The following is a 144179-nucleotide window of genomic DNA, read 5'->3' as shown; positions in this document are numbered from 1 at the left end:
GTACCTGGCTCTTGTTTAATAATTCCACTGAGTATTTGAGCATTTAGACTGCTATTAGGAGAATCTGAGTGCTTCCTCTTCTTTGCTTGATGAACAGGAATACCACTACACACACACAAACACACACACACACACACACACACACACACACACACACACACACACACACAAGTGGTTAATTATTTAATTTCTTATTAACATACATATATTTTATAATGCAAGCAAACATTAAACTAATGTTTACAGTTCAATCCAGCACAACCAATGAAATTCTTTCATTTGTATGTCACTTTTATTTCCTCTGTGTCACTATTTCTCACTCTTGTGGGTGCTGTAACAGCTGATGGAGCATCTGACTCTGTGTCATGTCTCCACCCCCGCTGCTGGCTGGACCAACTGGGTACTGTGAGATCATGGGCTCTGGTTTCAGGTACATGTCCCTATGCATGCTGGTATAGTGCCCATGAGGGGGCAGGGGTGGCGGGCTGGTCATGTGACACATATTCTCAGGTGTCATTGTTCGGAGCATGTGTGAGTCTGTTGGAGGGAGAGAGACACATTAATATATGCTGGAAATTCATACAGTCTATGTTTTTTAATCTCTATATAAAATAGATGAATACTTTAAATTATGTTTACTCTCTGAAGTCATTTTTAACAGTTAAGCCATCAATTAAGTCTGAATCCAGACTTGGTATATTGCACTGTTAAAATGGATTTCTGCCAATCAGATTAAAATGTTCCACACCTTTCTCCTTGGTGGGAAAGACCAACACAGGTGTGTGGGGAGCAGCACAAATATGTTTGACTAGGTGGATTGTACATTTATATTACATAACCTAATTAATGAAGTAAAAAAAAAACACATTTAACATAATTTAAAAGATGAAAAAGTATATAAATACTAAATTTATGCAGCACAGTCCTGTCTCTTGCTCTGTGAAATCAACTCTATATTCAGACTATCAAATTTACACTTTGATCTCTCCTTCCCTCTCACTTATCTTTGTTCTTTATCTTCACAGAATGTTCTATGCAAATCAGATGAATATCTGTTATTTTATTGTAATCAATGTGATCAATCTGAGCAGGCAACTACCCTTCTTCTTTCATTGGTAATGTTACACCACAGCTGTTACACTGAGTTATGAATTTATTAGCTGCACCAATTTCATAGCTACACCAGTCCTTTATTATACCTGTATAATACCATTCCTTTTTTCATCAATTCGATGCAATCAAAATTAAGTGCAATCGAAATTAAGTAACTGGTAGCTATTTTTGCAAATTACAATAAAAATGCAAGCAGTGGTGGGATACACAGCTCACAATAGACTGTAATACTTGTTAGCCTAATAGACACAGCCTCTTTTAATGCTCTATAAGAAAATCCCTTCAGTAGATGGAACTTACCATTCACTTGTTGGGGGGAGTAGGGTTCGGAACTAGAGTCAGGTGGAGACTCTGGTAATGTTCTGTAATAAAAAAGAGCTTGTAAGGCACAAAGTTTTAGATATTTCAGGAGGATCTCTGAAATGTGCATTTTCCAGAGCAATAAAGTGGAAATCTAATAATAAATTTCATTGCTGTAACAACACCTGCTGGTCTCATTTTTTTTCCTATGTTTCAAAATCCAATTAATGATTGCGAAAATACATGTCATGCAAAGCCATAATTCATAACAGGTTATCAGCACAGATATCCATTTGTCTTATCCTTCACCGATTGCTCATGGTTGACTCCCTTCGTTCCCTGTCTATGATTTTTCTGAGTGTTGTTTGCTGAAGTTTAGGTCAGTTCATTTAGCAAATTAGGTGATTCATATTATAGGAGGCAGGGCCAGTAGAGTGAGCAACCACTGAGGTCTGGCTCTGTCATTGAAAAAGCTACACTTACTAATCCATATACATCAGAAATGCACTATTTCTCCATGGCAACACAGGAAACAACTAGGATACAAGCAAGCTTTTTTCATCATGTTTGCACAATCTATAGTCAGTAATCAGTGGAAACAAAGCCTCAAAATAACCTCTCTGTACTTGAGTGTGCTTATCTGTCTTTGTGTCATTGTTCTCCTTATTAACCATTGATTAAATCCCACGCTTTTGCTGTCAACCTCAATCTCCCTTTTATTCTCATTCTGTCTCTCTCACCCAGGGGCGTAGTGACCGCAGTGCTCTTGCTTGATGTGAGGCTGTGGGACCTGTTGATGATGCGGAGGGCCCTGGCTCTGCTGGCCCAGGCACGGGTGGTTGTGCCTGAGAAGGCTGAGCAGCGGTGGTGGAGGGTAGGGGTTCTGACAGGGTGGGGGCAGGGACTGGGCAGCACCCTGGCGGTGTGGAATGGGGGGGCTCACACCACACACCACCCCCCCAGATGAGGACGAGCTGGGCTGGGGGGAGGAGTAGTTAGGCCCCGGAGCGCTATGGACCTCTGAAAAACAGCTGCAAAGGAGTTTGAAAGAAACAATTTTAAACATGCCCACACAATCATTGTGAAAACAAGCCAAAAGATACTTCACGATGTGATGTCAAAGTAAATGAACACACACTATGTCAGCCATAGTGTGTGTTTATACAGGGGGTTTATAGCCTTGTACAAAAACATGTGTAAGGGCACTGTATGATTAAAGTGGATCATTTTTATGTGTCAGCCTACTTTATGTGTCCTTTCTCTTTCTCTCTCTCTCTCTCTCTCTCTCTCTCTCTCTCTCTCTCTCTCTCTTTCTCTCTCTCTCTCTCTCTTTGTTTGTGTGTATGTGTGTGTGTGTGTGTGTGTGTGTGTGTGTGTGTGTGTGCATGTGTCTGTGAATAAGCACTGCCTGAGTCTCTCACATGTCTGTGCTGTCGTCCTCTTTGCTGATATACTCCTCCAGTATACTGGTGTCAATGTTTGCTGGCTCCAAAGAGCTGTTAATATCATGACCTGTAGACGATAAGACAGGAGCCGGGAGAGGAAACATCGTCAAGCTATACATTTTCAACTATGTAAAATTAAAGATAATAATCTTGTGATTGTTAATTGTGATTATTCATACTCACTAATGGTGGCAGACAGAGAGCTAATTAAACATGTTTCCATTTAACAAGCTCTTGTTGGATATTACCTAATTTAGTCATTCTTGCCAAAGGACTGAAACTAATCATTTCTAATTAGGATTATTTAATAATTTAAAAAAATGAATGTGATCATTTTAATTATAGATTTTGCTTATTTAGAATAAGATTTTCTAAACTTTTTGTGTTCTATCTTTGTCCTGTGTTATGAGAATTGTCCAACCATATATGAACTTATAGCAGCATTTTGCCCAAGCTTAGTGGGGATAGGATGGCATAGATGGCTGAATCACCTGTATTGGATATGGGTGCTGCTGACTCTGTTGACCACAGTGTCATTGACAAAGTTAGACCTATGAACCTTCATGAACCTTATCATTGATGGTGCCTTGTTGATACTGTGCTCATGCCCTCTTCATTTTCTCTTACTGCTTTGGTTTAAAGAAAAACAATTGCTCTCCCTCTCATTCTCTCCTTCTACTGCCTCTACAAAATCTCCCCAAATCCCCAACACATGACACACAATTTCAACACACATTTTAAGTCTGTGGCTCACAAGTCAATCAAGCGATAAAACAGATGAAATATTCCCTATCCACATCATTTATGTCAGTTTCCCATTTATCAAAGATATGCAAAAATCAGCAAATAAAGAAATGTGAAACTCAAATGTGATCTTAACAGAAAATCCAAGGCAATGGGACAGCGATGGTGAGGGTGGTAGAGGAGTGATGGAGGAAGGGGGAAAGGGAGTGAGGTTAGGCAGAAGGTCAGGGGGAGGGATGGAGTGGGTGGGCAGGCATCCCCTAAACCCCAGCACTCTCTTCTCTGATAGATTAAGCTGCTACCCAGCTTGGTATGCAAAGAATTTCAGTGTTAGTGTTAGGAAAAGCCTCATTTTGTCTTTCTTTCTCTCTCCTTGCCCTCTCATCTTATGCCTTAAATGCAGTTTCACAAGTTATTCACCTTGTCTGGTCTGGGTCAAGGCTAAGATCCAAAGCCTGCATCTCCCCTCCCAACATCAGCATGTCATAACGACTCATATTCAACCAAAACCTTTCATATTCAATAAAAAACAACTAATTCAACCAAAAATGACCCAAACACAAAGTGGAAAGAAATGCGTTAAGAACAAGTGGAGCCATCATGGGCATTTGACAGCTGCTTATAGGTTATTCTTAGCTGCCTTCTCAGAAATTGCTTTTCTTCTGAAAATAATTAAAGTTCCCATACCGAAATAAGTAATGAGAATATAACGGAGAATGTGCACTGGGTAACAGCGCTAAACATATGCCAAGGGTTTGAGAGGGCAGGAGAGGGATGGCTGCTCGTTAATAAGACCCAGATGTTCACCCCAGCCAACAGTACTAGTAAATCTGGGCTGGCAGTACTGATAACGGAAGAAGCCAGTGAACTGGGGTGGGGTTGGGGGTGGGGAGTCCAGAAGAGGGTGGGGTGAAGGAGACAAAGAAAAAAAGGTGATTGGAAAGCAAAAAACTGAAAAAGAATCAAAATAATTAATTGGCAAACATCTATAGAGGATGATTAGCAAGAATGTTCTGAAAGAACACTGAGTATATGCAAAAACGAAATAATCAACTAATCTTGACACATGGAGTACCATTTAAAAATTATAACGTGAAAGGCTTTGATCAAATCAGTTAGTTATTAGTCACACCTTAACTCAAGCCGTCTCTGTACTTAAGAGTAAGCCAGCAAAAGTCTGGAGCTAAAGATATTTAATTAGTGTTTGAGTTAATGGGACTGTGTTCGGCTGAAGGGGGCTGTGTCCAGCTGTGGTGCTGTACAGACAGAGGTCTGATTGTGAATGTGGCCCTCATGCTGCGCATCCATATACACACACTCACAGACACACACACACACACACACACACACACACACACACACACACACACACACACACACACACACACACACACACACACACACACACACACACAGGCCTTTTCTCTGCTGGGCTGGAGGTTGACTGGGGGTGGGGAGCAGGACTCCACCTCAATGCTGGAGTTGTCTTCTGGATAACAACACAAGATAAATAGTAACAGAGCTGGTGTGTGTATGTGGGGGGGGAGGGGGTTGTATGTGTCTGTGTGTTTGAGGGTGTATGTGTGTGATGGGGAAAACTGAGATAGATCCTCATAAAACTCACTTAGAATAAATGGCTTTTGTATTGTCCGGCATAACTGTAAGTAAGTAATGTTATAACACTATGGTGGCCATGCCTGTTAACCTGAGGAGGAAAAACTCATTTAGTACTTTTACATTTCTACTATATTTACTGGTACATAGTCTGTTAAATCTTCCATAAATCAAGCATATTGCACTGCATTCATATGCCAGGGAGAGTAGATTGTGATGCTCCCCATAGACCTCATTATTCTTAGTCAACAACATACAAAGACATATATTCTTCCCCTCCACTCTATATAAATTCTCTTCCTTTACTCCCTCCTTCACTTCCTGTACACATCCACACTTCCCATAGCTCCTTGTTTCCATACTTTAACTGTCTCTATTTTTTGTTGTTGTTGTTTGTTGGTTTCATTCCATTTTGGATAATGTGGATAGTGTGGCTAGTGTGACTTATTCTGACTAAGCACACATCCCCTTTGCCCTCAAAAAGGCATTGAAAATGGGAGAATAAGCAAACAGCTGTGAAAGAAAATAATTGTGTGTGTGTGTGTGTGTGTGTGTGTGTGTGTGTGTGTGTGTGTGTGTGTGTGTGTGCTGTTTTACTCTCTGTGTACATTAACTATGATAGAAAGACAAGAACATTCTGACACTGTGGGTACATTATACTGATCTCCATGAGAAAATGTAGACAAGATCCAAACCTCAGTTTAAAAATTAAAATACAAAAAAGATTTCATGCTGGTTACTAAGGATAAGAAGAGACTCATCCTCTAAAGAAAACCTAAATGAATACACTATTACAGTGTGTGTGTGTGTGTGTGTGTGTGTGTGTGTGTGTGTGTGTGTGTGTGTGTGTGTATGCATATGAGTGTAAGTGTGTTAAATATTAAACTCTAATTCACACCTGACAACCAAACGATCGAGCAAAGTCCATACCATTATCAAACAGTAAACACTTAAAACTTCCCAGCATGCGATTTTTTCTTGGACACACACACACACACACACACACACACACACAAATAATAATAATGTGCACACTGGATACAGAAGTTTTTAATACACACTGTGAATCTAAGACAGTAGCAGAATCTTTCACATCAAACATGATTTTTCAAAAAGAAAATTGAAAATACTGCACCATCACTGATCTCCATTCTCATATGGTGCACAAAGAGAGTAAATTAAAACATCACAGAAAGAGAGAGAACATGAGACAGAGGATGGAGGAGTTACAAATCATTAGTACCTGCTTGTAGCCACAGCATAGCAAGGTCTTCTCAGTCACCACAGAACTAGAGCTGAAGATGAGCTGGCATGTGATTCACACACATGTGCACACACACAAACACACCCATACACACCCACGCACACCCATGCACACATCCACACTCATCACTCAAAAACATTTCACAGATCATTCCATGTCAGACATCATTGCTAGGATTTGAGGTTACATTCCTTTTTTTGTGTGTATTTGTGTGTGTGAGTGTGTGTGTGTGTTGTGTGTGTGTGTGTGTGTGCGTGTGCGCATGCATGCGTGTGTTTGTGTGTGTGTGTGTGCGCACGAGCGTGCATGTGTGTGTGTATTGTAATGGTGGATTATGTCCCAGTCATAAGACAGGGCTGTACCAGGCTACCCCACACATCTCCCACCAACACTGAGTCCACCAGACCTGAGCAGCTTACCTACACATAGACTGCAGGGGTGTGCATTAAAGGTTAAAGTGTAAGGGGAGGTACAAACATCAACCAACTGGACAGATGAAGAAACAATGGGAAAAGGTCTGAGAAAAAGAAGAAAAGAATGTATGAATGAGTTAGAGAATAAAAGAAGGAGTATACAAGAAATGACCCAATTACTCCAAGAGCCACATTTTATACATCACGACCGCCAACCTCTCATTCCTCATGCTCAGTCCAGTGCCTCTGAATATGCTCAGACTCAGCTCAGGTTAGTAGTTATGGCAAACAACATATGATTATGATTTCAGCCCCTCTACACCCTACATCTGTAGGAGACCCTCTCTTCCTGAAAAACATCAACAACAAAAAAAACATGTTCTAAGCTAATCACTATATAATAGCCCTAATGACAGAATTAACTACTCTATTGAGCTGCATGTAAGGAAATGTCATTAGAGCATAAACTTGATTAGGGTACATAGGTGAACATATGCTAAAGCAAAACAAACAGCAAACATGAAGACAGTAGTAGTACCACCTGAAAACATGAAGTCAGCACCCACTGTTTTCAGACTAACACGGGCTGGTTGCAAGTTATATGCATGGCTGGTCAAAAACAATGCATTCCAGTGATGGCACTACACTGTTAGAGGAGCAGGAGAACGTGAAGCTGCTGTAGCCGCCAGCCCTGCTGAGTCTGCTTACCACCGCCCCCCATCCCTGGCAGCCACCTGCGCCCTCACTCCAGCAGCACACCATGACTTATCAGGACAGGGTGAAAGCCCATAAACTAAGAGGTTTAAGTTCTTCCATAAAAGTGGCCCTATTAATGCAGGACAGACTCATGCAAGAGATTCTTGACCCCTTGCAAAGCTGCTGTTAAACCATTTCAGACAGACTGAGGAGTGGACTGCATAAGTACAAATCACAGCTGGTAACTGGAAAGCTGTCTTGGAATTTGGCATGTTGAGATATTAGAAATGAAGGATATATGTGGTTCTTTGCTGCTGACATTTCCATGATTGCATGTGCTAAATCATTTTTGGTAGGTCCACACAGAAATATAGTTGTAGAGTTACCAATGTTGCCTAACCTTAGAACTGGCCCTGCCACTGGAGATATCGTTATTTCAGTGCTTCAAAATGAAGTCAGAAAGCACTCTCTCTGTGAAGGACGAACAGTCCAGTTGGGCTCCAGGCAGAGTGTTGACGAGGTGATTCTCTCCAGACTAATGTTAAACAGTGATATAAAGCACACAGATGGGCCCCCATCCAAAACATTGACTCCCACACTGCACTGTTGACTGATCTACTCTGCTATCGTTTCATACTCCATGCTGTATGTTTGCTCCTTTGCTCCTGCATGTGTGTTTTCAGATAGTGTGTGTTTTAGTTAGTGTTTGTGTTTCAGTAGTGTGTATAAATACGTCTGGATTTTGCATGAATGTGTGCACGAATATGTTTGTGTGTGTTTTCATAGCTACATGCATACGTATGTTTATGTGTGTTTGAGTCTGTTATCTATCGCCCTCACATTGTCTGCACACTGTCACTCTAATGGAGTCTGACCGAGGCAAGGACTAAAAAGCCAAAGTGGATAGAGAGAAAACCATTACTCTCACCTCGTTCTGTTTCTCAAAGGTCACCAAGGAATGCCAGGAATGGCCCAGTCCATTAGGGTGAGAGTATACATAACCCAATAAGCCTCTTAAAATCACTCTTTACTGAGATGTGAATGCATCATGTATTCTCGGCAAGGTGCATTCATCCAGTGTGCAAGACAAAGGATTTGTTGCTACATATATAAGTAAAAGTTAGCACTCTACTAGAGCACAAAATGATTATACGTTTGACTTTCATATGTTCTCTCCTCTTATTATTTGTGGCTACTTGCCTAGTTGCATCATTCGGCAGGTACTGTTTGTATTTTAAGTGTAGAGTCACCAGACAGATACCTGCTAAAGTGGACCATAAAGTGATTCTACACACCTCACCAACTAAACTCAATATCAAGTCAGTCCTTCCAAAAGTACTGACTCCATTATAATAATTTTGTCCTGTCTCTAGAAATGCCTATTCATATAACTTATTTTCACTGTTTGTTTATCATGTGTCTAGTTTTCAATTAAGCAATGAAAGGATTCAGTGAAGAATAATTTTGTTGGGAATCAAGTCTGGATCTAAGCCTCATTAGGCGAGTAAATAAAATAATCAATACAACTGATTACATAAGTATTATATGAAGCACATGCAAAGAATAAATTGTGAAAATAATATGAACACAGTGACTGGAGTAGAGAATCTTTGTGAAAGGACATATAAACATATTTTCAAGATATGTATATATACCTTACAATAAGTTAGTCTAACAACAGATACATGTAATTATCAAAATTGCTATATGGATTTCCAAAGTTTTAAAAGCTAAAATATTTGGTATGCTCCACATAGGAACCCAGGCTACTATTAGTATCCAAGTGTGGAGTTTAATGATGACACATCTATAATATTTCTGACTTATTATTAGGTCTTCTTACTAGTCAGAACAATTGAGCTGGTTTTGACCACTTGAAAGTCAAGTTAAACATTTGGATTCTGAAAAGTTCTAAAGTCTTTAAATTGAGTTTTAAAAGTAATTGAACAACTAAACATTTATTTTAAGCCTGTAATCAAGCTTCATTTCAAACACTTGAAGGATTCTATAACTGGATAAAGTTATGAGAATGTTTTTAATGACTTGATTTGTTCAAAAGTAATTAAAAACAGTCTAATAACTTTGCTCAGTGGTATGATTGTGATCTCTCACACTGAGTGAAATGAGATGGAGACTCTTTCAGCTAGGGGTCACATCAGTTTTATCAACAAATGGCCTTTCACCTCTTCTTTTGTCCTTTGTGTGCTGGAACACCACAATGGCTGTCCTGAGTTCTTTCCAATAACACTAGCCCACTCTCCAAACACACACACACACACACACACACAAGCACATTCATGAATATGGAAAACATACTGTAGCTTTAAAAAAGGCCAGGAAAACTTTCTATCTCAGGAAAATTAGGTGAGTCTGCAAATATGACGTGGCTTGCAAGCACCTGAGTTCCATAAACCAAAAAAATGACATCACAAGAGATGTGATTATATAAATGACATAGTGTATCTCTCCATTAGCCAGACCATATTACTTTGTTTGGTCATTTTCAACGTGAAGCATAAGACGCAATCCCTTTACTGGCAAAGTTCTACCCTAAAACCTTAACATACTGTACACAGATAAATGACAAACCATGACAAGTCAGGAAATTGACTAATACAAAATAATTATATTGTATTCAGTGAATTTTTGTTATGTCGTCACACATTGGAAAAACTTAAAACATACAATCCCAGCTACTGAAGGCAGAAAAACCCAATTTGCTGAATGGCTTTTCTTTTTTTCTTTTTTTTTTGGTAACATACACAAATACAAAAATGAACTTGGCTAAGGCCATTATTAAAGTAATTGCTTTCCAAAAACTGTCAGAATAAACCAAATAGATATTACAATACACTTGACAACACAGCCAACACAGCACTGTGCTGGAGACATATGCAGAATCCCTGCTGGACCTCCAGAGATTGCCATTGGGCTGTAGCAGAGTCCAGAATCAGCGCATCTCTCTCACTCCCAATGGAGGAATGTAAACACATGAAATTCCTGTTAAAGTCAAGAGCAGCACTTGACAGCAGTGAACCCCAGAGCCAGTGCAAGTCAACGATGTTTACACTAGTTCACTGTCAAAAAGCCCCCTGCCACACCTGCACTCTGAGCACATCACCTCTGGGAGAGCTCCTAAATCTAACCAGAAGCCTAATATCACATCATTCCCTTTATCTGAACACATGGTAGTAAGATTTATCTGTATGTTGCAGTCAAGGGTTAAAACAATGGAGTAGTCTGTATTTACTGCCCCCCCACCCCCCAGCAAAAAAAAGAGTGGGAGAAGAGCTAGAAGCTGGGATGAGTTGCAGGTCCAACTGAAAAGTGCCCTTAGTGCCTTATTCACAACATCATCATCTTTATACTTATTACACTAACAATTGTGCCTTAATTGAAAGGGTATATGACTCACAATAGCATAGAGGTTTAGTGGTGTATACTCACATGCTATGATGTTAAGTAGCCATAGTATTTAAAAACATGAAAGGAAGAAGCTAAGTACTATATCGATAATTTAGATGTCCTCCATAACTAGTGGCTGATTTTAAATATCTCTGTCCATTATTCTGTTAGAATCTATTCCTTTAAAACATTAAATACAAATCTCTCACCTTATGCCCTGGCCTCACACACACCATTTATCTTTTTTTGAGTGTGAATTCCTATACCATAACGTTCTCTTCTACCTTTTATGATCCCTCTCTCCAAACATTTCTCTATTTCTGCTACCCATCTCTGCTCTAACCTTTACCTTTGGCTTTATCCTTCCAAGAATACATCCACCCTAACCTTTTCCTGGCTTTCATCTCCTTTGGCTATTTTTTAGTGTCCAAATCCAGTCCCCCCAAATCCCCCCATGACACATCCAGCACCAGCCACCCAATAATAACCCACACACTCACTAACTTCCAAACACCCCTAGCCTCCTAGTAGCAACCCCCTCCACCACTTTAATGTCAGCAGAGTCTGAGAGTCAATGGCCCTGATTTCAAGTTGCAATATGAAGAGTCTAACAGAAATGCAAAAACAAAAACATTGATAATCAATATCATGATTTATAGCATGCCCAATTAGAATATAACTAAAACTATTTATCCTCAAACGAGGGTCTAGAACATCTTGACCTTTTGTAGCCTACATGAAAAAAACATTCATTTGTTTCAGAGGAAAATCAAACAATCAAGTAGACCTAATATGAAAATACCTATGACAATAACGAAAATATTAAAGCGTCAAATGAGTTTAATCCTTATGAGATCAATTAAGATACAATTCCCCCTTTGTATCTTATACCCCCGTATATCTTAAACACTATTTTGTGCATTTTAAAAAATGTAGCGCGTATCAATGGACACCTCTTACCTTCAAAAAATCTCTGCAAGGCTTCCGTTTCATCAACCACCGTTTCATCCATCCTAATGTGTCCCAATTAAAAACTCCATGTACGGTTCCCTCCGGCCCGTGGAAGCGGCGGGGGTCGGCAATGGCTCAAACATTCATCCGTCTACAGTCTCTATCCCTCAGGGACAGTTAACTGAGAAATCCCTTAAGTGAAATAACACCTTCTCTATTCAAGATCGTTTCCCTTATAATCAGCTGTTTAATTATGTACAGTGTTTTCCCCAAATATAAAGCAGCCGACTTCTCTGTAACGTCCTCAGAACAGCAGGTTAACTTCAGTGTCGAGATGTCAGGTGTACATATTCCAGTTGTTCCAAAAGCCTAATGTCATTAAAACGTCATTTATAGAAATTGTTTTCTCAGTCAAGCAACTAAAAAATAACCTTTAGAATAGTTTTTCATTATATAATTATTCATGGAGTATTCTGATACGTAAGAATCCCGTCTTAAGTAATTTGCGTCACGTACCTACAACTCGCTTGCTCCCTCGTGCTAGACTTTGTGAGCGCACTCTAGGCTGTAACTTGATGGCCCCTCAAAGGAACATCACGGAAGCAACGAGGATGCGCGGAGTAGGCGAGACAGAAGCATTAGAATCCAGTTTTGACAGGGACTCACAGTGACTTAAAATCGCTGCGTCGAATTTCCCCTGAAAGCCCAATGTAAAGATTTTTCAGAACTTTGCGACGTGAATAGGTCGAACATGGATCAGTATCTACTAGCCTAAATTCATCATTAGCTTCCTGGTTAACATTGTTTTTAATAAACAAAAAAGTTGCCGACTGGCAGATACAAATTATGATACACATTAGGTATTCCATGACTAAAATATGTATTAATCCATATTAAATTTAGTGTACTTTGGTTCCGTTTTACTGCCTTTTAAAAATCGTATATCCCAATATTCCCTTGGCTGAGCTAGTGTTGTGTGCTCTAGGGCTTCCCCAAATCTACGGCTTATATTGGTCATAAAAACGCAGCACAGTTAAACAATAGAGTAATCTTAAAATCCCTTTGTCACTATACCTACATTTTTATGTCTGTACAAAATGTTAATCTTTTTAGCACACAGTATTAGTTTTTGTTCTTATGATAATCTTTAATTTACAGTTCCCTGTGCACTGTGTACACTGCATTTGTGTAACGATTACAACACCAATAATAATGATGAATGATAAAAACATTTATTATTATTATTATTATTATCATTATACAGACAGGAGAATGTGTACACTATCAAAGCATATCAGTTGAAGACTGTAGCATACCATTTCACTGTGAGTTATATGACGATGTATGTGACAAATAAACCAAACTTGAACATACTGACAATGTATATTTCTTGTTCTGTATATTTGATTGTGAATCTAACATAGTTTGGTGAGAAATTATGAATGGATGAGGTGTAATGCCTGCTGTGAATACTGTATGAGCTGAATTATCTGTTTCTCCTCTCTTTATCTGCAACCTCTTCATGCACAATAGTGCTGTGTGCCTATTCTCCCCACCTCACCCCCCATGAGATGCTGTTTTGTTGTCTTTATCCTCACAGCTGGAGCATCTCTCTTTCTCTCTCTCTCTTTCTTTCTGTCTCTCTCTCTCTCTCTCTCTCCTTCCTCTGTTTGACCTGAACAACACACTTGTTCTTTCCTTGACACAGTGTAGATTGTTTCAAAGAACGCATGCAAGAGAACGAGAAACAGAGGCCTTAGAGGACAGTAAAACAGCTGGCCATTTTAATGCACTTCATCTGTGTGTGTGTGTGTGTGTGTGTGTGGGTGGGTGTGTGCATGTGTGTGGGTGTGCGTGTGTGTGGGCGTGTGTGTGTGTGTGTGTGGTGTGTGTGTGTGTGCGCGTGTGTGTGTGTATGTATGTGTGTGTATCTAATGTGTGTTTGTGCATACAGTGCTGTACTCTTAGTTTTTCACGTTGACACAGTGCACTACTTTGTTTATGTGTAAAAACAAATGTTTTTGTCAGAGTAAGTTGCATAATAATCAATTACCCTGTGGAGTATTTTATTTTCCCACCTAAAAAATATACAATTCTTTCTCTGAGGTTGACCCCTTTGATCCTCTAGCTATATACAATAATTAAGGGTGGCCTCTACCACTTATTTTAAATGGTTAGCTGAGACTTCATCTTCTTATTTGCAGTTAGAATGCATATTATACAGTTACATGCCAGACAGTCTACTAACTTTCAACATATATAAAGTTGTATCAAAACAGTTATTTGATGTATAATAAAAGTAATATAATGTAATTGATTAACTTATTATTAACTGATTGTTTAATTATAAACATTTCATTTTGTACTTCTATATTGCTCATTCAAAATGATCCAGTAATTGTACACAGTCTGATTTTGTTGTTGACATTGGGCATGTGTTCACCAATGTAAAGGGGCACCTCACAAATTCTTTTCTATATCTCAGCCATACTCAACAGGTGTGCTTCCTCACAACATTCTGACACATTTATCTTACTCTGCATTCCAACCAATTAAAGAGCGTGTGTATTTGTGTTAATGCGAGCATGCAATGCTTGTGTGTATGTGTGTGTGTGGGGTGTGTGGGGGGGGGGGGATTTTGAAGATGGCTGTGATTTGGTTACTCTCAGGTTTTAACCCTTTGAGGAATGTGATCACACTCAGTTATGTAATCTATCTGATTGTACATTTCCATTTGGTAGCTGTGTGGTTAAGGTGTTTAACTAGTATTCAGAAGGTTGCCAGTTCAAGTCCCACCACTGCCACATTGTCACTGTTATTCATCTGAGCAAGACCCTTAACCCTCAGTTGCTCAAGATATATTCAGTCATAATTGTAAGATGCTTTGGATAAAGGTGTTAGCTAAATGACATAAATGTAGTCAGTTATGGTCTGTGTAGCAATTAATTGCTATGATTAGAGATGGCACTAATTCTTATCACGTTTCGGAATCGGGCCCATATTAGCAAAAATGCTGGATCGGATATAATGAAACCGATCCAACACCATCACAAATACCGCCTGAAATTAGCATATCAGCATGTGATAACAGCCAGGTTAGTTTTAGCAGGTCACATAATAACAGTTCGCTAATTTGCACAGTTTATATACTGCAAATGTTAACTGTATCGTTTTCTTCCCATTAACGATTAAAAACTATTGTTCTATATGTTCAAATGCAAATATACGTGCACTTGCACATGTGACCTTTCCATTGCTATCATTTTGATAACCCAGATGAATAGACCTACCTTCTAGTGAGAGCATTTAAGCGAGACAAAAAAAAGCGTTTTTGTACGGTTCATTGCTATATCCGCTACCAACGGTGATTTGTTTATTCATCTGTTTTTTAACACAAAGGATGGCGTTCTGACTGCAATCAATAACCATCTTCTAAACATTATCAGATTAAAATTCTATTGGTGTAAGCAGAGCTCGAGTGTAATAAGATTCCTAGTACTGGTAGTCTTTCTCCGTATGCTCGCTTAGTACCTGTGTGCGTATGGTCTGTAGCGGGTAAACATCGATTTCCCGGTGAAATTCACAAGAACGGTTATGAGGTTAGTTGATGTCGAATTACAGTTTCATTCAATAATGGGAAAAATGCAAAACCATATTGTACATTTCAGGAACAAGTGAATAAGGCAGCCGTATTGAGCAGAGACAGCCAGATAGACAGAGAGAGAGAGAGAGAGAGAGAGAGAGAGAGAGAGAGAGAGAGAGAGAGAGAGAGAGAGAGAGAGAGAGAGAGAGAGCGCATGTGTGCGCCGTCGTGCGTGCGTGTGCTGAGGGTGAGTACAGTAAAGCTGAGGACCAGTTGATGACCCAGGCAGTAAATATTATCTCACACAGAGACACTAATTGTAAGGCCATATAAGAAACAATGTTTTAGTCTTGTAAACAAAGGTTTTTTTGTTGTTTTAGAATTTATTTATATTTATCTGTCACATCCATGCATGACATCTGTAAATAAGATATACATCTCACAGAACACAATTATTCCAAACAACTACAGCTCCAAAGTGGTTTTTAATGAAAAACATTGGATTGGTATTGATACCAGGTGACCTTCAAATGCAAGATATCAGTATTGGATCAGTACCAGAAAAACTGGTATCATGCCACCTCTAATTAGAATGTCAGTAAACTGGTAGTTACATTATGACAGTCTAGTTGGAAGTATACATTATGATATGACACTGACTAACAGTGAACCTTTAGAATTGTACTAAAGAATGTTAAGTGGGACAATAAAATACTCCACATGGTAATTGATTATTATGCAACTTATTCCTGCAATAGGTTAATAAATAGAATAGAATAGAATAGAATAGAATAGAATAGAATAGAATAGAATAGCCTTTATTGTCATTGTACAAGTACAAAGGGAGTGGATTTGCTCAAACATTTGCCTAAGAAGAATGTCATGAATAAGGAATTATATCAAAACATCCTTCAAGAACAACTTCTCCCAACAATCCAGGAGCAATTTGCTGAAGAACAATGCTTTTGCCAGCATGATGGAGCACCATTTCAGAAGGCAAAAGTGATAACCAAGTGGCTCGGTGAAGAAAACATTGAAGTTTTGGGTCCATGGCCAGAAAACTCCCCAGATCGCAATCCCATTGAGAACCTGTAGCCAATCCTCAAAAAGAGGGTGGACAAACAAAAACACAGAAAATGTGATCAACTCCAAGCACTGATCAGGCAAGAATGGGTTGCCATCAGTCAAGATTTTGCCCAGAAGCTGATGTCCAGCATGCCAAGGGGTAATACAGAAGTCTTAAAAAACAAGGGTCAACACTGTAAATATTAAGTCTTTGCTTAAACTGGAAGTATTTGTCAATAAAACGTTTTTAAAAATGTATGAAATGTTTATAATTGTAGTTCACTATACCATATAAACATAATAAAAGAAAGAATCTAAAAAAACTGAGGCAGTAAACTTTGTAAAAACCAAGATTTGTGTCAGTGTATGATGTATATGTGTGTGTGTATATATATATATATATATATATATATATATATATATATATATATATATATATATATATATTAAAATACAATACTGTGTATAATATGCATACTGTACATAACAATATGTACAGTAAGCAATTCAGGAATAGGCATATATAATTATGACTGGGATGCACTAGAGCACACTAAGATTTTCCTCAGGAATGTTCAGGTCACCTGTAAGTCTGTGATTACTGTTGTAGTAAGGATGAAGTTCCTGGGGTCTGGTTAAAGTTTATTACCTTAGAGAAGAAACTGCTCCTCAGTCTGGTAGAACAGATGTTCCTGCAGCAGCATCCAAAAGGCAATAGAGTGAACAGCTCATTGCATTTGGTTTGTAGGGGTGCATTTAGTTTGTGTGTTTGCCTCAAGAAACAAAGAAAGTTTCTTGAGGCAAACACATAAATTAACACATAAATCTAAGAACTAGGTTCATTTTTACTTATGTATAAATAAAACAGTTTGCTGTGCATTATTTTTTCCAGTGATTTGTTAATATCAATAATATTCCTCTACACTAGGTGGCAGTAGATGTCCTTAGAATAAAATATGTACTGCGGAAATTAAACAGAATCAATATGGCGGTGGAACGAGCAGGTATTTATTGTCGTTGCTATAGTTACGATTATTAGCTGTGTAAAATGTTTTGTTTCGATAGCTATCAAGGTAATACACCATTGGCAGTTTGGGATGTATTTATATTTAAAATTTCCCCCAATGTTATTTTTATTTCGAACGCACAACCTATAGCTAGCTACCCGCTATGCAAGTAACTTTTTCAGTAGCGTTACCTATAACATTCACGTTCGCTATAGGACTAATGTTAATTCAGTCCTTAGTTAGGTAGGCTATATATATTTTCTCATCGTTTGTTGTCTCTTCGTGTTGTTTGTTTGCTCGTACTTAGGCGTATTCCTTGGAATAACAAGTATTTAGTGTTCTCAGAGTGAGAGCTCTTTGAAACACAATAGGTAAACCAGAATGGAATGATAAAGAGCTGCTTTGACTACGAAATGAAATTCTCCCTGATTGGTTTACAATAAATTAGGTTAGCTGTTGCTTGTTTAAAAGTAGCGTTTGCATAGAACACTAGGTTATAGGTTATATGATGAACTCTAAGAGTAAACAGTAGTATCCCTGCTTTCCCTTTTACTGTCCCTCAGGTCGAAATGCCAGCGTTGTATCCTTTTCTAATGTATGCAGTGCTAATGTTCATACGATATTATTGTTTGTTTCTAAAGGCATGTATTAAATTAAGCCATGCTTTATGTTAGTAGGTTCGAATAGCTACGGTAGCTATCCGGGGCAGTGCAAATATCCACAAGTATTTATAATACTATACTATGAAGTGAAACGTGTGCTTTAGCTTTAACCAGCTGCTTCAGCTTTCCTCTGTGCTTCTGCAAATGTTGCTTTACCTCTCTGCACTCTACAGCCTATTCTACTTTTTTTCCAGCCTCTGCCTGATCATCTACAAAAGTGAGTACATTACTAAATAAATGCCTAATTAGTATAAATCTATATTTAGATCCATATGAGAATTCCATGTTAATGTGTGCTGTGTTTTGCAGGCCAGATACTGAGTTACCCTGACAGTTATTTGGCACGGGATGTGTGTCTGCTTCTGGTTTTGGCTTTCCTGGAGGTCTTAAGAGTCCACTGGGGTAATTCTGGACTTCCAGTTAATCCAAGGATTCAGGGAATGAAACCGCCACTCAGTTTGGCAATTTGCTGTTTCTGTACCTTGTGTTTTTTCTTATTAATTACTCTTCTACATATTTGTTTGGTTGCGGTAGGAGTGACAGGCAACCTACAGGAGAGTGAGTGGTATGTAGGTGCCAACCTCATTATCACAGGAGCCACGCTGCTGCTGTCAGTCTACTTCCTCGTATGGCAGTCATATGTGCTGAGGGCTGATGTCATCATTAATGGCTTTCTGCTCTGTCTCAATGGCCTTGCTGGACTAGTTGGCTTTGGAGCTCTTGCACGCTTCACCAGGTCAGAATTCAAGCAACAAAAGCTGTATCTGGAAGCTTGATGACAATTTCATGCAATGAAAAGACCTTTGTAGGCTGCACTTCTTGTCTTTGTGAGGCGATGATTATGAGGGGCTGGTGTTGCAGTCGTCAGACAATTTTAGAGTGTCTGCACTGTATCTCCTCATGATCTGCACTGTCATGAGGTCCAAATTGCAAGATATGGTATCTTTATAAATTGGTTGTCCATAGTAGGTGCCCATCACTCTATCAACAAACAGCTCACCTTGTTCTTTCCAAACCCACTTTCAAATACTTCTTTTCCTTTGTGTGTTGTACATGCATCTGATCAAATATGCTCTACCAGCAATGACAGTAAAACGGTACTGAATCCAGATCTCTAAAGGGGAAACCTACACTACCCAGACTGTGTTTTTTATGCAGGCTTTGTATTATTACAAACAGGGGCTTGACCAGATTTTATAACTATTTTTAATAACTATTATTAATGTAGACATAGAGAATTTATAAGTAACTTGAGTGTGCTAATACATGTTTTACATGTATATTACATGGTGCCCAGGGCCTTTATATGACACATGGTCAGTATTACACCAGAGATAACTTGATTTCCCTTAACTTAGATAGCACCCCTGTCTCTTTTTCTCCCATTGTCCCTTTGTTTTTAGACATGAATGAACTCAGCTCGTTTTCTTAACATAGGTCTTTGAGGTTTTAATTATTTATAAGCCATTCATTCATGAACCTTGTTACTTTATCTGCAGCTTTATGTGGAAACATGGCTTTGGTGTGTGTGCTCCTTTATTTCTGCACTCATTAGACATGCTTTTGTCATGCATGTCAGTATAGTTCTTACTCCCAGCAGCCAGGCTATGTTACACCAAAAGTCCCTTTACATTGTGTTTATAAAAAATGAAACTGTCAAAATATCTTTATATAATCAAGTAAAATGCAAATTACACTGTAGTACAACTGTAATTTGAAGTATACATATAAAAAAGCTGGGGTGATTTTGCAAATGAACCTGGAATTAATTATAGATGAACATGAGAAAAAAAAAGCCTGTAGCCTATCTAAACAAGTCACATTCATGTAGAAGCAAGTAAAATGTAGTACTGAAACCTAAGCAAAAAGGTTGGCATTTTAAGAAGACAAAACATTAGGTGTTCACTGTATGGCTTCAAAATTCAAAATCACATATTCCAAGGTTGTACACAGATGATGTTAATATGTCTCACATTTATTAACCAGTAAATGCAAACCAGCATTGCAATTAACCTGTTAGCTTTATGCAGCTTGCATTGAGATACTGCAGTTAATAAGAAATTTAATTTTAAGCAATGACTACTGAATTAATGAAATAATGAGTCTTTAAGATATGGCATGTGGTCACCAAATTGAGTATGTCTGATAATATGAATTTTATTAACTTATTAAGATTTTTTAACATATATTACACATCCCCATTTTTCATGCAATTTCTTTAACCAAAAGCAGTTGGTTAATATGTGTCAATATGTGTTGCATGTATCTTATCTTAGGACTCTTTAAGACATTCAAGTCTAAAGAGTCCTAAGAGCTGTCGATGCTTAAATATTGATGTAAATTAAAATAGTCAGGCCGAGATTATATATATATATATATATATATATATATATATATATCTTAGATATAGATATAGATATATATAGATATAGATAGATATAGATATAGAAATAGATATATATATATATAGATATATAGATAGATAGATATAGATATAGAGATATATAGATATAGATATAGAGATATAGATATATATAGATATAGATATATATATATATATAATTTATTTATTTAGTTAGTTTTAATTATTTTCTTAAATAAACTATTGTAGCCTTTCATTACCTTAATCATAGCAGCCGGGAAACACTAAACTACAACGCTGCGGGTCTTCTGTCTGGAGTTGGGGATGTTGGTCTGGCCTGTCTGGGGTGCTGCAGGAAGAAATTTTACACTGATTGTAGGTCTCATTGTAAGGGAAGCACTAAAGTTGTTCTACCTGGAATTGACATTGACATTGCCTACACTGTCAATTAGGTTTAGATTTAATGTCATCAGCATATTTAAATGAACACCTTACCTGTATTACCTTTGTTGACTGTTTCTTTCTCAATCTTGTGTCTTTCAGTGTTTATTCATGACACACTGGGGTTGTTCTCATGGTACAAACACCATGACTACAATTGGACTTCATTTGGCTTATGGGCTCCGTGATGCACTGCTGCTGAGGCTGGTGATTGTGTGACATACCTGTCCCCATCAGTCTGAAGTGGAATTAAGTTATTTGAACTGATCACTTTGAATTGCTATGCAATAATTAACTGATTTGAAATTTCACTGTTTAAAGTAGTATGGACTATAAAAAGCCATCAAATGCCAAATATGCATTTTTGGTATGGTTGTTTATTTTCCTTTTGCAATGGTTTTTACAATTTTCAAAAGATTTAATGACATGCATCACGGAAAAAACAATTTAGAAACAAGCTACAATTGCATTAATGATGGTAAGACACTGTGTAAATGATTACATCCAATTTATTAAAATGTTCTGCTGCTGGTTTAATATAAAGATTCCCAGCCTTGACCCTTTAAAATATCAATAAAAGATCTGCAAGAATTTTCACATACAAACATAAAATATCAACTTTATTGATATGTATTACCGTAGCTCATGCAGCTTTCTAGCTGGCTACAAAACGTGGGCCAAAATATTCACTTGTACTGTTAACATTAATGAAAAACTATGGAAATAAAAGCCTCATTCCTTATTTACTTTTATATGTGGATTGTTTAGAGACTCATCACACTTTGCATATGGTTACAGTGTTGTTAATAAAGTCTCAATTTGATCTGTCCAGGTAAATTTATTTTATTCACTGCCAAATGACTGAAAAATTATGTGTGTGTGTGTGTGAATGCTTTGTTTTTTCCCTGACCATGTAAAATGCATAGATATTTTCAGATAGATCGAATTTTTAATGAGTCATTTTATTATACTGAAATGCTCCAGCAGAGGGCTTGTGTTTATACGATAACATTTGTGAGCTAATGTGTTCCTAGAGGCTTTAATCTTTTAGTAATTTTGCAACAACAGAGTACATTTTGTGTCGGGTATGTGTAAGAAAGTAAGGCAGAGAGACTAACGGAGTTGGTAGTTGGAAAGTCTGTGAAAGTCTGTGCGTTTGTTGCAGCAGAGTAGATTGCATCCTGAATGAAGTGAGAGTGGGAAAAGTAAAAACATTTTACGTAGATAAGCGCAGTTTCAGTAAATATGGAATATGGTGTTAGGTGATGTTATGTTTAAATATGATGTGTTTTAATGTTTGTTGATTTTGTGCTTTATTTTTGATGTGTCGATAATCTGTTTTGTATTTTGTGTGCAAGGGGCTGAGTCACGTTTTTATTCCCTCTAGGTTTGTTCCCGCTATGAATTTTCTTTGATTCTGAGTTTTTTTGTGATGTAGGGTTTTATTAGGTGTGGTGTGGAAATATTTGAGTTATCACAGACTGTATTGACAAAGTGATTTTTGCACGTGTGATAGTAACAACGTTAAATGTTCGTGAAGCCCCTTTGTGCCTAAACTCAGAACCCGATTTTCCTCTCGGTGTGTTTTGTGGTCTTTAGATTGTATTAATAAACTTGTCTGCCCTGGTACTGGTGGTGTTCCTTTTTAAAGAAGGTCTAAGGTGGTACCTGTTACAGAAATTTGGTGTAGTCAGCAGGATCACTAACCTTTTTTACATTCTACCAGTATTCAGTGTGGTTGAGAGGTTGTATTGGTAGTAGTGGTTCTGTAGTAATATAGACGAGAAGAAAAACGTGACGAGGTCCTGAGGTATAGATGGAAGGCCAAGAGTCCAGTGCAGCTTGTGGGGTGCGGGATGGAGAGTCAACAAGCAAGTTTCATGTGCCCAGTTTCAACTGGAGCCGGCAGAAGTTGGGTGGAGACAAATCTTTGAACAAATGGGCATTGAGGAAAAGGGTGTTGGGGGAATGGTAAGGGTTGGCATTCAGGGGGTGAAAGTGCCTTCAGGTTCAGTACAGATGATTGCTGCCACCTCCTTTTGCAGTGTAAAAGGAAGAGGGTACCAAGTGACGGTAGAACCCTTGGCACCTGGGCAGAGTTATCCACATCCAGACCCTGTAGTTTCACCCATCCTCTTAGGGATGGGAGACTGCTGGTTTCCGGTTATTAATGTGGGAGTGAGGGATGTGTGGTTGATTCCCCTACCTGCACTGTTCCCAACCTTGACCAGGGCAGTTATTAGTGGACAACAGATTGTGGTGCATAAGCAACAAGATGGGGAGGGGGGGGGGGGGTGCAGTTGGTAGTGTATGTGGAAAGAATAACTGCAACCCAGTCTACTCCACTGAGTTGCGATGTACCTACCTTGTTGGAGCGGTTGGACAATTTGACATTTGAATATTTGGATGGTGTACAACAAGACCGGGTACGTCAGCTGTTGTGTAAATATATCACTGCATTTTCTGCAGGGGAGAGTGACCTGGGCTTTACAGATTTGATCGAGCATGAAATATGCTTGAGTGAGGTTCCTGTACGCCAGCATTATAGTAGACTTCCACCGAATCAGTATGAGGAAGTGAAGGCGCATATTAAAAAACTTAGAACAGAAGGTGATGTGTGAGAGCTGCAGCCCATATGCTTCCCCAGTTGTAGTAGTGCAGAAGAAAGATAGAACTATTCGGATGTGTGTAGACTATAGGCATTTAAACGCCAAAACCCGTAAAGACACATATCCCCTGCCCTGGATTGATGAATCCTTAGATGCTTTGGGAAGAGCCCAGTGCTTTACAACTATTGATTTAGCAAGTGGCTATAATCAAGTGGCAGTGGCCGAGACAAAGCAAAGATGGCTTTTTGTACTCCATTTGGCCTATACGAGTGGAATTGTATGCCATTTGGCCTCTCAAATAGCCCAATAGACTGAACATACTTAGGTAAACCGAAAGTCGTACAAAACTTCACAAGTGCCTTCATGACAGTTTTTGGCTTTAATGAAGTCAACGGGATTGCTTCTGGGAATCTAGTAGCTATACACATAAGTGTTAGCAAATAACAGTTTCCCGAACTAGACTTTGGTAACAGTCCTACACAATCAAGAGTCTCTGAAAAGGTTCACCTGTTACCAGAATGGGACACAAGGGGGTAGGAGGGATGACTTGATTTGGTTTTCCAACAAGCTGACGTGTATGACAAGATCGACAGTAACTAATGACATGTGACTTCATAGCAGGCAAAAAGAAATGTTTCAACAAACACCCATATATATTTTTCGGATACCTAGGTGTCCTGAAAACGGGTGATCATGAGCCACAGACAGGACATGTGTTCTATAGGGCTTAGGAACCACAATCTGCTGCACCTCCTCCCATTCACCACTTGTATTTGAGACCATTTTCTCATTAAAACCCCATTTAATATGAAGTAGCACATTGGAGTACCAGAGTTGTCTGTACTGGACTCAAAACAAGTGGCAAGACTAGCATCATCCTTCTGAGCAGCAATCAAAGCAGTCCTATTATTAGGATCTGTACAACCATATTTGTCATCCTGGGGTAAAGGCTGCTCATTCTGACGCTCTGGATTGCGAGACTCTAAACTCAAGACCAATTCATTACCTAAGAATGTTTCTGATAAGTTCACCTCACTGAACTTACATGCCTGGGCATGAGTCATGACGCATGCAGGGAATACATGCTCTAAAGTCTGATCAGAAAGGGTCACATTTTCCAGTGGTTTATCCACAACCTCAGGAAGTTGAAATAGTGTACCACCAGCAATATTATTACCAAGGATAAATGAAACCCCCTTTACAGGTAACTCAGAATTAACTGCTACTTTAAATAAACCAGAGGGGCTATGTACCCCTAGTTCGATTCCTTATACTAGTACATCACTTCCGCAATGATGACTCTGAAAACGGTAGTATACTGTCCAAAACAAACGATTGAGCTGCCCCAGTATCCCGCAGGATAGTTATGGAATTGCTCTGCTCACCTTGTCAACGCAACAGTACCTGAGAACACAAAAGGCTTAAAGATAGGTTCAACCTCAGCAGTAGGTACTTCACAATTCCTGGGTCTATAGTCAGCTTGCAATACGCATTCTCTTTTATCACAGATGTGCTCTTACAAGTGTTTTTGCATTTCAAAACAGGACACATGGCAATAAGCTGCCACTGATCATGACAATGGAAACACTCAAGGGTATCCAAATCAGTGGTCTCATCCAGTCATGGTGGCTCTAAATCAATAGTGGCTTTGCCGATTGAACGACCTGCAGTCTCGCTACATGGAGTTGAGTAAAAGATGGTTTTGTGTTTTAACACAAATTCATCTGCTAATGTGGCTGCAGCAGACAAATTGTCTACATTTCTCTCATTCAAAAAAAAGCCACAATTTTATCTGGAAGACAGTGTTTAAATTCTTCCAACATAATCAGCTCTTTAAGCTGTTCAAAAGTAGTCACTCCACTTGGTGCACACCATTTCTCAAACAACCCAAACGTCTCTCTGGCAAATTCCACATAAGTTTGGCTGGGGGGGGGGGGGGGGTGGTTGTGTGTTTCTGAACTTCTGGCCATAGGCTTCTGGCACAAATTCATAAGCTTTCAAAATAGGCTTTACCAAGTTATAATCTAAACTCTGCTCCCCAATCAAAGAAGAGCATACTTCCTATGCTTTACCTGTAAGTTTGCATTGTAAAAGCGAAAACCAAATGCTAGGTGCCCATTTGAGTGTGGTAGCAATGTGTGGTGAGGTCGCAACAGCACTGTGAAAATACTGGTAGCAGAATGGTATGTGGAATGATTAACCACTGGACTGAACTGGCACACAAGGTGAAATTTTGTGTATTTAAATGGTGAACACACACACACACACACACACACACACACACACACTGAATAACTTCAGGAGTGAAGTTAATTGCCAATTGCCAACATAAACAAAACCCACACTAGCAAAAGAAACACCACATCTAACTACACTTTACAGGGCAAAAATAAAATACAATCTTACACGAACTCCCTGACAATAAACAGACAATAACCCCAAACCAAAACAAACAAGCACCACTCCCTACAATCAGTAATTATACATATAAACCTACACAAAAACCTTTTATCCATCACGGGGATCACAATAATAAACAAAACCAGGGAATACTCACATACAGATCTACACATACACAAGCTAACTAGGAATATCACAAGACAAGGTAAGCAAATCAAAGATTACAAACTCACAAATCATACAACAGAACACCAATTAAAAAATGAGCTTGGGCAAGCTAACGTCTTCTTCCAGTAGGGTCCTTATATAAGCTACAGCAATCACTCAATGAGGGGCAGGGCTAGCAACGAGGTGCACAGACAGTCCCAAATCCCGAACTGGACCAGGAGCACACTGCAGCACTCCAGGAGTGTAACAAAGAAGAATCAAAGTACAGGATTTTCACATTATTTTTTGATGCTTGGTAGAACTCCCAGTCTTCCAGTTGATCATATGTTGAGACTTGGGCAGGAGATAAGTGCATCAGTTACAGACTGGGTGACAGCATCAGGAGGTTTTGCAACAAGCATTTGACCTGACGAGAACTCGGTTGGCAAAGGCATGGGATAAGCGGAATGAATACAGTGGCAACCCCTCCTATGCAAATGCACTGTAACCAGGTCAGTTGGTTTATGTAAGGAATCAGCAAATAAGAGGCCAACATAAGATCCAGGATGTGTGGGAGAGACAACTGTATAAGGTTGTGAAACAGCTAGAGGGAGAAAAGCCAGTGTTTAAGGTGATACCAATGGATGATTCCAAGATAGCAAAATGGTGCATCGTCATGAATTGCAGCCATGCAGATCTACAAGGGCAGTATCCAGTATAAGGGCACCATTGGGAATGGAAGTAGATGTGTCAAGTATAGATCTTTCCAGTTCCGGTAGTGAGGACGAGTGGGATAGTGATGTGAAATTACCGGACTTATTTACAAACCCAATAGGGGATAGGGAGGTAGAATGTGGGGTGCCAATGAAACAGCAGGAGGAAGTAATGGAGCATGAGGAAAGGCAACCCAGGGTAAGGAGAACAATGAGGCCAAAGGCTGGAAAGTATTCAAATCCTTACCATTTGCCCAGATCCGTGAGGTGTGGGGCTGACGATCTTCTGGCTGGGGGGAGTCGGGCATCTTGCTCTCACATTGATTAGGTATTGGGGCAGTATAATTCTCGTGACGAGGATGGTTAAGGGGGTGGGGGGATGTGATATAGTGAAAATGGAATAGGGTTAAGTGATCGAGGGAAGGGTGCATGCACAGAACCTATGTAATTAAGGAGAGGGGAACCCCATTCGTCATGAGCACATGTATTTAAGTGCAAGGAATTGAGCAGTATAAAGATGGCAGAGGCTAAACGTGTGGATGGATGGCATTTGGAAAGTGTTCTAGTTGGCACAAACAGACACGGGAAAATAACAGTGTTGCAGCGGTGTAGATTGCGTCCTGAATGAAAGGAGAGCAGTGGGAAAAGTAAAAACATTTTAAGTGGATAAGCGCAATTTTGGTAAATATGGAATATGTTGTAAGGTGATGTTATGTTTAAATATGATGTGTTTTAATGTTTGTTGATTTTGTGCTCCATTTATGATGGGGGATAATCTGTTTAGTATTTTGTGTGCAGGGGGCTGAGTCACGTTTTTGTTCCCTCCACGTTTGGTCCCAATAAGTTTGTTCCTGCTATGAGTTTTCTTTGATTCTGAGTTTTTTTGTGATGTAGGATTTTATTAGGTGTGGTGTGGAAATATTTGAGTTATCACAGACTGTATTGACAAAGTGACGTTTGCACATGTGTGATGGTAACAACGTTAAATGTTAGTGAAGCCCATTTGTGCCTAAACTCAGAACCAGATTTTCCTGTGTGTTTTGTGGTTTTTCGATTGTATTAATAAACTTGTCTGCCCTGGTACTGGTGGTGTTGCTTTTTAAAGAAGGCCTAATGTTCTACCTGTTACATTAGGTTGGGTAGAATGGGTACGTATAGCCTGCTATCCCTTACCAAATGTGAATCTGCAGCGAACGCAGGACTCGTCCCGGCTCGCACTGCAGGTAGTTACCCACAAGTCATCTGTCACTTCCCTCTTCCTTCGCTCGAGACACTCCCCTGTTGCGCCTGCTGATGCCGTTGTTGTCTCATTGTTTTCTGAATGGACAAGCATGGCTACCCACGTCACCTTGGCTACTGTTATCATGAGTGTTACCATTCAGAGCAAAGTTTCCACCGATGCATCTCAGTAGATTGTTTAGTGGATGAAATGGTGTTTTTGGTTTCTTCTAGGAGTTGTATAAATACAAAATAAACAATATAATTGGACTGGAGATCTCATGTTCTGGTAAGAATAATTTCCCTCGTGATTGTGTCCTATATATTTCTTTGTGGTTGTAACTGACTGTAAAGCCCTTTTTATAATGTTGAGGTCAACTTTGTCCATGGTTACACAAAAGTGCCGTAAGAAGGAGGGTCCCTAGACCCAATTTAATGGAGTTCTTCTACCAGTAAATATTTGCATGTCTCACTATAATGAATGTAAAAAGTCAATAAGAAAAAAACATAAAACAGTATGGCTAACTTGGCTTGTTGAGCAGAATTACTAGCACCAATGCGAATTTACAACAGGTACTATGTTTCCTACTCCAAATGCTTGAATGGCTAACACATTTTCTTTCAGTTTCTCTGTTCACTATATTGAGTTAGCAGTAGACCCACATTAGTATTTAAAAGCAAGTCAGCCATGCATAAGATAACGCATACATTTTAAGACAAGCCACAAATTTAACCTCCCAAAAACGCATATTAAACCACTGAAGCAAAGGCATTGGTTATATTAGTAATTTAGCTAGATAACAGGCTTAAAAAATGATAAATATAACCAGTAAACTGCTCATTTTGCAAGCTTGTGCTATCTAGATAGTAGGAAATGATTATGAAAAACAAAATCATATAATTCACATGTAGTTTTATGTCTCAAAGGAATCCTTTAAAATGCATGTGACAATATTAAAATGAAATATAAATTCATGTAAATGCACACAACCTTTTTTCATGACAGAGGTGAGAGACCACTCAGAAAACAAGCAGGGAACAGGAGAAGAGAAGAACAGAGAAAGCATGAAAACAGGCATAACAGCTAGAAGCAGTAAGATAAGCTCTGCTCCTCTACTAGTGCATCATTTCTAAGTGGCATAAAGGGTCACATATAGTAGTACTCGCTAGTCTTTCTGGGATGTACCATTATTATACCTGGTGAACAGGTGAAATGTATGGGCAAAACCTCCCCTTGGTCTGCCTCTCAGCCTGTTTCACAAGAACAGTGAAATTCACTGTTCATCATTAACATTAGGGCAGAAATTATGACTCTCAAATCTTCCATGTTTGATTCACTTCTAAAGGCTTATTCATTTGCAAAACTTAAATGGCCATAATCTCAGTGTTCTTATCCATTTACTGAAGCTTGCAAAAAGAATTCGAGTCAATAAAGTGGAGCTTAGTGTAATCGTGACATGAGACAACATGTTTGTGGTTGTTCAAGCTTAAAGCTGTCATCAGATAACTGAGTTCATTCAGAGGAGCCATGTTAGTGTGGGTTTTGATTTAGCAGACATCTGTGCAGGAATTTGTGTGTGCATATGTGTTGAAAATAGTGGCATTTAAAAGTATTAAATAAGAAGTTGTTCTACCTGTTTCTTTTGGTCCAAAATGGTCCTTAGCACCAAATTCACTCTAATTATCTATAACATAAACATTCAGATGATGTCTTTGGGTTATGCTTATAGTATTGAGATCTGATGACTTAGCCAGCATTTGTGCTAATGTAGGCCTCTGTTCACTACTCTTCTAAATCTCCCTAAACCCCTTCTCCCCATACCCTCTCTGAGCTGTGGTGGAAATGGTAAACCAGCAAGCAAGGACATCAAGACCTCAAAAGAGCCAAAAGCTGAGTTCCTCCTTCATTAGGAGTGATGAAGTTTTTGCTTGTTAATGTATCTGTTAATTAGCACACATTGTTATTACCAACACGCAAGGAGGCTGATTGCTGCTCAGCTAAAATGATCTCAAATACTTTAAAATGCCAAATAAAACCTGAAACACATGGTAGGAAAAGAAATACTCTCATCCACGTAGATCATAAAATAACAAGAATGACAAAGAAGCATCCAATGATCAGCTCCAGAGAAATCAAAGAAGATCTTCAGTCACCTGTGAGTACTGCAACTATCAGAAGACGCTTACGTGAAGCCAAACTACTTGCAAGAAACCCTTGTAAAGTACCACTGCTGAAAAAAAGACATGTTGAAAAGCTTACAGTTTGCCAAAGAACACACTGACTGGCGTAAAGAGAAGTGGCGCAACATTCTATGGGCAGATGAGAGCAAGATTGTTCTTAATGAGTCTAAAGGTCACAGACAGTTTGTGAGATGACCCATAAACACTGAATTCAAGCCACAGTACACTGTGAAGACTGTAAAACATGGAGGTGCAAGCATAATGGTTTGGGGATGTTTCTCATACTTTGGAATCGGACCCGTTTATCGCATACCAGGCATGCGAATATATCAAAATACTGGAAGAGGTCATGTTCCCTTATGCAGAAGAAGAAATGTCCTTGAAATGGGTGTTTCAGCAGGACAACGACCCCAAACACACAAGCAAGTGGGCAACATCCTGGTTCCAGACCAACAAGATTGATGTTATGAAGTGGCCAGCCCAATCCCCAGACCTCAATCCAATTGAGAATTTGTGGAGTGACATCAAAAATGCTGTTTTTGATGCAAAACCCAAGAATGCAGAAGAACTGTGGAATGTAGTCCAGTCAGTTTGGGCTGGAATATCTGTTTGCAGGTACTGAATACTGTAAATATTTGAGTTTGTAAATGAAAATGAAGATAGTGCTATTTTTTTTTAACAGCCTATTATTCTTTTTTCTTCATTTTCAGTTAAAAAATTTATATTTCGTTCATGTTTTCATTTGGAATTGAATCTGCAGTGCTCCCAGTGCCTTTGTGTATATGGAAATAAATGCTATTATGAGGATTGAGCTTTTTCTCAGTTGTTTTAAACACACTGCTATTATTTTGCACATAACTGTACGTCCATCCACTTCCCCTGTGGCGGCTGGTTTCTTCTTTATTTTTAAGGATGGAGGACTACGTCCTTTTATAGATTATAGTGGTCTCAGTAAAGTCACTATCAAATATCCCTATCCCTTGCTGTTGGTCCTGTCAGAAAAAGCTCAATCCTCATAATAGCATTTATTTATTATTGTTTTCAAATCACTTTCAGACATGGATTTCACAATGGATCTCATATAGTAATTGATTTAGTCTATTTTCCTTTCATGCTTTCATTTTTCTGGTATTGGCATTTGTCTTTTTGATTGTCCTTCTGTATTCATTTGCCTGATTATCTAGTACTCTCTGGTTTCATTATTTTTGGAAAGATTTTGACTATGGCTCAGATGTCCCTCCTGCTCATGTTTATCTGCCTCGTGGTATCAATGCTCTTCTGTGCCCTGATTGCTCCTTTCAGTTTTTGGTCTATTTCATTAAAACATTTTCCTACACTCCTCAAGCATTCTGCCTGGTCTTGAAACATTACAGATTCAGCTTTCATACATGTATTGATAGAGCTTTCAGATGGATTTGTCGAGTTTTTAATGTGAAGCATAATTTTATGGATGTGTAAATTACTCAATTACAGAAAAAGCAAAAAACTGCACTACAGGTTTATATTCAACTGTGTTCTAATGACAGCACCTCACTATCATCATTCAAACAGGAACCACTATCAGGTTCAACACAGAGGTCAATAATTACAGTAAATTCATTCAATACCTACAGTGAATACATTCAATCACCTGGTACTTCATCTGAAAAGACATGGCAAAGAGGTGATGGAAATTAGTACCCAGGGGATGACCATGCCTAATTGAAATTGTGTTGCATGTGTGTGAGGAGGGCAAATCTGGAGCGTGGTGTGTGCAGGATCCTGGAGACCAGACTTCCTGGATGTGGGTTCAGCCTGATGTGGTGGTTTCTCTTTTTTGTTTCTTTCTCTCTCTCAGGTGGAACATAAATCTTGTGGGACCTCCAGTGAGGCAGGCCAAGTGAGTCTGAATCACTTACTAATCACTTACTTGATGTCTCTCTCTCTCTTTTTCTCTGTCTACACATCTCTCTCTGTCTGTCTCTTCTTGCCCCCTGTCTTGCTCCTATATGTGGTGAAGACCTGTAGATTATCTTAGTCTTATCCGGTATAGTCGTATCACATCACTTAGCTAAAACTCTAAGAAATCTATAAGCCACCATTTCATATATCAGAGCCTGAGAGTGTTTTAGTGCTGGAGAAAAGTGTGTTTAGGTATCTTGCATATTAAAGATCAGTTTGGGCAATTAAGTAGAAATAGTCTTTCCTCATCCTCTTCCTGCAGTGGGGTGGACAGATCTGACAGCAAAATCAGTGCTAAGGCCCTATATGGTAAGCAATGTGGATTTCTATATTTTATGGCTATTAAGCTATGTGGGTCTCTATATTTTATGTATTAAGATATTGCTGTCTGCCCTTTATGGGTGTCTACTTATTTAAACATTGTAACGAAGGCTGAAGGCAGCCACCCTACCCGGGACTCAAATCCAGGACCAACAGAAGGTAAACATGAGCTCTGACCACCAGACCAAAGAGCCAGCTCCCTGGCATAGCAGCCAGAGTATCCATTTAACCTTCCTCCCCTTCTGAGAGTGACATTCTTCATCACAATACTTTTACCTCCAGGGAGCATTCCTACGCGTGACACTGTCCCACAACTGTCTTTTCCATCATGGCCACACCCATGGCCCTCATCAGGGGTCCTCATGCTGGGTCACATCATCATTTCTGATCATTGATTTATCACTTGTTAATATCAGCAGCAATGTCATGGTGACAGTTGATTCCAGACACTCCTGCTGTGTATCCTGGTAATTCTGGCACTCATTTACAGGAGTCTCATGTTCTTAAAATCTATGTGTGTCTATGTACTAATGTGAGTGTCTGTCAGAATTTACACAGTTTAGCTCAATCCCTGCCTGGATGTTATGAGTATGCACTGGGAAAAAGGTGTGTGCGGGTGTGTTTGTGTACATTTGAGTAATATAAATATATAACAGAGGCTTTGAGAGTTGTGCCTTTCTTCCCTCTCAGAATAGCTTCTTTCTTTATGATGGTAGAGATCCAAAATACATAATACATGAATTTATAAATGCCAGTCTAAGAGTATAAACAGACAAAACCAGTGTCTCATGGACCTCCTTTAGCAAAGAGTAGGGTTGAGTATCGTTTGGGGTTTTCCAATGCTGGTGCTAAAATTATAATTTTAAAACAGTGCCTGTGTCTGAACCTGTACTTAAAAGACAACAACAGGTCAACAACATTAAAGAATGCATTTTTAAGGTACATTTGAACTTACAAAGAGACACACACACACACAAACACACACACACAATGCACAATTGCCTCCCCATTGTTTGGGCCAGTGACCCCCATACTACTGAGTACAGTACATCCCTCTGCTTTCACGTGTACCTATGTGTCGCTAGATGCTTCATCAAACTTGATATGATCCCCCTTTACATGCAATGGTTTTTAAAGCAGCAATAAGTTATTTTTCCAAAGATTCTTATTCACATTACGAAACAACCATTATACCAACACTTGGCCTAAATGTTTCAGATATATGACAAATCTTTTTTTTAAAATGGCCACCTCCATTTGGGGGACATGATCTATGGAACATAAACTGCTTCAATTGAGAACTTCAAAGCAATTTTATTCTTCATCTCATCTGAGTTGCACTTTTTAAAATGCAAAAATATTAATCACTTTCATAAATACGGTGCTATGTTTTGGTGGTAAAAACTACCTATTACTCCTCTAAACACATCCTGGTGTTGAAATCCTTTCTGGTGAAATACAACCACTTTAGACTATTTAGCACTATCTACCAGCTAGTGGAGGGACTCACCAGTTACACAGATTGATTTGTAATATGATTTGTGTTCCCCCCTCCATGGTCAATCATTCATAAGCAGTTGATTGTAATTCATTGTGATGTGACAGTTCTGGCTTTTTCAGCAAACTCATCACCGTATGAAATGTTCTGCTGACTTTGAAGTTATTTAGGTGTAATGAAAGTTCTACCATATTACAGTATATTATATTTTACTAAATATAAGTAAAAAAAGTAATTAGTATAAATACAAATTGATAGATCAATTATGTTCAAAGTATAAACATATAAACTTTAATAGATATGCACAAATAAAAGTATATCACAGAAGTAACTCAAAGCAAATTAAGCATCATCAGTTCGAGACAAAGCAGCTGCAGGTGCCTGATGCAAACAATTTTACATAAAAAATTGTTTGGTTTTCTTTTGGACCATTATGCCAGGGCAGTGTTAAACTTTGAGAACCCCTGGTCTACAGTTTGAGAATATGTCTGGAGTGAACATTTTCTGTTAAATATGAATGTCCACCAAGCCCATTACTCCGTTGTTTTTTTTTGTTCTTTACAATCCCTACAGAGCTGTTGAAAGTTTAGCTGTGCAGGTCGACATTAATATTGACCTGGTTAGATCATGGGCTGGGGTTTGCAAATTTTAAAGTAGTAATTTTTTTCAAAGAACAACCTTGTGTGGTGTTGACTCAGTTAACTTTTACAACAGCTCTGGTCCCAAAGTGGACATTTATCTCATAGCATTGTTTAAAATCCATATTATGGTTATCCATAATCAGTAAACGTGTCTTCATTGCCATCAATCTTTGGAATGAAACTCATAATTTCATCATCACAAAAACACCTTATTAACTTAATTATCAAAAGATCTGTCATTTAAAGTTAGTAAGCTACAAAAATAGCTAGGTTAGCTGTCAATCAGGTAACGATACACGAAAATTCTTTTATGTATGCATGTATGTAACCTTACATGAATCATCTTAACCAGTTTTCATGTTCAGTACTTTAATGAGATATTTAATAACCGTATTTTTCTTTCAGCTAATTACAGAATATCCTTCACATTATTTAATTAATGTAACATGAACAATATTTTAATTCTCAAGCTTCAGTGACAATTTGACAAACTAGCTAACTTTGGCTGGTTAATTTTTATTTGCATTAATTGTGATTTTTTATTTTAAGATATTTCTATACATATTTTAAACCTATGTAATCCAAGAGTATATTAAAGAGTGTTGACAGCAAAGAAAAAGTTTGGTTTTAAGCATAATTCGGAATGGTGAGATTTTTTTACTCATAGCTAATACATTTCTGTAGTGGTATTCATATAGTGGTCTTACTGTTGAGTTTAACTCTGTAGATTACAAGAAGAATGGAAATTTACACAGGATTTACATATGCTGATTTTGAGCATCTTACATCAAGTCACATAGCATAAGATCAATGTGTCCAAAGTCATGAATGCATTAAAGGTAGCATGTATGAATGAAGTTATATTTATATAGCACCTTTCAAGGAACCTAAGGTTTCTTTACAATTAACACAGCTTTTACATACAGCCACATGCTGCTGGTGAGTAGCAGCAGCCAACTGCAGACTCTCATTCAGAAACCTCAGCTCCCTGGGGGACTGAATCGGGTGTAGGGAGGGGAGAGAGAACAATACCCAAGACACAGTACCATCCACCACTGGGTGTGCAAACACACGTTCATTCACATACACTCAGACTAGGACAATTTTATTATACATTCTGACACATGCAATCATGCACACACACACACCAGGACAATTTTATTCGAGATAGCCAGTTCACCTAACCTCCATGTTTTTGGACTGTGGAAAGAAACTGGAGACCCCGGAGGAAACCCTTGCAGACACAGGGAGAATATGCAAACACCACCCATATAAGGACACAAACCCAATCTCTAGTCCTGAGAGGCACTGTGCACCCAAAATATATGAAAAAATGTTAATGTATAAGAAACAAAACACAATTAATACATAGGGTCATATATGATTTTTATAGCTCCATGTGTAAAAATCATGAAAAACAAGGGAGATTAAATATTTCCATGAAACAGAATTTGAAAAAAAAAAAAATCCCTATTCAATAAAGAAATGTCTAGGCTTACAGCCTTTTGAAAGATATGTGCGGGTGTTGGTTTTGAGCATTTAGTGAGAAATAATTTATTGCCAGTGTTGTCTCTTTACCACAGTTGTGGAGCTTCCTCTGGTCATTGTGGTGCGGTGTCTGTAGTACCAAACAAGCCACAATAAAGTGTCATGACTTTGCAGGGGAGACCACTCAGAGTCCCCTCATACACTGGAACTTGGCTGGGCCTATGTTTCTATTTCAGTCCTGGCTACACTCCTGTAGCAGGGTCAATATGTGGTGTCATGAGAGACAGCAGGCAGGGATACCCTCTGTCTCCAAGTAGGAAACCATCTGTCTTGATCACGTGGGAAGGAAAATAGGATTATAATACAATGACAAAGTGACATGCCTTATGCAGATTTGTAGACTAATATGTATCACACATCCAATTATTATTATTATTATTGTTGTTGTTGTTGTTATTATTAACTGCTATTGATAGTGGAGAAAAGCAAATATAGTGTGAAATACAGTATAGAATTATAGGAAAATCTGCACATGAACAGCATGGATATAGTATTCACATGCATTTACTACTCACAGAGCAGTAATAGGAGTGGGGATTCATGTTAAATGTTCGTGTTAAACGAACAACTCACACATCTTTTTTAAAGTCTACTTAAAAAATTTTAATTACATGGAGATCTTGTTGACTTTCACAGAATTATGCCCAAGAAAATATTTGAGCCTGCTTTTTGAATAAACCACACTGGCAAAAAAGAAATGCTGTATGTTATGTTCATCACTCTCTGTTAAAGACAGAATAATGGCTGAATCTAGAGTTGCACTGGAACAGCATTTGTTGCCATAGCAACTAACCTACACTTATTCTCAGCCTGATTTTTGGAACTTACAACCCTGTTTCCACACACTGAGTTTAAATGCACAGATCTTGGTTAATTGCTAAACCCATTTTCTGGAATAACTCCCAGCTGTGTATGACCTGTTTACTTTCCGTTGTGTGTATGTGTGGCTATGTTTTTTACCTTTAGCTTTTAGTACAATTGACATGCCTCATATATCTTCCCTCTATCACATCAAAATGTGGTACTGAAGTTAGTTTGTATGTGTGTGTAAGCTCTGCTCTATTTATTCTCCAGGATTGTTTACTTATACGAGGGATTTTGTGGTTTACATAGTCTAATGTTGTTTTGGCTCGTATCGTTGTCCTACTCACTTAGGTTTTGCAAGTTCTAGTAATTTACTGGATGATAACACTTGCATTCACAGTGCTATGTGTTGTTCTGTAACTCTATAACCGTTTTTATTCCCCAATCAGAGCAAGAAATACTTCAACTCAAATTTGATAATACAGGAAACTTCACAGCACCATGTCCAGGTGAGGCACTTACCTCTCCTGCCCTTTCATTTTCTTGCTAAACTGTAGCATGGAGGTGTAGTGCCTGCTCTTTCCAGTAACTGTGTGGACTTTAAGTGGCAAATTAATGTTTGAGCCGATTTTAGTTTTTTGTATAGCACTGCTGTATAGTAGTTACAATCAAACCATTGGCACATTTATCAAACATGATCAGACATAACTGACTCACTCTGTGGGCACTTTCAGTGAAATTGTATTGTCAAGGCTCTTTGCTATTTTTGGCAACATATGTCATCTATCACTATACATGCATCACAGTGGTGCAATACATATAATATTGGCAGACTAACAAAAAGGTTATGTTTACTATGGCATGTTTTGGGTTTTGACGGAATAGATGCCAGAGACAGCTTGTAAACATTTTTGTGATTTTTGGTATCCACAAGAAGCTTGAACTGCTCTGTTCCTCTCTCCCTGTGTCTTTCCTTCTGTTGATCTATTTTTTAACTGTGCAGCCCCCTTCCCCTTGCTCTTATTCTCTCCTGCCACTCATGCACTAATGCGTATACATGCTCAGTGTTCTCTCACTCACAAACAGCTTCTCTAGTATCAGGTTTCCATGCTTACACATGCACTTCAATATCAGAGAATCACTACTGTGTGCTGTTTCATGCAGCTTTAGAGACCTGCACACCAGAGTATTGATTTCATGATTCGGCTTACAGGCTATTTATCTGTTTCTAAAGGGCTACTGCTCATTCGTGCTCTCTGAACTGATGATTAACTTTTTCCTATAAGTGAGAATTTAAGTTAAAAAATACAAAAAGTACATGTCAGTGTCGTGATCTAAAAGCCGTGGCTAGGCTTCCTGCTGCATGAATTCAGAGTCGATGCAGTGATTGAAAGTACTTTTATTTCACTTGTAAGGCATGTAATGCTAACTGGCACTGATAGCAGTGTTCTTCTGGGACAAGAGCTCCCTTTAACTGTTCCACTTCATGGCTCTTGCTCTCGTCTGGCTCATGCCTGCTTCTTTTCGTGTGCTTGGCTTGGACCTTTATGCTCTGAATGAGCCCTAGTCTTCTTTCACAGCCCATTGAAAACTCTCCAGTGTTAGTGTACACTGTGATCGGACATGCAGATACGTGGGTGTGTGGTTCAATTGGATGTTTAATGCATGTAGGTAACACAAAACCCTCTGGCACTCTGAAAGATCAGGGTTTTTTGATCAATTATGGAGGACGATTTGAATAAATACTGCTCTGTCAGAGTTTAACCTTAGATATGGGTCAGGCATGGCGGTAACACTATCCATAGGCATTTTGATAAGATCTTGCTAATTAAGCATCTCTCCTTCACATTGTCCCAGGCACACATATACTAGCAGGTTTACAGAGTATGAGAAAAAAATTCACAGTGGTTACTTACCAAGTTATGTTTTACAGTTCCTGAAGAAACCTTGCTGGTCGCAATGGAATTTGATGGCACGGAAGACAGTGTATAACCATTCTTTTAGTAATGGCAGGCAAACTCTGTACAGTCCCTCCAGACCTCAAAACATTAACAGATGCTTTTGCTAACTGGCTGGACTCAGGTTTCATGGGAAGGTGGTGTTCCCCCTACAACATCTGAAATTGAAAAATTACATTCTTGTTATATCCCTTTTAGAAATGGTTCATGAGTACTTAAGAATACCCTTCTCTCTCATGACATCTCCAGTGGTCAGTATTGTTGGTCATACTATTCTAAGGACTGTCTGTGTTCCACTGACCATCATTTGCAGTCAGTTTTTTCTATCCCTGGCCCCACTCTCATTTATTCATACTTATTCTGAAGCAAATTTGTTTTCTCTTTATTCTTTCTGGCATAAAAGTAAAATGTCTCCTGTTTCTGCCCAAGGATTTCTTTGATGATGGTGTCTTCTATGATCTAAATTTTGCTCTGGCATCATGTATGTGGCTGAAATACCCACAAAAGGGTGCGAAGATGCAGACTCAGATACAGAGTTAGGATCCATGTGCAGGAACTTTACAGAAAACATTGGAAACCAGTAAACAGAGATGCAATGGTGCAGGCAAGTTTTAAGGCAACATTCACAAAAACAGAAGACTGGCTAGAAGTCAACATCCAAATAGGCAGTAGTAATAATAGGCTTTGTATGCAGGCAGGGACTGCTGGCAATACTTTCACAAATAATAGGACTCACTGGAAGCATTATATATAGTGTGGTGATAAGGCTGATAGGACACAGGTGATTGTGATGAGTCACCATAGAGATCACTAGTACACAGAGGACGAGGACCTCTGGTGGTAAGAAGTGTGCATGACAGGTGCTTCCCTGACAAGGGGAAATGTGTGGAAATTTAATTTTCATCAATTCTGGTTTTGGTTTCACATATTAATGTATGCAGTATTAACAGGTTCATACAGAGTTTAAATTTGTTTTAAACTTGCTTAGATGCATAACAAGAAACAATAATAATTCCACATGACTAGTGCATTATAATGATGACCAAGATATAAAGAGTGATAAAAGTACTAGAGTAATTAGCACAAGAACAGATATACTGTGATTTCTTGGTAACAGCTTTGTAAGTGCCTAGCTGGAAACAAACAGTCCCTTTTTGTAGCGTGAGCATTCAAACCAGCTGTGACTTACAAGATTTTTCAAACATGCATGTCAAAGCCTGGTGGCAAATTAAGTGACAATACAGTGAAGAAGCTGATTCTCCTGGACACTAAAGACAAAATTTGGATCCAGGAGATGCTTCTGCAGGTCAGCAACAAGGCTATCACACTTCTGGACTGTGACACTATGGTGAGTGCTTCATGTGTCCATGGATATGTGTGTGTGTGTGCCACACAAACATAAATCATAGTTCATCAAGTGCGCAACAATGCAGCAATAATTATTAGCAAATTGCATGGTTTCTGAATTTGATGATAGCATGGTTTCTGAATCTGATGAATGGGGTGTTTATATTGGTCCTTGTGTTTTATGGTCATTTATTCTGCTGTGATTAGCACTATTGCGAATTGATTTCTATACCAGTGTAAAAATTGGAAAAGGTAGGTGGAATTCAAATGCAGGTATATTGTGAAATTACAAACTACACTAAGGCAAACAGAATCTGAGAGGGCAAATCCACAGACACAAAACAAATTCAGGTTGAAAAATACCAGAAGACACAGAAACACTTGGAGAACAAACATGGCTCAGGACTGCTAGCTAACCAAACAAGACTTCACAAATGAGGCTTCAATGCAGAGTCCTTAAATTAAAGACAGATGATATCCTCACAAATCAGTACTTCTCAGGTGATAGTTAGGATTACCAGGACCATCCGTGACAGTCAGTCAGTATGAGAGTGATCTGATTGCCTATACTCAAAGACATCCCTCTCTGTCATCAGTTTAGAGAAACCATCTTTAACAACCTGTTTTTCTCAGATATTCCACTCTGAGCTATTGTTTTCACTATCTCTATGAGCCTTTGTTGCTGTATTATGTTTCTTTACTGCTCTGCCTTTGCTGGACTGCGTTTACCTCATTTAACAATTTAATCTCTCTCTCCCTGAATAACAGGAGGAGCTGGAGAATTTCCCACTCTCCACAGTGCATCACAGTCAGACAGTTCTGAATAAGACTCGCTATCCCTCTGTGGTCTTGCTGGTCTGTCAGGACACAGAACAACACAAACTCAACATACACTTCTTCTATTGTGATGATGTGGCGGTGAGACATACACACAAGCACACACACACACACACACACACACACACACACACATGCATACACAGGTGTTGCATGCAATAAAATGCTAAAAAAAAATGTAAATCAGAGTTTTCAAAATAAAACTGAAAAAAATAATTCAGAGGGATTGGTTGATCTCTACAGGTGAGAGGGATTAAATAATATTACTAGTGGGATGGGGGCACCAAATGCAACAAATGTTTGTATAATTTGTTCTCATAAAATAAATTACAAATGGTTTCCATTTCATGACAATGGTTTGTAAATCTGTAATTACTTACACATTATGCTAATGTTGCTAAACATTTGTCCAATGAATAACACTGATAATTATCCACTGAATAACAATGATCCAGCGTTATTGCAGGTGCATGAGTATATACCGAAAGGATAGTGGGCGGTAGGAGAACCTCACCTCACACCTTACTATCAAAAAATGGGAATTTTATGTCCACGGCGGATGTGTATTTTTATGTCCATGATGGATGTGTATTTTGGAGATGATGTCCGTGAAGGATGTGTATTTTGATGTCCATGGTGGATGTGTATTTTGATGTCCATTATGGTTGTATCACCTCTTGGATGCAAATAGAGTGGTTTTTTTTATTTAAATTTTTTTTTTCATATCTTGTCCACAATAAAATTAATTTAGGTTTGGACCTCGGCCAGGCTCCATCTATTGAGAACTCTTGATGTAAATGTGTTTCAGTGTATGCAAATTACACACTAATGTGCATATAAGCACACATTCATTTACATATAGCTACTCATATAAGCATATAGTATAAAGATGATGATGTCATTTTAACACATAGAATATGGGTATTTAGTTCTGACCTCAACATAATTTGAACTGATTACAGTTCTTTCTGGAAAGATTTAAATTTTTCATGAAGTCTCAGGTTTCACCATGGTTATGTTCATTCCAATCATTTTGGTGCTTCAGATTCTGTAGAATTAACATTGGCTATAAATTGCATACTTCCTGTCTTGACACACAAGCCTGCACTGTTGGTGTGCCAGGACCAGTTTGGGTATCTGGACCTAGTGGATTTTTAAATTGACCAATTAAAAATGTTATTTTGGCCGAAAAAAATGAGAGCATAATATAGGGAATATTATTGTAATCGATTATAGTTGATTCTAACTATTCAAATCTGATGCAGTTAAAGCACCACCATCAAAGAATTTCAACACCCATCCCATAGTACTCCCATAAGCTGTGTCAGGCGTAATTATGAATTATGTGTAAAAATAAGCTCTGCTTATGTGTAAAAATAAGCTCTGTTTATGCATGCAGTGTGAACTGTGTGGTTTTGTGGTTGTTTGGGTGGGTGGGTGTGCCTGTGTTTGTGTACATTTGTTTCAGGCTGATATTGTGCATGCTGACATTGCCAGTGCTCTTGGAGACAATAAACATGGCAAGAAGATGAGACCTCAGACACTGAAGTGAGTCTCTGGTTCAGAGTGTAAAGTTTGATCTTAAGGGCTGAGGGGTGAGCAAAAAGGCTAAGCTTGTCTTCCAGCTCTGTTACCTTCCTCCACCATGATCCACTGTCTGGCTAGGGAGAGAAGCCATGCAGTATATGTGCCTATGGAAGGATAATTTAAGTAGGATGCCGAGGTATTAAAGAGTTCTGAAATGTCCTGTGATTTCTTTTTGAGTGTCATAGATCAGTACTGTTGCTCATAAACTGGTGTTTTAAAGTGGAGAGCTCTAGTTTAACTTTGTACAAAAGTACTGCATGTAAGTCCTGCAGAAACTGCGCACACTCACACACACTCATCCCACAGGATGATTCAAGAGAACATGAAGCAGCAGCGTAAGACAATCATTCCCCCCTCAGAGCATAAAGGTCCTACCCCTGGGCTCAAAGGTCACATTTTAGCAATAGACAATAGAACACACACAAAGTACTGTGTGTATACTATGACACACAAACACAGTGTCATAGTATACACACAATACTTTAAACTACATCTCCATCTGTGTGTTTGTCTGTTAGGTGTAGAGAGGGAAGGTTTAGCACAGCAGGACACAGAATCCCATGAGCAACTTGCCCAGCACACTGAGAAGGATGTGGTGAGTGCTTCTTTCATTGACTAACATCAGAAGGAGGACACAGACACAGTAACACGAACCCACACACATGTACACACAAATGCACACATACATGCACAGAGCTTATACCCAGAAGAATCTTGCTAAGATCAGGAATCAGGCTTTTGGCATAATGATGTAATTGCAGTCTCTCTCCTTATAGAGAGAGAGAGAGAGAGAGAGAGAGAGTATGTGTGTGTGTGTGTTTTGTTTAGCAAATCCTAAACTGTGCCCTGGATGACATTGAGATCTTTGTGGTACAGCTGCAGAAGGCTGCAGGTATTACCTTCCATTCATCTTCCATTCGCCCTCATGCAACCACTGGTCTGCTCCATTATCAAAAAAATAAAATAAAATGTATCTATACATAACTTTTCTAAGACAAAGGTACAAAGTGTTGTACAATAAAATGTTGCACAATAAATGAAAACAAGAATAAATAAATTACTAAAATACAAAAGGAAGACCAAAACAATAAATAAATCACAATAAAAGCCCAAAAAACACAAAAGACCCAATACTCATGATCACCACTCATGAACGGTGGTCATAAAGATATATAAATTAGTTTTAAACTGTTTCTTTAAAATGGCATTTGAATCAGCAGTCATATCAAGGAGAAGACAATGCACGGTCACTTATTGGCTTCAGTTTACATGGAGTGGGTGGATGGAAATAGCAGCATCATTTCAACTATTTTCTGGCATTAATTTAGATGCTTTGTCACCAGTGAGCAGGTCTATTCTAGTGTAATGCTAGGTGCTTTTCTTTATAGTAAAATAAAGAAACACAGAGATACAAAATGAAATATGGAGTTGATTACAATTGCTGACAACAAGAGGTTCACAGATCAGTTGGGGGAAAAGAGACACAGGTTCAAACAGTGAAGTGTAACAAAACATGAGACATGGGTATAGACAGAAACAAAACTAAAATAAAAACAAGGATACAGGGGGAACCGTGACTGATATGGAATTTGTATGAACAGGTAGGCTATGGATTTGAAAAGCCAGATGTGGAATAAATGAATGTAAAATATAAAATATGTGAAAATCAGTTGCAACCAAAAGTAGCAGCACAATATATTTGTTCCAGAACATAGGCTATGACACAAACAGAAATACTAGCTTTCTTCCAACACCCAAAACATCTGTTAAAAGATAGCTGTTAGCTGCTTCCTTTATACAGCAGCAAGAGTATTTTAAAGTTTGTTTGAAACTTAACTGGGAGCCAGTGCAGAGCTGAAAGAAAAAGACTTTAGTTAAATTATATAGTGCTTGTAATGACTCTGGGTGCCGCATTCTATACAAGTTGGAGTTTATTCAATGACTTTTTAGAGCATCTAATTATAACACCATTGCAATAATGGACTAATTTCTCTGTACCTTATGAAAAAATTATAGTCAGTCATTACATATGTGAGTGTCATATGAGAAATCAGAGTCAATAATAATACCTAACATTTTTAAAAATAGTTTTCAGTGTTTGGTGAAAAACCATCAAGGTTCAGAAGAATATTAGATAATTTGCCTCTTGCAGCCTTGGGTCTGAACAATAACACCTGAAACTTACCTTAATTCAGAAGGAGAAAGTTAGTTGACATGCATTTTTTTGTTTCCTTTACATAATCCTCAATTTTATTAAGTGTATATGAATCACAAGATTAACAGATTTATATAGCTGAGTATTGTACATGTAACAGTGGAAGGTAATGCTATGCTTACAAATAATTGTACCTAACAGTACCATATATAATGAAAATCATAAGCAACCCAATACTGTCCCTTGTGGGACACCATATTTTACTTTGTAAGGTCAGAGCATTCTAGTTCAGTTGACATTAGACTTGTTTGAGATAAGATGCATACAATGAGCCATCATCTTCGGGTACAAAATCTTTGAATGAGAAAGACAATTGAAGTGTTACACCAGCATTAGTATAAAGGATACTGGAGAAATGCACCCAAAGTTTGGTACAGACAGTAAACATCCTAACTAGCTAATACATGCTTGTTCTAGTAAGCTGCATGCCATTTTAAGCAGTTTCTAGCTTTTGTAGCTCCATTGTCCTACTTCCATTTTTATGTTAGCTACTGTTAGTTTGTAGACCAGCATAAATTTAACATTAGGTTTCAGGCAATGTTCCATGGCTTTGCGATTGAGAATGCACCTCATAAATAGCAACCTATAAATAAATGAGACTATAAACTATAAATAATGAGACTAAACACAAAATTTCTAAGGGGACTTGAGACTCGTCTCAGAGTCTCTCCAGAAACTCAAGACCTGACATGTAAACATCTCTGTATAATACGCTCCATTAGATGAAGGCTGAAGGCATTGCATTAAACAGAGAGGTGCAGCTGTGAATCATTTGCATAGAAATAATAAACACAGGATTAAAACTCCAAAGGAAGCATAAAAACTAAAATTAAACAGGGAACAAGCATATGGCACACACAGCAATAGAATCTCCACGTGACACCAAACACTTCTGTTCTGTTGGAGAAATAAGAGTCAAACCAACTTAGAAAAGTTCCCAATATACCAACAGGCTGACTAAGCATGTTCAGGAAGATACCGTGATTAACAGTGTCAAAGGCTGCACTAAAATCAACAATACTATTATGGAAGCCTGCCCAGAATCAGCAAACATTACAATTTAAAATTCTCAACCAAACTGTCTCAGTACTGTGTTTCTTACAAAAAACAGTTTATAAAATTTGAAAAATATTGTTTGCCTAGAGTGCATGCACAAGTTGGCAATTTTGAGATACATATAATATGAGTAAATACAGTTCGACTGAGGCCATCTTTCTTAAGAAGAAGCCACTTTAATCTGTAACGCAACATGACAAAAGATTTATAAGTCACATTTGCATTCATTACAGTTCATTTTCATATGTTTGTTGTGTTTGTGTGTGTAATATTGTTAATGTCGGTTTTGTGGTTATGTCCAGAGGATATGTTAACTCTGAGAGCCATAACTCCATCTGAGGCAGAGTTCATTAACAGTATCCAGAAACTAAAGCTGTCCTTCAACCTTCTGGTGAGGTCCTCCTATAGCCTCCAGCATACATCATGCAGTCATTTGCCCTGCTACACTGACACACTCAACTAACAATCTCTTTCTTTCAAACATTTGTTTATTGTTTTTTAACTACCAAACACTGACAGGATATACAGACTGCATTAGTTAGTAATAAACAAAGCAAACAAACAAAAAAACTCAAGAGTGACATTCTAAAAGAGAGCAGATAACAGTAGTGCTTGACATCTGTGCTACATATATTCTGTGCTCTCCCTACAGGCCAAACTGGAAAAGCACATTCAGAATCCCAGTGCTTCAGAACTCATCCACCTCCTCTTTGGACCCCTTGAGTTGGTAAGCAATGAGAATGCACATTTGTAAATACAAAAATACATAAACACACATACACACACACATTGTTGTTGTAGGTCCTGCAGAGTTGTGGTAGTCCTGAGTTGCCTCGCTCAGTCATCTCTCCTCACTTGTCTCGAGATGCGGTGGACTTCCTGAGAGGACACCTGTCCCCTAAAGAGATGACCATCTTTGAGCTGCTGGGGCCTGGCTGGACATGACCCAGGTAGCTCTGCTACTGCTGCCTACAATTTTCTATTCTGTTGTTTGTAGAGTGTGACAAGATATACATAATAGTTACATAAGTCACAAGCATATACATAATAGTCGTTCTGCAGAAAGCTAGGACTTACCAAAGCTTTAAATCTTTAACTTGTATTACAAAAAATAACAATAGACCACATTTCAACACATAGTTTTATGAAAGTGTTCTCAATGGTAACAGGCTCTACAACTGAGTTAAAATGCTTTATACACTACAGGCTACTGATACTGTATATACAACAGGCTACCAAGATCCAGCTTGTGCGGTTAGTTCTTACTTCAGGAAGCCCTGTCTTGCCATGCTGGATTCTTAAAGGTGTCTCATTATCAGTGAGATCAATGAAAACTGATTTTTTAACAGATACATCTTATGACATAAAGGAACTCGATGTTGTAGTGTTCTCCGATCTTGGCATTTCGGTTGCAGATGTTTCATCACCAGACGAGGTGACATCTTCAGTGCGAGCGTCAATACTATGGTCCGTGAGTTTTTGTCATAATATCTGTTTGTTCATGGAACCTTGTTTTATCCATGAATGCCGTTGGTTGTTTTTCTGGACGTTGATTGGGTGATCAACTGGGCTTAAAGCCAGGTCTGGGTCGTAGGTTGTAGGCTGGTCTCTAATTGGTTACTTGATTTAATGTAGTGCCCTGATCTGGCCCATCATCTTCTGGCCGTGCACTGGTTGGTGGGTTTGCTAAATGCTGGTTGTCATATAGGGCAGCCGGGCTGCATTTCTCTCATTGGGCTGAGTATTGATTGGTTGATTGATTGAGTATTGCGCTCTGACCCATGTGTCAATGTTTGCTCTGGTTCTTGTGTCCAACCTTGATTAATTGGTTGGGTTGCCATTCTGACTGTCTCATGGTCTTCTGGTCGGGTTTCCTGGTTGGCCCTCTTTTGGCCGCTCATGTCCCTCTTCTGTAATGGGAAATATGGTCTAGTTCAATGTGCTTGTTCAGCGACTTATTCATAGAGTACCATGCTTCCAAGAATTCTCTTGTGTGTCTTGTATTTGCTTGAGCATCACCTCGTCTGGTGATGATACTTCTGCGACCGAAATGCTAAGATCGGAGAACACTACAACATCGAACTAATCAACCCGAACTACCAATATTTACCTTGATTTCTACATAAAGGAACTATTTTTTATAACAAGAATGATTTCTAACAGAATTTGGATTCAGCTACAACTAAGTAGCAACTAGGTAACTATTGCTAGGTATGTAACGTGCGATGGCCCGAGTGCCGTAGGGTGAGGGGCAGGACGCACAGACTCCTCCAACTGGGACGAACATTTATTAACATTTAAAGACACAAAGGCACTCACACTTATCACAGACAAGAAACATGAAGCGGTTAACGCTAAACAAACACGATACACAAGAATACATCAAACAGAAGCACGTTACATTTAGACATTATGCCGACAATAACCAACACCCTGCATACTTTAACACGGGCTTATATACATAAAGCCGAACGAGGTACAGGTGTGTGCAGGTGTGTGCAGGTGTGGTTACAGACAAGACAGTCCTCCCACGGCACGTGGCGGGCCGAACCACGTGACTCGCGGGAGACGAGCGTTCCGTGACAAGGTAACTACATCGAAAATTCTTTAGAGATGGTACCTTTTAGCTTAAAGAGCTAGGTCATAGCTTTACCTAAATTCACCTTTATTTATTTATTTATTTAGTTAGTTATTTAGTTATTTATTTATATAGCACCTTTCAAAGATAAAAATCTATCTCAAAGGGCACGGAACCCAGAGGAACACCATAATATATGTCTATCATGTATATCATGATCACCATAATATACAGTATATGTAACGTATATTATGTTCATTGGAGCAATGCTCACCTAGAGTAAAAAAAGTAATTTTTACTTTTTCAAACTACTTTAAGACTATGCTTTTTATCTATATCTTTTTTAATGGACATTAATAACTTCATGTAGTCTAGTTAATGAAGGAGTTCTCTTACGTTTCTCTCTCAGAGGTGATAGGCCAAGGGATCAGTGTATTCCTCTCTACATTCCACAATTCTGTAATGGCTAGCAGCCTCCAGTGGAACTGCTCCGTACATCACCATGGGAGACTGAGTGTTCTGAATGTATGTTCTCCAAGTTCTCAGAATGCACTAAAAAGGTGAGTAAGTGAGGTAGGTTGGTGGGTAAATGAGTGAGTGAGAGAGACAGAAAGGGGGGGGGGGGTGAGTGTGTGGGGGTTATGGGAAGGGAGAGAGAGACGACTGATTAAGGAACATTTGAAAAAACAGATCAAAATAAGAAAGAGTCATTAACCTCATACTTTTCCCTTTTATCTTTTCCTGTCGTTTTTTAACATTCTATACGATCACATCAGATTTCAGACATCATAAGTTTAATCATTACTGGTGCTTTACCGAAAAGCTTTCAGTGTATGGTATTTCACTGTTAAATTATGTCAGCAAATCTTCCTTTTCTTTTCCTCTCTTTCAGTTCTTTCCATCACAGTCCTCAAGTAGGTGAGTTTTGAACTGGTGACAGTCAAAGTAGTACGTATACAAAGTGTGTATGCAAGCATAAACGTATTTTAATATACTTTTCCATATTTAATATGTACTTTACTATATACACTGCCTGGCCAAAAAAAGGTCACACACATTATTTCATTGGACTGCCTTTAGCTTTGATTACGGGATGCATTCGCTGTGGTATCATTTCCACAGGCTTCTGCAATGTCACAACATTTATTTCTGTCCAGAGTTGCATTAATTTTTCCCTAAGATCTTGTATTGATGATGGGAGATTTGGAACACTGCGCAAAGTCTTCTCCAGCACATCCCAAAGATTCTCAATGGGGTTCAGGTCTGGACTCTGTGGTGGCCAATCCATGTGTTAAAATTATGTCTCATGCTCCCTGACCCACTTTTTCACAATTTGAGCCTGATGAATCCTGGCATTGTCATCTTGGAATATGCCCGTGCCATCAGGGAAGAAAAAATCCATTGATGGAATAACCTGGTCATTCAGTATATTCAGGTAGTCAGCTGACCTTATACTTTGGGCACATAACATTGCTGAACCTAGACCTGACCAACTGCAGCAACCCCAGATCATAGCACTGCCCCCACAGGCTTGTAAGGCAGGCACCAAGCATGATGGGTGCATCACTTCAGCTGCCTCTCTTCTTACCCTGATGCACCCATCACTCTGGAACAGGGTAAATCTGGACTCATCAGATCACATGACCTTCTTCCATTGTTCCAGAGTCCAATCTTTATGCTCCCTAGCAAATTGAAGCCGTTTTTGCCGGTTAGCCTCACTGACAAGTGGTTTTCTTAAGGCTACACAGCTGTTTAGTCCCAATCCTTTGCAGTCCCTTAGCATTGTGTTTGTGGAAATGCTCTTACTTTCACTATATATAAACATATCCCTGAGTTCTACTGTTGTTTTTCTATGATTTGATTTCACCACACGTTTAAGTGATTGCTGATCACGATCATTCAAGATTTTTTTCCGACCACATTCCTTCCTTGAAGATGATGTTTCCCCACTGTCCTTCCACTTTTTATTAATGCGTTGGACAGTTCTTAACCAAATTTTAGTGGTTTCAGCAATCTTCTTAGATGTTTTCTCTGCTTGATGCATGCCAATAATTTGACCCTTCTGAAACAGATTAACATCTTTTCCACAACCATAGGATGTCTTTCGACATGGTTGTTGAACAAATGAGAAGCTACTCACTGCATCAGTTAGGGTTAAATAACTTGTTGCCAGCTGAAACATAATCACCCATGCAATAATTATCCAATGGGAGGCTCTTACCTATTTGCTTAGTTAAATCCAGGTGGTGACCTTTTTTTTGGCCAGGCAGTGTACCTTTCCAATACTTTAAAGATTGTAAAGATTGCAAAGCATTTTATATTACAATAGCAAGCTTCTATAATTCTGTACCATCTAAAACATTGCTGCACTATAGTGGTCTCAGCACTGGTGAAAGAACATCTGTGTATCTCCAGGACTTCCTTCGATGACTGTAGCGTTCACATTCCAGCCCCTGTAGGTCCCTCACAGCGCCTCTCCCTGGCCGGAAGTATGCCAAGACTCTTTACCACTTTGTGGCTGGCAATGCCAATGAACTCCCTGTCCTTCAAGACGAGGTTTTAGAGGTGAGACTGAAGGAGAAAGAGAGAGGTAGTTGTGAGCAGTTGTGAGCAGTGTTTGAGATGGGTTTGACTAATCTAAGATGCTTGTGTGAAGGTAATTGCGGATGATAAGCAGTGGTCGAAGCTGTGGCACAGGAGCGGGCATGCAGGGTATGTGCCCTACAACATCCTAGATGTAGTTACACTAGATGATCTTCACAACATGGACCTTGGTTTAGGTTTGTATATTACAAACTGGATTTTTTAAACAGTCCAAAGGTTTGCAATCAGTATGGTATAATATTCAACATGCTTTTCAATATCTCACACTCTCTCTCTTAGATGTCACAAAGCCGATGGATGAAGTGAATGATGAGCTGCTGCTCATGTTCCGTAGGAACCAGCCACCAATTCGCAAATTCAGAGTGGAGCATCGCTCAAACCCTACCGTCCCCCTCACTATTAACTCTTCCTGCACCTATGCACCTAAATCTGTTTGTGTATGTGTGTATATTTATGTTAACATACAGAACATGTTGCTGTTTTACTAATGAAGGATGAGCTTCTCCTGCCCAAGTTTCATCATAAGAGAAATGAGTCACAAATCAAAATAATTCCCAATAAGTTCTTTTGTCCGGCAGAAGAGCCAAGGGGACTCTGAACTGCAGGAGGTCATGAAGAAACAGCAGGAGAAGATTGCCTCCTCCACCAACTGAGCATGATCACCTCAACATGTCAATCAGACTGCACTCTGGCATCTCTAATCAAGACCCATACTAACAATAGAAGATGACAGAAATTTAGCATTTCCTATGATCAAGTGTACAGTCCTACTTTATCTTTTTTTTTATCTCTCCTCACTATCAAATAGTCTACATTTGGTTACATCTATTGCAATTATACACAGAATAAGATTTCAAATGTCCTGTGCCAAGCCATTAGAGTTTCACATAGGGCCCAATCCACTGACTTCATAATAGAAAATCTCAACATCACAAACTTTTCACAGGGGTTATCAGATAGGCATGTCCCTTCATCTGTGTTTCGCTGAATTAAGCCCATGAGATATATATATATATATATATATATATATATATATATATATATATATATATATATATATATATATATATAGAGAGAGAGAGAGAGAGAGAGAGAGAGAGATAGATAGATAGATAGATAGATAGATAGATAGATAGATAGATAGATAGATAGATAGATAGATAGATAGATAGATAGATAGATAGATAGATAGATAGAATATTGGCATAATATATTTTTTTGTTATTTCTTTACTTGTTTATGTTGAGAAAATAATAAGCTTTACAATGTGCACTTCTGTACAAAATATGTGTCTAAGAGAAAAGGAAAAATTAAAGCAGTGGCAGACGGAACTGCTCAATATTCATGTCTGGAATTAATATTTTCTTGTGATAACACTCTTATCTAGAGCAACTTACAAATGTACTTTGTTGTTTACCCACAGAATACATCCTAGCCAGTAGAGTAGGTTAGAGTGCAATATACCAATGAACTAGAATACTGTAGAAATACAGGGATCAATGCTGATGCCTAGAAGTACAAAATACATAGGATCTGTCTTAGACAATGATAAGTATAATAAACAATAAGTACTAGAGTTTGTTTGTTTGTTAGTGTAATAAACAATACCCTACAATAAATACTAGTTTACTCAGTGGTCAATTAAATATTCCATGAATAGATGGGTCTTCAGTCAGTGTTTAAAGACTGCAAGGGACTCTGCTAACAGCAGACAGGACGCGGAAGTTCATTCCACCACCTGGGAGCCAGGACAGAGAATAGTCTCGATGCTTGTCTTGATGCTTGACGTGAAGCGTGGTATTTCAAGCCGACCCGTACTTGAGGTTCGAAGTACTCGAGGTACAGATTGGGCTTTGACCATTGCCTTCATGTATGGAGGGGCTGGTCCATTTTTGGCTTTGTAGGCAAGCATCAAAGTTTTAAATCTGATGCGTGCAGCTACTGGAAGACAGTGAAGGGAGTGCAACAATGGAGTAACGTGTGAAGTTTGGAAGATTGAAGACCCTTTGTGCTGCTGCATTCTGGACAAGTTGTACAGGTCTGATGGCTCTTAGAGGAAGACCAGCAAGTAGCAAGTTGCAGTAGTCTAGCTATGAGATCACAAGAGACTGCACAAGCACCTGGGTACATGCTGTTTGTGTCTTGTGTTACAAGTCTTATAAGAACAGTTAAATTCCATTTGTTTTCATTTGGATCTACGGGTATCATTGGTTTAAAAAAAAAAAAAAGGGAATTTATGTACTTAATGCCCCTAAGCTTGTTCTCAGATGGATATTCAAGTGTTGATTTTTGCTATGAAAGAATGACTGTAAAAACATAATAAATTATACTCACACATTTTTCATGGAATATGTTTCTTGTTCTAATCTGAGTTATTGGTTTGTTGTTTTTATAGGCCCAAAGTCCATTACACTTTACGGCTAATGTGACACTCGTTGTAACTGGTAATTAATAGTTAGGGAACTATATCTACAACAGCACCCCAATGGCACTCCAGGATACACCCCCCCCCCCCCCCCCCACACACACACACACACCATTTTCTAGATATTGGAACCCCCTTCAGGCTATTCAAATAATTGAGTTACACAAAGCTCTTATAAAAATGTTCATATTTACACTGTAATTGTTAAAAGAGTTTGAAATTTAATCCATTGAATAATCATTAAGAACCAAATGACATGGCCTCAGCCTGCACCAGGATATCCCAAAGGTGTAGGTTATTTAATACACACTCTGTAACTTGACGAGGCAAACAGGATGCGGAGAAGAGGCACAATTCATACACACATTTATTCCACACACACACAAGTGATACATATGACACAGCATACTCGCTATACACACTTCAAACACCAACAACACATACTACTACACAGGAGACATACATACACACAAAACGATTACACATAATACAGAACAGGTGGATGACACAAGAGGGCATGGCAACACAGACAAACACACATAAACGAAGAGGTTTGAGGAGGGGCGGGGCCATAACGTGACACCCTGAAATTTTACTGACACAAGAAAAACATAAAAGGAATACCAACACACATGACAGTACATGGACACCAAACACCACAATTTCAAACTCATACTCCGCTATATACTGAAAACATACACTCAAAATAAGATAAAAATAAGTGTATAATATATAATATAAACTTGTAAACAATTTACAGCCTTTACAAGGATCAAATACTTTGTACTTAATAAAACTATTGCAAATTATTGGATTAGCTACAAAAATGTTACAAAAAGAAAAAGTACCAAATAAGAGAGGCACCAACAGTGGCCTACAGGCACCCAAGCCTCATTCCACTAAAAGAGCTTAAAAAAAACAAAACAAAACAAAAAAAACAAGAAAAATACTTTAATCCTCAAATGGCTAAGTAACAGTAAGATACATAAAAACTGAACATTCATGTATCAAAAGAAAGGAGATAAACAAAAACAGAAGAACATCAACACAATTCAGATAAAACTGAAAAGTATTAACATAGCCAGAATTATGGTAATAATTCTGAGTTCTCATTGGTCAGACACTATTGGAAGTTCTATGAGCTACTCAATGATTAGCTCTCCTGGCTCTTGCCCTGTTTCTTTCATTTCTTTAATAACTACGCATTCCATTTTAAGATACTTCACTCAGTCTTGGTAATATGCTTTTTGACTTTTTGATTGCTTAAATGACAATTACATTTGGATTGCTTCCAAAAAAGCGAGCTCATCTCAGCACTTGTGACCTACACTAAAATGTATGTACTTGTCAAAAATATATGAAACGTGAAATTAAGAGAGACTGACACATTTTATTATACTATAATCATCCAGTAGAGGGCGAATGTTAACATGAATAAAAGTTGAGATGAGGCCTTAATCTTACTATGTGTGTCACTTTAATCAATTAAGGGGATAAGTTCTTTTGCAAAGAGAGATGTTTTGGGAAAAGAACTCAATACAAATTTTTTTTTTACAGTTTTCATAGTGAATTTGTATGAAGATATTTTCAAACATTACATCAGCTAAGTTTATTGACTTATTTAAAGCCATCATTATGAACCATTATGGCCATAACAATGCATAATCCTATAGCAGGTAATAATAACTGTTTTGGGCTTGATCTGATCATGAAATTTAATGACTGGTAAAGTTAAATATTCATATTTAAAATATCTAATGATTTTAAATAAACTCACAGATTCGCGTTTTATAATTCTGGAACATGCCCGAGTACATTTTGTGTTCTTGTGTGAGAGAAAGAAAGGCAGAGAGACAAACTGACAGAGTTGCTAGTTGAAAAGAGTGTGTTTCTTTGATAAAGTGTGCTAATATCTAATTTTGCTATTAAAGTTGGTCCTGTTCAATAAGATTATATTAAGAACACAGAATCAGCCTTTACTAAGATAAAAAATGAACACTATGCAGATGTTAGGTAATGTTGGGATTGTTTGTAAGTTTATTTTGAATTTAATTTTTATTTATCGTTGACCTTTGTGTTTCAGTAAAATTGTAAGGAAATAAAACTGAATTAAAATGACATTCATTTAGATGAATGAAATATGAAGCTGGCACTTGGACATGTTAGGTCTGACATGAGCCATAGCCGACAGAAGGTTCCACCCTGTATCTCTTTTTTCCTTCGCCTCTTTGAAGCTGCCTCTCCCTGGCCACACACACACACACCCCTGTCTGGATGGTAAATACAAACTCATAATCTCTATATTAATTGATATTGGCTGCTCAGCTAACTGTAAGCTGATTCTGTGTTCTTTATAAAAAAAAATAACCAAGTTTAAGTTACCAACTTACCACATAGAATTTAATTAATTTAAGAGAATAATGATGTTCTTAAGGCCAAGACCCAGGTAAAATGAGTTGCTTTAAAAGCCTTTTCCTTCTGTCAACTCAGAGAGTGGTTACAAAACAAAAGCAAGCCTTTTCCAGAAAACTACCTCCATACCTTAATTCTTATTCTATAGTATTGAATTGGTACGTATAGCCTGCTTCCCCTTACCAAATGTGAATATGCAGCGAACGCAGAACTCGTCCCGGCTCGCACTGCAGGTAGAGTTACCCGCAAGTCATCTGTCACTTCCCTCTTCCTTCGCTCGAGACTTCGGCGTCTGCCAGCACTCGCCTGTTGCGCCTGCTGATGCCGTTGTTGTCTCATTGTTTTCTGCATGGCTTCCGACTGGACAGGCACGGCCGCCCACGTCACCTTGGCTACTATTATAACGAGTGTTACCATTCAGAGCAAAGTTCACACCGATACTTTTCAACAGATTGTTTAGTGTTTGAAATGGCATTTTGAGGATTTGCCTTTTTCTAGGAGTTGTGTATATATACACAGCACAAACGGTATAATTGGACTGGAGATCTCTTTGCTCTGTTCCGGTAAGAATTTTTCTCTCGTGATTCTGTGACTGTTGTAACAGACTCTAAAACCCTTTTTATGATATTGAGTTCAAATTTGTCCCTAGTTTCATGTAAGTGATGTAAGCGTTTCTATAGCCCCATTAGTTAACTAAGCCACATGCACGCAGTTTCACTTTTTTCGAGCCACGTTTTACACTGAAAATAATTAAACCAGTAATTTGCTGCTTTTTGCTATAGATGTGCTATAGATGCCGTTAACTCTGAAATCGTGACTAATTTAGGCTACCATAACGTGAAAGATTTGAATGAGCTGAAATGAGCTAAAAAGCTTCTTTAGATTCAAGTATGTCCTCAGGAACATTATTTTGTTTGCTGTTTAGGTTGTCATCTCTCGTAAGCAATTTCCTTATTCCTTAGAAATAACGTTATATATTTTAACCTTTCAACTTTGCTGGTTTAATGCCATGGTTAAAGTTGGAGGAAATCACAACAGACACTACTAAATAAATTCCTGTGTCAAATATAGCGCCTGGTGATCACAATATTACTGTCCAGACACAGTCTGGCAGCGCACATTCCAGAGACAGCTCTACACTGCATACAATGAAAGAGTTGAACAGGAAATGACTTAATTTTCAAAAACGTGCATTTCTGTTGTATAGAAGAAAACTTTGCTAGTTTTCCAAAATATTAGCAGTTATTAGCGCTGTGCTTTCTGAATGGTGGCCATGTTTAATACTAAACTATTCCTCTTGAGACTCATGCTGATTTTGAAATGACTGTGGCACGTTAGTGTGCTGGAGCTAAAGTCTTGTCCACTGAGATTCTGCTTCCTCTACCTGTGTATAATTTCTTAATAGCATAAAGGGCCACATATACTAGCACTGGCTGGTCTTTCGGGACGTTCCATCATTACACCTGGCGAACAGGTGAAATATATGGCCATAACTTCCCCCTGTTTCACAAGAACAGACAAATACACTGTTCATTCACTGTTCATCATTAACATTAGGGCAGAAAGAAGCACTTAGCTGGTCATTATGGCTCTCAGGCCTTCCATGTTTGATTCACTCCTAAAGGCTTATTCATTTGCATGGGACAAAACTTAAATGGCTATTATCTCAGTATTCTTATCTGTTTACTGAAGCTTGCTAAATGAACTCGAGTCAATAAAGTGGAGCTTAGTGGAATGGTGATGGGAGACAACACATTTGTTTGTGGTTGTTCAAGCTTAAAGATGTCACCATGGAGATAACTGTGCGACCCGAGTTTACTCAGAGGGGCCATGTTAGTGTGGGTTTTGATTTTGTAGACACCTGTGCAGGAATCTGTGTGTGTGTGTGTGTGTGTGTGTGTGTGTGTGTGTGTGTGTGTGTGTGTGTGTGTGTGTAGGTGTGTGTGTGTGTGTGTGCTTTCTCTGCAAAATTTAAAATAATAAAAAAAAAATGTATATATATTTTTTTTATTGTAGCCACTCTGTGTAATTGAAAATGTGTTGACCTTAGAGTCATAAAAATTACATATTATGCTGTCCTCCCTGTTGCTTTTGAATTATCTATAACAAACATTCAGATTATTTATTTGGGCTATGGATATATTCATGAGAATTGATGACTTAGCCAGAGTTTGTGCTAATGTAGACCTCTGATCATCACTCTCTGTTTTCATAACTATTTCATACCTGATCATAGACTTTGTCCAGCAGTCAACACATACTTGTGCATGCACTCATATAACAGATAAGACAATAATCAACTGTACTAAATAACAGCACTACTAATAGCAGGACTGTTTGCTGTTGCTCCAGTTGGCTGTCTTTCTGATGGCCTTTCCTGCATGGCTCTGTGCCAGCACAGTGGAATTAACCCTTCCTTTTTGGGGAATGGTGGTTGTGAGGTCCAACATGTTGCTGGTGACATAGAAAAGCAAGTTTTAATACTATAGTAATTACAGTATAGAATTAAATACAAATCTAAAAATAATTAATAATTTGCAATAATCTATATTACATCACAGATAACTCTGGACCCCTTTGTTATGCATTTAGTAATCCAGTGATCACATACTACAACTACCATTATATAATTATTCTTTCAGGGGGCTCAGATTTTGAACAGGTCATTACATTAAAATGTTTAAATCCTTTTTTTTTCATAATAACTATTAAAATGGATTGTAATATATTCACCCTGCCTGATTGATTCAGGAGCCTGATTGGCTGTTCATAGCCATTTAACTGTCTTTCTGCAGCGTGCGTGAAAGCCGAGAGCTCTCTGTATGAGAGCTCAGAGTCCTCAATCTCTCTGTGTGAGCCAATATGGCCACAGGCTATCCGCCTTTTACAGTTCTAGAACAACAGTAGAGTGCTTTTTTAGCTTGAATTTAAATGTGTATAGAAATAATTAAAAGTCACAGAATTCTTTCAGTTGGATACACCATTAACTATTAACCTGTATCAATTCATCTGTTTCATGAGAAGCATAGCTGTTTGTTGTACACAATCTGAAAGCGTGAAGTATTCTGTCATTTACCCCATTTACCCACCCTTCACACACACACACACACACACACACACACACACACACACACACACACACACACTCTCTCTCTCTCCCTCTTGCTCTCTCTCTCTCTCTCTCTCTCTCTCTCTCTCTCTCCCTCTCCCTCTCTCTCTCTCTCTCTCTCTCTCTCTCTCTCTCTCTCTCTCTCTCTCTCTCTCTCTCTCTCTCTCCCCGCAAGGGTTCCCATGTTACCACAATAAACAAACTACATTTGGAATGAAAAAACAGAAAGGGTGGGGTAATGTGTGGGAAAAAAAAGAATCAGTAAGGGTGGTGTGTAAAGGAAGGAGCTTTAAATGACAGTGTTGTAAAAGAAAGGTTCTTTACCCAGAACTCTTGGCTAGTGTGGTATCCTATGCTGATGCCTGGAGGTTGAGTTTAAATCTGCTTTCTTTGTTTTTTTCAATCAATCTGTTTACACAGTCTTATGGTATATATAAAATGATTTTTCATTTTGGGTGTCCATCAAAAGTCTAAATGCAATTAAGCTGTAAAGTCGCATTCCATTACAAATAATAACAGAAAATGTGGCCTTTTCAGTTAATTATTAATACTTTATTACTTTGCCCAATTAAATATCCACTTTATAGTTTCGGGATGACCAGAAATGAGCTTGTTTGTGAGTTTTACCAGGATTTTATTTTCTTTCTGACTGCTTATGGTAAATAAGATTAAATTCTCGCCCCTCTGGATAAGTTATTTAATGGTTATTTAATTTTAAAAAAGGAAAAAATCTTTTAGAACTTTCCTTACTGTAGTTTACTATATCTGAGTAATTAAATGAGAGGACTGGGAATGTTACTTTTACAAACATGTATTGTGATACAGCTATCAAATGTATTCTGATGCAGCTTTCAGGTGATTTTTTAATAATCTTTTTTTTTTATTCAAGATTTTAATGTGAAGCATAATTTTATGGATGTCAAAAACACAGTAACCTGTGACAATACTAAATTACAGATATTACAGGGGGGGAAAAAAAAGCAGTAAACTGTACTGCAGGTTTATAATCCGCTGTTGACATTAGAACTACCTTAAACCAAATCTCAAGATTAGCCATGGACGATATTAGTGTATCCCCCAGGACTAGCTCTGTGTTTGCTAAAGGGGAGTATGCTAAATGTACTTATTGTGCTTTTCAGTGGGTGTAGCCTGCTAACTGGAATGTTTGTATTGTCACTGTGCTAAAATCTGGAATGTTGAATGCATTGCTTTAAAGGTGTTTATTGGGGCATTATAAGTTATATATTAGAGAATTAAATGACTGATAGTTGCAGTTATATATATATATATATATATATATATATATATATATATATATATATATATATATATATATATATATATATATATATATATATATAATAAAATTCTGTCATTCACCCACCCTTCACACAAACACACACACACACACATTTTATTATTATATAATGCTATATAATAGATAGTTTTATATAAATGAGTACTTTCTTATTGGTGGTCTTGCTATACATCTATATTATTTGTTATTCTTCCTGTCTGACAAATTGGGGCCCTTTTTCCCAAAAGCATGGCAGTGCTAAGATCTTCTTAAAAGAGAGCATTCAATGCAATACACACTCCCGCATTTAAAGATGATCACTGTAGTGCTAAGATTCTTAAATGAGAGTGAGCATTCAATGTAATACTCACTCTGCCATTTAAAATGATCTTTGATCTTTGTGTGATATTGCTCTTGGGAAATCGATCCCAGATCTGTACAGTTTTTTTGCACAAACTGTACAACTGTTACATATATTCCTTTAGTCCCAACACAGAGGTAAGTGAATAAAGCATCAAATGTTGGTATACTAATCATATAGAATACATTATTTAAGTATCAATTATATCAGTTGTGTGATTGCATGTATGTGTATGTGTGTTGATGATGATGCATGATGATGCATCTTGTGCATGGAATCAAGGTTATACCAGTGGCTGGAAAACTAGACTTCTGAAGCTAAGACTCACATTTATTTGGCAAGATTCAGCAAGACGTCCATTCTGCATGTCATAACACAATTAATAAAAATGAATAAATGTACTAATTTACTGCTCATATGTCAGTGAATCACTGCAGACTCCAGTTTAGATTAACATTGCATTGACTGAGTCTTACTGATTATGTGAGTGTGAATGTAAATGTGAATGTGTAATAGTGCTACTCTAGGATTCTGGATTCTATTTATCTACCCATCAGTAAATTTGTGTCCTTCTGGCTGATGATTTAGAATGCCATGGTGTCAGACAAATAGGTATACACCAACAGCTGTTTTTCCCTCAAATAAGGATAATGTTTTGGCCATATCTTAGAGTTGAGCTAGCTAGCTTGTTTTAGTAAATACAGTAGATATGATCTGTTTATGGAGACACCTATGTATCTCATGTGCATATGTGTATGATGTGTGTGTTTGCATGTTTATTTGCACATGTATGTGTATTTGTGTGTAATATAATGCATTTATATACATTATTATATATATAAATGTATATTTGTATATATTCGAACTGTTTCTGGAAGGCTGATTCACCCAGCTTAGACTAGCAGTCCCGCATGGACACTTTGGCTCTGTTGCATCTCTTTGATGAAAAGATGTTTGACTTGCCAAGTAATTCTTACCAGTCTCTTAAGCTTAAATTGTATATTTTTATTCAAGAGTGCTGAGGAATTTTGCAAGTATTTTCTATGACTAGATGATACTACATCATTTGTAGATAATGTAATGGGCAACCTGATTTTTCGAAAAGTAAAATTGTTTGTGTGCGTGTGTCATGGTCTCACCCCTCTGGTGTTCAATTTCCATAGTGATATTGTCATGTGGTCTTTTTGTTTGTTTGTTTCTGTTCTTGTCTCTGCCCTCTCTCCTGTGCATTATTCTTTACTGCGCTCACCTATGCCTTGTTCATCTCTTGTTAACCTGTATTTAGCCCTCTTGTTGTCCTGTCCATGTTGCTGGATATTCTTTATGCTTGTGGTTCTGTTCCTGGTCATGTTCATTCATGGTTTATCATGTAAGTTCATTTGTTATCATTACTCCTTATTTTCTTCTTGGATTCTTTTGCTTGTTATGTTCCTGCTGACCAGTTTCGTGGACTTTTATCCAGACTTGGGTAGGGCTCCCAATAAAGCATGCTCGAGTTCACAGTCCTGCTTTGTCCACCTCACTGTGTGTTTTCTAGGCTTGTCACAATACCAGTATTTTGACATCAATACAGATACCATGAGTAGTGTCACAAATCTTGATACCAAAAGGATACCTTGGCTTAAAAAACCCACAAAAATATAAAGTCCTTTCACTTACTCAACGTAAAATGTTAATGCAGAAAGATCTGAATGCAAAAGTATGATTAAATGAAATCTTAAATATAAAGCAAGTACAATTGCTATATAATAACTAAATACTTGTCTTTGTAATTATATTGGAGTCATAATCATTTTATTTCACCAAGTATGTTGCCCATACAAGGAAGTTGTCTTGGTGAGTGTACAAGTTTCAAGTTTCAAGTTTGGTTTATTTGTCACATACATAGTCATACACAGTACAACACGCAGTGAAATGGTGGAGAGTGCTCTGTCCAAACTGAGGAAGAGAACCAGGGGTGCATAGAGAAAAAAAATATATATCTTCATATCATACACATGTATGTAACGGGCTTTCGGAAGATTTCTTTGCCTGTTTAAGGTTCTTAGCTAGGAAAACCAATGTATCAATGTGGTCTTCTATCAGTCTCATTCTTGGACTGCTCTGTTTAGTCTGTTTAGGCTTCATTTGAAGCCTATTTTGTGCATCTGTCTAGCACAGATGTAATGGTAGCCTGACTGGATGAAGCTGAATTTTTAGTAAGAAAAATAAAGAGTAATACGAACATTAATAATTTGAGGTTAAACTGTACACACAATGCTCTGTTTTAAACACCAGTATTTTACATTTTAAAATTAGCTGCAGTTAAGCCTATTTGATAGCCTACTTGTGATGGAAACACAAACATGTTAGCATCGTGAGCTTACATAGCAAGATGAGTAGTTAGCTTATCTCAGAAACAATTTTCACTAATATTTCACTAATCACTTAAGAAAGCTCACTAGCATAGCCTCTTATCTTTGCGGATGACTGATGAATACAGGTTTTGGCTGATTGGCCTGAACAGCACATACAGGGGTTTCAGTCAGACAGCATAAACTGACTCTGAGCTGAATTATTAATTCTGCCCAGACTGCCCACAGTATACTGAATTTAAGTAAGGATACAGATAGAGATAGAAACAGAGATAAAGGCATGAGAGTGAAAGAAAATAGGCTTGAGAGAGGTGTGTGAAGGGATTCCATAAAGTTTAGGTGAAGACCATTTATAGTGATGTAAACATGTCATGTGGCCTTTTAGGCAATGGAATCATGTGGCATAATAATCATTACACCACTTGCCTGTTATAGTAAAATAAATAAGAATTCTATGGACAGTATTTGCTGTGTTGATTGATGGATCAGTTTACCCCAATACATTCCATTAGTGACATTCCATTCATGACCTTTAAATGTAATAACCCGAAAAGACTGGAATGTGAACATGACAGGAATGTCCTCATCAATGAAGATAAATAATGTTCAAAGTCAAATTTTCAAATTCACTAAATTGTCATTTTACAATAATGGAACAAGGGAAGGTTTGAGATAAATGTACTGATCTTTATAAGGGCATCACACCATGCAGTCCAGATAGGACCAACATTAATTCTATCTTAAATACATTTTGAGGCAGACCTCAGTCAGAGCAGCACTCTTCTCAGTCACGTCTGCCATCTCCTGCATTCTTCAGCCGCACACAGGTTATCGTACAGGCATCCGGCACAGTGTTGGATGGTAAAGTGGTACTCCTGCAGCACCGTGATTCTCCTCGCAACCTGCCACTCAGGCTCTCTGAACTGCATGAGGCAAGTCAGCAAGGCGTGATCAGTATGCAGGACAAATAGGATGCCATAGAGGGAAGGGCGGAAGCAGTGTAGCAGTGACTCTCTCAATCCCGTCTTGTACCTCTGAAAGGATGGCACCAATGCCCTTATCAGTGGTGTCTATGTCCACAATGAACCTGCTGACTGCCGTGCGAAATGCCAACACTGGTGCTTCACATAGAACACATGATCAGGCCCCTTGTCCCATTACCTGCTCCAGGTTTGTGAATGCACCATTAAAGTTGGGTGCAAGGACCAGTATATTATGAAGATAGATAATATACCAATTCTTAGGGATGCTCGAGCCATCAAACATTCAAAACTGGCTGGTTCATTACAAAGCCCATAGGCTATCAATGTAAACTGATTCTGGAGCAAGTGCCTCTTGCCAATACACATTGCATAGCTCTAGCAAGCTAAACCAGACAGAGCCGCGAGTTGTTTCATGACATCAACAATACATGATAGCTGGTACGAGACTGGCTTTGTAACAGCATTGAGTCACTGATAATCCATGCAACGATCGAACTGATATTCTTTTTCTTCACCAGGACCACCTGTGCCTCACATAGCCTACTTGATGTTTCAGTGATTCCCACAGCACATCTATTTTTTACTTTACTTTTTGCTCCACAGCTTTTTTTAGTCAATGGGTGCTGGTGGGAATAGAGCTGAATTGGGGAGCATCTCCAATGTTGATGTTGTGCTGCACTATGTTGCTCTGTGTACAGTCTTAGTGATGTTGCTGTAATTGCATAGACGCTCCCTTGCTGCTTCTACTTCTTTATTAAACCCGACCCGCTCTGCTGCCATAGTTCATACACCACCTTGAGTGTTGCACAAAGCTCTCATTTACTTCCCACATGGAAATTGAGGACCACACCTCCAGGGATCCCTGACTCTGCTGCTTCTCTAACACCAGCTTTTGTAGACAGCTTCATTTGTCTCCTCTTTAAGGCTAGCATTTCCTTCCAGAGATCGAGTAGAGCCCTGCAAAGAAATACAAGCAGTGTATGTACAGATCTTGTACAGGCACAAACTAATGCAGTTGTCACAGATGCCCCCCACCAGCTGCTGATGTATCATTCGCAGTGTAAGGGAGCATATCTGGTTGTAGCAGCAACACCAATAAGACAATGTCAATGGGGCCGATAAGCTTGTTTCCTGTCTACACTGCCCTCAACAGAAATTCCACAGCAGCAGCCATTCTTCCTGGCTGTGGCATCGACACTGAGGGTTGTCCTTTCTGGTTTACTCTCAGTCCTCACTGAGCAACTCCTGCTGCTGTTTCCCAGTGATTCAGGTCCATGACATTCACTGGCTTAGTGTGTCCTCTTCCTATGCTGCCAATGCATCAGTTGTTGTACTACCACTCACTCGGGGGCTGCTTAGCATGTTAGCTCTTCCGCTGCGTAGCACTTTGCTGCAACAATTTTACACCAAGAATGAGTTCTGACCTCTCTGTTTTGGCAGCAGCTGCTTTAAGGCTGGAAGATGCAACAAACTAATGCAACAAACTGAAGTTGCACATGCAACTTCAGCTCCCTTGGGAGCACTGTATTCAGGATGTGTTCCAGTGTTAATTCTTCCTGTACTGCCTTTTCAAACTCCGTGGATGCCTGCTGAAGCACTGTGTCTAGTGCACACTTATCTGCTCCCCTGATAACCACCAACTCTCCGAGAACAGCCAACTGTTTGAGAAAGTTGCTGACGCCTGCCTGAAATGACACTGGAGGGCCATGGTCAACGTTGTTAGGTTGTTGTGTTGTTCTGATTGCAGATGCACAAGTACCTGTAGTGCTTTTCCCTCTACTGCCAAACACAGCTGTGTTATGGTGATGACCACATGCCAGGTGACCACTTGCAGCTGTGCGGAATATGCTTTCCAGGTACATTCATCATTGAATTGTGAAAGGTAGATGCTTGTCGTTTCTGCCATTATATCTCTGTTGCCAGGCTCCAGCAGAGCTCTGTTGCTGAGCCTCACTATGCTGCTCCCTTCACTGTTTTCCCCAGCCATCCAACTCACTCTTGCTGGCTGACAGAGGGTAGGCGTAATGCTTGATAACATCTTCCTCTGGGCTATGTCTTCTAGCTCAGTGGCCACATCCCACTTCTGACACCAATTTAGCAACAAAATAGAAGAACCAGTGAACACCATTTCTGCTCTAGGAAATACAAAAAACTCATACACAGCAAACAAGCGGAAAGGGAAACCAAAAACTAATGGGGAAAATAGGGGGAGAGACACACATCAGTAAGACAGTAATTCATTTCTAATACACAAACTTCAAAGAAACACGATTCAACTAATTTATAGCTATGTTAATATACGCTAATGCTAGCATTAATTTTTAGCTAAATAAAGTTTGTAGAGAGGTGCATGGAATTCTGGGAGTTTTTACTCACTCAACTGGCCACCCCTTTTTCCGGTAGCTGTTGCCACAGTATTAATTCCCATCATATTCTCTGGTATAATGCTTTTCTCCCTAATACAGTACAGGGAGTACAAGTAAACAGCACACTATCTTTGACGATTATGACAAATGTTGATGCTTCTCCACTAGTTCTCCACTTTTGTTCACTCTGTACACCAATGACTGTAAAGCTGAGGACTGTAAAGACTACATCAAATAATTTTGTTTTTAAATCTTTGTATGGCTTTATTAGTGCTACTGACTGATGACATGAATTCATTTTGATGTGGTGTTTCTAGGCTAGTAAGCAGCTGTGTCCAAAATGCACTTTTTATTACCACAAAGACTTAAGAAGTTATTTTTGGTTTGGAAAGCATGGACTAACAAGTAGGATTTCCCATTGTCCATAATGTTCTACATAATAAATGTTCTGCCTTCAAATAGAGTACAGATGATAGGACTAAATATTTACGGTATTTAGCTGACACTTTTATCCAAAACAACTTACAATTATGACTGAGTACAACTCAAGCAAGGGTTGAGGGTCTTGCTCAGGGGCCCAACAGTGGCAACTTGGCAGTGGTGGGGCTTGCAACCATCCAATTACAAGGCAAGTACCTTAACCACTGAGCTAGTTAGCTCATAGAAGGTTGGTTTAGTTTGACACATAAATATGCAATAATATTTCTAAGATGTAATATACAACACTGGGAAAAGTGCAATGTTATATTTGGGTAGTAGGGCATGTGTAAGTGTGTTGTAACTATGTGTGTAGGTGTTCTGTGATGTGTGTAAATTTATATAATGTAGCTGTTGAGGGATGCAAGATGAATTTCAGAGAAATCTGACAAATTGGATAGCATCATATCAAATGTAACGATTGGATCGTATCATATGAAATAATATACTGTATTATATTCTGTTATCTCTTTTTGTTATCTCTCTCTGTTTCCCTCCCTCTCTCAGGTGGGTGCTGTAGATCATGAATTTCATGGGACCTTCAGTGAGACAGGCCAAGTGAGTCTCAATCAATTATAAACGCATGCAAATGATTCACTCATACAAAAAAAAAATCACTAACTAGAAGATATTTTGGCAAGCTTTGGTATGTTTGTGCGTGTGCGTGTGCATGTGTGTGTTAGGGAGTATGTGTGTTTGAGGTTCTCGGTTGACAGAGCAGTTCTGTTAAAGAGTGTTTGCTTTACCTTCACAGCTGAACTCAGCCTCTCTCTTTCACTCCCTCTTGCCCCCCTCTCTTGCTCCCATATGTGCTGAGGACCTGTAGATAATCTTAGCCAGTCCTGTCCAGTATAGCCACACTGTGCCACTGAGCTAAAACACTCTAACACAAATCTCTAAGCCACCATTTCAGATTGCAGAGAGTGAGTGTGTTCTATTGCTGGAGGAAAGTGTGTTTAGGTGGCTTGCATATTATTTAATAAGACCTGTTTGAGCAATGAAGAGCAGAAATCATCCTTCCTCATCTTCTTCCTCTTCCTGCAGTGGAGTGGCCAGATCTGACAGCAAGATCAGTGCTAAGGCCCTGTATGGTAAGCTATTTGGATTTCTATATTTTATGGATATTAAGATATATGGGTATTTTATGGATATTTGTTTGCAGTACTGTGCCAAGCGTGTGATGGTGTATACTGGTATTTTGGCTGTCTACTAATTTATTCATTCACTATTTATTTGTGTGTAAAACGTTCAACAAAAACGATTATGCAGCTGTTCTGTAAGATTCTTCTTCGTCTTATGTCACAACTCATGCTTGCCTGCTGGCTATTACTAGATCTAAACTGTCCTCTGTAAGTTAAGTAGACGATCCCACTTTAAAGACTATGTATAAGGACCATACATATGCACAAACCCACTGTAGTGCTGTGCCATGACACTGTGATCACTTTTTGGCATTTAAAAAAAGGTTTGGAAAATGTATTCTAGTATTCATAAGTCTGTTACCGGTATTGTTGTGTGTCATTTACATGGGTCTCAAAGTGCTTAACAGAGAGAGACTGATATGCCTGCACTGAAATTCAGTCAAACCATCACAATTAACATTTGTTAATCAAATGGTTGCGCCAGGAAATATCTGTAAGTTTCACTATGTGAAAGCGAGATAGATAGGCAGAGTGAGAGAGAGAGATACATGGAGAAAGATTAATAGACACAGAGACTAAAGTGAGAACTGATACTCTGAAAGGATCTGGAATCTACTGCAGTAAGCAATTTTGCACATTCATCAATTAAAAAAACGTCTGAAGAATTTATTGGCAGCAATGTCATGGCAACAATTCTTGCTGATTTCAGGCACTCCTGCTGTAAAGTCTGACTTCTACAGCGTATCCCAGTAGTTCTGTTACAGCGCTCATTTACAGGAGTCTTATGATCTTAAGGTCTTTGTGTGTGTGTATATATGTGTTAGTCTGTGTGTCAAAATGTTCACAGTCCTGCTCTGTCCCAGTCTGGGTGTGTCTGTTATGAGTATGTGGCTGGAAAAAGTGTGTATGTGTGTCTGTGTACAGTTGTGTAATATCGGCGTATAAAAGAGGCTTTGAGAGTGTGTATGCAGGAGGAGGTGTGCCTTCCTGCCATCTCAGAATGGCTCCATTTTGCTTCTTGCTTTATGGTAAAGATTCATAATACATAATACAGGAATGCACACATGCCAGACAATGAGTGAAAACAGACAAAACCACAGCAACCACTGACCTCCTCAAGTAGAGAGTGAGAATAAAAAGAGAGATAGGGTGACAGAAAGAAAGAGACAGAAAAAGAAGAAGAAGAAGAAGAAGAAGAAGAAGAAGAAGAAGAAGAAGAGGGAAGAAAAGAGTAGTCCATGGTTGCATCTGTGACAGATGGCCCCTGATGCCTGGCCCACTGCCTCAGCAGATGGCTGATGAGTGCCTGTTCATCTTACACTACCTGGAGGTGACTGCATGCAAGTGAATGTCTGGGAATGTGATATAGACAAAGTACATTCTCATAACTGCTACAGGACCTGTGTACTGTATAATTTAATGTTTTGGATTTTTTTTCACTGTGACATTTGGCCCATGCCCACTGTTTCATTCTCCTAACTCATGCGCTGTGAATATCGTCTTTGCTCAGCTATGCAAAAATTTACACTGTCCCTTAGCCTGCTGACAAGCCATGCAAATTGGCCTGTGGGCCTCTGACTTGCCTTGCACAAGACTTTATCTGAGCTATCAGAGAGATGGGCAGGGGGAGGGAGGGTAAAAAAAAGAGAGAGAGAGAGTGAGAGAGAGGTGAGGTGATATGACAGTGAGGAACAGTATTTTTCATTCCACTCAGATTGTAGACGCCGCAGATCTTGGTTGTCTTGGCCTGAATTGTAATCTGAGTCAATGCCTGGATGGGAACTTTTCTCATGTACAGTAATTCAGTCTATCTGTCCTGTATATTCTCTTTTATTATTATTCTCCTCCAAACTCCTACTGCAATTCTCCTTGTTTGAGTGCTCAGACAGCAGTATGGTGGTGCTGGTGAATATGGGATAATCCCCTTCGTTATGTATGTTCACATATCCATGTTGAGACTTTTATTCAGGCTTATTCAGATGATCTCTCATATGAATTTGTGTTTGTATGTGCATGCATGTGCCAGAACTGTTTGATTGGGCTGTACTATATGGGAGGATAGGAAAATATGTGCTGGCCTGGTATGTTCATTTGGATCTGTGTAGGTTAACTGGAGATGGTTGCTTGACTGGAACAGATGGCACTTCACATGGGTGCTTCATTTCCTGTAATCAGCAGGCACCCCATGACAAGTTGGCATGGTAACACCAGCACAGTTTCTGTTTGTAACTGATAGGCCTCAAAAGGGTCTGTTAAAACAGGTGTCTTCACCATGGTAACAAGATTTTTGTTTGAGAAATACAAAACAGGATTAAACATTAAAATGTGGCATTATGGAGGTTTTTTTTCCCCTGCTTTTTTCCTGTAGATCGGAATTATATGTCCAGGTCTCATTTTGTGTAACAAGCAAGTTTTATAGGTTATAATTGTTCTAAAGTTATCGAATAGCTAGGAATATATTTGCAAATGATACAAAATGTGATCAGACGTTGCAAATATATCATAATATTATTAACAGATGGTGATTCCATCTTACACTCCTGGTGAAATGAAATGGCACCAATCAAGTTCCTTTTCGCACTGTGAAAACAACAGAATGACATCATTGCTCTGGAAAGACAAAGGCCAAGAGGTGAGACAGATAGCATTACATGCTCTTCAGCAGTCACTTCAGGACAGCAGATGGTCATACTGAAGTGCTGTACCAGTCCATGATGAAGGAGTAAAAAGGAGATAATGGAATGATCCACAAAGTCAGCAGGTCACTGCTGTTAGATAGAGTAGACCTTTCTAGTGTGAAATGGTTCTAACATTACATCATTTACCAGATGCTTTTATTATGTACTACTAGATGTGTATAAAATGGACAAGCTTAGAAAACTTAGAAAAGTCTGTTTGGGAAGATATGTGAAGAGGTTTCCTTTTGAGTAGCTAGAGACCAGGTATTCCATAGTCATCATGCAAAATGTTTCTGTTTGTTGCGATGTGAGGTTTCTTCATCTAATAGAAGGAAAGTCCAGGCAGTTGCTTCCCACTGAAGTCGCTCAGTACTCTGACAAGTCCCACATGACGTGCGAACTGTGAAGTGATTGGCATATAAATGTCAGCCATGAATAAGGCATGCACACAGCTCTGCTTTCTCACTGCTGCCCCTGCACCTGCACCTGCAGGGCCTGCCTGTGCCCAGTGCTACCGTTTCACCCCAGAAGGAAGAGATGGAGCGGTGGGGTGGTGTAAATGAACTGATGGATGAAGATGAGTGAGACGTAAAAGAACATTTTCCCCTGTGGCCACATAAGAGAAAGAGGAGGTGCTAGGTCTGATGCTTTATCCCATACTGTAAGCCACTTGACTGGAACTTGATTACTTTGTGGTAAATATTAGGTGAGGTCCAAACTAGGACTGAGCTAATAGATGTTGCATTGTTCATCGTGGATGCCATAACAGTGTTGAGCCAGTATTGTGATGCCAACCAACAAAATTTTAAAATATAGCCTAATAAAAATGTCACATATATGTTTTTTCCTTGCAAGGGCTCAATTAAGAGTAATTAATGTATTAATGTAATTAATTGAATAGTCTTTGGAAAGAAGTAAAAGAAAGTATATAAAAATGTGTAGTACTTGTATCACTACCACTATACCAGGAGATGTTTTGCTGACTTTGTGGTTATTTATGTGTAATGGAAGTTGTTATGACTGTTACCAGGGGGAAGACATTCATGGATAACTCCCAGCCATGTGCTGTGATGGCCCTGATGCTTTTGCTTGAGGTTGTCTTAAATAAAGCCTGCAGCCTCTTGCAACTGTCCTTTTGACCAAGGTGCTAATGCTAGCGCTAGGCGATAATCCAAAGTAGTTGTATTTTTAGGATTGTTTTAAGAAGTTTGGCTCACTATACTTGTCCTGACAGTTTTTCCCCCAGGGAATTAAATGAAATTATTTTTTATGCAATTACTTTACAATGTGAGTGCAGCATGAGGTAAGAGCACAGTTCCAGTACAGTTGTATTGCACTGGGCATGCTCAGTGTTCATCACTGCGTGCCTCATAGCTCAGGGAATAGATTTTAGTGTATGTGCACTGTGGGGGAGCCTGACTGCATATGTGTTAACTGCTGGTTCAACAAACCAGTTAAGTTTCATCTGATTTATGGCAGTTGTTATAAAACAAGTGGAGATAACAATATCAGACAAGAAGGAAGCGGTTATTCCAAGTGGACGTGTAAACTTTGAACATTGACTTCGATAAAAAGTGTACTGTTGACCTGTCTTTCAGTCAGTCTGTTTGCAGTATTCTTTAAAGGGAAGCCGATTTCAGACATCGTAATGAAGTGTGGGGAGTCAAATGGAATGTGATTTTGACAATGGTCAGATGGGTAGGAATGAGAGCTTTACTGGCCATCATTTGAAAATGAAAGATTAATTTTGTTGATCTAAACTGGGGAATAGAATGAGTAGTTAGTATCACACAAAATTGTTATTATATTTTTATTGTACTTCAGTATACATCTGATGAGCTGGATTCTCGTTAGTTTAAGAGGTTGTTGAGTTTATGGAAATTAGCCTAGTGGAAATTATATCAGTAGCAGTCAACTACTGTTGTGGATTCTGAGATCAACTGTGTATAAGCTGTTTGTTTTTTCCTGTGTGTGTGTGTGTGTGTGTGTGTGTGTGTGTGTCTGTCTGTCTGTCTGTCTGTATGTCTGTATGTCTGTCTTGTGCATCTGTGTATGTCATATGTATCATGTCTTTTTTTGTGTGTGTGTTACTTTTAGCTTACTTCCTTTTAGCTGTGCAGTATATTTCATGTGCCTAATCTATCCTCCCTATATCATATCAAAATGTGGCATTCAGGTTAGTATGTTGCCTCTTCCTATTTTGGTAGTGTATGTGTGTATAAGCTCCACTTTATTTATTGTTCAGGATTGTTTACTTATATGAGGGGTTTTTCCTATTCATGTTTACTAAAATAGCAGCATCTTTTAGTAGGTGGAAGTATATTTTTAATTAATTTAATGAATATAAAAAACCATGCTGGTTGTTTCTGCTGTAGATTGATGCCTGGTAGGAGTAGGAATTTAAATATTGATTGTCAATTCACACTTTTTGCAGCAAAAAAAAAAAAAAAAGAAGCATTTTACAGTATTATCCCAGAGACTGTTCCCTAATGACATCTTCACACCTACATAGACATAAACTATGTCAACTTTGAAATCTCTAGTGATTTATGTAATACAATATTGCCTTGAGTCATTATTGTTTCTCTACTCAGTCTAGTTGTCTAATCTGTAGTAATTTAGCTACTTGACAATATGTCTTACATTTGTGTTTAGAATTCTTTGTGTTCTTTTGGCTTTTTGTAAGTCTGTAACCATTTTTATTTCCCAATCAGAGCAACGCAAGAAATACTCCAACTCAAATTTCATAATGCAGGAGACCTCACAGTACCATGTCCAGGTGAGGCGCTTACCTCTCCCGCCCTTTTGTTTTTTGTTTTCTTGCTAAACTGTAGCATGGAGGTGTAGTGCTTTCTATTTCCAGTAACTGTGGACTTTAAGTGGCAGGTTAATGTTTGAGCCAATTTATGCTTTGTTATGGCACTGCAGTATAGCAATTACAGTCAAGCCATTGACACATTTATCAAACGTGATCAGACATAAGTGACTTACTCTATGGGCACTTTCAGTGAAATTGTATTGTCAAGGCTCCTTGCCATTTTGGGTAACATATCTAACATACATGTGGTGACTATAGTGGTGTTTTGAGTTTTGACTGAATAGATGCCAATGACAGCTTGTACAAATCTGTGAGTCATTGACTGACCAAAATAGGCTCTTGTCTGCCTCCTGTCTACTTATTTTCATGTACTTGGCTTGGGTCTTTATGCTCTGAATCAGTTCCAACCATATTTCAAAGCCCATCTAAACTCTCAGGTTTTAGTGTACACTGATCAGAAATGCAGATAAGTGGGTGTGTAGTACACAAAACCCTCTGGCACTCTGAAGAAGCATGAACAATTTTTGAACAATTATAGAGGACGATTTGAATAAATATGGATATGTCAGAATTTCACCTTGGATATGGGTCCGATGTGGTAGCACTATCCCTCAGCATTTTGATAAGATCTTGCTAATGAAGCATCTCTCCTTCACTTTGTCCCCTCATACACACAAGCACATGAACACATAAGCACATAAAGTATGACAAACAAATTCACAGTGGTTCCTTACCACATTCCAGTTATATTTTTTAATTGTTGATTCCGAATTTGGTAAAACCGTAGTGCCTTCAGTAACTCCTAGTTTGCACAGCTAGTAGAAAATATATAAGAACTCCCAAACAATTGAAACAATGAGAATGTGTGGTCATCATCAAGACATACCAATGAAAATTACAGATTTTCCAAACTTCTTATAACAACAGTTCAAAGCAGTCCATTTTTACTCATATCAGGTTTTTTTTATTTCTTATCTTAATTGCCTCTCTAGGGTAAACAGGTAAAACCAGATGTGACTTTGATTTTTCAGCATGCATGTCAAAGCCTGATTATGCCATGTTGAAAAAATGGTTATATTTCTATAATGTTTTTGTAAAGGGCCACCTGTAGTGCGAGTCTCTGGCCACTAGAGGGAGGCCACACGTTGCTAGTCAGTAATCAGTGGGATCACCTTCAGATGACCTGTCATTTTAAGGTCTTCACAAATACAATACCAAATGTGTTGGTGCAAAGATATGTAATAAGCACAACGGGGGTAGTTATGGTGTGCACTGCATACAGTGTCACCACAGGATGCTAAATATGCAGTTACTTATGTTCAGGTATGTAGAGAGTCCCAGAATTAAAGTAAAGTGCAGTGTGCATGTATTTTGGGTGGGTTGCACTTACATATAGCTGATTTAAAAAGGGGTTAAAGGATAAAGTTCAGTGGAGTGTTCTGGTGGATGAATCCATAGTGTGCGAGCCTTGCATTCAGCTACAATGAAGGTGTGATGCAGCTGCTAAGAATGCACACTTATACTTTATGCCATAATAAAGTTATTCTATGATATTATTCTATGAAGATAGTATCAAATCTACTTATAGTTTTAGTTACAGAAAGAGTCACTTGTTGAAATGAATGAAAACCCATTTGTTCAACATGTATTTTGTATTCAAAACTTGGAGTAAGAATAATTTTTAAAATAACAACTTTGTAGGTGCTTTCACTAAAGAAACTTTATGACTGAAATAAAATGGCACAGAAAAATAATGAAACTGCTTTAATAAATAACTGATCTATTTAGATAAATAAAGAGTAAAAAAATATATATTTTCAGCATTTGTCAACATTTATAATGGACAAGAGGGAGTCCATTGCAACAGTAGATGATGCAGTGAAGAAGCTGATTCTCCTGGACTCTAAAGACAAAATCTGGACCCAGGAGATGCTTCTGCAGGTCAGCGACAAGGCTATCAAACTTCTGGACTGTGACACTATGGTAAGTACTTCATGTGTCCATGGATGTGTGTGTATATTTGTGTGTATGTGTGTGTGTGTGTGTGTGTTATTTATAAGATGCACAACATTGCAGCACATAACTGCAATAGTTCATGCCCTACATTTTTTGCTGTCTCTTTAGGAAACTAGCTTTAAAAATGTATGTTCCTGTTTAAAATGTTAAAACGTGCCATACAGAAAAAACAAACAAACAAAAAAACCAAATTATTGCTGCCAATCTGTAATCCTGTAAGGTTGAACATCTGAATCTGATGAATGAGGTGTTTATGGTGACCTTTGTGTTTTATGGTTATTGACTCTGCTGTGATTATCACTATAGTGTAAACCGGGATTTGATTTCTATGTCATTTTGAGAGTAATCTGATTGTATTGCCTATACTCAAAGATGTTCTTCTCTGTCATCAGTTTAGAGAAACCATCTTTAAGAACACTTTTTACTCAGATATTCCACTCTGAGCTATTGTTTTCATTATCTCTATGACCCTTTGTTCTAGTATTTTGTTTCTTTACTGCTCTGCCCTTGCTGGACTGCAAGCTCTTTACCAACATTTGGCACATTCATATCTCTCTTTCTCCATAACAGGAGGAGCTGGAGAATTTCCCACTCTCCACAGTGCATCACAGTCAGACAGTGCTGAAACAGACTCGCTATCCCTCTGTCCTCCTGCTGGTCTGTCAGGACGCAGAACAGCACAAACCAGATATACACTTCTTCTACTGTGATGAAGTGGAGGTGAGACACACACACACATACATGCGCGCACACACACACAGATGTAGCTCATCTGAACAAGGAGCTGGAAACACCACTATCATGGGAATATACAATTCTCTGGGAATATACAATGGTCATACTAATAAATATATGTAGGTTGCTTTGGATAAGAGTGTCTGATACAATTCTGAAAATGTCACTGTATTTCATTGTATGCAAGACAGAAACCAGCACACTGTATTTCACTGTATGCAAGACAGAAACCTAATAATATAAGCACATAGTATAAAGCTGGGAATCTGTTATTGTCTCACATGGAATTTTACTACATAGAAAGGAGGTATTAATTTCTGACCTCATCATAAGTTGATTCATTTACAGTTCTTTTGGAAAGATTTCAATTGCTCATAACATCTCAGCTTTCACCACAAGATTCTGTTCATTCTAATCATTTTGGTACTTCAGATTCCGAAGCGATAATATTGGCTATAACTAGTATGCTTCCTTTCTTGACACCCAATCCTGCTCCCTGTTTCCCTGTTATTCTGCCATACATAGTTTGGGGATCTGGACTTTTAAATTTAAAAGTTGCCTTTTAAAGTTTTGCCAAAAAATGAGAGCAAAATTAATGCAGTTAATCACCACTATCAAATAATTATAATTCTTCCCATAGACTACTTCTATAAGAGTGTAATATATGATATATGAGTGTAAAAATAAGCTCTGCTTATGCATGCAGTGTGAATTGTGTGTGTTTTTGTGTTTGTTTGGGTGGTTGGGTGTGTCTCCATTTACGTGTGTTTGTTTCAGGCAGATATTGTGCATGCTGACATTGACAGTGCTCTTGGAGACAATAAACACGGCAAGAAGATGAGACCTCAGACACTAAAGTGAGTCTCTGGTTCAGAGTGTAAAGTTTGATCTTAAGAGCTGAGGGGTGAGTAAGTGGCCAAGCTTGTCTTCCAGCTCTGTTACCCTGCTCCAACATGGCCCACTGTCTGACCAAGGAAAGAAGCCATGTAGTACATGTGCCTATGGAAGGAAGATTTAAGTAGGCTAGAGTTGTTAAAGAGTTCTGAAATTTTATGTGATTTGATTTTGACCATCTAAGTCAATACTGTATGCATATATACCTTCATACACTTATACCACAGGATGAACCAGGAGAAGATGAAACGGCAACGGGAGACAATCATCCCCCCCTCAGAGCCCAAAGGTCCCACACCTGGAGCCAAAGGTCGCGTTGCAGCTATGGACATGAGAAGTGAGCTGTATACTTACACACACACACACACCCCCACACACACACACACACACATACAAGTCCTTTAATCTCCATCTCTCAATTTGTGTGTGTGTTAGGTGTAGAGAGGCATGGTTTAGCTCAGCATGATGCAGAATCCCATGCGCAACTTGCCCAACACATTGAGAAGGATGTGGTGAGTGCACCTTTCATTGACTAACATCAGGAGGACACACACATAGTAACACAAACCCACACATGTGCACACAAATACATACATATATGCACAGAGCTTAAACCCAGAAGAATCTTGATAAGATCAGGAATCAGGCTTTAGTAATTGGGCATAATGATGTAATTGCAGTTTTCCCTAAGAGAGAGTGTGTGTGTGCGTGTGTGTGTGTGTGTGTGTGTGTGTGTGTGTGTGTGTTTGTGCGTGTTTTGTTTAGCAAATCCTAAATTGTGCCCTGGATGACATTGAAATCTTTGTGGCACGGCTACAGAAGGCTACAGAAGCCTTTGCTCAGCTCAACCAGCGCAACAAGAGCAGGAAGAATAAGAAAAGAGCACCAGCAGGTATCACCTTCTATTCTCTTCTGCCCTCATGAGAATCATGACTCAATCAGTCTGCTCCATTATAAGCCAGTTCATGTTCATATATTTGTTGTGTTTATGTGTGTAATAACATTAATGTCTTTTCTGTGGTTATGTCCAGAGGGTATGTTGACTCTGAGGGCCAAACCTCCGTCTGAGGCAGAGTTCATCGACAGCCTCCAGAAACTAAAGCTGTCCTTCAACCTTCTGGTGAGCTTCTGCTATAGCCTCCAGCATATTGGCACACTCAACTCAGTTGGTAAGATTGGGAAGAGAGTGGAGTTGAAAATTTGAACGTGTGCAACTACCAGGCCCCTCCCACGCCCTCTCTGCTGCACTCTAGCACTGCTGCCACAGCCCCTCCCCAAAGTGGAGGTTAAAGCATGTTGTGAAACGTCAACATTGCTGGCCTACAAAAAGATATAAATCTTTTAGACATGAAAGGTAATCTACAGTAGTATCTATTTGATAATAGATCAAGCACACACTTATTTCAGTGCTTAGATGTTTGGTAACAGGAACTGTCATGAATAGTGCTAAATAGCGCTGAACAGTAAAGGACTTACGAAAACATTTATTTGAGAGCACAGGCACACATAAACAGGAGAAACACCAAACCAATATGACTGCCTGGGCACTTCACAAAAATATTTTTAGCAACATTAAAAAAAAACAACGTTAAACAGCAGGTGTAGCATCCGAAACATGCTAACGTTAGCCCAACTGCAACATCACAGAAAAATGAGAACTGCAATATGGAATGTTACTGTAATTATTACCATCATAACTTTGTGGTTAATGTCATTTTTTTCTTTCAAAAACGTGGCTAACTCGGCATTGGTTCTTTTTCTAGCTTCTCCTAGTGTTTCACTGTGGGGACTTGCCTTGGGTGTGACCAATTAAGGAATCTCCAATGATACCGCTTCTGATTATTTTCAGCAACATCCAGATAAATCAATGCTGACCAGTAGCTTTTCTCATTCAGTAGTTCTCTGATAGATTACATTACAGAACACAATTACAGCTTTCTGCTGTATAAATTCCTCCCTGGAAAAGTATACTTTTGGCTGTTAATCCAGCTACAGCACAAGAAAAGTGATTGCGTCAAGGCAAGCTTTTCTCTTTAGTTGCGGTATTAAGTTAACAAGGTAGCATCAGCATTAGTTTGTGAAATCTAACTACCATGCTTTCTTCAACATACTTTGTAGATAGTATTTGGGCAGGGACCTTCACCCTCTATACATCATTTGTATGGGAACTAAACATGCTCAGGTGTATCTGACTGAAATGCTAAGATGGATCCACTGTACTTTGATGCTGCAGAAAATTTGAGAGAGGAGGTTGAGGAGGTTGCAGTAGCAAACAAAAAGGACTATCAGTGACTATCAACCGTGAGCTTCCAAGCACTGGACAAACCTGATGTGCCTCCTCTGTTTGAAGACCTCCTCACAATGATAGGGGAACCATGCTATAAGGAAAAGGAGGGCAATGCCAACTCTGATCTCTTTAACATGGGTGACATAGAGAAGGATGAGGACGATGACTCCACCTTCCTAGCCCTAGAGTCCAGACCATCCAGCATGGCTGACAAAGTTTCTCAGCCTGCCAGTAACCTGCATGAGGTGTGTGAATAGGTCACTAAAAGACTAACCATACTCTGTGCAGCAGCATGAAATACAGAGTGGGCAGAGAGTGACCTTTATGATGGAAAAAGGTTCCCTTCAGGTCAGACCCCTACTAGGAAGCTCCTTCCTGCAATTCCCGCATGCATGAAGCAGGCATGCCCTTACTGCTCCAGTCCCTTTAAGAGCAAATTCTCCAACAAGGGCTGTTCTAAGATGGAAATTTATAGATTTGTGGAATTGGCAGAGTCTTCAGTGGCAGAGACTTCATTGGCTTGTAACCTCCTATCACCTCCTATCATCCTATCTGCCAGACCATATCTGCCACCTCACTGCATCCATTTATCGGCTCATGTACAAATATGCCACACAGTCAATATGCTCTGTAATTGTTGTCACACTACTGTCAGTGTACCAAGCAGAGATTCTGGAGGAGATGGGATGCCAGTTAGAGCATACCCTGTGTTCTGGCCTTGGCAACACCCCAAATGCGGAGGTAATGAATGCGGCATATGACCCCACCAAGGGTCTTTTTCTACCAGCTCTGGAGAAAATGAGAGAAACCAGCACTCTCAGCAAGCAGGAGGTTGAAGCGTTCAAACTCTGCCTGCCTCACAGACAAACACAATGCTCCCCTTAGATGGATCAGCAGAGCTTTGCAGCTACAGCTGTGAGAGCAAAGCAAAGGGGGCTCAAAGTCCAGAGACAAGCCCTGGTGAGCTAGAAAGCCCTGGTGAGACAGCAAGCCAACCAGACCTGGTGAGACAGCAAGCCAACTAGACCTGGTTAGCCAGCAAGCCAATCAATGGTCTAGAACAGTAAACCCTAGGAAATGGAGAAAACATTTGTTTGTGGTGGCTAAGAATCACCAGCTCAACCCTGTGGAAAGGAACAGGAACCAGGTGGCCTGACACCCCCACCATGCTGTCCGTTCCCCACAAAAAGGAGGGGGATCTGGAAGGGGGGGAAATACAGTCCCAGTTGTGTCAGCAGGGCTCACCAGTTCAAAACTATTCAGGAACCCTTACTTTAGCTTCAGTTCAAGAAAGGAAGGAGATGTAGGGCAGTTCGAACAAAAGTGTAACCAAGTATAACCAAGCACTCAGTTTGTGGGACATACAAAGAAAAAATAGAGTGCACAATTGCAACCAGACCAAGGGTGATATGCTTTCCACATTTCAAAATACCAACAGGAAAACAAAATTTCCCCTGTCTATCCCCACCAGAGGGAGCTCACACTCTCTTTGACTCGTATCCGCTGTTTCCTCGTGAGGCTGATGTCATCATCTCATTTGCTGTAAGAACAGATCAGTGGCACACATGTGCAGTTTCCCAGGGATACAGGCTATAATTTGCTATGAAACCTCAAAGATTTAATGGTGTGTTGGTTTCGATACCCAATGAATTCCACTTTCTGGCTTCAGATTCCGCTCCTAAGACATGAGATTGCATCTCTGTTAAACCAGTGATCATAGTTGTCTCAGAAGAGGAAAGCCAGCAGGGTTTTACTCCCACTACTTTATCATTGCAAAGAAAAATTGTTCTGCACCTCACCCCATTTTAGATGTCCATGTGTTAAATGAACATATATAGTCCCAATGCTGCTACAAAAGATGGCTGATTTGTCAGCACAACTGGTTTGTAACAATCGATCTGTCAGATGGACGCATAGACATTTATCCCACATACAGAAAATATGTCAGATTTGCAGGTTGGGCTGTCTTCAGCCCTGCAAGTGTTCAGCAAGTGTGTGGAAGGAATATTCTCATACACAGACATTTGCAGGGAGCAGGTACTCATCAGTTCCAAAATGGTGCTGAGCCAGACCAATGAGAACAGAATGGAATCTGGGGTTAAATATCAACTAGGGTCAAATAAGTCTGGAGCCCTCACAGAGTAAAGATTACTTGGGTCTCCATATATACTCCCTCTCCAGTTGAGTCTGGGTGTCAGAGAAGAGAACAGTGTTGTTCACACAGTATCTTGCCCACTTTCATTTTCAGTTTAGGCTCTGTCTGCGTATGCTGGAGCTGATGGTTTTAGTGATTTCTTTGGTACAGTGGGAACTTCTTATGATGTGAACCCATTGTTCCTTCAGACATAATAAAGGCAGCTAGTATGGCAGCACTCCAATTTTGGTGAGGCCCCACTGTTGTTTTGACTCCTGGGGGGCATGTAATTGTGGATAACTATGACTACTCGTGTCCAGGTTGATGGACAAGTCCGATGAGCAGAACCGTGAATGGGGTGTGGCCTTCTCAATTGACTCTGATACACATAATGTATCTGAAACTTCTTGCAGTTTTTTTGGTAGTGAGATACTTAGGTGGTGGTGAGGTACTTCAGCATGTCCTAGTAAAAACAGGCAACTCCATGGTGGAAGCCTTTATCAATCGCCAGGGTGGTACTTGCTCATTACAGCTACACAGACTGGTGAGAAAACTCTTATGATGCAGCACCTAGTTTCATTCTCTCTGCATGAAACATATAACAGAGATACTGAACAGGGGGGCAGATCTGCTATCACGAAAATCCTCTCTGATTGGGCATCAGGGACTTCACCCTAAATTAGTGGCTCAGTTGGGGCAGAGATACAGGCAGGCAACCATAGTTCTCAGTGCCTCATAGGAACACACTGATTGTCCTCTGTATTTTTATCTACTGGACAAAAATGCATTGGTGGGTGTGGATGCTCTATGCCACATATGGCCAAACCACATATGGCATTTCTTCATTTGCGTTTACATTGCAAATGCATTTCTACATTTGAGTCTGATTTTCCACGCACTGGCCAGAGTAAGGGCATAGAGCCTGAATCTAATTCTGAAACTGGCCATCCAAATGCTGGGTGGAAGAGATTGTCCAACATTTTGCAGCCCAGACTTAGCCCCTTTCACTTCAGAGGCACCTGCTGTCACAGACAGGATGGAAAATCTTCTATCCCCATCCAGACAACATGGATCTCTAGGCCTAGCCCCTGAGAGTCGGAAGATGAATGCCCAAACCTACCCAAGGCACTCATAGTCCATATTTTCAAAGCACAGTGGTAAAGTTGTTGTTTTCTTCAGGAGCTGTTGGATAATGGTAAAGCTTTTTCTACTGTCAATAGGTACTTAGTGGCTATTTCAGCCTGACGTGGGCTTTGGGGTTACGTCTGGGCACACTGTCCAGTTTCCAGGCAATTGGTCCCAACCTGTCATTGGTGCTGCATGCTGTTTATCACCACTTTGTGTCCCAGTGCCTGATAGTGTAGATGGCACCTGGCCAAATGAGATCCAGCTTTACTTTCCTGCATAAAAAGTGTACCAACCCAAACATAGTTCTGTTTCACTTTCTGATACCTACTAGATCCTCACGGGCTATTACCAGTGTATTATAGATTGTCAGATATGAGCAGAAACCATCTACAACAGACAAAGAAGCATTTGCTTTGGCACAGGAGCTTTATGTGGCAGCTGCTGTAATTTCTGCAGTCGGCGAGCAGACCCCTTTGTGCTTACATAATTGTATGCAGATACAGAAGACACATTTTCTCTCCCTCACCACCTATGAATGTGGTTTAAGTTATCTGATCACAGTGCAATCAGGTATGTTTACACCTGGCTTTTCATGTAGTAAAACGAAATCTGAAAGTGATCCGATCACAAAAACGCACCCAGGATCAGTTTTTGCTGTGTTTATGTGAGGAGCTCATTATCACTGGTTTGCTTTTACACAGAAGACTTTCATCTGAACTGTGGGTCGATTCCAGTAGCACATATGTCAATATAAACCCTCACAAGGCAAAGAACTGTGCTTTTTGGATATATGAGATTTCACCTTGCAATTTATATATATGACATTTTCACCATTTCACGGACCAATCATGTAACCCCACACGTGGCACTTGAGATGATAGCTTCCACACACACAGTGGACCATGAAGTGAACTCCAGACCACTGTCTTCAGGAGGACCAGAGATTTTCACCTCTCCTGGACTCAAAAATGGATTTCACACTTGAACTATGTACTGACCTTGCGGAGCAAGTGGTCCTGAGTCCGTAAAAAACCCTCTAGTGTGAAAACTCTAAATATGCAGAATCTCGACATTATACAGTAAACTACATTACTACCTACCTTACTAGATCACAATTTATCTTGGGTATGTTTATAGCTGGCTTTTCATTTGGTGAAACATGATCTGATCAACAAAAATGCAAGTTAATGCAAGGTGTAAACAGGCTCAGTATGTGCATGTATCCATCATGTCCTCTTTGTCTTGGGCTACAGCATAATCAACAGTCCTACATGTCCAACAGCATAAGAGTTGACAACACTAGAGGATGGTGGCACTTTTACTATTTCTCCTATTTTGTTTATGATTTGGATAGGGGCAGCTGCTCCTCAACTAGTATTAATATTCTGAATTTGTTGGTTCTGTGCTCCCCCATTAGGCCAAATTGAAAAAACACATTCAGAACCCCAACTCCTCAGAACTTGTCCACTTCCTGTTTGGACCCCTTGAGATGGTAAGAACTGGAATATTGGAATAAATACACAAATGCACAAACACACATAGACATGCACATATAATAGCTATATTGTTTGTGTTGCATGTTGTTGTAGGTCCTGCAGAGTTGTGGTAGTCCTGAGCTGCCTCGCTCAGTCATCTCTCCTCACTTGTCTCGAGATGCGGTGGACTTCCTGAGAGGACACCTGTCCCCTAAAGAGATGACCATCTTTGAGCTGCTGGGGCCTGGCTGGACACGACCCAGGTAGCTCTGCTACTTCTGTCTGCAGTCATCATCCCTTATTATATTCCAAAACTCACCTAGGTAACTAAATAGAAAATGTTTTAGAGATGGTTCATTTTTTATGCCATAGCTGTACAAATCCTGGCACCAACCTTATTTAATTTAATTTCATTTATGTAATTTATATGAAATTAACATTATTGATGAATGAACACTAAGTTTCATTTGTAAATTACAATGGCTCATAATGAATAGCACTGTGCCTATCTAAATACATGGCCTCTGAAGTCACATGATTTACACCATGTTATCTATATTTTTTTTAACACACCTTAATTGGTATTTTCCTTAACTTAGTATTTCATGGGTAATGAAGGACGTCTCTTCCCTTTCTCTTTCTGTCTCTATCTCTCTCTCTCTCTCTCACACACACACACACACACACACACACACACACACACACACACACACACACACTTTCTCTCTCAGAGCTGACTGGCCAAGGGATCAGTGTGCTCCTCTCTACATCCCACAATTCCGTAATGGCTGGGAGCCTCCAGTGGAACTGCTCCTCACATCACCATGGGAGACTGAGACTGGATCACAGTCCCCACTATCATCAAACGGGTGAGTTTTGAACTGTTGACAGACATAGTATTATGTACAAATCATATTAAATGTATTTAATATATTAATTCCTCAAATTATTTTATATAAACACTTTAAAGATTGTAATGCATGTCAAAGGCTTTTATATTACGATAACATGCTTTTCATTATTTAAAACATTACTGCACTCCAGTGGTCTGAGTACTGGTAGAAGAAGATGTACAGGACCTCCTTCAATAACTGTAGCGTTCACATTCCAACCCCTGTAGGTCCTTCACAGCGCCTCCCCCTGGCCGGAAGTATGCCAAGATTCTTTACCACTTTGTGGCTGGCAATGCCAATGAGCTCTCTGTCCTTCAAGACGAGGTTTTAGAGGTAAGAGAGACTAAGGGAGAAAGAGAGAGGTAGTTGTGAGCAGTTGTGAGCAGTGTTTGAAATGGGTTTGTCTAATCTAAGCTGTTTGTGTGAAGGTAATTGAGGATGATAAGCAGTGGTGGAAGTTGAGGAACAGGAGTGGGGAGGCCGGGTATGTGCCCTACAACATCCTAGATGTAGTTACCCCAGATGATCTTCATGGTGTGGACCCATTATATAGCCCGGTAATGCACTCTCAAGCCAATTCACATCACTTTTACTGCATTGTGAGTTCTGAAACAAATACATCCCTGGTCCTTGATCTGTTTGTCTCACTCCCTCTCTTTGTATTTCTCTCTCTCTCATTGTAGTCCTATAAAGGAGTGTCTCCCTCTGGGTCGTTGGGGATTGGGGAGATTTTTGACAGGCCTAGATTACCACGTGGTAAAGACAGTGAGTTTGTCTAGGAAACATACATTTGGGCTACCGATTAGCAGTCAGACTATTCACCTTAAGACACTCACCCAATGTGTAAGCAGCCTTATGTAAGCCGGTTTTGATAGGTTTCAATTTGTATATTGGAAGCTGAATTTGTTAAACAGTTTTATGCCACTTGAAACTGAGAAATGTTTTTGCCTTTAGAGTGCTAAATTCAAATGTTTGTAGTCATTATGGTATGATATCCAATATAGACAACTAAGAGAAGGTTTTACCAAGCTGCTTTTTACATCCACCCACTCTCTCTCTCTCTTGCTCAGATCGCACAAAGTCAATGGATGAAATGAATGATGAGCTGCTGAAGCGGCTCACAGAGAGTAAGAACCAGCCCCCAACTCGCAACTTCAGAGTGGAGCGTCACACCAACCCTACCGTCCCCCTCACCTTTGACTCCTCTCCTGCTGAAGTCACAAACTGGCTCAATGCCAAATATTTCTCCAAACCGTGAGTCTATATGGTTGCATGTCTGAGTTGTGTGAGAATCTATCATCAGTGTAAAATGGCAGTCATTTACATTCATTTATTCTTTGTCAGATCACTGGCTTAAGAGCGCACCTATGCACCTAAATCTGTTTGTGTATAGGTGTGTATGTGAGTTAACATCTGTGAAACTGTCTGAATATCTCCCAGGACGGTGGAGTGTTTGGGTATTCTGAGTGGAGCTCAGCTGTTTTCCCTTAATAAGGAGGAGCTGAAGGCCGTGTGTGGAGATGAAGGGTCTCGTGTCTACAGTCAGATCACTGTGCAGAAAGCGCAGCTAGAGGTCAGCTATGCTTCACACTTCAGCTAGTAACAGATAACTTAAAGTAACAGATAACTCACCTGCTTCCTTGAACATACAGGTGTTAAATGCCTTATACACACTTTGCTTTCAGTAGGCTAAAATCTAACTGTTATGTGCCACATGCTATTTTATTTCAGTTTTGATCCTTTCATTTTTTGTTTTATTATCTCCCCCACTGGAGAGTCCTAGAATAATTTTTTAAAATATCTGATCTTGAGTGAACCTACCACATATGTAAATATCAGATAATACAGTAGCACAAAACAATTTACTGTTTTACTAATGTAGAATGAGCTTTTCCTGCCCAAGTTCCATCTTGAGTCACAAATCAGAATAATTCCCAATAATTTCCTTTGTCTGGCAGAAGAGCCGAGGGGACTCTGAACTGCAGGAGGTCATGAAGAAACAGCAGGAGAAGATCGCCTCCTCCACCAACTGAGCATGCTCACCTCAATATGTCAATCAGACTGCACTCTGGCATCGCTAATGAAGACCCATACTAACAATAGAAGATGACAGAAATTTAGCATTTCCTATGATCAAGTGCACAGTCCTACTTTATCTTTTTATCTCTCCTAACTATCAAATAGTCTACATTTGGTTACATCTATTGCAATTATACACAGGCTAAAATTTCAAATGTCCTGTGCCAAGCCATTAGAGTTTCACATAGGGCCCAGTCCACTCACTTTATAATAGAAAATTCCAACATCACAAGCTTTTCACAGGGGTTATCAAGTAGGCATCTCCCTTCATCTGTGTTCATCTTCATCTGAATTAAGCCCATGACACCTCCAGAAGGCTCAACAATGAGGTCTGGAATTCCTCTCCCACCCCCTTCTTAGCGTACTTTCAAACAAACCACATACACCTCATTAGAGATAAACCCAAGTTGGCCTCCTTGGTGACAAAGTCTATACCCTGCCCCACTAGCACCATTAATGCCTTCTCAGTGCTGCCAGGATTTTATCTACTATGCCACGAATGCATTCCCCAGCATGGAAGATTCAAACTGGCCTCCCTGGTGACTAAGGCCATAACCAGCCTCAGTGGCACCATGCACAGTGCCACCAGTTCCATCCAGATCTACTATATTAGATGTGACAATGACATAAAACAGTTCATTCACTCAGTCCTCCATGTACCTGAGACACCAAATGACCTCAACCATTCAATCCTTATAATGCATTTCCTCATCCACATCCACTGACCAGCCCTTTCAGCTACCAACGATAATTTCTTCACAGCTCCCCTTGGTATATACCTCTAAAACAAAATTCTACAAGCAAAGATGACAGACCTAGTTTCAAATCCCCTAGCACCTATCTCAACTGGCCCTTATATATGCCTGCCACCCACATTCTCTCCCTTCAGCCACAAAGCCTACATTTGCTACCAATTTCAAATCTCGTTCTACAACCAATCTACCAATATTTATAGCCTGCACTCACTCTCCAATACACTGCCTCTTGTGCACAAACCTATTCATATTGCTGTACAAGGAGTTTACTTATCAAATAAACATGTTAATGAGCTAAGCACCCGATTGTCTCCATGCGATATAATCCCTGCGACAAACTAAATTACATACTGATAAAATATGCTTCAGGATCTACTGATAAAATATGCTTCAGGATCTCCACCTACCCACCGTCCAAGGTTTTGCAGACTTGCAAAGATGTTGTAAGTTGCTTCAAGCAAAAATATAATGCGACTCACATACGATGCCCACAGCTCTTACCAGGTGATTCTCTGCTTCTCTATATCTATATTTATATTTATAAATATATATATATATATATATATATATATATATATATATATATATATATATATATATATATATATATATATGTATGTTGATTTATTTATTTATTGTTTAGAAAAGGCTTTATTTTAATTACTCTATATAAATTGTTTCTATACGCCTGTTGTGTTATGCTGAGAATATAAGCTTTACAATATGCACCTCTGTACAAAACCTGTGTCTGAGAGAAAGGGAATAATTTACAGCAGTGGCAAACAGAACTGATCAATATTTATGCCTGGAATTAATATTTTCTAATGGAATAGCACAATAATTGTACGTGGTATATGTGACTTGTGTTACACATCAATTTGTTCCACTTCGATCTTGTTTAAAATAATACAAGAGTACTTATGTATATACTGCCCCTATGCTTGCTCTAAGATGCATGTTCAAGTGCTGATTTTTGTCATGAAAGAATGATGCGAGAACATAATAAATTACGCTCACACATTTATCACACATGGAATAGGTTTCTTTCTCTGTTCTGAGGAGTTGGTTTTTGCTCTTAGCGCCTGGTTTTATTTGCAAAATGTCCATGAGGTTTTAATGCCAGTGTTACACTGACAGTTGTAGCTGAAAGTTAGAGTTAGTGGTAAGATGTGTACTTTCTGTTACAAGTATTTCTTTCTCACATTAGTCATAATATGGGTAGTCACAGGAGTGTATGCAGTGGAAAAAACAGCCCTGCCAAATAGAGAAAACTGAAATGTCTTAAAATTTAATTATTAATCTACCAAAACCCAATATTAAGACACCAAATGCTACCACAACTAATTGTACTCTGACACTCTTGATTCATATATACGATCAAGGAAAACTGTTTAACACAAAGTTTGAAAAGTAGTATTGAAAAACTATGAAAAAGTTATAATAATATTACAGCACTGTAAAGTTGGAAAGTCTTGAAGTCCAGCATTTAAAAAGCATTCATGTCTACCTGATGTGGTCCAAACCAAGCACTATAATTCATACTACAATTCCAGTATACATGACACTGGGACAATTTGACAATGGACCATGGGGACATGGACATTTGAAGTGAATCCAGTACTCATTTCCAGTGGTCATTCCTAACTGTCACAAAACAAGACTGTTGGGTCAAATAACCCGAAAAGGGGATTTTGGGTTGTGGGATAGTAAAGACAATAGAAGTTGTTGTGCACATTCACTGAGTCAGAGGTGTGCTGATGGTTATTTGTGAAGGTAGGCGTCTAGCCACAGCTTGCCTGATGTCCTCAAAGACCTGAAAAAAGGCAGGTTTCACAAAGCCCTTAGTACCACATCAGCCTTCAATGATCTCTTACTGTACAATCTCAAACAATGTGGAACTAATTTAATTTAATTTTTTTTTACCCATGGAATCTCTAGCTATAGAGAATCTTCTGAAAGAATCTATTAGGGTATTTATATACCAGGGCATTTAGAAATGGTATAAGCAGCAGATGGAGGTGGAGGTAGGATACCTGACGATGTCACACCAGGCCTCCCATAGGCCTTTGACTTGGTATTGCACGCCATGCTTCTCACAGAGCTCTCGCACCATAGGGGCTGCATGGACATAGTTATGACGAGGCATTGTGGGGAATAGGCTGGTGGGGAAAAAAGAAAAAAACAGCAGATGACGGGAGTTTATAGGCATATTAGTCTAGACTCACACACACGCACACACACACACATACATGCACACATACATGCACACATATATATGCACATAACCCCAAAACAAGCAATACTGTTATACTCACTGGTGCTCGATTTGGAAGTTAAGGTGGCCACTGAACCAGTCATTAAAGAATGACTGCTCAACATTACAGGTGGCTTTCAACTAAAGAAAAGATCATAAAAATAGTCAGCCCTATTTTTTAAAGTTTTTTGCAGCATTTTTGAAGTTTAAAAAAACAGATTATAGATTCCAGTAGAATAGGATCAGAAGGAATTCTCCATTCACAAACCATCTGTGAAGCTCTTTTAAAAATCTCGGCTTTGTGGTTATTGCCAGGGCTTTGAAGCAGAACAAAAGCTTAAGCTGCCCAACCAAAAGAAGCATCACTCTGGACACTGAACCAAGAACATACCTGCATGGTGAGCCACTCATCGTGTTGCTCATGGTCAATCTCCATGGGGATGTGGTTCATTTGGGTCACCCATACAAACCAATGGCTCTCTAAAAATCTGCATATTACACATGCATTACAAATGCATTAATATGGTGAAATGTTTCGTTTTACTTGTATGTTTATGATTGGGAAGCAGTGGAGGTGATATTGTCTGAAATAAAGTGCAAGAACAAGATGATAGAATTCTTACCTCACAATGGTGAGAAGCACTATTGATCCCAGGAATCCATAGTAGGGAACATAACATGAGAAGTAGCGTGCATAGTAGGTCAGGTACCATGCAAAGTCCTCAGCAGAGAAGAAGAAATAAACCACACAACTAAAAAGCAACCAAGGACTAGGGTCCCACATACATGCTTCACAACATCTTTATTAGATAAGGAGCTATCATGGCAACTTACCACCCAGTCCCGTTGAATGTACATAGTCTGCAAAATGTGTATGTTGAAGTACACTGGTATGAGCAGAGGAGGACCAACTGAGAGAGAGAGAGAGAGAGAGAGAGAGAGAGAGAGAGAGAGAGAGAGAGAGAGAGAGAGAAAGAAAGAGAGAGGAGGGTTTAATTTCAAAACTGAAATACAGCTCATTAAAAAAATGCACTAATGCATTTGTATGGATCAGTAATGTTATAGTAATAAATAACATACTCAGGAAGAAGTACTTGTGCTGATGATTGTAGGGCATGTGCTTCAATTTTTTTATCCCATACTGAAAAGGGAAAGAGGGGAGGACTGTATGATTGTGCAGAAATCATACAGAAGCTTTTGCAAGCAGTGTAAAAGCTGTAAAGCTTCTACATGTGAAGGAACGTCACGTACTACTACCTATTGAAACCAAAGAGCAGTGACAGTATTATGAACTACAGCATCAGTATCCCCACAGAAATAGATCATGGTAATAAAATAAGTGTATATTTGCATGAATTTAATGACTTTACCTCCACGGGCTCTACATTCCCCAGCACCAGTAATTTCAGCATATTGACATCAGGGTCCTTACTAATCACATTGGGCTTAGCATGATGTTGAAAGTGACGATGATTCCACCAGTTTGCAGAGGCCCCCTATATGATCACACACACACACACACAGATATATACACATGAACAGGCAGAGAGTTTGATACACTGCCATACAAGGTGCCTACTGCACCTTTTCATTGTCTTTAAATAATCTTATATTTAGCTTTTTGCATTATTAGATTAAAAGCGTACTGTCAATGTATCACTGTATCACTGTATCATAATCTGGTACCTTTAGATGTCCAATGACGAATTTGTGTACTAGGTGATCCCAACGGGAGCTTTTGAAGACTGACAGGTGGCCAAAGTCATGCTGCAGCCAGCCTGCCTGAGACTACATGAGAGGCATGGAAAGTTTAATTCTAAGGTTATTCATGTAAGAATATCATCATCAACATCATCATCATCATCATCATCATGTTGTTCCTAAATTCAAATTAGCTGGCTTTAAAGTTATAAATAACCATTATGCAAATTGATATTCAATACTTATACCAGTTAGAGTTTGGTACTATTATATTTAAATGAGATACTTTTTAAAGTTTTTATTAAAGATTTCATCTTGCCCACCTACTATTGATAACATTGTTTCTTGTATCACTTGGTATTGTTGCTAAAACAAGCCAGAATAATCTGCTTTGCTCCTGTTCAGGGGTTTTGATGCTCTCTGCACCATGTCCTAAGATACCCATAGAAACATGATAAATCTTCATGCTTTCCACCATTCCTTTACACCACTTTATGAGAATACAGGATGATATTTGACTCACTACTTTAACTTTCTTTTATCTAAAACATTTTATTACCTCTAAAACTATGTACACTATAATTGTACACTATGTCCTCTAAAAACACAATAAAAGCTTATTTCAGCTGATTAAAGCTGATTATAGTCCCTGTGACCACTTCATTGGTGGCTGTGATTATAAAATTAAATAAAGGGACATTAAGCTATGGTCACATTTAGGCATGAGTTCTGTGTCATGATTAGTCCGTCCCAGGTTCCAGATTCCGTGGTTTCCCTGTCTTGTGTGTTTTGTTTCCATGCCTTAGTTTCATTTTCTCCAACCCTTGTTTGATTGCTTGCACCTGTCTCTCGTTTCTACCTTTGGTTCATGTATTTAAACCCTGTTGTGTGCCATGGTCACAGCTGTTCATTGACTGTATGTTTATTGTAATGGTTATGTTTCTTTGTACTCCGTGCCTTTGTGATATCCTAGCCTTCGTGTTTCTTAGCCCTGAGTTTTCCATAGTCTTTGCCTCTGTGTGTTTGTTTTGTTAATTATATATTCTATGACTCTCCATATTGGTACTATGACCCTGGACTACGACTATGACTCTGATTCTGGATTTGCTCTGAATAAATCTTGCTCTTCTCCGCACATGCGTCTGCCTCCTTACTGCTCACCGATACAGTCTGCTATTAGCTGGCTAGCTAAATGCAGCTTCTGCAAAATGCATAAAATTGATTTGTGAAACAAGACAAAATTGACAGTCCTTTAGTAAATGAATATTTGGGGGGTTTTTTGGGGGGGGACATACTAAATACTGTTTTGTACAGTTTACACTTTTCTATTTTTGGTTATAGTTGTTGTAATGCTCATTTTTTCACTTGCACACATGAAGTTTGATATATTTACGCTCCATGATGTGTAATTTAAATTCCTTGTTCAGTCACATTTTATCTCAGTCCCTCTAAGATTTGGTGAAAGTAGAGTGACAGACCATACTTTACTCAATAAGATTGTACAAAATGTCATTTTAGACATTTTTAGACATTTATTATACATTTCTATACTATTTTATTTATGTTTTCCACTACCTTTTCCCACCAAACACTTTGGTAAACTTATTTCAAACACCAAAACAATTCTTGCACGAGTAAAGGTATGTTTTCACATGAGACATGAAAACTTTCTAAAATCTGACCTCATATTTTCAGATTTAGGGCCATATTATCTCTTGATACAGTGCTCTAGGTCAAATTGTACCTCATTAGGAAGAAAGCTGAGATTACTCTGTACATTTTGATATGAAACATATAGGTATTATGTTCTAAGGAAGTACCTTTTTTTTTTTTTCAAATTTAAGAAAATATGCAAAAACAGAGAAAATGCCCTGACACTAATTTAGGGTTAAAGATTTCAGTGAAGGCCTCCTACCTGTGCAGTGGCCAGCAATAAAATACATAGAATTGTGTTAATCCAGCCACTGCCCCAGTTCCACAGCAGTGCTAAAGACAGGGCCTCCAAGAGCAAAACGTGACCCAGGTGTAGGACGAAGAACAGGGGGTTAGTGCGGAACAAGCCCTTTGCCTCCAGCTGCTCCTTCAAGGCCCGGAAATCTTCCACTATAGCAGCCTGAGACATAAAGAGAGTAAGAAACAGTGAGTGAGCGAGAGAGAGAATGCAAGACATGATATTATGTTGTGAAGGAAGCAAATGATACTAAAGATAAAAAGGTGTGATTGTGAGAAACAGGAGCAAAACATTGAAAACACTCTATTTTATCCAGTTTCATGGATCTGTGATCTGCACTGGAATGGAACCTTTGAGTGTGACAAGAAAGGCTGGAAAAGAGACTGGGGTCAGACAAACTGGGCCAAACTGTAATGCCACTAAAATGCAGCAGGTGGCAGCACATACAGACATGTTATTGTGCAGATGAAAGAAACGTGGTAGCCAACAGGAGTCACACGCATTCACAGCCTTATAAACCCTGACATCCATTTGCTAGCACAGGCTGAGCAGAGAAAACGTCTACACAATATGACTGAGTGAGCAGCTTATTTATGTTTAGGACTGCCCTAGGTTTCTATAGCAGACTTTTTCCTCAGAGATTAACTAAACTGTCGTGCTCACATATATGGGTCTGAACTTTCATGGCTCCGAAATGAGCTTGAGAAACAAATTGTGAGATATGTTCTCCAAAGGCAGTGACTCCATAGGGGGGCAAGCAAAGAGATGGTGATGCAACCATGGTGATGCAGCCCTTCTCATCTGGTTAGTTTGTGTGAATGGGGATAAAAGTGATCACACTGACTTTTTTTTTTTTTGCTTGCTTGTTTGCTTCGGGATGTTCTTATTGTCATTAGATCAGTTTAAATTGTATATTGGAGACAAAGACGGCATGGTGGAAATACCTGACACTTTCTAACTTTCAAAGATTCAGGGGCAGTAAAAACTTGTCATTGACACTATGGACTCCGGTATGCCAAAATAAAAGGTCTGTGTCTCATTTGTGAGTTCCTTCTGGCCACTACTTCCAGGGACCTTTCCCAGCACTCCACCACTGATGACATCACACCTGCCATCTGCAAGTTTTCTGGCATGTTGTGGTATTGTGTGAACTTCAGTGACAAACCCTCTAGCTTGAGAGTACAAAAATACAAATTAATTACTGCAGTTACAGATACGTTTAATACAGCAGGCCTACTTACTAGAAGGTTTTCTGTGACATTTTCACCTATGCACCCTTAAAATAAACGTTAGCTATATTAAATTATAATACAAAATTAGGTTATATTGTATGTTCCAGTTATTTAATAACATGCTGCTCTTTCTACAACCAATAGGGTATGTGGAATTGACATGCATTGTGGTTGATATTGCTATTTTGTGAGGGATACTAGTCTGTTTAATGTACCCTGGCTAATTGAACTCTATCAGTGTGTCTATTTGTACTAAATGAAAATGACATCAACCACAGGGCTATTTGCACTAACTCTGCCTAGTAAATCATGTGTCGATTACACACTGATGGAATCTCAGACTTCCACATATAAAATTTAGCACCAGAATCTTGAATAGGAGCAGACTGATGAAACTGTAGACTCAATAAGTCAAGTTGGGCTTAAGAATATCTTATTCACAGTACCAGTCAATAGTTTGGACACACCTACTCTAGTTTATTTTTCATATTTTCTACATTATTTTTGATACATTGAAGGTATCAAAATAATGAAATAATGTTATTATGCTATGTTAAACAAATATTGACTATCTTAGATTGTAGATTCCTCAGAGGTCTTCAAAGCCACCCATTACTTGATCTTTGGATGACTTGTATGCACTTGGTGTTCTCATACCCAGCTACAAGAGGCAGCCACCTATGATGTCCTGAAGACGTTGTCATGTATGCTGAGCACTAGATTTTATTAATATGTTGTGGGGGCAATTAAAATTTATTTTAAATGTCATTATTATTATATATGCTGTATATATTGTTCTGGAAATCATGTTTATATATATATATATATATATATATATATATATATATATATATATATATATATATATATATATATATATATATATGCACACTTTGTGTATACCATTCTGTTTACACTTAATACACTAAGTGTAGCAACACTGCATACTAATATTGAGTCATCTCTAAGTGTGAATAGAATGATGTTGACATTTACATTTAATGTAAACAGTAACTGCAGATGCCATTTACACTATGTAGTGTAAATACTTCAATGATACTGTATAAATTTGTGTAGATAATGCAATGGTGTTATTTATACTTAGTGTAAATTGCATCTGCTGAGTTTTATTTGCACTTCCAGTGCTTTTTTTTTTTAACGTTAATGGTTTAGCAGTTCTGCTGCATGAAAAAAAATGCCACATCAGATCACAACCATAAATAGGGGGGAAATGTAGCGGGGTTACATTTATCATTTTTGTGTAGCCCGTGTAGAACTTACTGTGTATCCCCTCAACTTATACATTTGTTGGTTCGTGGAACAGACAGATTCTTGGCACAACTTACGTTTTTCTTGTGATCCTCACTGGACTCTGAAGGAGCCAACTCTCCAACCAGTAGAGGTTTCAGAAACTTCCGCACCAATCGCTGATCAGGATGAAATGCCGTAAATGCTTCCTGTAGAATGTTACAATTTCGTTCATTTTATATAGAGACAGAAGCGCCATTGTTTTGTTGATGGGCTACTGTGTAGTCTTAACATCCTAGGCAGCATAACAGTAGGATATTTATACATACAAATAACATTTAAAACAACAACTGACTACTGAAGAGACAGGTTTTCGGGTGTGTTACCGTAGCATCCTCTCCAGCGTAATGGCCGATTACTCTGCGGCCTCCAGGATGTCTCTTAACCCACTCGCTAACGTTGTACACCTTTCTTTCCACGACCACCCACTGGTCGCCACGGCGGCTGTGTTTCTGCACCTCTTCCCAGGTGTACACCGCGTACGGCCCACGGTCTCCTGCCGACAGCTGGTCAGTCTGATGTCCTCCTCCACCCATAGTCTTATGGCACTTCGCTGTCAACTCTGTTAAAAAGCGTGTAATGTTGCTAGCAATAACTACAACATCACGCGGTTTAAAATAATATCTCATTTCAAGTGTTCTGCCATTAGGATATTGTGTGGAATAATCTACTTATTCTGTGTTTCTTGTTTTTGTCTTGTTTTACCCCACACAGGTACTAGTCTGTATGCTCCTTGTGGTTTAGGCTATAAGGTATTAAGTAAAGAGAATGTAATTGTTTTCGAATTTACTCAAACTAATTATCACAAAAGCCGTTTATTTAGGCTGCTGGAGAAAAATAATATATTTTCAGATAATGCTCCTATTAATAGGCCTAATGAAAGGCAATTGGAAGACACAGAAACCCGACTCCTCAGTCGGCAGCAAGGATTTGCCGATTCAACCAGCTTGTTCCATATGTGCCTAGCCTATAACTCCTGGCTTTTATTCATTACATTTGTATTGTAGACTTATTTGGCAGCGTCATTGTTGAAGCATTCCCAATACAGTGCTAACATGTAGAATCATGTTTTCTTTTTACACTAAAATGAGCCATAAACCTACAGAAAATATATAGCCTACCATTTAAATTCATGAAGCGCATTATATCTCATGATAAGACGTGCTAAATCGTGTAAGCAACCGCTGCAAATGCTACGTGGAAGTGATGTGTTCATGATGTTCTTTGTGTTCATAAACCTCTGAAGTTCCTTCCACCTGAAGGCGGCTGTTTCATGCATTATAACGCCACGAAGTCAGAGACAGACTACGCGAATTTGCAGAACAAAATTGATTTGTAATTAAAACACAAACAATTTAATGCTCTTGACAATCTTATACATATTGCATTTGAGACATCGTGACAATAAGTTACAAAACAAATTGCACATTTAGATATCCAGCAAGTCTATGCAAGGAGAGTTAAACGTTCGTGCAATCAGAAATGCAGGATACTCACCCGTTCAGAGAATCACATTTAACTGGACTCAGTCCTTCCTGATAAAAAGGTGTATCCTAACGGACCGTTGCCCCTGTTATCCCTCGCTCAGCCGCTGGTCGTCTCATTCATAGTCACAGGCAGCATTCCGCGTACTCTCCTGAGCTCCAAACCGATCATTCGAGCGACTCTGGTCCAATCCGCTTTGACTCCCAATAGCCTTTCGTCCAATCAACGCCTGTCCTCACTAGTTGGCCTTTCCGAATCTGCAGACTTCTTGTGTGTGCCTAAGCACGCGCGCCAGAAAGATAGCGTTCATTAAATAACGCCTTTTATGTTATTTTGACCTTTTTGATTTTAATGAGCATCATCTATTGCCTTAGTCATATAAAATAAACTTTGGACAGGGGCAAAACAAACCAAATTGTATGTTTGCACAGTAGCCTAAATTTCACTTCCTAGTGCATTAACATAATGAATACTGAAAATGCAGCAGGGCCTAGTTTAGCAAGATTAGCAAGTAACTATAATTTGTTTAAATTACTTCAAAATATATTATATATTTGTAATATTATATATATATATATATATATATATATATATATATATATATATATATATATATATATATTAATAATCAAAAGCATTATTGCAAGTTTTATTTTTAAATGGCCTTATGAATGAAAGTAAGTCTAAGTAAAGCATATTTAGCAATTAAATGTAATTTTAATGTAAAAGTTGAACAAAATCAAAAATATCTAGCAGTATGACAAGGAAAAAACTAAGACCTGAGGAAAAGAAAATAACTATAAAATGACCATACTATATAAAGATCAATATATGTAACTTTCTAGACACTCAGAAGACTTCATGTGGAGAGAAATCTCAGACAACAAAAATATGGCGCAGTATTACATTTTTCAATCATTTTTCTTTGTCCTTTTGTTTTGCCATGAAGGTGTCTTTTTGGGACATGGTGTTAATTGAATGGAGAATACGCAGAGTTTATGCATAATGTTGTATGCTTTAAAGCAAGTATATGAGAATTCATGTAAAAAGTATTTGAGACTGACAGGTAAAAGTACTGATTTTGTACTTTGGTCAGTTATTACAACTATGTCTGTTAACAGGAGAGAAGGACCAGGGGGAAGAGTTAAAGGCTTCTCTCTCTGAGCATATAGAACTAGACGTAGGCATAAGCATTTGTAAAGGGAACACATATCAGCATATCTAAAGGGCATGAGCTGTTGTAGTGGACTTGGTGATGAACTTGCATGTGATAGGAAAGAAATCAGATATTGTGGAAGTTAATATATGGCCATAATGATATATACTGTATGTGATGACTCAGGCAAAACAGATCCTGAAGATTTCAAGCCTGGGGGCTGGAATCCTGCACAGTTTGGTGATTTTCCTGCTCTAACACACCCAGCTGAATCATGTCTGTTTGAGCAGGGATAAAGGAACCTAATGTAACTTAATCATGTACTCTTCCTATTTTTGCATTTGAACTGTCTTATAATTGCACTCAGATTGTGTAGTTTTGTTGTTGTTGTTGTTGTTGTTGTTGTTTAGTACCATATTATATTGCATTGCATGTCTCATCCTACATTTCAGTGCTAACGTTTGAAATGAATTAGCTGGAACTCATTTTATGGGTATTTTATACTAACTAAAGATGTTTTTCTAGACTAAGTCACTTGTAAGTCACTGTTAATACCATAAATGTATATGTAAGGAACTATGCTATGCTATGTGACTATGTGAGCAGCCATGGGATATCAAGCACTTGGATGGGTCATGCCATCAAACTTATTCAACAACTTTAACCTTTTAAATTGGTAAGATTATGCTTCTATGGCTTTGTGGAGTTCACAAAGTTGACAATATATGTAATTGGCTATTTTTTAAAGATGGTTCATATCTAATGTTTACCAAGGTCTAAAATCAATATTGTCAAATTAAATGGTTTGATTAGTCATAAAAAATATTAATAAAACTAAAATAATTTTGTATAAAATAATTTGTGATTTAAAAACGACACTACTTGGTGCTTGAAATAATTGTATTCTAATATTTAAGAGTAAAATATTTGCTAACCATTTGGTGATTATGAAATGATAAGCCTCATATGTTTTATTTTACTGTGCTCAAGCTACAGTTTAGCCTGATAACACTTTGTGGCTGTGAGGTAGAATGTTTCAGGTAAAAGAACTTTAAAGTAGTAAGCCAAATATCATCCTCTATTTTCATAAGGCGATCTGTGATCTCAGTATAATGAACTTTCAGGGTCTCTGTACCTGGTGTAGAGAAAAAGTGTGTTTGAAAGCATGAAGATTTATAATGTTTCTATGGCTATCTTAGGACATGGTGCAGACAACGTCAAGGCCACTGAGCAGTAGCAAAGCAGATTGTTTTAGCAACAAGTACCAAATGGTACAGGAAACAATGTTATCAATAGTTGGTGAGCAAAGTGAGATTTTTTTTTTTTTTTTTTTTTTAAAGAGAATAATCTCATTTTAGTATTATTGAGGAATGCATAAAGGATGTCAGACAATGGATGTTGAGAAACTTTCTCTCACTTAATCCTGACAAAACAGAGGTTCTTCTATTAGGCCCACAGACAGCTAGGTCCTTGCTCTCTAATTACTCAGTGAACCTCAATGGTCTTCCAAACATATCTTCTCTAACAGTTAAAGATCTTCAAGTGATTATGGATCCCAATCTCTCGTTCAAAGCTCATGTAAATAATATTTATAGGACTGCCTTTCTCCACCTCAGGAACATTGCAAAGATTAGGAACATACTCTCCTCACCTGATGCAGTAAAGCTAGTCCATGCATTTATCACTTCAAGATTGCACTACTTTAATGCTTTACTCTCTGGCTGTACCACTAAGTGCATAAACCAGCTCCAACTAGTTCAAAATGCGTGTTATACCATTTCACTGCGTGTTATACTGTGTATGACTATGTATGTGACGAATAAACCGAACTTGAAATGCAGCACCTTGGGTTTTTGATCACATTACTCCTATCTTAGCTACGTTACACTGGCTCCCAGTAAACTTTTGTATTGATTATAAAATACTTCTAATGACCTTCAAAGCACTGAATGGCCTTGCCCCACAGTACCTTAGAGAACTCCTAGTGCATTACGACCCACCACGTCTGCTTAGCTCAGAAGGTGCGGGCCCTTTATTAGTACCAAGAATAAGAAAATCTACCGCAGGGGTAGAGCCTTTTCCTATAAAGCTTCCACACTATGGAATAACCTTCCTGTAAATGTTCACGACTGAGACAAAGTCTCAGTATTTAATGCTAGGCTGAAAACCTATCTGTACAGTCAGGCATTTTATTAACTACTTCCAATCTTAGGTGTAGCTCTGGGGGTCCATGGCATTGAGGCCATTGAGAGTTATGGTAAACTTGGATGTCATGATGCTGTCACTTCACCTCTGTTTTGTCACTCAAGTTTGTTGACTGAGAGCGGCGGAGTGCTGATGTTCCAGGGTGCCCTCATGCCTGTGTTTCCTTCTGGTTCTTTCCTTTTAGCTGTGCTGCCATAGCTAGATCTGCCAGAGTTCATCTTTGCACATTATAGTTCCCTAATTTACACATGCTTGTACCTGGACATGCCTAATAATCTATTCTCTCTTTCTGCCAAGGTACACCTACCCCTGATGTCACGATGTTACTAAGCCTCAACTCGTCTCAGCTGCCATGGCTACTCCCACCACCTCTTGATGGCCCCTCCTATAGCCCACCACAGCTCCACCCCAGTCAACTACTTCTCCTTTGCTCTTGATGGACGTTCTCATGCAGGACGCATACCATCCAGACCAGACTAGGACTTCTAGAAAACCTGAGTAAACATTGATTGCATATTTTTACATTATATTAGTACATTTTACATTATTACTATTTATTAGTTTTTCTCTTTCACTATTTATTCTGCTCCTTATTGTTTACATTGTTACTACTGTAGTGTCCGTTGTCGGCCAGAGGAGAATTGCCTGCCCCCCCCCCCCCCCCTTTGAGTCTTCCTCATGCTCTAGGGAGTTTTTCCTTGCCACTGTCACCCTTGGCTTAATCACTGGGCCTTGGAATTGGACATTTGTAAAGCTGCTTTGTGACAACTGTTGTAAAAAGTGCTATATAAATAAATTTGGCTTGACATGACTAATTTGAATATAATGCTACCAAACAATAGTTGGTATAAGTATTGATTATTATTCTACATAATGGTACATGACTTGGATATAATACATGACTTGTATATAATGGTGGAAATTCATAGATCAATATGTACAAAAAAGCAGGGCAATTAAATAATCATCCTTGGAAAAGTGTACAAAACTGGAGGCCTCAAATGCATGTTATCATTGACTACTACTGCAATAAAGAATGGGAGTCTGCATCTTTATTTGCTATTTGGATTTATACTAATTGGGAATTTAGGCACGACAGCTGCTTGACCTGTGAACTTGGACTGGGCATTACATCTGGATAAAATGCATTACATTCAGCTAGATGCCGTTTTAACATTTATGATAGATGGCTCGTGTACATACAAATATTTAAATGGAATTTCATACATTTGTACTTCCAATAAAGCTAAAATAATTTTGTGGCTGCGAGGTAATAGAATGTTTTAGGTAAAATAATGTTAAAGTAGTAAGCCAAATATCATTCTGTATTCTCATAAGGTGATCTGTGATCTCAGTATAATGACCTTTAAGGGTCTCTGTACCAGGTGTAGAGTGGTGTAAATGTGTGTTTGGAAGCATGAAGATTTATAATGTTTCTATGGCTATCTTAGGACATGGTGCAGATAACGTCAAGGCAACTGAGCAGTAGCAAAGCAGATTGTTTTAGCAACAAGTACCAAATGGTGCAGGAAACAATGTTATCAATAGTTGATGAGCAGAGTGATTTTTTTTTTTTTTTTTTTTTTTTAAGAGAATAATCTTATTTTAGTATTACTGAGGAATGCATAAAGGATGTCAGACAATGGATGTTGAGAAACCTTCTCTCACTTAATCCTGACAAAACAGAGGTTCTTCTATTAGGCCCACAGACAGCTAGGTCCTTGCTCTCTAATTACTCAGTGAACCTCAATGGTCTTCCAATCACATCTTCTCTAACAGTTAAAGATCTTCAAGTGATTATGGATCCCAATCTCTCGTTCAAAGCTCATGTAAATAATATTTATAGGACTGCCTTTCTCCACCTCAGGAACATTGCAAAGATTAGGAACATACTCTCCTCACCTGATGCAGTAAAGCTAGTCCATGCATTTATCACTTCAAGATTGCTCTACTTTAATACTTTACTATCTGGCTGTACCACTAAGTGCATAAACCAGCTCCAACTAGTTCAAAATGCAGCACCTTGAGTTTTTGATCACATTACTCCGATCTTAGCTACGTTACACTGGCTCCCAGTAAACTTTTGTATTGATTATAAAATACTTCTAATGAACTTCAAAGCACTGAATGGCCTTGCCCCACAGTACCTTAGAGAACTCCTAGTGCATTACAGCCCACCACGTCTGCTTAGCTCAGAAGGTGCGGGCCCTTTATTAGTACCAAGAATAAGAAAATCTACCGCAGGGGTAGAGCCTTTTCCTATAAAGCTTCCACACTATGGAATAACCTTCCTGTAAATGTTCACGACTGAGACAAAGTCTCAGTATTTAATGCTAGGCTGAAAACCTATCTGTACAGTCAGGCATTTTGTTAACTACTTCCAATCTTAGGTGTAGATCTGGGGGTCCATGGCATTGAGGCCATTGAGAGTTATGGTAAACTTGGATGTCATGATGCTGTCACTTCACCTCTGTTTTGTCACTCAAGTTTGTTGACTGAGAGCGGCGGAGTGCTGATGTTCCAGGGTGCCCTCATGCCTGTGTTTCCTTCTGGCTCTTTCCTTTTAGCTGTGCTGCCATAGCTAGATCTGCCAGAGTTCATCTTTGCACATTATAGTTCCCTAATTTACACATGCTTGTACCTGGACATGCCTAATAATCTATTCTCTCTTTCTGCCAAGGTACACCTACCCCTGATGTCACGATGTTACTAAGCCTCAACTCGTCTCAGCTGCCATGGCTACTCCCACCACCTCTTGATGGCCCCTCCTATAGCCCACCACAGCTCCACCCCAGTCAACTACTTCTCCTTTGCTCTTGATGGACGTTCTCATGCAGGACGCATACCATCCAGACCAGACTAGGACTTCTAGAAAACCTGAGTAAACATTGATTGCATATTTTTACATTATATTAGTACATTTTACATTATTACTATTTATTAGTTTTTCTCTTTCACTATTTATTCTGCTCCTTATTGTTTACATTGTTACTACTGTAGTGTCCGTTGTCGGCCAGAGGAGAATTGCCTGCCCCCCCCCCCCCCCCCCCCCCCCCCCTTTGAGTCTTCCTCATGCTCTAGGGAGTTTTTCCTTGCCACTGTCACCCTTGGCTTAATCACTGGGCCTTGGAATTGGACATTTGTAAAGCTGCTTTGTGACAACTGTTGTAAAAAGTGCTATATAAATAAATTTGGCTTGACATGACTAATTTGAATATAATGCTACCAAACAATAGTTGGTATAAGTATTGATTATTATTCTACATAATGGTACATGACTTGGATATAATACATGACTTGTATATAATGGTGGAAACTCATAGATCAATATGTACAAAAAAGCAGGGCAATTAAATAATCATCCTTGGAAAAGTGTACAAAACTGGAGGCCTCAAATGCATGTTATCATTGACTACTACTGCAATAAAGAATGGGAGTCTGCATCTTTATTTGCTATTTGGATTTATACTAATTGGGAATTTAGGCACGACAGCTGCTTGACCTGTGAACCTGGACTGGGCATTACATCTGGATAAAGTGCATTACATTCGGCTAGATGCCGTTTTAACATTTATGATAGATGACTCATGTACATACAAATATTTAAATGGAATTTCATACATTTGTACTTCCAACAAAGCTAAAATAATTTTGTGGCTGCGAGGTAATAGAATGTTTTAGGTAAAATAATGTTAAAGTAGTAAGCCAAATATCATTCTGTATTCTCATAAGGTGATCTGTGATCTCAGTATAATGACCTTTCAGGGTCTCTGTACCAGGTGTAGAGTGGTGTAAATGGGTGTTTGGAAGCATGAAGATTTATAATGTTTCTATGGGTATTTTAGGACATGATGCAGAGAATGTCAAGGCCACTGAGCAGGGGCAAAGTGCATTGTTTTAGCAACAAAGTACCAAATGATACAAGAAACAATGTAATAGTAGGTGGGCATAGTGAGATCTTTTTTTTTTTTTTTTTTTTTTTTTTTAAGAAGAATCTCATTTGAATATTATACTACCAAACTAACTGGTATAAGTATTAAATATCAATCTGCATAATGGTAAACAATGACTGATTTGGATATAAAGGTGGAAACTTTGAAGATCAATATGTAAAAAAGGCAGGGCAATTAAATATTCACCCTTGCAAAAGTGTACAAAAATTAAACTGCTGTCTACCCCCTCAGACATTCTCTGGTGGCCTCAAATGCATGTTATCATTAAGCAATAAAGAATGGGAGTTGCCTGATTTGGACTGTGTGTGTGAAAACAAGGAACAGGCGAAACATCTTCACATGAAATTATCCAGCTATTAAGGTTCTAATAAATCGCTGCGAGTAGGAGACTGCTACCACTTTTACCATCAGCTTTGAGAGTTTTTTAATCTGCTTTTTAGCGAGTATCAGAAGGTAGTTCCCAGAACTCCTTAGAAATGCACTGATGGTAGCAGGGGTATTATGTGATTGAGGGATTCATAGGTGTTCCTTTAAGGCAGCTCTTTGAGCTCCACAGTGTGAGTGTACAGGTGACCCAACTCTAACCGCTCTATGCAGTAGGGAGGGTGGGAGCATCCCTGGCACACTATACCCTGAGCTCTAAGGGGAATCTCTCCTCTCTCTCTCACACACACCCACCCACCCTCACCCATACAAACAACTTGCCGATGATGCAGTAAGTCTAATGTTCTCCAGAGAGAGAGATAAAACCAGTCTGGGCATGGACGAGTTCATATGTCATAATGCAGGCACTTGAGTGTTTAGGTAGAATAATGTCTGAATGATAAATGCTGCTCTTTTTCTGTCTCAAAGTGCTGCATGGTAAGCATTTCATCATATGTCATGCCTAGCCAGGCAACAAGCTGAAATCAGTGTTGTGACAATATGGAGGAGAAGATTATCATTGCTATGTCAAGGTTATCCTGTACCTTTCACAAAGGTACAAATATAAATACACAGGACTTTCCTACAACTCTGTACACACTTGTTATGAATAATAAACTTGCTGTGTTTTTAGTGACACATCCACAAATCGCCTAGCAGATGGAGAAGCAAGCAATTCGCTTCCCTGTAATGCAAATGCACCATTCTCATGAATGTGTGTTCTTGAACAAACATAACAGCTTATGTACGTCAATTGTGGCTATTTGGTGAACTTATGAGCATTTGCTTAATCTAACATGGTGGGATAAAATACATTTTACATTTACATTTTACATTTTTGGCATTTGGCAGACACTTATCCAGAGTGACTTACAAAAGTGCTTTGTCATTTACTGTATTCTAGCTAGGACAGTAAGTTAGAGTTCAAGATATCATTGGACTAAAATACCGTTGAAATACAGGGATCAGTACTGATACCTAGAAGAGCAAAACATGTATAAGGTCTAACTCAGACAAGTTCAATAACAAACATTATTAAACTATACATGCTAGAATTTCAGTTAGCCAACAGGTGCAGGATCAAAGGTCACTCTAAATATTCTACAAATAGATAAGTCTACAATCTGCGTTTGAAGGGACTCTGCTATCCAGACAGCCAGTGGAAGTTCATTCCACCATCTGGGAGCCAGGACAGAGAACGGTGTTGATGCTTCTCTTCCATGAGACTTGGAGCATGGTGTTTCAAGCTGAGCTGTAGTATAGGGTACTCAAGGTATTGGGCTTTGACATAATTTATGGAGGGGCTGGTCCATTTTTGTCTTTGTAGGTGAGCATCAATGTTTTAAATCTGATGTAGACAGCTACTGTAAGCCAATGAAGGGAACGCAGCAGAGGAATAGCATGTGAACTTCGGAAGACTAGTCATGCTGTTGCAGCATTCTGGACAGGTTATAGAGGTCTGAAGACATGAGAACATATTATATCAACAAGAGAATGAGTATACAAAGATAACAGAAAAGGGCCTAACACTGAGCCCTAGGGGACACTGGTGGAGAGTCTATATAGATTTGATGTGGATCCTCTCCATGTTACCATCCCGCCAGCTATGACTGGAACAATTTCCATGCTTCTGGGTGAGGAAAAGAGATAACCGATTGTAAACTGCTCTTTCAAGAACTTTTGAGAGGAAAAAGAGATGTGATTCCAGTCTGTAATTGGTTATGTTGGTTATGTTGGTTATGTTGGAACTGTCAAGTGAAAGTATTTTCTTGTTTTATTTATTCTGCCATTTTTCTGACAGTATGTTCAGAAAAGAAGATTTCAGTAAAATAAATCAAGCCAATTATTAACATCCTCTTTTATCATCAGATTTTATCATGATGTTGAGCATTAACATTAATGTACATGCAAATTATGTCGCAGACTAGTTTTAATATATCCATTTAGTAATTTAGTGCAATGTAACGTTTTTAAACATTTATCATTATTATACCACTATACCTTTATAATATATTACATGTAAACATTTTAGACATCATTAGATTTACACTGTATCTGCTAATACTAAATGGTTGGAATGACTTTCAGTTTGATACAGACATACAGTATATTTTAGCCTACCTCGTAACCGTTTTTCCCAAAGGCCATACTGTAAATGACACCTTGTTCTGAATTGACTTACACCCTATATAAATTAATGAATAAGCTAATTAATAAATGAACTAGGCTTCTAAGAGGTTCAAACCTACAACCACTGGCCCTGTTACCACTCCACTCACACAGAACTAGTCTATACCTTGCAGACTGTAGATCATCTGCAGCCCACGTTTTCCAGGCCTTAGCCAAAGATCTACCATGAGACATTAACATTGAACTTTCTTTCCTTCAAAACTGTACTTCTGCTGAATGTATTCCATTTAGGCATAATTAATGACTTTCATTCCATCAGGCTACAAATGTAGCACAACATAGAAAAAAGATTTTCAAAAACATGACTTGGAATGATTAAAAAAATAAATAAAACTAGAAGAATAAACATGTACTTTAAAGAACACTTGCTTTAAATATATGATTTATTTAATCATTTAAAGTAATCATGACCCATATCTTCCCACAAGTGCATATGGTAATGCCCTTTGTGCACTGATTCCATGGGGGGCATGCACTTCACAACTTTTCAGAGAATAAGACAAGTTATCACCAGTTAAACACATAGAAAAAAAGATTCATATCCTATATTTGCATTCCAGCCATTTTATTCTGGCCTCTTATTGCTGTTCATATCACCACTGAACATTCAAATAAATGAAAATTGATTGGTGCTCTAATTGTGCTTCATTGGTTAGGTCAGAGTGGTAAGAGAGTGTGACTGATATGATGTCATCAATAAACACAGACTATTGGTTTTAAGGAGACCGCAGTGTACAGTGGTTGCATCTCTGCTTGCTCTGTGGATTGATTCTATATATAGTTATCTAAAGTAGAATAGTCCCCATTAGCACTTGTAAAAACCTGAAGTCATGCTAACTACAGCTTAGATTACTTTATTCTCATTTTTCTTTGTTAACTGGTGGAAAATGCTTTAGCTGGTTTGACATTATTTTTGGGTCAGCTTTACCATCTTATAAAGTAAGACTTTCAAAATTGAGACAGCAGTGCAAACCAAATGTCCCTTATTTCTTGACAATCTTCAATACAGGTATAATCAGAGTTGCTATTTTCAGTGTTTCAGTTCCTTTGTTCAGAGTGACTATTGAAGAACTAAACCTAAATTTCAGTGGCAAATCAAAAGCTAAGGATACAGAAGTTAAAAAAGCAGCATATTTTGTACAAGAATACCCACATTAGCATCATCAATGTTCCCATGTGAGAGTAGTGAGAGAGGGTGTGTTTTATTTCTGTACTGACTGTTATAAGATAATTAATCTATAACCCTTAGTTCTAAAGTTTAGGTCATGTTTAGGTCAACAGAACAAGGATGTTCTTTGTACTTTTACAGTTGCAGAAAGAGTCTGTAGAAACCCAGAATTTTTATGAGATTCCTTTTGATCTCATTAAGCCTCAAGACATTATGGTGTTTAGATAACTTTATGATTTCAAAAAGCTCTCAGAATATTGTCTCCTGCAGTCATTAGCAATCACATTAGTGCAAAATGTACAAATTTCATTTTACACTGCTTCGATCCTTATTGACAATTGTATGTGCTATTGTTACATTAATCTTTGCAGTGGTGAATGGAGAACATGTATAATTTTGTCCATATTTTGTTGTGAATATTTGAATTACACTCAAATTACACTCAAAATGGTAACGGATTGTATGATTGCATTATATTCCAGGATCACTATTATCAAAGTATTACAGTGGTTAATACACACAGATTGAGTGACTTGATTATAAAATAAAAGGTGGCTAGATCACAGTTTTATTAGTCATAAAAGATACAGTTATTTCCAGATAGCCAGACAGACAGACAGAGAGGTCGTTGAGGAATAACTGGAGTAATCGTGTTTCTCACCACTAGATGTTGCACATTCTCCAAAGTCTATTTGAAATGCAGTGAAGCAGGCCCATATGACATTTGAAAATCCAGTACATTGTCCAGTTTGACTGTGCAGATCAGCAAAAGATGTACTAAGCCCTAGCATTAACATAAGTAGGCCTACACATATTTTGAAAGTGTTTAAAAGTCAAGACACCAGATTTTCAAGGGGTCTATATAAATGTGTATTGATTTACTTGCCTGTTTTCTTGTCATGCAGGCAGCAGAGTTAAAGGACCTGACCACAAGGGGTTAATGGGATTTGTAGTTTCTATTTTCCCACCATATGAGGAATTCTGTAGTGTATTGCTGGATGGGAGAGTGTCGATTGTTATTTTGGGGTTATAGTGTGTATTACAATGTCTACTCTAATAATAATAAGATATTTTAAATTATTGAAATATTTAAATGTGCAGAGGAGGAATTTACCTGGGAGTGGTTTAGTCTGAAAAACAGTTTGGCATTTAAAGAGCAGTTAGTGGGGCTTGGCTGGCAGAGGTAATGTCAGTGTCACGACTGATGTGCATTTGGTATTTGGTTTTGTTGAAAATCTTTATCTTTCTTTTTCTTTTGTTACCTTTTTGCCTGTCTTTTCTTGTTAATGTGAAACCTATGACTGCCTCTTTTTAAGTATGTGAAAATATGGGGTAACTGATGACAGTGCTATCTGGATGTTATGCTCAAACAGTATGTTTCTGCTTCTGCTCTTTAGCTGGGTAAGAGTAGAGGAGTCAGCCTCACATATATGTGTTGATGAGGTTAGCCAGAGCAGAATGCTTGCCTGCAATGCAGCAGCAGAACTGAGGGAGACTCAACTCTGTGAACGTATTTTGAAGACACAATCATCTGATAACCAGTTGAGTTTCTTCCTCAGATGGCATGGTTTCCATGTCAACCCAGAATGACTCCCTTATCTAGCATGTTCTCCTCTTCTGGAAAGTAATCACAAAACCTTGCATGCAGTTTCTCCAAATGGTCAAAAATCATCCTTTTCAGCACTGACCTATCTGTTTTTAACATCTCCATAACTAACATGTCCATAGTTCACTTTTTTTTTAAAGGCATTGACTTTGTTAGCTTGCTCAAATCAGTTATGCCCCCTCACTTGTAATGACATGTTTATGTCAGATAAAAACAAGCAATCCACAGGTCACTGTTAAAATGTTCTGCTAAAAAAGTTGCCAAGTGTGACATGGGTGGCACAAAGGAAGCGAGAGGTGAGATTGTAGGTAAGTGCTCTTTATTGTCCATGTCCAGTCAGGAACGGAAAGGACTAACGAAAAAGAAGAAACAGTAAATATCTCAACAGTAGTAGCATTGCATCTTTCGTAGTCGAATGCAGCTGCGTAGTCAACTAATGTTGACTAAAGTTCTCCGTCAAGCACTTGCACGTTTAAAGGAGAGGGCAGGGCAATCTCCTTTATCCCCAGCTTTCTTGCAAGTCCATCATGTTCCCCGCTGCTCCTGAGTGGACAAGTGCTGTGGCAGAAAGACAGCCCTTGTGCGATACCTTGACCAATAGTTTACACATCGAGAGTACCAGGAAGCAACTAACCAAATCACCGTGCTTCCTCTGCTCTTCTGGTTTGTGATGCACCCCGGCCACGCCCGGTTGCATAGATTCCTCAGGAGCCTCAGTCTTTCCCATCAATAGAGCTCCTTTCCGATGCAGTGACCCTTGATGGAGGTAGCAATTTCACTCCTGCAGGAGGCGGCAGGAAGACATCCACTAGAGCCGGTTTGTTCCAGTGTGATTCTGCTGCTCCATGGCGTATTCCGCAGCATACCTTGGTCCCTGCCTGAAGCGTAGTAAGGCTTGCCAACATAGTCTCCCCTAACGGGGATGATGGAATATGGCCTTCAGCTCATGGATGAAACAGGGGTAATTGTTCATCAATGGGGAGGAATTGGCGACTAGAGCGATTCCCCATGCACGAGCTTTCCCGGTGAGTCTGGAGATCACGAATGACACCTTGGTGTGATCCGGCAGAGGGGGTACACACTGCACCATGAACCCCTCGCAACTTTCCAGGTCTCCTCCATAAGCTTCTGGGGTAGCAATCAAACACCTTATCCCTTCAGGGACAGGTGGAGCAGCCGGAGAGGTCACTGGACTCTGAGGACTCATGGTAAGATGACTTACACATTGCCTGACTCTGCACTAAAGAGCAAATTTCTCCAATCTCCTGCTTCTGCTGTTCCAGTGCCGCCATCTGGACAGTAAGCAGGTTTGCCCAGTCAGGCAACGTGGCACAGACAAAGCAAGAGGCTAGGTTGTAGGTAAGTGCTCTTTATTGTCCATGTCTAGTGAGGAATGGAAAGAACTAACGAAAAAGAAGAAACAGTAATATCTCAACAGTAGTAGCACTGTGTCTTTTGTAGTAGAACGCAGTTCCGTGGTCAACTAATGTGCAGTGCCATCTTCCCGGGACCTGTGGGTTTAAATAGTGGGGAACAAAGAATAAGGAACAGGTGAACACAATTAATAGGTAGGTGATTGGGAGCGGGGCAAGTAGGTGCTGTGATTCTGAGCAGGAGTGGGCATGTCCTTCCTGCTGGATGACTAGCCAACCATGACACCAAGTTGCTTCTATGCTTGTAAACGTGGGATGACATCAGCAGACCTCAGCATGATGCTTACCCCCATCTCTTAACAACAAAACGTGAAAATACCTTTTAAAAATATTTAAAATCTTTGTTCTCCATCTTTGTAGCTGGTAGGTTTTCTTTCTAAATGCTTTGAAGGTTTATTGCTTTCATGATAAGTCAAAGTGTATCAAACAAATCTTACTGGACATGCCAGTGCATTTTAATTTAAACATGTGTAGTAGGCTTATTTGATTGGTTGAATGATCAGACATTCTGCATCTGCAGATCCAATATCTGTTCATGTAACGTAAAGGCTAAGGAGGATGTGGAGACGAGTCGCATTAAACAGAAACAAATACGTTTATTTATACATGTAACATTCAATGTAGCTCACAGGCTATCATATCCAAACACCGACAACACTAACACATAGACGCTAGACTTTTATACATGCAGACTAATGAAACAACGAGGAGCAGGTTTGGAACACAGGGGGAGTGGCCACACTGATGAACACTCATGCACACAAGATGTTCAGGAGGAGGGATGTTTGGGAGGCCCCGAAACCAACACCAAATGGCGAGGAAAGAGGACCGAGCGACCCGACACGGGCCAGCGCAAGCAAGACAGATGAGGGGAAGACAGGGACCAGGACAATGACAGACAAAGGGATGGACACACTGACAGGCACAGGCACAGACACCAAGGGGGACAAAGCAACTGGCACAGACAGCATGATGGGGACAGAAACGGTGACAGGGACAGGTACAAAATTACACAAGGGATTATTAAGGAGCCCAAGTAAGCCGGCAAGAGCCCCAGGCTGTCCCCCAGTCGTTGGCTGGGCTGAAGTCCTACCCGCATGTGGGGAATCGCCCCTCACCGATTTGGGGGGTGGTAACTTTCGCTTCCCTGTTTCAGCAGGTGCACCAGCTACTCTGCCCGTGTCTGGGGTGGGCACTGTTGTCGCCTCCTTCCTTCCTCTATGAGGCTTCGGTACAGGCACATGAATTCTGGGGCTGTGTGTCCTAGTGAAGGGAGTTTCCTCCTTGGACAAGGTCACCTCTAGATGTGCCACATGGAAAGGCTTGCTGGCACCCAAGCGATACCTCCTGGGCAGGGCCTTGGGCAGTATCTTAGGTAGCGGCGGCTCGTCCTTCTTGGAGATGGCAGACTGAACGTCACTGTCAGTGGGAGGGTCCTCATAGAGGACCTCCTCCACCTCCATTGGAGGATCCTCCACAGTCGGACTCCAAGTCCAACCACAGACTGGTGTCGCTGCACTCCCTTCTGTCTCCAAAGTCCATGTAACCCTCATGGTAGTCCATGTAGGGGTTGTAGCAGCCTGCGGAGTCCATCTCTGAGTGCCGATCCTCGTTGTCCAGCTGGGGTTTGTAGGACTCCGCAGAGTCCAACCCCGGACCATACCCAGGGCTCCCTCAAAATCATCCAGTGGCCTCCTCTCCTGTTGTGGAAGTCTGGAGTAAGGCCAGCACAACTGAAGGTCACTCTGCGGGGTAGTAGGACCCTACGGAGTCCAACTCCGAGTACTGGACATCAATGTACCAGTCCCAGTAGTCCAACATGGGTGCGTACGACTCTACCAAGTCTGCCCCTGGACCACACTCCCCAACTCCCCCAGTGGCACTCTCCCCTGTTGTGGGAGTCAGGAGTGTGCCCAGGAATATAGAGGGCTTCCCTGCGAAGGCTGTGGGAGGGCATTTACATCCCTTCTGCCCCGTCCATTTTTCCCTTTCGTTCCAGGCATCCTTCAGTGGTCAGTGTTTCTGTAATGTGGAGGCTAAATAGGATGCAGGGACAAGTCGCATTAAACAGAAACAAACATTTATTTATACACGTAACATTTAATGTAGCTCACAGGCTATCATATCCAAATACCGACAACACTAACACATAGACACTAGACTTTTATACATGCAGACTAATATAACAACAATGAGCAGGTGTGGAACATTGGGGGGGGGGGGGGCATACTGACGAACACACACACATGAGGACATGTTTGCTAGGAGTGGCCGTACCGTGACAGCTTAAATAGGATAATGTTACGATTGAGGTTGTGAAATCTCATCAAGGATCAGCACTCAGGAGCTGGCTAGTTTTAAAATGTTTACATTTTCAACTAGGGCTTGTGACCCTTTCAGAACTTACCACAACTCAAATTTGAGTTTTGCACTATCGGTTAAGATATGCTGACCTAGAAACAGCTCAGCAGAAGTTGAAGAGACGTCTTCATTCAACTCTGTTTCAGGAGAGGTCTGGATATACAAGTCTTGTCCAACATGACATCAGTCTCAAAGGGGATGCTCCTGCACATCAGAAGAGCTATCACATCCCTGAATGAATGCTGACTGCCTTGAAACAGGAATTGAACATTATGCTGTTGTCATAGTATGGCCCTGTCCTTCCCCTCTCTGTCCTGCTTGCGCTGGCCTGTGTCAGGTTGCTCGGTCCTCCGACGTCGTGATTTGGCATTGGATTTGGGGCTGTAGCCTGATAGGCTGGAGCGCCAAGAGTAGCACCATTGAGGAGGGGCTCTGTCACGGTATGGCCTCTCCTCCCAAGTGTCTCTCCATGTGTGTTTGTGTGGGTATGTTCGTCCGTGTGGCCACGCCCCCCATGTGTCACAGCTGTTTGTAATTGTTTTTCATTTACGTGTGTATATAAACCTTATGGTTCTGCTGTCTGTTGTCGGTGTTTGATGTTACGCTAGCTTAATTGCTATGTAGTCTCTGTTCTCTGTTTAAATAAGCGTATGTTTTTGTTCAACATAACTTGTCCCCGCATCCTGCTTAGCCTCCTAACGTTACAGCTGTCACTGGGTGTAACTGAGCCATCAACAAGTGAGTGGTGTAGCCCAGAGTGTTGGGACCATCAGATTACATTGATTTCAGACACATTAATGCTCTTACTAGGCTCGACCTCCACCCAACACACCATGAGCTGCTGGAGCGGCTGAGGAAGTCAAAGTGCATCTTGCTCCTGGATTGGTGTAAGGGATATTAGCAAGTGCTACTGAGCCAAAGAGCAAAGGAATTCACTGCATATAGGACCTACTATGGGCTGTATCTATTTGGGTTATGGCTTTTTGACCTGCAGGGGGGCCAGCGACTTTCCAAAGATTGATAGATAGGTTGTTCAGGGTCAATGGCATTTATGCAGCATTATGCAACATTGTCATCTTTAGTGAGACCTTGGAAGATCACCTGAGAGAGATCGTGGGGTGGATTAAGGATGGAGGATTGATTATAAATCCCAAGAAATGTGCGGTCACAAAGAGGTTAGTTACCTTGGATTTGTCATCGACAACAGGGTCATCCACGCGAAGCTAAAGGAGGTCAAGGCCATCTGCAGTTTCAGTCTGCCAACATCTAAGAGAAAGTTGAGATCTGGTGGTTTTCGAGGCTGGTGGAATAACTTTATATATACCTTTTCTGTTAGAGCCTCTGTCCATACAGAGTTCATCAAATCAACGGCACCAAATGAGGTGACTTAGACAGTGCAAGGCCTTCCAATATGTTAAGGGCGTACTCTGTGGAGACCCAGTGCTGTTAAGCCCAGACGTTAAGTGGCCAATTATCCTGCACACAGATGCTTCAGGTTTTGGCCTAGACGTGTTTTTGCTGCAGGAGGTTTAGGAGGAGCATAGGCCTGACGCTTTACTGAATCACAAAATGATTCCCAGGGAGACACATTATTTAACTGTGGAACAAGAGTGTCTAGCTATTAAATGGGCACTGAATTCCCTGAGATACTATCTCTTGGAAACGCTTCTTGTTGGAAACAGATCAATGGGCACTGCATTGGTTGGGAAAGATGAGACTCCAATACTCGGATTACATGGTGGTATCTTTCCATACAGTCTTTCAAGTTTACAGCTTGCTACCATCCTGGGTCCATGAACTAGGTGGTTGACTTTCTAGCTTGCATTCCATAGGAGGAAGAGTAGTCTCCACTTGGTAAGGAGGCTTCTAGAAAATGTTTAATGTTGTTAGACTGCATCTGCTGTCTCCAGAAGGGGGAGGATATGTAACAGAGCACATGTCTGTTCCATGTTCAAGGTCATCAAACCCATTAATTCACACACTCTCACACACACACAGACACACACACACACACACACACACACACACACACACACACACACACACACACACACACACACACACACACACACACACACACACGATGGTTTTAAAGATTTTCTTTTGTACCACCACAGGCTCTTGATTGTCAAAGTTACAGGATAAACATATACCACAAAACTCTGCAAAACAAATACAACTTCCATTAATTCTCTTACATCGTGCAGGGGGCCAACTTGGTGTGTGGTGAGCACTATGTTAGGACATAAAATTGTGCTGATTTACTTACCTGTCTCGTCATGCACTCAAATCTATCCTTTTAAAGTTAAGTATAAAGTTTGAAATTTGCCCAAAGAAATGTGTTGATGGAATTTTCAGATTAATTTTAACGTCCGCTTGACGACATCACAATAGGCCACTCTCTCACAGCACACATGAAGGAACTACTCTGTCCCACTCTCTTCTTTCCATTCACTCCTTGCTCTTTAGTATTCACTATAAACATTATTAGCAACCACCTAGCAAGATTATAGCAACCATCTGAAACACTATAGCAACCACTTAGCACCAACCTAGTATCAAAATGGGATACCACAGCAACCAGTTAGCAAACAATTGGTAACATAGCAGCCACTTAACAACCACCTAGCAAAGAACATAGCAACCACCTGAGATACTATAGTAACCATGTAGCAAGACCATAGCAGCCACATAGAATGCCATAGCAACCATTTAGCAAGACCATAGCATCCACTTGACAACCACCCAGCAGCTACATAACAACCATCTTGGATGCTATAGCAACCACCTTGCAAGAGCATGGAAACCACTTAGCAACTGCTTAACAAAAGTACAGCAACCACCTAGAATGCCACAGCAACTACTAGTAGCAGTGTAGCAATCACCTACTTTGAGATCTTTGCAAGTACTGTATATTTCCTTCAGGAAATGCAAATCTAGTTAAAGAATGTAATTTGCAGAGTGTAAGCCATTTAAATGTGTAGTCTAAAGTACTTTTTACTGAGCCTTTACTGAGCCCCAGAGGTGACATGAAGGGAAAAATATGGATGGGTGGCGTCATGGACTGCTCCGCCCCCATAAGTCACGTGGTACGGCCCGCTGCGTGTAGGGGAGCCACATATGTACTGTGTTTATCTGTTTTGTAACCACAAAGGGTTTGGTGTTAAGTCTCAGTGTGTCTATTTAAACCCCTGTCCTTGTATGCTCCCTTTGTTGGTCATTGTCCCTACATAAGTCTTGCGAGTCGCTAGTGTAAAAAGCCTGTAGCCAGTAATGTCTCTGTGTGTGTGAGCACCATTAATGTTAATGCGTACTTCATTTAATGTTTAAATGTGTAAGGAAGTACACACTAACATTAGTCACTGTCGAGTGCCGTTTAAGTATTATGCATTTTATGTTAACAAATGTCTCACACTAACGAGGAAGTCTGTGCGTCCAGCCCCACGTCCTGCAGCACTCGGGCCAGCTGCATTACAGGGTGAAAAAAAGATACTAGTTGTCATTTACACCAAGGTGTTTGCCACAGCTGTGCTGTATAATGTGTATACCACAGCTGTGCTAATTAAGCAATAGAATTCGAGAGGGAATGTGCTATCACAAATAACATCACGACTGAAACAATATAAAGAAAAAAAAGCCAAAATCATAGTGTTAAATATGTTTTAATATTGGCAATTCCTTTTGCCAAATAATTTGTTCCTATGCAACAGTAACACAATACAAAATGCATATGGTTTATATAGCACTCCCAAGTAACATTAGTTTGTAACATGAGTAACATGAGTGAAAAACAATCAAAAATGAAAAAATAGGAAAAAGGAAAAAGACAAAAAATAAAAATAAAACATCAAGAATTACAAGAAAATTATTTATTGAGGTTATTGTGTTATTTGTACACAATATTTGTATATGTTAATCTGAACACTTCTGTTCTTTGTGCCATTTAAAAAAAAAAAAAAAAGGTCATTGAATAGTTTCCTAAAGAATAGCAATAGGATAAAATTATTTTGAGGTCAGAAATTTACATCCCTTCAAGTTTACTGCACCCATGCACCAATGATGCACAGTAGTGGCAGTAATACCTGTACTGCATGTCTTTTAATATCTACAATGAATATAAATGAACTGTGTTAGGTACAGTAAGAAGAGAGAATTCATGTTTTCCATTTAAAATTATTATTTTTTAAACATTTTAATTATAGCTCTTGTTGCCCATTTTGCTGATCCCTGGAATGCTAGGGTACATTTTTAGTTGAATAAAAATATTATTTCTTGCTTTTATTGTAAACATTTTGCTTAAGCAGCCTACCTGAAATATATGGCATTGTATCTGCCACTTCTCAGGAGGTTAAGGGATATTTTTCTGTTTTTTACTGGGCCAACCTAAAAGAGGCATGTAGTCTATTACTAGTTAGGTAAGTAGACACAAAGTAGTTAGCCGTGAAGCAATAATCTGCTTAGTGTGATACGGGTTTTTAGAGATAAACTAGAGTAACTGTCCACCTAGAAATTTTTATAACGCTCCAAACCAAACTCAATGCGCAGACCAGAAATGCAAGGGCAGTCTTCTTTGCTAGCCCAATTGACAGCCACCAAAATTATACTAAATTTCTGTTTACTACAATTGTCAAGCTGGTTACCCACTCTACCCACACTTCATTAGAACTTTCAAATGACAAATGTAATGAATTCGCTGAATTCTTTGATAGTAAAATCTCTTCTATTAGGAATAGCATTATACAAGGTCAAAAGCCCCCCATTAACTTTCTAGGTCATTGCACACCAGAATGCACCTTATGTGAATTTTTAGAGATCGACACCAAAACTCTTACAAAAGTGAACTCATTATTAAATACTACTAACTGTCCTTTAGACACCATATCCCCAAAATTCATTATACACACCTTCAGCACACTATAAATCTGTCACTTATACAAGGAATTTACCTGCAAAGTCTAAAAACAGCAGTTATCAGACCCCACTAACCTCAATAGACCAATACTCTTAACATCCCATTTCTATGAAAGATTATTGAGAAGGTTGTCTCTCTTCAAGAATATTTACATAGTAATGAATTAAATGTGACCTTTCAGTCTGGCTTTAAAATTTACCACAGCACAGAAAAGTTCTGAATGATCTTAGATTAAGTTGTGATGCTGGTAACTAGTCTATATTAGTTATTTTGATCTCATTGTTGTATTTGATAGAGTTAAACCACCTGAGAGATTCAGCTGGCCTAATTTGTATTGCATTGAACTGGTTTCAGTCATATCTAACCAACTATGAGTACTTTGTCACACTTGGTGAAAGTACTTCTAAATGCCATCCACTATCCTGTGGTGTCCCCTAGGGTTCAATTTTAGTGCCAGCATTCTTTAATCTCTATATGCTTCCATTTGCCATCAATACATATAATACTGGCCAGTATGCAGATGACACACAATTGTATATGTTACTAGACACTGACCCCCAGCTTTCCACTGACCTGATTTTCAGTTGTCCAAAAGATATCAAGTCTTGGGTGGATCATAATTTCCTGCAATGATGACAAAAATGAATGGTCATGATTGTACTGATGCAGTGAATTATATGGAGTCCCTATCAGTTAAGGCCTAAAACTATATAAAAAAAACATATGTATTACATTTGATTATGACCTGGACTTTAAACGGCATGTTAGTAATATCTCCAAGACAGCATTCTTTCATCTTCATAACACAACCAATGTCAGGAGTATACTCACAGCAACTGACAGTGAAAAACTATTTGATGTATTTGTATCTTCACATCTGGATAACTGTAATGCACTGCTCACAGGTCTCCTTAAGAATACCACCTCGAGCCTGCAGAGGGTCAAATTCAGCAGTGTAACAAAGACTGAAGGCAACAACCATACATAGGTCTCAATCCCAGATCCAACAGGTGGAAAACATGTGCCCTGACCACCACACCAAAGAGCCAGAGAATCCATTAACCTTCCTAAGTTACTGTCTCCATCATATCATCCACAGGGGTGGGTTCATCACCCTAGGGCATGCTCCTAATGTCCTTGCTACCATACCACTTCTGACATCATGTGTAATGAAGTCTGAAAGCACCAACTATACCTGAGTCTCAAACCCATGTCCAATAAGTGATAAAACATATGCCCACCACACCAAAGAGCCAGCTCACTGGCCAGTGCCCAGCCAGAGCACCCATTTAACCTTCAAAAGTGATTGTCTCTGTCACAAGCAGCCAGTGTACTAGCACACAAAAAGATGAGAGATCACCTTACACCCATCCTTAAACATGCAATCTGCATTTACAACATGATGGGTCTTCATGGCCTCCATAGGGGATATGTTAAAACCAGGTTAAAATAAATATAAACTAATAAGAATATCAACATTAAAACCAATGTGAAACTACAGATTTATTTACTGTAGGCTCAAGATGTTTTGGTCAAAAGGAAATAATGAACTAAATTAATTAACTAATGCACTGAAGTGAAATGAGTAACTAAATAAAATCATGCAGTTTAACTTATAACAATTACAGATATATATGTAATACTGCCCGAGTGCCACAGGGCAAGGAGCAGGACACACAGACTCCCGTGGCATGAACATACATTTATTAACATAAAACGATAACAACAATGGCATGCACACAAACAGTGAACATGAATACGACTATGATTAACATGAACACCATGAACAATGTGAACTTAAACAATGACTGACAAACTGCAGACTTTGACATGGGTTTAAATACACAGACAAAACACTAACCCGGCGCAGGTGTGTGCAGGCGTGGTAACCAACAAACAAACAAACAAACAAGAGACTTCAGAAATTTCCAAACGTTTAAGATATCAGGATTGAAAAGTGCATGGCTGTCCATTAAACAAGGCTTGCCTGGAGCTGCCTTGGGTTTATTTGGTTAATTAATTACTTCCAGCATCTGAATATTATTGATGAAATTAACCTCTGCATGGTGGTAAATCCACAGGAGGAGAGTTGGATAGCCCTAATATAGATAAATGTTTTAATGAGTTCATTTGAATTTTTAATTCTGAAAGTACCAAAGTTTTACAGTTTTTCCAAATGGATTGGCTACTTGTAAAATATTGCAAAATCCTGCTAAATCAGTGCCTGGGCAGACCTTTGCAGCTCTTTCTAAAGGACGTCAACCACTTCAGCCATGCTCATTTTTCTCTTCCTCCAAAGATGATGTTAGCTGAAAATTCACTTGGGAACAATTATTCTGACTTATTGTATGCTCATTAGCTATGTATAAAATAATAATTTAAACCCCACTTTTTGTTCTACATGCTTATAATACTTCTGCATGATAACCAAATTCTTGGAGAGTGGAGAGTTCTCAAGGTATTTTTGGGAGAGTCCTTCATAACTCCATAAATTTGACAAATTAAAGCTTTTCATTATCATGTCATAATTAGAAGAATGTTTCATTATTTTGAGACTATATTGATAACTAAGAGGACTTTTCTGGTTATAATGAGACAATAATTTATGAAAATGTTTTGTCACTTATACATACTCGATAAGGACTCTAGGTAGCACTACTTTAAATATGCCGAAAGTTACACCATTAACTGTATTAATAAGACAAGCCTAAAAGTATTTGTTAATGTTAATGTAACCGTTAGGATGTTTTCATCCTAGTTGTGCCTCGTAACAGCTATTTAATATTGGTAAGCTAGTCTAGGAGTGAGGGAAAAGTCAGTGCTATCCATAATAAAAAAAAAAAAGTGGGATATTACTGCGGTTACAAAACTAATTTACTGAAGTTTTAACATAATCTCTCTAAAATCTTTGAATATATGTATATCCAACTCCAGAAAACTGTCTCATTATTATTCATGTCTCCCCATTCGAATTGTGCTCCCTTCCTTCCACCCCATAAACTGGGATTTCTTGTTAGTAACGGAAGTAACATTTTTTAAGAACGTGAACGAATCAAACATTTCTCAAACTCCCTCTAACATGTAAATCAACCGTATCTCCCTAGTAAAATTTCTACACAACATTTTCCTGAAACTCCTCCCTAGAGAAACACTATACAGCAGACGTCATCAAAAAAGAAGGGCAAGATCGCGAATACTGACTTTTCATCCCTCGACTGTGGGCGTCATCGGAGCGCTTACATGAGAGTTGACATACCTCAGCCCGTTAAACTGCCGCTGGCAGGGTCACTGGTACGTTGCTGTGTGGTAGCCGAGTTCCACAGGCTGGCCAACTGGAAGAGGGGCTGTCTGAGTCCGCCGTGCGCACAGGAGCGCAGCGACACCAGTCCTTTCCGCAGTTTGTGCTGTTTTCCGGGACACTTTTCTAAGGCGCACGTGGGAAGTTTGTGACCAGAATTTGTCAGCAGAGGCGCTGGAAATCATACAAGTAGTAACCGAATGTTTGTGGCTTTGATGTAAACAATGAAGAAACCATTTGCGCTGAGATCATGCACAAACGCTTCGTCTACAGAGCAGGATTACTCTGGTGAATGTTATAACGAATTTTGACAACTACACAGGCATCTGGATAACTGAGTCCAATCGCCGCTTGCTGCATTGCTGCCGAATAACTGAGGGCTTTAATTACGCTTACTGAATTAATCTTTACGGTTTCAGTACCTGTTATTCTTACTACAACTATTATTGTCGCGATTGTTAGTATAACCGTAATTACTACTACTATTACTTGCGTGTGTTCTACCGCTGTTCTTCTGTATATTAAGTAATACCGGAAGTGGCATTATTTTGCGTGAATGTTTACGAGAGACTGCCTTTGCAGACATCGGACATTGCACTAAGCTGATGTAGCCCCAAAAAGCACACCCTGAGTGTGAACGACTGCTCATCTCTCTGCTGGGGCAAACCTGCTTACTTAGAGTAGGCAAAGGTGTCTTTGCACACTTACCCTAACCTAAATCACACATTCATACATACACATACCTGTGCTGTGATAGGTGAAAGTGGGCATGGCAAACAATAATCAGCAAGAGGGGACGGAGGCAGAAGGAGGGGAAAAGAAACCCACTATCACTGAAGTACGAAAACGAGAAGAGGAGCCTCGGAATGTGCCGCTGCCAATGGGGGTAGATGACCTTCTTGCAAGTGGAGAAACAGTGCTGTACCTGAGTAACTACAAAATGCGATATCTCCCCAGGCAAGTGCTGTCCCTGGTGCACCTGGAGAAACTCTATCTGTGTGACAATCGCTTCACGTGGCTGCCTGACGGCATCATGAAGCTGCAGGGCCTGAACACCCTCTCGCTCAGCATGAACAAAATGGATGACATCCCACCGGCCGTGTGCCAGCTGGTCAACCTACACCACCTGTACCTCAGCAACAACCGGTTGATGACCCTGCCAGAGGAAATCGGCAACCTGAAGAACCTTCGCAGCCTCTGGTTGGATGCCAACTACTTCCAGTTCTTTCCCAGAGAGCTCTTCCAGCTGCCCCTCCTGCGCTCACTGCAGATGGGGGAAAACCGCCTGCGCAGGTTGCCGGCCGACCTGAACCGCATGGCGTCACTGAGGAGGCTCTGGCTGTACGGCAACCGCTTAACTGAGTTCCCAAATGTTCTGATGAAGATGGAGTTGGAGGTCCTGGATTTAGACAGCAACAACATTAGCTACTTCCCCAGCTTGGTGCACATGTCCTCCCTGAATGTCCTTTCTTATGACCACAACCCGGTGAAGGCACCTCCACCAGTGGGAGAGGAAGTGATGGTGGTCGGCGAAGGTGCTGTGGAACTTCTGGAGGCCAGGTTAAAGAAGAAGGAGGCGTTAGAGGAAGAGCTAAAAGCAGCAGAGGAGACTGCCAGAAAGGAAGCTAAAGCAGCCAGGAAAGAAGTGTTTAGGGGACTTAAAATAGCTTATCAAAAAAGCCTGGAATGTGGTATGGTAGCAAATGCCACATCAATTAATAGGGGATTGCAGGGAAAAGAGGAGGAGCTGGGTTATGAAATGGATAATGAACAGACAAAGCTTATCTCATCTGTTAGAGTATGAGAGAACTGTTGAACTAGTAGTGTCTGGGGCGGAGCCTGAAAAAGGAGAAGGAAGATGATTGGGTCTGTTCCTTTATTCCCACTGAAGCTTAGGGTGCAGGTTAAGGTAAAACAAAGGGTAAGGTATAGTTAAAAAAAGATCCTTCTGAATTTATCAGAATGTGTTTGCTGTAACAGAGGTTGCTGTGAACTTGATTACATAATAATGTGATTGCATAATGAATGGGATGCAGGTCTCTCACCAATAGGTTTAGCACATAATTTATTTTTATTAGGAAATTTGTGAAGACTTAAATCTGCACAGCTTTAATGGGTGAAAACTGCAGCTTTTTTCATTACAGTTCACACCAAGACTCATTTACTTTTGAAGTTGTGTGTGTGTATTCACACGTGTGCATGTTGCAGGCAAATGTGTAGATCACAGAAGTGTAATTCTCTGTGCATGGTCTAGCTGGAATTGGATACTGTGATTGCAGTGATGTGTGCTGGTGAAACTAAATATTCTCTCATTAAATAATGAGTGAGTTTAAGTTTTTTTTAAGTCATTCATAAGATTTGCTCAGAGTTCTAAAATATCTACGTTGTACTCCAGCTGTGCCAGGCAGACACAAATGGTTGGTGACAGTCACTTCACTAACACTAACCAAGGTAAACGATCCTTCATCTATAAGCTACTTTAGGCACTGTGTGTAAAAACCAGAAAAGGCTATGAGCAACAAGAATAGAATGGGACTTTCCCTTAAAAGGCCAGAGCATTTAAAACAGCAGGGAGTGGGGTGGGGGTGGTTATTGACATTCATCGTTTCATTCCAGTGTTCACCATATTTCCCTCCTATTCCAATCACACTTATTCCTGCTCTGTTGTTTACTTTTTGTCCAGTTGTCTGGTTTTGTGGCCCACCCTTCTCATTCACATTGTCCCTTCTGTTTAAAACTTGGTGGAGGTGTGGTAGTGAAATGAGAAAGGTACTAAACAAATGCTGCCTCCCTCTCCCTCTCCCTCTCTCAGGCTAACAGTTACTTCTTATGGCACAATCTTTCAAATCTTTCTACAAAAATAATCGGTTTACTATTGTGATTCAGAAGGCAGGGCAGGTTTTCCTCATTTAGATTTTCTATGAACCAATAGGTCATTAGGGGTAAGGTTTTGTTACTTGACAACGCACTGCTAATTCAATTTAGGCACTGTCAGGCACTGTTTTTTGCTCTTCTGGGTTACAGGGAGTGCCTTCTCTTTCTCTCTGTCTATTTTGATCTCTCCAGAGAGTAACATGAAATACATCTATTAAAACATTTAGGTGGCTTTGTGCGTCACCTTTACTGTGTTGTGAGGTATCATGAACCAAAGATGTGGCATACTCCAGTAGGAAGGAGTAAAGTATCACTGTGCCCTTCGTCCTTTGTTGGCAGGCTTCAGACGGAATGGTGCAGTATTACCACAAAACCACAACTGAGCCAAGCAAACACATATGGAGATGTGTAAAGATCATTCAACTTTGTACTAAAAAACTTCCAATATCAACATATTCAAAATGGTGAGAAACTATGTGTGAACTTATACCATACACATCATAATTGTAGAGTTCAGTTTAACTTCTAAATTCCCAAGAGAATAACATGGCTTGTAAGGATTTAGGATTTTAAGTTTTAGTTAGAAGCTAGTAAGCCTAGAATGTTCTGGAAGCTCCTGTGGGGTGAAGGAGCAGGGGTGGAGGAGGTGCTAAGCATCTGGCTGGGCAACAGTGCTAAGAGGTTAACAGCACCACAAAGCCACTTCTACAAAAGTTCTGCAAATATATCAAATACCAACATGGGCCATGTGGATGATCATTAATGTTTGTTAATGTGTGCATGTTTTTCAGAGTGTGGTTCACCTAATTTAATTATAATTCAACTACTACTATAACTCAACTACCTTAAGCCTAACATTCAAAACAGTAATATACCACCAAATGAAAGATGCTAAATTTTCAGACTCTTTTATTCTTTTTTTTTTAATTTATTTTTTTGCTAGAGATCAAACCTGGTAAAGCCCTTTGGCTGCTCAGGACTGTTTTGGCTTGAAGTGTTTGGAGTGGCTACAGGCTCTGAAATAATCCAGATATGTGCTGTTAAACTGCACCTCTGTGCTTAATCATTTAGAGCACTAGTTTATACTACTTTCATTCTTGTTGGGTCAGCCACATACCATTCCAGTACCAGGCAGTGAATGAGCAAAGCAGCTATTCTACACCTCTGAGGGTTTTACATTTTCATATTGGAGCCATTTAATATACAACTTTGACCACAAAGAAAGGAGGTTAGATTAACGAACATCAACAAGAACTGAAGTTTAAAACCTGGTTAGTGGAGAGTAGGTGGAAAAGTTCCCATCATGCTTTAATTTGTATTTGTATTGTATTTGTAATTAATCTGCATTTTTTTAACAATCACTGGATAGTCTGATATACAGAATATACTGAATATACAGAAGTGACACTGACATGGTAGTGATGTGGTACAGGTGTGTGTGTTGTGCTGGTATGAGTGTATCGGGTACGGCAATTGTACTGGAGGTTGTATACATGTCAGTGTCGCTGACAGATTTGGAGTGGTCTGCTACCCAAAAGTATCCAGTCAGCAGCAATGCTCTGGAGAGAACTGACCAGTAATGATGCATTATGCCTGCCAATGGCTACAGATGCTAACAAATAAATAAATGCTTAACGTGGAATGTGAGTATATGTAACTATATACTACTGCTTAGTGGTTGTGGAATGTATGAGTTTAGAATACACGTTTTAAGTCTTTTTGAGGATCTTTTTTCTGAAAAGAATATTTTGGCCATATTAAACAACTCTGTAGGCAACTCTGCAAGACTGCACACACATATGCACACCCCCACACACCTGAGCTGAGTGTAAACATGTGCCCAGTATGGTTGCCAGCTGGACTGAATGTGTGACTATACTCTCTGTGCCTGGCAAATAGTGTGTGTGTGTGTGTGTGTGTGTGTGTGTGTGTGTGTGTGTGTGTGTGTGTGTGTCTGAGGCCTCACTCCATGCATAGCTGATCAGGTCCATTTGCCAGCTTCACGGGTATGACATGTTTAACTAAGCGATGCTTCTCATCCCCCCAGTATTCAGCCGCATGTCTATCAGCACACACTTCCAAAATGCCCTGTGCTGTTTTAATGAGTTTTAGTAGAGCTTTTAGAGCCAGTGTGATTTGCTTTGCTAATGACTAGATTTGTAAAGATTAATCTTATTCAGTGTGACAATGTTCATCTTGACATGATTTAACCATGATGATCAGGAAAAATATGAACAAGTCATGCTTAAATTAGTAATTTAACATCTATTGAAAATATCTTGATTAATATCCACAGAGAATAAACCTGTCAGGTGAAGCCAGAAGAAAAAGAAAGAGGAAAGTATAAGAATGGCAGTTGTGCATGCGATTGCTAAACATACATGGGTGCACGTGCAGGTGTCTGTCTGTACCTATCTGTGTCTCGGCCACTGAATCCACTTTCTCTGTGTCTGTAAATCCCTCCCTTCTCCCAGCCTGGCTTAAGTCCTTCGAATGCTGATGTGTCACAGAACCTGCTGACACATCATCCAGCACATATTCTTTCTAAACTGTTTACTTATGTACAGTTACAGCTATTCCAGATTTTAAGGTATCACACCCATTGTCATACTGGTATCAACTGTGATGGACAGGCAGAGTAGTGTTTGAATGAGAGCACTATGACTGAATACCCATCCTTGGCTTCTGGTTGAAATTTATGATATGAACTAGAAGAAACTTTAAAACTATTGCATGAAATGCTTTTATATGTTTTTATATGTATGTGTAAAGATAACAGCAGTCTGAAATAATTATTCCTTAAAATATAATAAGGTAAATGTACTGCATATAAGATAACATATGTTATACAATCTGTGTTTCTATAGGGCACACATGCAGACTTGATACACATACATGCAGACTCACTTGCTCCGGTAGTGTGAGAGGAATTGGAGTGGATCAGAGGGTGTGTCTGACAGTGTCCTGAGTGTTGGGGCATTAAGGACGAACCCTGAGGCTTCCTGGAAGACAGCACAACTCACTCACCTACCCTATGCACTCTGGTGTGCATTTGTAAAGATGGGCTGGATGATCTTACTGGCTAAGGGCAGGTATGACTTGCAGGGTATCCTTCTACCCGGGCATTAGCACATCTCATACAATTGCTTATTTGAAGATTGAGACCGACTGATTAAACAAGGGGAATCAAGTGAGCACCAGCTAGGTTAGCGCGATAAACCTGAAGCCAAATCGGCCTTTTGCGGATAAGGCTACCAACTGCTGCATAAAGCTTTACAGAACCTTATCTCCGCATAGATTCCTTCACACTACTCTGCTGTGCAAACACACACATTCAGTGTTAGATGATAGAAGGATTCTATTTTGCATGTGTTTCTGAACAGCTGACAACTTGACTGGGGTGGACTGGATTCCCAGTAGGTGCTAAGTTTCTTAAAAGCATTGTTAGACAACCCTAAGATGGTGGTAAGAATTTCTGAAGACTTTCAGTTAAAATCACATTTAGCTCCTAGCCTAGCAATGAGATGACCAGACCAAACCTTACTACTGATGCCCAAGCACAGCACAAATGTGAGTGTGTAAAATAACTCAGGTAGGGAGAGGGAGTGGGCAGCAAGACAGACTGTTTCACCTTCAGCCCAACAGATATGCCAGCGGAGAAAAGGTCCTTCCGCCTGCAGCCAGAAGTTTGTTCCAGTTGGGAGGCCTGAGGAAAGAGAACACACTGCTAAACTGCACCTTAATCCACTTACTAGCCTTTTAACCTAGCGGTTGGGGGGGGGGGGGTGGAAGTGAGTGGGAGGGGACAATTAGCTACGTTTACATGTGGGCTGACAATCTACTAATAATCCAACTAATAGCTCAGTCAGAATAGAATATGTCCATGTATACTCCTCAGTTGGAATATACTACTCCGACTGAGGCCATTCAGAATATAATTTGTCAGATTTAGGCCATTCAGAATATAATTTCTGTCCGATTTAACGAAGAGGGTACACGTGCAATTGTGTTACAACAAAAGTTGACAAAGAGCATCATAGTGGGAGCCAGAAACTGGTCTACAGGAGAGTTTATGCTCCAAACCTGCTCCAAGAGTATAACAATAATTAGCAAGATGGATGGCTGTAAAGTTCACAATAGCAAACTGCTCAGACAAGTAAATGAGCAAATGAACAACTATTAAAGAAAATTCAAATATTTCACAGAATGCTGTAGCACATGTCAACCTCTTGCCCATTTTTTAAATAAGTAGACTGTGAAGTACATTTTCCTGAGTTTGCCAACTGTAGGCTTGTGTAACACACTGCTGCTCATCTCACTGACTGGTTTCACATGCTGCTTGTTGTCATGGTAATGTGTACACTAATTGGTGCTCGACCCATGCTGATAATTTTGGATCTGATTACGTGTAGTGTGCGTGTAAACTTAGATTTTCATCGGATTGTTGAATAGAGTGTGCTTAGAAACAGCTGAGTCTTATTCTATAATTATAATTAGTTCAATTGTATTGTCAAAAATCTTTGCATGTATAAATTGCATTTGCAAATAATCAGTGAGAGGAGGAGAATCAGTGATGAGAGAGAAAAGAAATGCAGGTAAGTGTTGATCTTACAGGGCAATCCAGGAACTGAAGCATATCTCTGTTGAAGGCAGTCTCTCATGCAGTCTGATTGACAAGTTTGGGTAACATCTCACTGCCCTGAAACACACAAAAAACAACAACATATATATACACACACAAACACAAATACACACAAATAAGGCATCTGTATCTTGTGAAATAACTGTATCTTGTGAAATAACTACAGTTGCATATTTTATGTGTAGTCATGCAGAATATGAGAGAAGCATAGCACAAAGAAAGAGAGCCACCTGAGGGAACACCGCAGGCAGGAAGTCCATCTGTGTCACACTTCTCTGTGTCTGGCCAGAGTAGAGAGAGGATATAACATGAGAAAGTACAAGAAAAATAAAACTACAAAGTTCACTGAAATCCATAAGTAACTTAACAGTGAGACATTTCTGTTGTTTTGACACAGACCATGGGGACATTGTGCAGTAGTAATGTGTTGTACTTCAGACTGCTTTCCTTAGTAAACCCACTCTCCTGTTTTGTGCCAATGATCTGATGTTTATGGCAAACTATGGCACAAGGAGAAAAACTTAATATACGATATGACAGCACTAAAGCAAACAATAGCAGCGTAGACTACTCCTCACTATTCAGTGTCTTTGTCTTTTTATTGTCATGTAAAGTAATAAAAAGTAAATGCTCAAGTAAATGTTACCTGAGTCTGTCTGCCAGTAAGGAACATAACTTCCTTTGTATTCTGTCTGGCGGAACTCTGCTCTCTGAATAAGGAAGAAAGAGGGTCAGGGAGAGAGGTGGGCATGGAGGAAAAGTGTGAAAGAAAGAAAGTGAAAAAACTAGAAAGCATGAGAGAATGGAGAAAGGAGAGAGAGCGAGAGAGAGAGAGAGAGAGAGAGAGCGAGAGAGAGAGAGAGAGAGAGAGAGAGAGAGAGAGAGAGAGAGAGAGTCACTGAGACAGAGAGAAAGATGACAATACGGTGCTCCAGTGGGAGATCAGAGAGAAATGGTTCTCACAGGTCTGGGCTGTGTGTGGAGCTGCAGGTAGCCACTCTCCCTGCTCTTCAATCTGCCACTGGGTAGAGGCTCAGTCCCACTGGGCACACCCAGCTGAGGGTAATGACGCTTAGTCTGGGACTGAAAACTATCTAACAGTGAGACACTACAGAGCGAGAGAGAGAGAGAGAGAAAATGAGAGATGAGATATGAATGACTGTGAAAACAGAGAGTCGGGGATCAAAGATATTGGACACATGTCAGTCCTCACTGACCCTAGTTTGGGATTGTCGTGCTGATCAAGGCTGGGTGTATAGTAGGCAGCAGGTCTCAGATTGGCAGAGAAGCCTGTTCCATAGTGATGACCTAAGCATGGTATGAAGCCATCCCTACCTTACAGAAAGAGAAAGGATAAATAAAATAAAAATAAAAATTCTTTAGCAGGTCATTTATATCATTTAATATAATTGCAGACATGTCTTATCCCAAAGAATATATATATTGGTTTTATATATATATATATATATATATATATATATATATATATATATATATATATATATATATATACACACACACACACACACACACACACACACACACACACACACACACACACACACACACACACATGAATGTATGTCATCAGTTTATTCTCACAGATCTGTCCTGAATAATAAAACATAGTTAGAGAACTAAATCTTTCAAGTGTGTAGACCTCTCCTTACCATAGTCCTGTCTGTTTGAGGTGCAGTACAGACTGAGGGGTGTCTGTCGTCCGTCTGGTCTTCCCACGACACGCAACATCTTTCCTCGGCACACAGTGCAGTCGCTCAATAACTCACTGTAATATGGCATGTGTGCCCAGAGTAATTCTAAACACAGCTTTCGTAGCTGGTAAAACAAAATCTTAATGAGTCATTATAGCAAGTGCCGGACAAACTAAAATTCTTGAAACATGGTTTTAATTCTAATCGTAATGAATATCAAAATAATTAGATTTAAGTTATGATTGTGCTGTATTTCAATGTCTTACTGAATGTGTGAAGAAGTAAGGTCGTTACATGTATTCTGGCCAAACGACTTACCTGTACAACTTATTGGTTATTGTGAGGGCTGCCTTCGCGACGGTCACAAAACATTGTTACCAAGGTGATCATTGGGAGCGCTGTCACAAGGTCAAATGGGTTTATGTGACAGGCACACATGAATGTCGGATACCATAACGAGGAGAAGAAGACCCCACTTTTGACGCATTCGTCTTATTTGGGGGAGAGTGGGGTCTTTTATTCAGTTGTGGCCTAAGTGTCACTTTCTGTTTTTACGCTAAATATATATTTATTTGAACAAAAATGGGCTATAGCATTATTAATGCTCCGCTTTTTCTGATATTTTTCTGATATTTTAACGTGACGTCATATGTCTACTGTTAGTTTCTCACCAGTTTGTCAACTGGTTCGCCTTGCTAAAGTAAATTCGAAAGTATAGTTTATATCGGTTTTTACCACGAGATGGCGCTTTTATTCTATGCAGAAATAGGGTTCCTTCAGTATGTGACCAGTTTCTTCCTCTGCTTGCCCTTTGTTTGAATTTACTGTGATGTTAAATCGAAAACGCATAATATTATGAAACCATAAAGTGTATGTGAGTTTGTCTGTGTCTGCTTCAGCATGAGCCACTGCACAGTAACATTTCTGTCATTTTGGCTCTGCACTGGATTTGAACTGAAACAATGACACTAAGGTAAGTGTAGAATACCCCTTTTAATTGGAGTAAAGAAGGCAACCATAACACTCACATTCAGAGTAAATCGACCAGACACAGCCGAAACAACCATCAAAATCAACTAACTTGAACATTATTTAGGAATAGGAAACAACCTTGCAGACCACAGAAGTGTTATTGTTAATTTTAATAAGAATAGTAATTTAAAATTATGAACAGATAAAAAAGCTCTCTCCAGGATATATGCATATATGTGTCAGAGAATACCATAAAGCACAAGCTTTATCCCTGAGAATGTTCCAGCATGACCTCAGGGTGTTTACCACAAGGTGCTAGCCACTGGTAAGCCTTGGGAGCACAGAAGCCAGGTTACAGTTTGATTTTTTTTTTTTTTAAAGCACTGTAAATAAGGCTATAGATGTCTGGGACAAAGGCATATTGACACTTGAGACCGAGGTTAACCTGTAGTAGTTCAATGGAATGAAGTGCAGTGGAAAAAAGGAACTGCTCATGAGCCATAACATACCACATCAGCGTCATCCATGAAACAAAGATGGAATGTATGGCTGCCAGAGGATCTGTCCCTCTTGTATTTATGGCTAATGTGACTGGCAGTGTAAGCAGCAAAATTACTTATGGATGTGTACAGCAGCACCTCAACTACTCAGACCAAATGTGGATTACATTTCTCAAACCTCATTGAACAGTACTTTACCTTGTATACAATGATTGAAACATACTAAATAAAATATTTAGTATTTTAAAGTTTTTTACAGCCAAAAACTGCAATCATCTTGACTTGCCAAATCAGTTGAATACTAAAGACAAAACTGAAAGCAAAATGTCCCTGAAACAGGAAGTGTAAATGCATTTCAGGCCTGGCAGAGCATTACAGACAAAATGCCCACTGTCTGGAGATAGATGTTTGGCCAGATACTTCAGGCAGTGATAGACTGCAAATGCAAAAAAAATAAATTAAATAAAAAAAATTAAAAAAAAAAATACTAAATTGAAGATTATGATATCTTGTATAATTCCTTCTGGATTCCTTTGGGGAACTGTCCTGTAGAAAGGCATGTGATTCCTATGTAGTTCTAATTCTTTACTTGCAAATAACTTCAAATGAAAGCTAGCAATTTGCACTTTAAACTCAGTCATTATTTGTTATATTGAATAGCCGATACAGTTTAGCATGATTTCCCCCTATTGGGCAGGCTGTTTGCACACATGGATCTTATTGGTAAACCTTCTAGATTAAGCATATGCTAGCATGTCCTGTTAACACTAGGATTACTTACATTTTTCAGTCCGGAGGACATGACCCTTCCTTTTTGCCAACCATTAGTGGGCCATCAGCCAATTTTTGTTATGTAAATGCGAGACAGAAGTATTCAGGCTAGAGCCGTGTTCTGCCTTTATAAAACAGCCTTATACTTCCCGCGTATGACTGAATGTCCAGTGTGTCATTACTGTGGCCATGATCCCTCCTTTTTGCTGTTAACTCTCCACTCACACATTAATCCACTGTCACCTTCACTGCCACAGCATCTCCTGTTCTCGCCCTCTCAAGCAAGCAGAACAGCTCCCTCCTGCCAGGCAACCTGTCACCATCTCGCGGCCAGCACGCTCCGCGATATCGAGCGGCGCGTGCCGGCTTGGCTGCCCTTGCGGACCGCACTATTAGTGAATGTGCTCAAGCGGTGCAGTGACGAAACCGATCGTAACACTAACACAACCTCCAGAACTCCACAAAAGTAAACACACACAAACTGTGCACTACACTTTTGGCTATCGAAGGAAGTGGAGCTGACATGAGAAGGTCTGAGATGTGCTGGGATACACTAAGGTACAGGAAGGCTATCGATCCATGCAGAGGCAGTAAGATTTCTATGAAAGGGTGTAAATGCAGTTAGGTGTACTCCCCAAGTTAAACCTGCAATCTAAGGCTCACCAAATTTGTTAAGATTCCTCATATATTTTGTCTTCTATCTGATCTACTGCACCCTCCATACATTCTTATTGATACCTTCAAAGCTTCTAGTTTGCATGATTAACAGAGCAGACATTCTGTCTGGACCCAATTGATGGTTATATGTGTAACTAGAGAAGGAGGTATTTTATTCAGTTTGACAATAGTTAAAGAAGCTTGATTACTATTATTATGTATTTTAGCAAAGGAGTGTTAAGCCTAAATCAGCAAGCTCCCATCATGCATACCACTATGTAAGGGAAAAAAATCAGGAAAACAATAAACCTTGTAAATATGATAGATTGCTACTTTAAGTGCAAAATCATTGTATTTAGTAGTTGTAGGCCCCACAAATGAAGTGTTGACTGTTCAGTTTGTGAAAATGTGGCTATAATGTATAACAACTTTTTATTGTCTGCCAAGTAATACAGCATGATTATTGTGTTTCTACATGTTTAATAGAAGGTGTCACATATCTTTATTTTTCTGCTGGAATAAGAAATATTGTATTGAGATTTGGTTGACATTAATTAAAGGTGAAAATAGGTTCTAAGCACACTCCCTGTAGCTGTCTTTTCTTAGCTGCTGTGCGCTGTTTCCCAAATGGCTTAGCCCAGTGTTCCTCATTCCAGCAGCTAACAATGCCCCTCCTGGGACCAAGAAGCCCACTAGGTGCCTCAGAACGGTTTCCAAAAGTACAGCCATTTGAGACTGCCCTATCTGCAAATGAGGTCAAGCAAATGAACTCCAGACTTCAGTTCAGGAACTACAATACCCATGAGATACTTCTTTATAGTTTACACAGTATGTTGGAAAGCAGGAGACATAGCAGGGTTTGCACTGGTTTGGAAAACAACCTTAGAGTTAACATTCTGTTGGGTTCATATCAATCTTTTTTTCTCTTTTGTGCATGTGAGCTCAGGTTTGGGAGCAGACCTGTCAATCAATCATCCTCTGTTTGTTTGGCTCATAACCAGTCCAAGGCAGTAAAGCTGCTATTATGTTGTCATATCTACTTCCTGCTCTCTCTGTCTATCCTGCTTTCTCCTTTCCTCATCTTTTATTAGCTATTCTTCCTCCTCTCCAGTTTTCCTCTTTTCCACCACTGTGAATTTCACAGTAGCTTTATATCATATTTGTGTCTGTTCCTCCTGTTAACTCTGCACTGCTAGTTTCTGTATCTCACTGCATCATTGATATGATCATCCACGTTCTTCACCCACACTGAACTTGCTTTGCTCAGTGTTAACTTTTTTTTTCTCATGTTTCTTTTCATTGTTTCTTTACCCTTGCCATGTCTGCTCTTTCTCTGGCATTTTCTCTCCTCCCTATCTAAAGGCTTACTGGTAGACAAATCCTGTGTGTGTGTGTGTTCGAGTAAGTGAGTGTGTGCGGGCTTGTGTGTTTGCATCTGGACTGTTGTCCACAGTCGTTTTATTTAACTTTTTCACAAGGAATAGCACAGCAAAGGATGGAACATTCTCTTCCTTTCTTCCATGTTGTAGGGAGGGAGAGAGGTCACTGGTCTCAGATGCCTCCCTGCTCCATGTGTCTGGCAGTGGTAAAGAAGAGGCCATGTCTCACTGTTCCTCTCCTGAGCCTAAGGGCCCTAACTTCTGCAGATGAAATCTGGATAACAGGCAGAGAAACGAAGAGAAAAAAACTGGGGAGCAGATAAGAAGGAATACTATACTGCTAGAGAGAGCTGGGGGGGGGGGGGGGGTTGAGGATAAAGGTGTGCATGGAGTGTGTTTAATAATAGTGCTCTGTGATGTAAGCAGGAGCTCCCGTCGTGCTGGGTGGGATTGGCCGTCTGCTGTGGTTCAGGAAAGGACAACGGATCAGTCCCTGTCTGCAGGAGCCTGGCACAATGTGTTTGTGTGTGTGTGTGTGTGTGTGTGTGTGTGTGTGTGTGTCTGTGTGTGCCTTTGAATACAATTGACTCTTCTTCTCTGCTGTTTTTTCCCCTGCATAGGTGGTTAATATTGACTGCATATTATAGCTTGGGTTTGTTTTCTGCTGTTAGGACAGCTCTCACCTGGACAGGTACAGGACCTGATGTTCAGTAATTTTCTATTTTAACATATTTGTGCATTGGCATGCACACACACACACACACACACACACACACATACACACACACATACACACACACACACACACACACACACACACACATACACACACACACACAGACACACACACCCCTACATGCACAAACACAAATTGCAGCTAATGAACTGTTTGTTTTCACAGAAAATTTGCTATACTCATATACACAGAGGCAGTGCTACACTGTAACAAATGAATATGCCATGCTGAAATGAATAACACGCTCACTTTTAATATTGGCTGAGCATGACCAATTGGTTCAAATGCATTACTCTGCAGAGTGATATAGGGCATTGCATTAGCACTACGTTGGTTTGCAAATGTTTGATTACTGTGGTTTATTTAAAGAAAAACAATAAAATCAATAAACTCTGTGATTTAAAATTGTGGTCATTAAGAATCTTAAATGAATAAGCCTGTTATGTTTACTTTTGCAATAACAGACATGTTTGGTGCTGCACACATGTCAGAGAGAGTGGGACAGCACATAGTTTTGTGATACAACTATAGCCAAGAAGATACAATCAATTACTTATCAACCAATAATCAATCAATAACCAAATAGTGTATAAAACACACCATAACTGCAGATGTACAAATTATTATTGTTTTATTTTATTTTTAACTTAGAACATAGTAAGAGCTCAGCTCCATAGTTCCACCCACCCCACACACCCAAACACACAGAGGCGTGGAGGCAGACAGAAAAACATATCAATCAATTAATTCACAGTCCGCTCGGCCAAAAAAAACAGGAGAGGCAGAAAAAAAAAAACGGGAACGCATAACCTTAGAATATCTGGGCAGAGCTGACAGACACCTCAGTCTCCCCACACTAGCCACACCCAACCACATGACAGAAATGTGAGTGTTATGGATGCTAGCATAGTGATTGTTCATAGTAGCAAGACATGAGTGGAGTTATGTCAGGATTTTGTAGCATTATGGGATAATTTCCTCAACAACATTTTCAACCTTTAAATCTTTAAAGATTCCTTTAATAGTTTTCAACAAATGTTTTAAGATTTGAGATGTTTGGCTGGGTGTGGAGCGGTGTAAGAGTACTGCAGTGTATGGACTGTATCAACCCAGAACTAAACTTACATTCTTGTAAAGACACACGTGCACACACACACACACACACACACACACACACACACACACACACACACGTACAAACTCAACCATATAACAGAAATACACATAGCCCTATGCATGGAATGGAATGTTTTCAGAAGTCTTTTGGATTAGAATATGAGGGAGTTATTTTAACATTGGCTTTTATACCCCATGCTTCCAGTGTAAAGCCAAGGGGGTTTTGAGCAACACTGTTGTGCCATTAGTTCTTTCATCATGTCTTCCACAGCACCAATGCCTAAGGTGCTTCTTTTACACAGCATGACTGGAAGTCACATGTTTAACACAGGACAAATTTGACAAAAAGTGACTGGTCACTGCACTTTCATTTGATTGGGTATTCACAATGAGATCATATGTATGAAGAAAAGAAGACAGCAGAAAAAGGAGGTGGCAGAGATTGTGAGCACTGGCCTCACTACAGAAATGCTTCATCCACATTTAGACACGTACACAAAACACACATACAGTAATGTTCATCAGGGAAGCAAACTAGAGGGCCATACATGAGCTTCTGCACCATGCACTAGAAAACACGTTAAAGACACGATAACTCACGCACACATGCACTCACACAGATACACACTCCCACTGTTCCTCTCAGCGTTCCCATGCACTCCCCTGGGTGCCTGAACCTCGCTGTGTTCATCAAACAAACAAACAACAATCAACCCATACAAAGTATTAAACAATAAACAACACAGACCCTTCAATGTCACCCAGTAATTTATAAAACAAATGATGACAATGAAAGGAAAGCCAGAATGGAAAAAGGAACTGCGTCACTGTGAGCTTCTGCACAAAGCATGACCTCAGTATCTGGCTTTAGAATGCTTCTACACAGCTGACTGGTTTACTCTACCATTTATATATACTGGGTGCCCTTGGCAGGCAGCTAAAATCTATACAGTACTCTCAGTACTCTCTTTTCATATATTTATAATTTTTTTACACTATACAAGTTGGCAAAAATACAGAAATCCATGAAATCAGATTGTACACATCACATCCAAGTGCTGAGCACTCTTCATGGGAGCCGAGAAGTGGTTGTGAGAAGCTGAGAGAGGGCCTAAGAGGAGAAGATAGGCTCTTACCCATCTACTTCCCAAGCAAACCATCACAATACATTCCATCACTGCGCTGTTGAACCACTGACTTCATGATACATTCCATCACTGCGCTGTTGAACCACTGACTTCATGATACATTCCATCACTGCGCTGTTGAACCACTGACTTCATGATACATTCCATCACTGCGCTGTTGAACCACTGACTTCATGATACATTCCATCACTGCGCTGTTGAACGACTGACTTCATGGTACATTCTTTCACTGCGCTGTTGAACCACTGGCTTCATGATACATTCTATCACTGCATTGTTGAACCACTGACTTCAGGATATATTCTATTACTGCATTGTTGAACCACTGACTTCATGATATATTCTATTACTGTACTGTTGAACCACTGACTTCTTATTTGGTTCTTTGCTCAGAAATAACCTTCTACTGGTCTTATTAGACTTGTCATATGACTGGTTTTGTTAAACTGGCCATGTAAGTTTAAACACAAAACTTCAAAAGCAACTTTACCGCTTCTATGAAGAATGCAATTAAACTTACATAACACACTTCTTAACTGCCATACAAAAGTTCTGAAATAACAGATAGTTTTTCCCAGCATGGCTGTTTTTTTTTCTTTTTCTGGAAGAACAGCAGAGCAGGTGCTGATTGTAATGTGGGCTTGTAACGTGGGGGTACAGTTTGGATTGGAATGGTTTGGGTGATTGAGAGAGTGAATAATTCTCAGAGGGTGTAGTCTTTAACAGTCCCTATGACTCAGGCCACGGTAGCGATGCTGCAGACGGCAGCTCTGTATGTACCAAGAAAACTTGAGAACTAGAACAGAGGAAGAGAGACGGAACTTGAATGAAGAGAAGAAAAAGTTTCAGGCACAGATGCACAAGGGGGTGGGCGGGTTGGAAGGATGACATAGGTCGTCCTGGCCAATCACACTGGGAAACAGCATATGGAGAACAGAGAGGGGTATGTCCTATACGCACTGAACAAAATGTGACAGTGTGTGTGTCTGTGTGTGTATGTGTGGGGTAGAAGAGGACAAAGATTTCTCCTTCTGTCATTCTGGCTATTCTAACAACACTCCCAACAACAATCAACCTTCATCATCAGTTTTTTGGAACATATCTTGTTTCAGTAAGTGTGTGTGTGTGTGTGTGGGGGGGGGGGGGGGGGGGGGGGGTTGCATGCTTGAGTGTCTGGGTACAATTTCCCCACTTCCACACAGTACCTTACAAAGTTACAAAGTTTTGGCTTTAATGCTTTTGCTTATATAGATGGATTATGGGTAATTTAAGGCTGTGTATGGTATGATGGAAACTCAGGGACAGATAGGTAGGGCATCTCTTTCTCTCTGTCTCTGTTTCACTTGGAATTTCTCTCTCTCTCTTTATGTCCCTGCTCACTTGTTCCCACAACCTTTCCTCCAATGAAAAGTGGACATAAAATGCCCTTGTTCAAGAAGGGCATATCATCATAATTATCATCTTCTTTATCAGCAGGTATCAGTAATATTTTTTATCTTCATCGTTACAAGTGGCAAATGAAAACATCCTTGTACAGCCGTATTTTTCTTCAACTGTTGGCAACAATTCATCAGTTATTTACAGAAAAAAGATTTGCAAAACATAGGAGTCGGAGCTTTATTGTTACCCCTTTTTCTCCATATTTCAAGAAACAAACTCAGTATAAGAACACCTACTGCAGAACACACACGAACAGTTATACACAGACCAACAGTCAAATGTGAACAGAAAAAGAACAGCTATTATTACTCTTATTGTAATCATTTATGTTCAGCCAGACTCCTGTGCACAGGAAGCCTGAATGGGAGTGGTCGCAGCAGTCCCATGGCCTACAGTTTAATCAGCTAAAGAGGAGAGCAGATGGAAGCTGGGACTAGAATGACAGACACTAACACAGACACAGAGAGAGAGAGAGAGAAAGGGAGAGTCGAGCAGGAGTGCTTGAGCGCCTCGAGGGTTTCCATCACCTGAAGCAGCACGCCGGTCTGGCCAGCTGCCTCAGTGACACACTCGGCCACGTTCAGCTCCTAGTGCGGGGTTAAACTCCACTCTATTAGCCCTGCTCCCCATCGCAGCTGGGCAGCAGGGGATTACATCCCCAGGGGGCATGCCCTGGCCAACGGGGCGGGGCTCGGATATGCACTATCTGCTGCAAAATAAGGAAAACCACAAGGTGCTGTTTGTATCTGATGTTGGTGTGATCTGGTCTGAGCACCCGGGCCCTGGGGGGGGGGGAGATCCACTGCAAAACAGCCCAGACTGGAGCTTCACACAGTATTCAGCAAAGCCCACCAGAAAGAGCCCTGACATTTACAGCTAATAAAACTCAAATTATTAGGACAGTGCAGGCAGAGTTCAAGTGAGAGAGAGAGAGAAAGCCAGGGAGCAAGACTCTGAATAAACACATGGGCTCAGGACAGGCTGGGGAATTATCCCGTTATTCCGGCTCGGCTGCTTCAAGCTCCGTGCTCTCCCTCTCTCGTCATGCCTCTGTTTGATGCTAAATTTCCGTTGACAGCTGATAAGACAACTCCTACCTACTGTTTACTGGAGCAGCTAACCCATGAACCTGCCATATGCAGTTCACTGGAAAGTGGGGAGTGACTTCTGTCATTTTATTTCTCTCATCCTCTTTCTCTCCATCTTCTATTCATCTCATCAGATCTGGGCTCCGGTGCTTTCTTTCACTCCAGGCATGTTGCTTCTGCTTTTAGAGATCCATATTTCCAGGAGTAGTGCTGATATGGTGACTGGCCTTCTGAGAATGCACATTTTTAATACAATATTGGTGTGCGTGTGTGTGTACGCTATGTTTAGCTTAGACTGCCACCCCACTGTCGACCCTGAGGCCAAACATGGGGAGAGACTCTAACTAGACCATAATGCATTATGACATCTCAGACACTTATTGTCACAACAACACACACACACACACACACACACACACACAGAGGACTTCTGTTCAACATAATCAAGAAGCCAACCTTATAATGCAAACTGTCACTCAAAAAGACATGCCCATACCTATACATCTGCATAAACAAACCCTCTATCAGTTCTGTCATACTTTGCATTAGTACTACCGGAGCCTCAGTAGATCTTTAGTACAGATACCTGTAGAAGTCCTAGCAGTAATAGTAAGCAGATCTGGGCAGTTCAGTCCAATATAGGCAGTGTAACCAGTTGTCTCACTCTCTCTCTCACACACACACAGGCAGTGTTAAACTAGCTTAAACACATGCACACAATGTTTAACCATCTTACACAATACACACTGGCAGTATTTAACTAGTTTAAACACATACACACATGCATGTGCACACGCACACACCCTCTCGAGGCAGTGTTTAATGGTTTGAGCAGCTGTCCTGCTCACACAGAGGCAGTTTTTAATCGTTGGAGCAGCTGTCCTTAGCCAGGTATAATGGAGAAAGAACGAGATGAGATTAGATGTTATATTAGATCGGCAGTAATCCACACGGACTCCACACAGCTCTGCATCAGCCACTTTCTGCTGACAGTGAAAACAGAACAGAGCACGGTAACACTGGACAAGACACAGAGTGAACTTTACTCTCAGATGATTTTATTAACGCTAATATGGAAAAGGTTCCAGTGTTTCCAAGAAGCGGGGCATTTATTCATTCACTAACTTCATGAAACAAATCAGAACTGGGTGAGTCAGGGAGCATACTGATAATCAATGTCAAGCAATCAGATGTCTTCCACGGCCAGGAACTTCCATTCACTGTAAATGGCAGTAATGGCAGACTGATTTGAGTTTGAGAACACTGAATCACTGGACAGCAGCATAAACTCTAGAGGGATGCACTAGCTGCCAATGCAAGCAGACCATAGGGACCTGGTTCCATGTATACACAAAGAAAACCACGCACATGCACACGTACGGCCCCGACACCACTAGACATATCCACACAGTTATCTGATTATCTAAAAATACAATCTATATACACAGCATAATTCTAGAGGTAACACAATGTCACAACAAATATATTAATTCTGGTCCTTAAACATTAGGCGGGTTTGTGCGTTTACCACTATACCATTACTGTACATACACAAGATAAAAAATACAGATGTACAGAACTAACCCATACTGAACTACAGACCTGATCAAATGAACCACTTAATTCTTATTGATCTTCCCCCAGAAGCCAATTTTCTGCTGTCTCCTCAAGCTCCCTTAAGGTAGGAATGGGGTTGATTTCCAGTCTGCTGCCGCAGTGTTATAAAAACCTTTGGTCTGTCATGCTTCTGAAAGTAGTTCTGATGCTGAGTAGCTTGGCTCTTGTTCTATGACTCTGAGTGCCCTGTGATAGGGCTGTAGTATCCAGATAAATAACATGGTGAAGGCTTCTATGATAGTCAGCGTTCATTCAGGGTTTGCAGGCTGAGCTAGAGGACCACACTCACAGGCCTGCCCTGGCCCTCTCTGGTCTTTAGCATCTCACTCATAGCAACCAGTGCAAGAGCACCCTAACACTTAGCCAGTATCCTTGATGTCCTCATTTATACTTACTGCACTCCTTGCTGTTGTGTCCACGTGAGGACTTTGTTCTACGACTCTCAGACTGGAACCGCAATCAGCTCTACGACTCTCCCAGGTTAAAAACTACTGCAGCTCACAACGCAGTTGAAGCTCAGTTCCCTGATTGACACCTGACGAAGACTTGTAAAAGCAATGCTGGCAACTTTCTGACTTTGTCTTTGAATCCAAATAATCTGCGCTTCTGTTTCAGCACTGACATGTGGATGACGGCCGTGTGTTTTACTGCTACCTGAGCTCAGGCTGGAAGCCATGTGGCTGACCTCACTCACCACATCAAGGGAAATTGCAGCTGGCAGGCCCCATGCTCCCTATGTACACACAGAGACAACTCTTGTTGGTTGATATTGTAATTGCGTGCACACACATACACACACACATAC

At 39.5% G+C, this 144179-nt stretch overlaps 9 protein-coding genes and 1 long non-coding RNA gene across 35 annotated transcripts in view; 4 read left to right on the top strand and 6 right to left on the bottom strand.

The window, feature by feature from the left end:
* The window catches only part of myrf (myelin regulatory factor), a 24212-nt gene extending 11388 nt beyond the window's left edge, over positions 1-12824 (bottom strand). For 2 of the 9 annotated variants that reach the window (XM_081712365.1, XM_081712366.1), the window contains exons 1-6: positions 11344-11462; positions 2835-2925; positions 2154-2444; positions 1414-1475; positions 321-537; positions 5-105 (exon numbers count right to left, since the gene is read on the bottom strand). In XM_081712365.1, the coding sequence (XP_081568491.1) occupies positions 5-105; positions 321-537; positions 1414-1475; positions 2154-2444; positions 2835-2925; positions 11344-11398 (817 nt within the window). In that variant the 5' untranslated portion in view covers positions 11399-11462. Of the gene's footprint in view, positions 1-4; positions 106-320; positions 538-1413; positions 1476-2153; positions 2445-2834; positions 2926-3349; positions 3759-6459; positions 6520-11343; positions 11463-11954 lie in introns of those variants that run through there. The other 7 variants (XM_035523833.2, XM_035523838.2, XM_035523834.2 and 4 more) reach the window with 6 other exon arrangements.
* A 4740-nt stretch (positions 12825-17564) lies between these two features.
* On the top strand, positions 17565-22692 carry LOC113592352 (transmembrane protein 80). Of its 5 annotated transcripts, none has more exons than XM_081712362.1 (7): positions 17565-17597; positions 18164-18180; positions 18386-18479; positions 18572-18664; positions 18797-18998; positions 20899-20999; positions 21168-22692. In XM_081712362.1, the coding sequence occupies exons 1-7, from the start codon at positions 17579-17581 to the stop codon at positions 21251-21253; spliced, it is 612 nt and encodes a 203-aa protein (XP_081568488.1). In that variant the 5' UTR covers positions 17565-17578; the 3' UTR covers positions 21254-22692. The 5 variants fall into 5 exon arrangements, with proteins under 5 accessions (XP_081568488.1, XP_081568486.1, XP_081568487.1 ...); XM_081712360.1 differs by having other exon boundaries at positions 20899-21011; XM_081712361.1 differs by having other exon boundaries at positions 20896-20999.
* A 5587-nt stretch (positions 22693-28279) lies between these two features.
* On the top strand, positions 28280-46549 carry LOC113592353 (epidermal growth factor receptor kinase substrate 8-like protein 2). Its single transcript, XM_081713851.1, has 14 exons — positions 28280-28441; positions 32171-32212; positions 32537-32583; positions 35349-35353; positions 37536-37595; positions 38920-38936; positions 39598-39624; positions 40278-40392; positions 41160-41309; positions 42697-42776; positions 43122-43246; positions 43334-43410; positions 43644-43707; positions 46389-46549. Exons 1-14 carry the CDS (start codon positions 28434-28436, stop codon positions 46547-46549), a joined length of 978 nt encoding a protein of 325 aa, XP_081569977.1. The 5' UTR covers positions 28280-28433.
* A 101-nt stretch (positions 46550-46650) lies between these two features.
* Positions 46651-51128, bottom strand: LOC145657475 (uncharacterized). The gene is made up of 3 exons (XR_014123162.1): positions 51015-51128; positions 49061-49216; positions 46651-47070 (listed from the first exon to the last, which is right to left on the bottom strand). It is a non-coding gene; the product is annotated as an uncharacterized LOC145657475 (long non-coding RNA).
* LOC145643318 (epidermal growth factor receptor kinase substrate 8-like protein 2) lies at positions 49098-52301 on the top strand. The gene is made up of 6 exons (XM_081712358.1): positions 49098-49224; positions 49557-49582; positions 51115-51229; positions 51321-51444; positions 51548-51705; positions 51847-52301. The coding sequence occupies exons 1-6, from the start codon at positions 49192-49194 to the stop codon at positions 51919-51921; spliced, it is 531 nt and encodes a 176-aa protein (XP_081568484.1). The 5' UTR covers positions 49098-49191; the 3' UTR covers positions 51922-52301.
* Positions 52302-56458: 4157 nt separating this feature from the next.
* Positions 56459-89115, top strand: eps8l2 (EPS8 signaling adaptor L2). Of its 6 annotated transcripts, XM_081712351.1 has the most exons (21): positions 56459-56668; positions 65957-66065; positions 67560-67610; positions 68097-68143; positions 73587-73651; positions 75512-75673; positions 76277-76426; positions 77219-77298; positions 77563-77672; positions 77771-77847; positions 78101-78227; positions 78367-78455; positions 84302-84376; positions 84474-84622; positions 85091-85228; positions 85480-85585; positions 85681-85809; positions 85936-86017; positions 86323-86506; positions 86693-86825; positions 87211-89115. In XM_081712351.1, exons 3-21 carry the CDS (start codon positions 67576-67578, stop codon positions 87283-87285), a joined length of 2013 nt encoding a protein of 670 aa, XP_081568477.1. In that variant the 5' UTR covers positions 56459-56668; positions 65957-66065; positions 67560-67575; the 3' UTR covers positions 87286-89115. The 6 variants fall into 6 exon arrangements, with proteins under 6 accessions (XP_081568477.1, XP_081568478.1, XP_081568479.1 ...); XM_081712352.1 differs by lacking the exon at positions 65957-66065; XM_081712353.1 differs by lacking the exons at positions 56459-56668; positions 65957-66065 and adding an exon at positions 60749-62241.
* Positions 89116-89358: 243 nt separating this feature from the next.
* fads2 (fatty acid desaturase 2) lies at positions 89359-98188 on the bottom strand. Its single transcript, XM_027027273.3, has 13 exons — positions 98030-98188; positions 96859-97094; positions 96571-96681; positions 93957-94154; positions 92027-92128; positions 91711-91836; positions 91421-91481; positions 91175-91251; positions 90964-91061; positions 90732-90828; positions 90402-90481; positions 90120-90245; positions 89359-89899 (listed from the first exon to the last, which is right to left on the bottom strand). The coding sequence occupies exons 2-13, from the start codon at positions 97066-97068 to the stop codon at positions 89848-89850; spliced, it is 1338 nt and encodes a 445-aa protein (XP_026883074.2). The 5' UTR covers positions 97069-97094; positions 98030-98188; the 3' UTR covers positions 89359-89847.
* An 8766-nt stretch (positions 98189-106954) lies between these two features.
* Positions 106955-122805, bottom strand: LOC113588192 (uncharacterized). Of its 5 annotated transcripts, XM_081712355.1 has the most exons (5): positions 122681-122805; positions 120256-120355; positions 119998-120048; positions 115697-115778; positions 112253-114187 (listed from the first exon to the last, which is right to left on the bottom strand). In XM_081712355.1, the coding sequence occupies exon 5, from the start codon at positions 113810-113812 to the stop codon at positions 112904-112906; it is 909 nt and encodes a 302-aa protein (XP_081568481.1). In that variant the 5' UTR covers positions 113813-114187; positions 115697-115778; positions 119998-120048; positions 120256-120355; positions 122681-122805; the 3' UTR covers positions 112253-112903. The 5 variants fall into 5 exon arrangements, 2 of the variants coding, with proteins under 2 accessions (XP_081568481.1, XP_081568482.1); XR_014123160.1 differs by lacking the exons at positions 112253-114187; positions 115697-115778 and adding an exon at positions 106955-107213; XR_004775544.2 differs by lacking the exons at positions 112253-114187; positions 115697-115778 and adding an exon at positions 111924-112229.
* Positions 122806-124136: 1331 nt separating this feature from the next.
* Positions 124137-132260, bottom strand: saxo4 (stabilizer of axonemal microtubules 4). Its single transcript, XM_081713848.1, has 10 exons — positions 131909-132260; positions 131456-131573; positions 131202-131346; positions 130885-130948; positions 130638-130738; positions 130469-130519; positions 129228-129302; positions 128504-128598; positions 128008-128109; positions 124137-124271 (listed from the first exon to the last, which is right to left on the bottom strand). The coding sequence occupies exons 1-10, from the start codon at positions 132036-132038 to the stop codon at positions 124193-124195; spliced, it is 960 nt and encodes a 319-aa protein (XP_081569974.1). The 5' UTR covers positions 132039-132260; the 3' UTR covers positions 124137-124192.
* Positions 132261-137579: 5319 nt separating this feature from the next.
* The window catches only part of syt7a (synaptotagmin VIIa), a 90551-nt gene continuing 83951 nt past the window's right edge, over positions 137580-144179 (bottom strand). For all 5 annotated transcript variants that reach the window (XM_081712347.1, XM_081712346.1, XM_081712348.1 and 2 more), the window contains one exon: positions 137580-144179. This exon is cut by the window's right edge and continues 2678 nt beyond it. The gene's annotated coding sequence lies outside the window, so the exon portion shown is untranslated.

The sequence above is a fragment of the Electrophorus electricus genome, chromosome 4 (genome assembly GCF_041902795.1).
Source record: "Electrophorus electricus isolate QZ-2024a chromosome 4, ASM4190279v1, whole genome shotgun sequence".
Classification (NCBI taxonomy): Eukaryota; Metazoa; Chordata; class Actinopteri; order Gymnotiformes; family Gymnotidae; genus Electrophorus; species Electrophorus electricus.
This window is presented reverse-complemented; position numbering and strand designations above follow the sequence as displayed.

Excerpts from the sequence above, each read along its gene's own strand:
- LOC113592352 (XM_081712359.1), top strand. Across the intron at positions 18,665-18,796 it reads GGTCTTAAGAGTCCACTGGG|GAGTGACAGGCAACCTACAG; the intron begins GTAATTCTGGAC and ends TGGTTGCGGTAG. Across the intron at positions 21,012-21,167 it reads CACTGATTGTAGGTCTCATT|TGTTTATTCATGACACACTG; the intron begins GTAAGGGAAGCA and ends TGTGTCTTTCAG.
- LOC113592353 (XM_081713851.1), top strand. Across the intron at positions 43,247-43,333 it reads TAGAACACACACAAAGTACT|GTGTAGAGAGGGAAGGTTTA; the intron begins GTGTGTATACTA and ends TTTGTCTGTTAG. Across the intron at positions 43,411-43,643 it reads AGCACACTGAGAAGGATGTG|CAAATCCTAAACTGTGCCCT; the intron begins GTGAGTGCTTCT and ends TGTTTTGTTTAG.
- LOC145643318 (XM_081712358.1), top strand. The coding sequence starts at position 49,192 with ATGTTCTCCAAGTTCTCAGAATGCACTAAAAAG. Across the intron at positions 49,225-49,556 it reads TCTCAGAATGCACTAAAAAG|TTCTTTCCATCACAGTCCTC; the intron begins GTGAGTAAGTGA and ends CCTCTCTTTCAG. Across the intron at positions 51,445-51,547 it reads CAACATGGACCTTGGTTTAG|ATGTCACAAAGCCGATGGAT; the intron begins GTTTGTATATTA and ends TCTCTCTCTTAG.
- eps8l2 (XM_027027261.3), top strand. The coding sequence starts at position 68,050 with ATGAAGAGCAGAAATCATCCTTCCTCATCTTCTTCCTCTTCCTGCAGT. Across the intron at positions 77,848-78,100 it reads AACACATTGAGAAGGATGTG|CAAATCCTAAATTGTGCCCT; the intron begins GTGAGTGCACCT and ends TGTTTTGTTTAG. Across the intron at positions 86,826-87,210 it reads TGCAGAAAGCGCAGCTAGAG|AAGAGCCGAGGGGACTCTGA; the intron begins GTCAGCTATGCT and ends TTTGTCTGGCAG.
- fads2 (XM_027027273.3), bottom strand. The coding sequence starts at position 97,068 with ATGGGTGGAGGAGGACATCAGACTGACCAGCTGTCGGCAGGAGACCGT. Across the intron at positions 96,682-96,858 it reads ACGCTGGAGAGGATGCTACG|GAAGCATTTACGGCATTTCA; the intron begins GTAACACACCCG and ends AACATTCTACAG. Across the intron at positions 92,129-93,956 it reads TATTGCTGGCCACTGCACAG|TCTCAGGCAGGCTGGCTGCA; the intron begins GTAGGAGGCCTT and ends CCTCTCATGTAG.
- LOC113588192 (XM_081712355.1), bottom strand. The coding sequence starts at position 113,812 with ATGGTCCGGGGTTGGACTCTGCGGAGTCCTACAAACCCCAGCTGGACA.
- saxo4 (XM_081713848.1), bottom strand. The coding sequence starts at position 132,038 with ATGCCATATTACAGTGAGTTATTGAGCGACTGCACTGTGTGCCGAGGA. Across the intron at positions 130,739-130,884 it reads TTACTGGCAGACAGACTCAG|TTTGCCATAAACATCAGATC; the intron begins GTAACATTTACT and ends CTTGTGCCATAG. Across the intron at positions 124,272-128,007 it reads AGTGGCCGAGACACAGATAG|AAGTTCCACAGCACCTTCGC; the intron begins GTACAGACAGAC and ends CCTGGCCTCCAG.